The 106,586-nt window shown below is 43.5% G+C and overlaps 1 protein-coding gene across 4 annotated transcripts; it reads right to left on the bottom strand.

Annotated features, from left to right (window-relative positions):
- Positions 1-12,370: 12,370 nt before the first annotated feature.
- On the bottom strand, positions 12,371-82,821 carry LOC109901071 (RING finger protein 24). Of its 4 annotated transcripts, none has more exons than XM_020497085.2 (6): positions 82,656-82,821; positions 40,788-40,937; positions 30,091-30,133; positions 29,437-29,478; positions 20,558-20,637; positions 12,371-18,213 (listed from the first exon to the last, which is right to left on the bottom strand). In XM_020497085.2, the coding sequence occupies exons 2-6, from the start codon at positions 40,928-40,930 to the stop codon at positions 18,060-18,062; spliced, it is 462 nt and encodes a 153-aa protein (XP_020352674.1). In that variant the 5' UTR covers positions 40,931-40,937; positions 82,656-82,821; the 3' UTR covers positions 12,371-18,059. The 4 variants fall into 4 exon arrangements, with proteins under 4 accessions (XP_020352674.1, XP_020352673.1, XP_020352676.1 ...); XM_020497084.2 differs by lacking the exon at positions 82,656-82,821 and adding an exon at positions 71,874-72,362; XM_020497087.2 differs by lacking the exon at positions 82,656-82,821 and adding an exon at positions 48,084-48,207.
- Positions 82,822-106,586: the final 23,765 nt, after the last annotated feature.

Here is a 106,586-nt window from a genome sequence, read left to right as displayed (position 1 = left end):
GCCACTAGCTCTGTAAGCTGCAGTGAATTACATGCATAAGCTGCATCCCAAATGCACCCTATTCCCTATGTAGTGTAATACGTTTAGCCAGGGCTCATAAGGCTCTGGCCAAAAGTAGTGCGCAGAATAGGGTGCCAGTTGAGAAACGGCTATAGCCTACAGCGAAAAGAGTTGCTGATTGTTGATTGACATGATTTATATGTTAACTGGCTATAAACATAATGTATAATACATGTATATATGTTACAGCTGGTTATTATGATATATATACGCTGTTGTATTTACAGCCAGTACACCGGAAGGGCTTTTAATTGTCCGCCAATTACATAGAGTTGGATAGAGGGCACATATTTTCCTCTTTCGCCACAACGGCTTCATACGTGTGCCCTCTATCCAACTTTATGGCCAGTTGCAATTTGTTCGATGTCATAGATCATCTGACTCTCTGGAGCCCTCTGCTGAGCAGGATGACTCGTGCAACGACACACAGCTGGTGGAGAGGTAGGAAGTGTCCCTGGATGCCTCCCAAATGGCTCTCGTCAAAGGTATATTGGGAATAGGGTGACATTTGGGATGCAGACTTGATCTCAATTTGCCTCAAAGTCCTCTTGTTTCTTCACCTGCACTGATTGCCTTGTCAAGTGAAAGCAAAACGGTGGAAGCTCATAGTTAGGCTATCTTACGCAGTTATTTTTTGCTCAGTGCAATGATGGGAGAAGAGGACAGCATTAGCCTGTATGGATCCACTCGCAATACTGTACCGTTAATGCATTCAAGCAAGTCGTCGAGCTCAGGCAGCAATGCACACCGACCCAAACCATGCAACACCCCAGGGAGGCATCTCAAGTCTAATGTGGACTCCTTCTGACAGAGGACAACAGTTGGAAGCTGATCCTCTGGTAGGCTTTGACCTATTCTTTGTTTTTTTTAGGCTGTGCTCCAAATGGCACCCTTTTCCCCTGTATAGTGAACTGCTGTACGTTAGACCAGGGCCCATAGGGCTCCGGTCAAAAGTTGTGCACTATATAGGGAGTGGGGTGCCATTCTGGGATTCAACTTTAGGGGGTTTTCAGTTCCTGACAATCTTGTCTTCTTTAAGACATTAAACACTGTACATAATGTTGTTGATAATATAAAAAGTACTGCATTTGGTGTTCTAAAAAATTAAGGTCATAAGTATTGAAATGACGAAAACAGACAAATATTAAGAGTCTACAGGTGTCCATTCTGTGAGGTTTTTTTCTCCAAAGTCTAAAGGAAAGATTCAACTACAGTGGCAAGAAAAAGCACGTGAACCCTTTGGAAATACCTGGATTTCTGCATAAATTGGTCATCAAATGTCACAATAGACAAACACAGTCTGCTTAAACTATTAACACGCAAACAATTATACATGTTCATGTCTTTATTGAACATACCGTGTAAACATTCACAGTGCAGGGTGGGGAAAGTATGCTCCTTTGGCAGCAATATCCTCAACCAAATGTTTTCTGTAGTTGTGGATCAGACCTGCAAAACAGTCAAGAGGAATTTTGGACCATTCCTCTTTACAGAACTGTTTCAGTTCAGTAACATTCTTGGGAGGTCTGGTGTGAACCGCTCTCTTGAGGTCATGCCACAGCATCTCATTTGGGTTGAGGTCAGGACTCTGAGTGGGCCACTCCAGAAGGCGTATTTTCTTCGGTTGAAGCCATTCTGTTGTTGATTTTATTTTATTTTTTTACCTTTATTTAACTAGGCAGTTAAGAACAAATTCTTATTTTCAATGACGGCCTAGGAACAGTGGGTTAACTGCCTGTTCAGGGGCAGAACGACAGAGTTGTACCTTGTCAGCTCGGGGATTTGAACTTGCAACCTTTCGGTTACTAGTCCAACACACTAACCACTAGGCTACCCTGCCGCCCCGATTTACTTCTGTGTTTTGGGTCGTTTTCCTGGGTCGTTGTCCTGCATCACCCAACTTCTGTTGAGCTTCAATTGGCGGACAGATAGCCTTACATCATCATGCTAAATGTCTTGAAAAACGAAGGAATTATTTTTTTCTGTCTATGATAGCAAGCGGTCCAGGCCCTGAGGCAGCCCCAAGCTATGATGCTCCCTCCACCATACTTTACAGTTGGGATGAGGTTTTGATGTTGGTGTGCTGTGCCTTTTTTTTCTCCACACATGGTGTTGTGTGCTCCTTCTAAACAACTCAACTGTAGTTTCATCTGTCCAACAGTGCTAAACTGTCTCCATTTATAGACAATTTGTCTTACTGTGGACTGATGAACATCAAGGCTTTTAGAGATACTTTTGTAACCCTTTCCAGCTTTATGCAAGTCAACAATTCTTAATCTTAGGTCTTCTGAGATCGGTTTTGTTCGAGGCATGGCTCAAATTTTGTGAGTTTTTTTTTTATAGGGCAAGGCAGTTCTAAACAACGTTCCCAATCTCTTCCCATTGATTGGACTCCAGGTTAGCTGACTCCAATCAGCTTTTGGAGAAGTCATTAGCCTAGGGGTTCACATACTTTTCCCAATGTTTAAATTATGTATTCAATATAGACAAGAAAAATACAATAATTTGTGTATTATTAGTTTTAAGCACACTATGTTTGTGACTTAGATGAAGATCAGATCAATTTTGATGACCAATTCATGCAGAAATCCAGGTCATTCCAAAAGGTTCACATACTTTTTCTTGCCACTGTATATTATGTATAAACGGTAGTGTTGAAGTTTGCAGTTGTGTGCTATAGATGCTTTATATTCAGTGTTCATCAGACATGTGCTATAGAGATGGACATTATTTAGGAAAGAAAGAGGGTAAAGATTTATTTGAGCTATTTATTTCTATAAAAAAAAGAGAGGTCTATAATGTTGGCATGTTTGTGTTCATGCACCAATCATCACGTTGCCTTGAACATATTCTGCTGTAGTGGCTGTAGTTCTAGATTAATATTTAAAAAGATTTTAAGATTGCTTGCAAAAGGTTTATGCGGTGTTTTTATTTTTAATACGTCTGTTGCACTAGTGGGGGGGGGGGGGAATAAGATAATACTGATATTTAATATTAGTGCTGTTTTTTAATGTTTAAAACGCTTTCTCAGTATTTGACAGATAATGATGCACTTTTTTTCCCGAGCGCTTTTAGAGGCCCGTGTGGTTCTGTAAAGATGAACAAAAATCACACTTCCGTCGGTCAAACATTGTCATGCCGTTTCCATGGTTTCCTCTGTGGTGTGAGCGATCGGTTGGTTGCTCTCTTACATAGTCGTGATGATTTGGTTGATTTTTGTTTAAACTGAATGGTGGCCAATTAGGGGCAAGAAGGTAGATCACTTCATGACCGGTAGCCAATGGCAATGGGGAGTTTTTAACATGTCACACAATGCAGACCCTATTTTAATCGCCTATATCTGTCATTGGCGGTTGAAGTTTATGGTTGAACCTGGGTCAACTGGATTTCAAGTCCTGTTGAGGTTCATTTTACACCGACATGACCTTATGCTTATGATCGTTACCAGGTAATGGCGAGTCTAACTATGTTCGTGTCCTCTGTGTTTTGTGTTGGTTTGCTTTAAAGCAAATGGTCCAGTGGCCATTTTAATGAATTGTTCAGCAGTCTTATGACCTGGGGGTAGAAGCTGCTAAGAAGCCCTTTGGACCTAGACTTGGCGCTCCGGTACCGCTTGCCGTGCGGTAGCAGAGACTCTGACAATTTCTTGGGCTTTCTTCTGACGCCGCCTATTCCCACGCATAATAGAGAGAGATATGTGATCGTATACAAATGTATGCAAGGTTTGAAATGATTGTTTTGGGCAAATATACAGTACTAGTCAAAAGTTTAGACACGTATCCATTCAAAATGTTTTTATTTATTAATTTTTTTACTATTTTCTACATTTGTAGAATAATAGTGAAGACATCAAAACTATGAAATAACACATGGAATCATGTAGTAACCAAAAAAGGGTTAAACAAACAAAAATATATTTTAGATTTGACAAAGTAGCCACCCTTTGCCTTGATGACAGCTTTTTACACTCTTGGCATTCTCTCAACCAGCTTCTTGAGGTAGTCACCTGGTATGCATTTCAATTAACAGGTGTGCCTTCTTAAAAGTTAATTTGTGGAATTTCTTTCCTTAATGCGTTTGAGCCAATCAGTTGTGTTGTGACACGGTAGGATTGGTATATTTTGCCTATTTGGTAAAAGACCAAGTCCATATTATGGCAAGAACAGCTCAAATAAGCAAAGCGATACGACAGTCCATTACTTTAAGACATGAAGGTCAGTCAATCTGGAACTTTTGACTGGCAGTGTATCTGTTTACCGTAAGGTAAATGTTTAGTCTACGAATGATTTGTAATTATCTTCTATTCCCCCTGGCCATCCGCTCAAGAATAAAATCGGCCCACGGCTGATTTATAGTTGATGATCCCTGCTGTATGTTCCACTACTAGGATCTTATCCATAGCTAAGATTCAATGTGTCTAGTTAAAGAGAGAATTAGCCCAAATGACAGTTTCCCTTACCCTATAAGCAGTCTATTGACAAGGTAAGTCCGTGCTTTGGTTTTGTTTACCTGGAAGCTGCCGCAGGCTGCTTATAAGGTAAGGAAACCAATGTAACAGTTTGTAATTTGGTGAACTATCCCCTTTTAAGTTTTTAGGACTTGATTTGGTAACTTAGTCATTCCGAATATCAAATAATTGAATGATTCCCATGATCAAGATTCCTTGTCGCCATTTTATTTGTTTATTGTAATAAGTTGGTACATGATACTTTCATCATTTGTTATTTTCGAGAACCCTGGCTATTGTTTCCTATTGATACTCTTTTTGTTCTGTGCATCTTAATTTTTGCTCTTTCAAAGCCCAGTTCTGATTCATGGAGTAAGGTTGTTTGGGATATGGCCAATCCATTTTTGTCTGTAAAACAAACTATTCTCCTGTGTCAGGCATTTGACTGCATTTTCCTAAGACCAGCTTTGTGCCAAGATTTTATGTTTTCATCTCTTATGTCTCTTTTGTCCCAAATGGCACCCTATCCCCTATATAGTGCACTGCTTTTGACCAGAATCCTATGGGCCCTGATCAAAATTAGTGCGCTATATAGTGAATAGGGTGCCATTTTTAGAAACAAATGTGTCAAGTCTTATGTGATTAATTAGCCTGGATCCAGATCTGTTGCTACATCTTGCCATGTCAATGACCATACGGATTGGCAAGATGGCACAAACAGATCCGGGACACAGGCTAGCATATTTTTACCTCTTCTGCACATATTCCCTGTATGGATGATTGTATTTTTCTGTCCATTTGTCTGAATAGTATTTGAACTCATTACCTCAACACTTATCTGGGCAACTAAGTGTGCACATTCTTTATTCTTTTGGACAGTCATTGATATTCTGCTCATTAATGTACTGTATCGAATCTAGGTATGTCATATTGGTATGACCAGGTTTATTCAAAACCCAAACAGGTCATTCCCACTACAATGTTCATCATCCTAAGACCATTGCAATAAATTAAAAGGTGTTATTTTCCCATTCATAGTCAAATTCATCAATAAAATGGCTTAAATACATTGAATTGTTTGTAAAGCAAATTATATATATTTTTTGTAGAATAAATCAATGAAATTTATTTATAGAGCCCTTCTTACAACAGTTGTCAAAGTGTTTACACAAAAACCAAGCCTAAAAGAAGCAGTTCTCTTCTAAAAACGCTTGATGTACTCCTAACAGACTGTTTCCCCTAGGTACAGATCTAGAATCAGCTATGCCTTCCTCCAATCCAATCCTTAACCATTAGTAGAGGGGGAGGGGGGGGATACTAAACTGATCTAAGATCAGTATCTAGGGACAACTTCACCCTACTCTATTTAAGCGCCCAATAAATGGAGTTGAAGCATCCTATTTGTCCACTAGAGGGCAGTGCTCCTCCATTTATGAGCACAGTGGCCTAATGTTGGGCCTCGGGCTGTGCCTATGGTAGTTCACCTTATTCCTTCCTCTCTCTATTGGCTAACAGAACTCAAACCAGTAAAACAAAATCTAGTCAAGAGTATCATCACCCTTCACAGATGTATGCAACTGTGAGTTATTTGACATTTTTCCTAATAAACACCTGGGGCAAGACTTCACATACGGAACATTGTGCACAGGTCACTCACTGTACTGTACATACTCTAGAAAAGTATAGGGGCTCTATTACATCTGTATCAATGAAGCATTACATGTTGTGTGACATACATTTAAAGGTAATTTCCGATTGAGCTGACATATGCAGCGTTTACTGTGAATGAGGTGTCCGCTATCGTGGGAACATTGCCTTTAAATTGGGCTTTTAGCACTGAACGGCCGTGTTACGGACTGAATAGAGCCCTAGGCCTCACACAACCACCTTAACATAACACATGTGGCAAAAGCAAGGCTCACACCCAATGTACGGATGGTACTATCGCTGCTGCTTTCGAGATGCTACAACATGCATGTGATGACGATTTAACGTGGACTGCACACGCATTGTCTGCCACATGTCTAACCTTAGACCGGCTAGATATAATTTATGTGTCACACAACTTACACAAATCCTTCCATCATAGTCTAGGACAGTGGTTCCCAAACTGTGGGTCGGGACCGACTTTTGGGTTGCGGCAGGGGAACAGATGGGTCACGGGATGACCTTTTTGTGCATTGTTACAAATCTTTGTGTTATTATGCAGTCAATTCCTGAAGACCCCGTACTTTAATCTACATTCAGTTACATGTTTTGAAGAAGAGGGTATTATTAATAAATGAACAACTTATTCTTTGGTCTGACCATGTTTTTTTCACCACTCTCAACCGTCACGTTGGGTCGCGACTCAACAGACACATCAATTGGTGGGTCACGAGGTAAAAACCGTCTGGGAATCCCCCTGCTCTACGCTAGGGGTTGTTTTCTGGACAGGACCAAAGGCTATAAACTAAAGGACAACACAGCCAGACCACGGCACTCTGTGGTTGACCTTTGACCGGGTCACAAGGTTCTGACTGCAGGGGAAAGTAGGTGGAAGTCAAGCGGCTGATTAGTCTTATCGTCTCACCTCTCGAGCCAATCCAGAGCAGACGCAACACAGTATGGACTGGGAGAGGCCAGTTGGTCAGTAGGGCAAAGGGAAACAACACAGGCTGCATCCTTATTGGCACCTAGTCCCTATTTAGTTCACTACTTTTAACCATGGCCCATAGGGGGCCCTCAACTGCTGAAGACTGGTCAAGGTCGTTAGGCTCCCACCCATGGTGCAGAGGTTGCACGTGATGTGTGGCCCCTGGTTTGCTTTTGATATATTCTTCACCTTTCAGACCAACCCACTGACACACACACACACACACACACACACAGACGTGTCAACTCCATCACGTGACAAGACAAATGGACACCAGCTCTGCTCCAGCTGTACAGAGAAGTCATGAATGGCTGTACTATTTGATTTGTGGCCCAGAGGGCTCCAGTGAAGGCCAAGTATGTGTCCCAAATGTCACCCTATTACCTACATAAGAGCCCTGGTCAAAAGTTGTACACTATATAGGGAATAGGGTGACAGTTGGGATGGACAAACACGGGAACAAGATTTACTATTGATAGTCATCACTGCTGACCAGAGTGTGTGGAATATACCAAGTCCAGATGTTGGTATTACTTGTATACCACTGCTGTAAAAGTGGACTGAGCAACAGAGCCTGCGGCTCTATTCATATACTTTTGACAATGGAGCCTTTCTTCCTCGAACCATTTCAGATGACACATTGGTTTCATTACGAAATGTTGATAGATTTGAGTTGTCATTACACAATATGGAGATCTTCTGATTCCATGCCGACTGAGCCCAATGTGGGCACCACCGCCCTGCTATGTACAATGTCACGGCACGTGAATTCCTACCGGCAATTAGCCAATCAAAACATTCACATTTATAATATGTGATTTATCATCCTCCATTGCTTCAGGCGGTTAACTTTTATTTCTCTGGGGTTTTTGTGTTTGCCTCGTGTGAGCTGCTGACTGAACCAGATCCCTTTTTATTTGATTTCAGAACTGAAAATGAACCTTGATTGTCAACGTCAGGAAAAAAATGTATTTTCAACGTCATTTTGCTAACTGGAATGCTTGTGTGCGCGCGAGTCACCGTGTTCTGAATATGGATATTTGGAGTGTGAATTCGAGGTGAGATGCTTTCACTTGCCTGTGATTACAGAAATTCAACAGTCATGGACAAATTGGTCTGAAAACAGGTGTAAAGTGGCAAGGCAATTTCCTTTTATTTCAGCAAACTGAAGGCGTCCAACCAGGCACTACTTGTAATTTCCTCTCGTGGCCGATTCACATCTGTCTTACATTTTAAAAGCACTTTAGAGTGGTACAGCTCTTAGGGTGGTTCTACACAGGCAGCCCAATTCTGATCTTTTGCCCAATTATTGGTCTTTTGACCAGTCTGATCTTTAGCCAACATTTGGGCAAAGAATCTGAATGGGCTGCGTTAGAGCGCAGATGCAGGCCGCTTTCATGGTAGCCTGTTTACACCGTACTGAAAGATGGGATTCACAATGGTGAGTGCAGTGTCCAGTCTGGTTTATCCAGGCTAACTTTCTGGGCCCCATATCATTAAAACATACATTAAACATCTGTGGATTCTTTATAAATGGTCGAATCAAAGCACCAAACTCCTGTTTAGTTCAACAGGTAGTAAGTTAGTGGTGGCACTTCACACCCTAATCGGCCCGTATTTATAAAGGGTCTCAGAGTAGCAGTGCTGATCTAGAGTCATGTCTTCCCTGTCTATGTAACTTTTGTGATTGTGATCGAAAGTACAAAAATTATCCTAAATCGCTACTCCTGCTCTAAGATGCTCGATACGATGCGTTTGTCCCAAACCAGTAGAGAAAACAATTTTGGCTGATTTCTCGTGATAATCTTAGTCAATCACAGTTTTATCATGTAAAACATGATTATCTGACTCAATACCTTCAATCTAAATACCTTCAACTCTTACCCTACAAGGTCTGGAGCCTGCTGGTTTTATGTTCTGGTAATTAATTGCACACACACCTGGTGTCCCAGGTCTAAAACAGTCCCCAATTAGAGGGGAACGTTGAAAAAATGCAATGGAACTGGCTTTGAGGTCCAGAGTTGAGTTTGAATGATCTAAACCAGCCAATCCTTAATTTCACTCAACACTAGAGAAGGTAACGGTACAGACGCTCTGATTGGCCGAAGCATGTTGAGCGGGAACAATACAGACACTCTGAGGCCTGTTGTTGCCATGGAGCTCTGAGGTAAGGAAGATGTGACACCCCACTCATTTTCTCTGGTCTACTTATTGCCCCCGGGGCAAGATATCTCACTGGCAATAATCTGGGTGAGTGGGAAGGGACAATAAGTAGACCAGAGCCAAATGTCCCCTCTGTCACATGAGTATGCCAGATATTGGGCGCATTCCTCTGCCCAGGCGTCATTGATGCCTGCTAAATCTTACAACGCCTGGAAAGGTATTTTACGTATCAGCTAACCACATATGTTACAGCAATCTGTCAGTCGATGACGTGGCACGCAACCATTGGTTGATGCATGCAATGTCTGGGCAGGGGAACGTGACCAATATGGAGGAACTGTGAGCTCACGCAGGAAAAGCATGCTCTCGCGAGAGAGAGAGAGAACACCCACTGACACATACAGGAACCTTGAAAAAATGGTCCAATGGTAAACGGCACCGAGTAAACTTATCAGGTTTGTTTCAATCTATTAGACAAACCACTTTAATGTCTGTTACTGTAACAGGAATGATACAGCACCAATGACAGAATACTCACACCATGCATTTACCTGCCAAGTTCGGCTATAAACTAAGCAATGTCATTTGGAGTGTTGCTGTTTGTTTGGGGCGGGTCTGCATCTGTAAAAGTTGGCGTTATGCAACTAGTGATGCAGTGTGCGAGCCAAGAGTCTTGATTAGCCACTTGAATACATTTCCACCATTGGTATTATGTCATACCAGAGCTCAATACTACTAATCAAGTTTGAGGCATATTTGGTCAACTGAGTTCAACTCAGGATAACCAGTACCATGAAAGTGGCTCACCTTTTAGCCAGGTACATTTCTATGGCAATGAATCCTTCTGAAATAACTCTATATTTATCCTGACTGAAGTGTCTGAGTCGTGAGTTGAGGACTAATGAAATCAGATCGTTTTACCCTCTCGCATAGATTGAGTCATCCCCTTCTTCCTCAAATGAAGTTTAACACAAATGTTTGGTTTTTTTAAACTCACATTTAGTAATGACAGGTTGCATCTGAAATGTAAATAGTAATACAACTTTTATTGTGTCCCTTTCTGGAAATGTGTCATGCATCTTAACAGCACAGCATCACCAATAGGTGCATAAATGCATACATAAATCACAAGCAATAACATGTGGCTACAGTCTGTAATGAAGTTTGTCAATTCTGGGAGGAGTTGAGCAGTTATTTATTCAATTGATCCATACTGGTGGCAGTGGAGGCTGCTGAGGGGAGGACGGCTCATAATAATGGCTGGAATGGAGAATGGAATGGTATCAAACATGTGGTTGAAACTATTCCATTGACTCCTTTCCAGCCATTGTTATATACCGTCCTACCCTCAGCAGCCTCCACTGACTGGTGGGAAAGGATGATTTCTGGGATCTGTAAAGATGGACTCTGTATCGGCGGTTCGATGGTAAGAGTTGGTACTCCTGGTTGAGTGGGTGTGTCAGGTCAGTGGCAGTTCTCGCTCCTGCCCCCACTACTCTCCCCAAGAACGGCGCTTCCATGTTCTTGAGATGAGCTCCACTGATGCACAGTCAAACTTTTGTATGATTTAATACAATTATTTAAATCGATAAGGTTGGGGAGAAAAATGTACAAAGACGGCATGGGGAGAAGTAATAAAATAGAGGCTGCACTTCGAAAAGCCTCTCACACCATATCTTGCAAGTTCAGCAGGCTGTGTCTTCTTTCATTTTGATTTCGGCACAAATGAAAATGTTGCAATAACTCGCCCATGGGTTGATGTTACATCATTGTCTCAATAAAGACTTCGGTGTTGGACTATCCACGTGCGGCATGCATGCGCAATTACAAACCTGCTAGTTAGCGGCAGGCAGAAAAGCAATATCCACCGTTGTATTACGGATGAAGCCTGGGCTGGAATGTGAAGTTAACTGAAGCTGGCTAGCTGTAGAAAACCCAAAGTAGATCTACACTGAACGAACATGTAAAGTGTTGGTCCCATGTTTCACGAGCTGGAATAAGATCCCAGAAATGTTCCATATGCACAAAAAGCTTATTTCTCTCAAATGTTGTGCACAAATAAGTTGCCTCGGTTGTTGTAGAGAATTTGGTAGTACGTCCAACCGCAGGCCACGTGTATGGCGCCGTGTGGGCGAATGGTTTGCTGATGACAATGTTGTGAACACAGTGCCCCATGGTGGCGGTGGGGTTATCGTATGGACAGGCATAAGCGATGGACAATAAACACAATTGCATTTTATCGATGGCAATTTGAATGCACATAGATACCGTGACGAGATCCTGAGGCCCATTGTTGTGCCATTGACCTGCTACCATCACCTCATATTTCAGCATGGTAATGTAAGGCCCCATGTCACAAGGATCTGTACACGATTCCTGGAATCTGAAAATGTCCCAGTTCTTCCATGGCCTGCATACTCAGGCATGTCACCATTGAGCATGTTTGGGATGATCTGGATCGACGTCTTCCGACAGCGTGTTCCAGTTCCCGACAATATCTAGCAACTTTACACAGCCATTGAAGAGGAGTGGGACAACATTCCACATGCCACAAGTCTATGCGAAGATGTCACACTGCACAAGGCAAATGGTGGTCACACCAGGTACTGACTGGTTCTGATCCACACCCCATTTTGTAATAAAAAATAAAAAAGTTGTGACCAACAGTTGCATATCTGTATTCCCAGTCATGTGAAATCCACAGATTTGGGCCTAATTAATTTTTCAATTGACTGATTTCCTTATGTGAACTAACTCAAATCTTTGAAACGGTATATATATTTTTGTTCATTATAGCTTCCTTCCTAGTATACCCCTCAGGCGTAATACCACATATTCAGGATCATTGAGATCTGGCTAACAATTTGACATACCTTCCTGTGCAGTACAATGTTAAAAGTCGCAATCTGGGATTGGAGTGGTTCCATTTCAACAGCCCCAACCCTCAGCTGTTTACAAAAAATGTGGCGGGGACCGACTGCTGTTTGAATCCCATATTGCCCCTTTAAGGATGCTGCTAACAACCATGTAAAGGAACTTTACTAATAAAGCATAGCAAGCGGTCATTATTTCCAAAACGTGGTAATTTTATTTACAGTTCAAGTCAGTCACATGCAACATTTTTTTTAATGAATAAAACAGAATTAGCAAAAGAAATGCATTCATTATTTTTTCCCTCCAATGTCAATTAAATATACAAAAATAGAGCTTACAAATACTGTACAGCAAATTTCTCCAAAAATATTCTGCTGCAGAATTCTTAATTGTATAAACAATGTTATATCTCAGGGTAGGATGAGTAGACCCATGGAGGGTAGGTTCACCCATCAAGGGAAGAAAGTGTGGGCTGGTGGATAAAGCAGGAGGTTGGGGTAAGATGATGGGAGAGGTTATCACAGGGTGGGGTAGGTTGACCCATTGAAGAATGTGGTGGCTATTGGATAAAGTGGGTTAGGGGTGAGACAGGGGATGTACTTGAGGAAGGGAGAGAAGGGGGGGGGGCACTACAAGAGCTATACATTGAATAAATAGACACCATACACAACATTGAGAGGCAGTGACATGTGTTGAGGCCCAAGTGGCCAATTTACACAGCGTTGACCTTGAGGTCCGACTCACAAAATGGCTGCCAACAGCCAGATGGTTGATTAAAAAAAAAAAGTGTTTCACTTACCATTGAAAAAATGTCTACTTGAGGGAGTGGCTCTACTTATAGACACCAATGTGATCGCAGCTTGTTCTGTTCTACTTAGTTCATTGGCTTCCATTGAAACAGAAAGAAATAAGGAGTGGGATGTTCCTCTGTCTCTGGGTATACATACTTTGAGGTAAAAGCACCTTATAGAAAGGATAAGCGATAAGGGGCCCGTTATTACGCATTTTGGTTGCTGACAAAGAGCCTCACTTTCCTCTCAGTAATTCATGATATTGAAGCAAGTACATCATAGTCCTTTAATATTACAGCCCAATAGCCTGGCGTTCTCTGGAACAGTGCTGACATCAATGGAGGTTACGGTGGGGTGAGTCATCACTAAATTCATCAACCGTCCAAAATCCCAATGTTTTTCAAATAGATTTTGCCTGGTACTTTCTGCAGTAATAACTAATAGACGATGGGTGATTATTCACTATGAATATACACATGATTCCTTCCTCTCGCAGAAGGGCCTCGAACTGCCTGCTGTTATGGCACTGTTATGGCACAGGACTCTGAGAGAACCTAGAACCATGTTGTCTGGTCTGAGAAGCGTGGGGGAAGGATTAGGAAGTTACACAGGAAGAAATTATGGGGTATAATAGATGAGTTCTCTTCTGACCTTCAACTCTCATTTGAAAGAAGACATTACAAAATGTCTGGAATTGTTGCAATTCTCAGATGGGTAAATGGCAGTTATAAGTGCTCAGATGCAGTGTTTTCAATGGAAAAATTATCCTCAACTATTCGTTGTGTTAGATTCTGGGTTAAACTTGGAACATTGCTATCCTAGAGACTGGGTTTTACATCAGAAGTGAATGGTTATCTGTAGGATCTAGATGGCTTTGGAATGTGCTAGGTGGATGGGAAGAAGTCACAGGATTGCTAGAGGGGATATGGGTGGAGATCTTTGGATTAGGCATCAAGGTGGGGGTCAGGTCAGAAATTATGGTTTATTACCCTATCACTTCGTCTTCCTGTCAAACCATAAAAGATGTAAGGATTGGAGAGAAGGAGGAGTGCCTAAATTGGAGTATATATACACACGTGTGGCAGTGGAAACATGTGTTTGTCTGAATGCAGCTGTATGGAGCCTCTGGTTAAGCTTTCATAGTGTCCGTTGAGTGTTTTTACTCTGAATTAGAACCTAACAGGTGCACAATGCACACCCCCTCCACAGTAAAAAAAAGTGTTTATGCAGTATGTCGTCCTACCAACACTACTACTCTCTATGTACAATTACAAAATGGTGAAATCGGTTGCAAGTGCAGCCGCCATTTCATCGCATGCTTTTCACATTATCGGTCTCCTCCCCACCCAGTCCTATCGTTAAATCTCCCTCTAAACCGTCAATTCAGAGAAAACCACACATAGTAGCGGACGAAGCGTCAAGACTTGCTGTGTTCTTGTTGGCTGTCTGTTACAATATCGGAGTCTTAAGGGAATAAGAAAGTGCTGGGGCTAGTTGTCAAAAGATAAACTTCGGACCAGTCAAACTTTGGAGTTCTGAGATTAATATCAGAGTTGAAGTCTCTTTGTACAAAGATGTGTGTTATATACAGAAAGGGTGTCACCTCCATTGCATCCTGTGTAGCTCATTTTTGTGTGTAGCCACGAAGAAGAACCAAGAAGAGGCAAACAGGTACCGAAGTGACCCGCACATACAAGTAACGCCGGGAGCCTTCAATAAAAAGGTTATGGTTTTTCTCATTCCACATTCAACCACGGACTGGTGTCTCTTCAAACAAATTAGCCAAAATGAACACACAGTAAGTAAAGCACAAGTAAAAAAATATATATACAATAATCACAATTGTCATCCTCCTCCCTCAAATACAATAGATATTATTGGGCGAAGTGGGAGGGAGACATTGTTTCTGATATTGGCAAGAAATAATGTCCTCCTATTCTTTTCACCAGCTAGCTAGGCTAACATTCCCCTCTGTTGTTGTACGAAGGTAAAGCCAGTGGACACAGAACATTTCGTTAACGACTTGGTGTTCTTAACACCTAGAATTCTAAGAATACCATTCTATTTTTAGGAGACACAAGTGGTTCTAGAGCTGGGCCTGATGCTCAGCACTGAAATAGCCCGGGTTCCTAAAAAGGTACAAACACTTAAGAGGGAAGAACCGAATCGACCCTGTTAGGACAGACCAGGCTTTCTTATAAATAAAGTTGCATTTAACACCATTATTATGACCAATCACCTAGATCTAGTCTGTGACCAGTGACACAAGCTGACCCCTGACCTATGGGACACTGTTTCCTCTCTGTTCCAAAATATCACACAGCACTTTTACTACAGTGATGCCACAAAAGGTGGTGCAACAAAGCACCAGGGTAGAGGGGTTAGTGTGTGTGTGTGTATATCGGGGAACAAAACGCCAGTGTGGAGAGAGCGATTGGGGAAAGCGCTAGAATGAGCCTGCTGTTCTCTACGACTGCTAACCAGGGCCTATACCAGCTCAATGACATCTACTGGAAACGTACGTATGTGTGTTGACCGATATGAGTGCTGCCAGAATTTGAACTAGATAATTAGCCTATCTCCCACATAGCCTAATTAGCTCAACGCTAAGCTAAAGCGCGTTAAGTAGTTACTAATCCCAGAAGCAGCTTTGAGTCGTTGACTGAATTGAGAAGGAAGTGAAAGTGCGGGTGGTCCTGCTCTTTCAGTGCTGAGTAAAAGACCATGCGTCTTTCTGCCATGTCATGCTACATCCGTAACGGCTAGCAAACAGACGAGGTTTGCTGCCTAGTTTGCGCAGAGTCACAACTTGATCGATTTCACCTTTCACGCTCCAAGGCAGTGCTGTGTCACCCTGTAGCGTTCACTACCATCATAGTGTGTCAAAAGTTTGATAAAAACAAAATGGAAATAAGATGAATTGAGCAAATTTGTCTGGTTTGATACTTTTATGTATAGCAGTCAAAATGCAACAATGCCTTAGCGCAGGGTTTCTTAAACTACTGTATGGGTTGGGGCCCTGGGCATGTCAGGTGGGTTGCGAGTTGTGGGAAAACATCTATAATCACGCACTATTTATTCTTCATTTGGGTTGTTGGAGGACATTTTGGGTCAGGGGAGGATGGTCAATTTCTAAATTTGGTTCTCGAGCTGGAAAAGTTTAAGAACCACCACTGCCTCAGTGGACCAGTGTTTGTTCTAGGTTTCGTAAAGATTAGCGTATAGAATATATGATTCTAGACATAATTACATCGGAGACTATATGGAATATAATCATCTTGGCATTATATAAAGTACTCTAGTTTACTATGTAGTGTGTAGATTGGGCTAGTTGTTTTAGACTTCCTTCAGGCTAAACCTCATTCAAACTCAAACCCGAGGATGGCAAGAGAGGGATGCATTTTTAACTGTATAAAACCAAAAGAGGAATCTTCCAGCTATGCGTTTTCATAGCGCTCCGTTGCCACAAGCTGAATGAGTAATGCTTTGGGAGCACTGTGGGCTCGGGAGGGGCTCAGTCTTCTCTTATGTAACAGTAACGGAGGCATCTGATTGGATGTTGGCTCTAGGGGTGCCATGGGCTCTGGGTGTTGGGTTTCTCTTACTTCCTGATCGCCAGTCCACAGGAAGTGACAGAGGCCAGGACCCCTCCACAGTTTGTGTCGGGTGTGTGTGTCTGTGGGACACACACAGGGGGCTCTATGTTTACACTAGAGAATACTACTATTTTAATTTGATTCTACCCTCAAAACCTCATTGTGAAAAATCTTTCAATGAGAATACGAACTCGGCATTGTTGCGTTTTTAACAATTAGTTCACATTTTTTCCCCCCAACAGAATAGTAACTATTGGCTTTTTCTGAAATGACAGATGCAGACCGTGACAGTGGCCACATAGCCTTTTTGTAACACACACACACACACAGGTAGTGTCCCAAATGGCACCCTATTACCTAAATAGTGCACTTTTTAGAGAATAGGGTGCCATTTGGGAACGCTGACACTGAGGTGTGCAGTGAGTAACAAACTGTACAACCTTCATATGCAAGAGGGGATGCAGAGTCCGATGCACACTGGTGAATCAGTCGGGTCACAACCCCACATTCACACCCATCCTCTCTTAATTCACACCAAGTACTGAGGTGATCCTCCCTTCCCTCTCACACACACACACACACACCTCCAATATCCACTTTTGTATGTGTGTGAGAGAGGGTGGATCAGGCCACAGAATTCTGCGGTTCCTTGAGCTTCCCACGAGTATCCTGACATTAATTCATTTGGAAGCTACTGTCCCTTTAAGATATCCCCCCCCCCCAAAAAAACAGTATCCACTCAACTAAAAAATTAACTCACGTGGCGCTGTATGTACACACAAAAAAAGTTAGTTGAAATAATAAAATATAAAATATAACCTTGTTGCTACTACAACCTCCTCACAAGCGTTCAATTTTTAAAGTGCTTGTAGATTTTTTTTTTACTAAGGTTTAGTCGTTAAAAAGAAAACTAAACGATGACGCCATTTTCATTTCAACGTGTTGTAGTTGTTGGTTTTCGTGCCTCTTACTCGTCACACGCTGGTGTCCCCAGAAAAGTGCTTTGGTTGTGAAACGGTCAGAATAGTGACCACGGCTGTGTCCTAAAAAAAAAGAGTGTCAGTAAAGAACCGTTATTCTAAAAAAAATCCTTATGGGAATCCACCAAGGCAGAGAGATGAGAGGAGATGCAGCAGATTCACTTCTTCGTCACCGTGAGTCTCTGTCCGCACCGTAACACTGTTGTGTTTCTGCCCTGTCTCTTAATCACATATAAAACGCCTCGATCATCCCTTCAGCGTCATTGCGCAAAATGGTACTACATCATCTGGATATGTGTGCAACAAAAGTTCAACCTTCCCCTTCTTCTACCATCTCTCTGTCAAGCCGTCTACGCAAAGAATTTGATGCATACGTCCGATGATGCAAGGCAAACACAGCGTTCAATTGGAAATGAATGTACTTCTGGTGTACCAAAAATGCAATGACGCTGCCTGTGTGATCGAGGTATATGTGTACTTGTACAGGTGTGTGTGTGTGCACTGCAGTCAGCGCTACACCAGGTTTTCCATGCCTGGCAGGGGCTGCTGTATGGGCACGGTGACGGTAACGTCGATGGTGGTGTTGCCCGCCTGCTGGGCAAGCTGCAGGACGGGCATGTTGCACAGCGGGCACACCTTCCTCACCTCCAGCCACTTAATGAGGCACCTGGTAGAGCGAGAGAGACCAATGGGAGAACAGAGAGGGGTGGGGGAGTGAGGGAGAAGAACAGGGAGAGAGGGGGGGATAGAGGATGGTGAGGGATGGAGAGAGACAAGATTGTTCATTTTTAAGGTCATTTAGCAGACACTCTTATCCAGAGCGAATTACATGAGCAATTAGGATTAAGTGCCTTGCTCAAGGGGCACATCGGCAGATTGTTCACCTATTCGGCTCAGGGAGTCAAACCAGCAACCTTTCAGTTACTGATCCAACTCTCTTAACCCTTAGGCTTAAGTCATCACTTGCAAATGTGGGTGACACTAACATCGGCTAGAAGTGTACCTGTGTGGGTGTTTCTAGAGTTGTCTCTCTTAAACACTAGCCCTCTCAGTTCAGCTCTTTGACTGCTGCAACTGATCCAGCTATTCTATTTCTGACTGCTCACAAAGTGCTAGCACTGGGAGACCAGGGGGCTTATTCCACAGGGCAGACTGTTCCGCATAGCAGCTAGAAATAGCTCAGTAACTGTATAATAAAAATGGAATGTGTGTGTTCTGTCTACCTGTTGTGTGTGTTCCATTTCTATCTGCAGCCATCTACCATCCCTACACGTTCAGCCCTACTGAATAAGGATGCTCTGTGCTATGCATTGTTAACGGAACAGACAGCGAGACTACAGCGCGAGACAGTACAGTAGGTTGATGGGGCCTAGACTAGGGTGTACGTCCCAAATGGCACGATATAGTGCACTAAATAGGGAATAGGGTGCAAAATGTATGCAACCCTAAACAGGGAATGAGTGCAAAAGTAGAGCACTAAAGAGGGAATAGGGTGCCATTTGGGAAGCACAACTAGAGCTTCTGCCCATGACTCAGTCAGAAGTAAGTGGGGGCGGTGTGGCGTGTTCGTTGCTACTTAATTATTGACAGTGGGGCTGGCAGTTCTATTTTGGTACACTCTGGTCCTACAGGGTTGGGAAGGGACTCACACACAGGAGTGAAGGGGGAGAGGGACTGTGCTTCCTTCTCACGGTCCCCTACTAGAAGGGTGCATTCAACCCCTGTGAGGTTTATAAATCTTCTGCTCTCTAGTGCCATCTAGTTCTCTCTGCAGTCCCAGAGGGCCACACACACACACACACAGCGGAGTGTGTTGACATGCAAGTCAGTGTGTTGTGATTGAGTGGGCCTCGCCCCAGCTCCTGACACGTAGTAAAAACTAGGCTGAGGCTCGCACGACGTAAACAGCCCAATTTAAATTGTCATGCTGGTGGGAGGAAACTCATTTGGCCCCTGGCCACCAGAGACTTCCAATCCATCAAGTGCTGCATTGTGTTCCCTCTCACTTGCTCTGTCGGTAGTTTCCTTTCCCCATAATCTCTCTCCATTGCATTCATCCCCCCACCCCACCACTTTCACGGATTTCTTCAGTCTTTCACTCTGTTGCCGTGTGCTGGGTTGCTCTACTAAGAGACCATGGGCGGGTACTTTAGATAGCGGTGAAGAAATGGCAGTAAAGGGACCATCACATCTGCAGCCGAATCATAACATGTTTGACTTGGTGTGAGGAAGGGCCCGGTCCACAATATTGGGTCCACTTTGCCCCTCAACAGAAGTTACGGTTATTGTGCAACTGGGGCTGAGGGAGTTGGAATCACTGGACTTACTGTGTTGACGGTAAGCACTCTGTGTGAGGAGGACGTCCACCATTTTGGATCCACTTTGCCCCTCATGCTTATCAACAACAGACCAATATCATTGTTATTGTGCGACTGGGCTGAGTACAGTGGGTGTGTGAATTAGACTAGGATGAGTGAGTTGGAATCACAGTTAGGATGGGAAAGGTGCTCTGTGTACCATTTTGGGTCTAGTTGGACCCACATGCTCATCATCAACGGAACTTGTTATTGTGCGAATAGGGCTGCATACAGCGTGTGTGTGTGTGTGTGTGTGTGTGTGTGTGTGTGTGTGTGTGTGTGTGTGTGTGTGTGTGTGTATTAGACTGGGCTGAGCGAGCTGGAATCACTGTGTGGATGTAATTTTGTGCAAGGAGGCGGGAGGCACCATTTTGGGTCCGCTTAGCTATATATGCTCATCAACAGAACTTATCCTGCAACTGGGTGATCTTTTAGAATCACAGTTTGGATGGGAAAGGTGCTCTGTGTACAGGGTGTGGCTATTAGATTGGGTTATGTAAATGGGGCTCAACCACACTGTTTAATGTTATTGTGAGACTGGGGCTGAGTGGAAGACAGTCTAGGCTTAGCTGGGCTAGGCCTAACTGGGCTAGGCTCTATCCACAGGCTCTGTGTACAGGGTGTGGGCATCAGCCAGGCCTCTGGTGTACTTACTTCCTGTGAAAGGCGTGTTTGCACGGGCAAATCCCCAGCTCGTCTTTCTGTTTGAACTCCTCCAAGCACACCGCACATATCTGTTGACACAGACGGAGAGAGATGGGCGGGGGGGACAGGGTTAGCAAGGCAGCAAAACAACCACAGTCACTGTAGCTGAAGTTTAAGGAGAGAGAGAGGAGAGATTGAGACAGAACGAGGGAGAAACAGGGCTGTTAGCACTAGCAGGGCAGAAAAACCAAACAACACAAACAGCTTCGAGATAGTGGGTTTTGTATGTACCGTTATGGCAACGCATCAACAATGACAGACGTCAGTATCTCAAACTAAAACATGTCTGGGCATTGCCAGAGGAGGGAGCGTCCACACATATATACGATTTGTACACTTCTGGGCCCATATTCCTGAAGCTTCTCAGAGAGTGCTGATCTAGGATCCGATAGTTTTGCCTTTTAGTTCATAATGAATAAGACTACATGGACAGGGGAACCTGATCCTAGATCAGCACTCCTACTAGATGCTTTCTGAATGTAGGCCCTGGAACCCATCACCTCGATATACCACTTCTCATGCCAGACCTCAATATGTGATTTCTCAGGCCTAGAAAGAGTGGCGACACCTCGAGATCAGACTCCTCGGGCTGGAGAAAGAAGCCTCTCCCTCAAACAGTAGAATTTTGTCATTAAACTGTGACGTTAGAGGGAGCATTCTGGAGAGTGGAAACAGAAAAGGCCTCTGCACCTGGAGTGTTGTAGAAATGCACAGGGGTGTGATCTATATCACAGCCCAACTAAATCCAGAAATTACATACGATACACACACAATGCCGATTGTGCCCTCAACTTCACACAAGCCATTAAAACCAGTTGAAACTAGATCCAGTAAGGGTCTCCTCAGCCCAAACCAGTCTGGCCCAGCTGGGTGTGGTGTACTGTGTGTACTTTCCTGCGTAAAGGTGCCAGCCCAGACCGCTAGGCAAATAGGCCTAAATAACACCATTACAAGCTAGTTTTATAGCCTAGTTTGGCCAAGCTGAAGCAAATGCTAGCTGTGTAGTAAGACAAGAGAACACCACACAGGGAGAGAGCGGGACACTCGCCTGGGTATTTAAAGTCTCTTTTTGTGGAGGGCTGGATTCAATCACTTCGCATTTGCAATATTGATGCAGGGCTCGTTGTTTAGAACTACTACTACATGCTCAGACCTTGTTCTGAAAACCTGTAAGCACCCACCTAAGTCGCCCAAAGCCAAATCGGCTCTGGTATAGGACACCCCCGGAGAAATTAGTCTATGCATGAGTCTCAGGACACCTTATTCCCTATATAGTCCACTACATTGGATTTGAATCGCATGGACCCTGCTCAAAAGTAGTGCACTAAGTAGGGAATAGGGTGTCATTTGGGATGCACAATGTTTGTACCAGCTGAGCATGTTCGATTGAGCAGCGTGCTGAGAGGCAGTGGTTGGTGTGTGTGTGTGTGTGTGTGTGTTGACAATGACTGGGAGTAGTCTGTTTGTGGCAGTGAGGAAGGATTAGCCCTATTGTCACAATAGGACTATGTGTGGGCTGGGAGAAGAAGAGTGTGTGTGTGTGAGTGGTTTGCATGCGTGTTGGGGTCTGTGATGAAGCATTTAACCCACTGTCACAATAGCTCTCTGTGTGGACCGGGAGATCTTTGTCTGCCTGTCAGTCTGTCAGTGGTCAATGGAGAAGGTACAAGACAACGGTGCTGACAGAGGCAGGATGGCGCTTGTCAGTGCTAGCTTGTCAGTGCTGCTGTACACACACACACTCCCCATTCAGTGACCTATCGGCACTATTTTGTGTGTGTGTGTGTGTGTGTACATTACTGCCAGTAGTGGTTCCTCAATGTTCATGAAGAATCACCCTTGTAACTTGTGGCAGAAGAATCAGAATACGTTGGGTAACATAGATTATTAAGATGTCTTATCTGCATAATATGCTTATGATATACTTGTTATTAGAATGTATTCTTTCAGACTCTGGTGTTGGCAGTTGCACTTCTTCCCTCAGGCTGGGGCTCAGTCACCTGTTGCCCAGAGAGGGGAGAAGTCAGGCTCGTCTTTCACATGTCCCTGGTGCTATGCAGAATATCAGAAAGGGAAGAGGACAGGAGGGAACATTGTCTTCATATGTGAATGTGTCTTTACCTATTCTTAAACCCTGTGAAGGGATGGCGTGATTAATGGGGAACCAATTACTTGTCTCCACAATGTCTGTGCGCCAGTCATTCTTTCCTTTGGCCTTGGGGGAAATAAGGTTTGAGACAACAGATGTGCGGGGTAGTGCTGGAACCATTGTATATCATCTCTGATGTTGCACTTATCCCTGGATAGTGTATGACCTAGAGGCTCAGTCCCCTCAATCAGCTTGTCCAGGCGTGTGGTCAAGAAGGGGTTTTACTTGAGATGAGAGTATCTGGAGTTGACAATTGATTTATGCCATTGGATGAGTTGTTTTTGTGCTATGAAGTACCAGGAATGAGATCGGAGCCTCGTCTTAGGGGCCAAACTGAACGATAATTTATAGTGAATGCTATCTGGATACCGGACACTCCTTTCTCATTTAAAAAGTCTCACCTTGTGACCCGTTCCAAACATCTGTTGTGTGTTATGTAGACTAGGGGGTGGATCTTTGCTATAAAATATCTCAGTAGGCTTTGTGTTGTGGCTCTCAACGAATCTTCTGAGGTTGATTCATCAACCAGCCATTGCTGTTGCAAAGCTCTCACTAATAAAGATTCAGTTTAACTCTGACTTGTGTGATAAGTTTGTCTCTCCTCATTTCATAATACAGAAATTAACCACCACAAACTCTATCTAGACAAAGATAGTAATGTTGTACCCCAGACATTACAACTGCGTCATTAAGTGCATCCCTATATCCAAGGGTACTTTCAATCCATATCAGTACAACACATGACACCTGTCCTGGGACAATGGCCCAGGAGGCTCACTAAACACTGCACAATGACCTCTATCTGAGTTACTAGGCTAAATTCAAGAATGCGTGTAACATTCCCTCAATACAGAATAACCTCTAGTGCTGTGTATCCTAGCCATAGAGTTGGTTAGAGGTCACATCTTTGCAAATGTGTCCTCTATCCAACTCTATAAGCCTAGCTTTTTGTCTGCGGCCATTTTGGCTACAATATTACGTCGGGGCAGGACCTACTGCGGAGTGCTACACTTCAAGGACAAAAGGCATACTTCTCCCTTTCTCCCCCCTTTTCAATACAGACTAGCTTGGGGCTGGGGATGAAAAGAGGTACTGCCGGCTAAGCCCTCTAAGGTTTCTCTCTAGGGTGTAGTTAGAGACAAGACACCATCCTCTCGGTTGAGCTCCATTGAACACTAACCCTGGCTCCTTCTCATTCACTATATCAATGGTGTCAGTTCCTTTCATTGCCCTCTCTTTAACTACGTTGTTACACTAATGGGAGGAGAGGAGTGATGAGCTAGGATGGTGTGTGTGAGATACGGCCCAAAACTGCACATCTCAGCATCACCTCCTCCTGTGTGTGTGTGTGTGGTATCTATGCAAGTGAGAGTTAAATCACGGAGATGAGCAGTGCATTAAATCTGACAGTTGTGTGCACGATATGGAACAAACTGCACATCTCAGCACTACCTCCTCCTGAGATCAGTACAGCACACACCCAGGTCTCACAGCGTGTACGAGGGCATGTACATGTCTTACAATCACTAGAATAAATTGGTGTGCTGCTGTGCTCAATTCGGGAAAGCAGTCTCTGGATGTAGCCAGGGTTACAATAGCAACCTGCACTGAAAATAGTCTAAGGAGCCTGCTTCCATACAGAGGATCTGAGCCCTAGGACCATGCCTCAGGACTACTGGCAGTCCCCTGTCGTGCTGCTGCTCCAGTTTCAACCCTGACCTGATCACCTGCTGTGCACGCGCCTCTCTCTCTTTATCTAAGAACAATCTGGCTTTAATAGCCATGTACTATCCCCACCCAGCACAGCCAGAAGAAGACAGGCCACCCATCAGAGCTTGGTTCCCCTCTAGGTTTCTTCCTAGGGAGTTTTTCCCAGCATTGCTTGCTGTTTCGGGCTGGGTTTCTATACAGCACTTTGACATCTGCTGATGTGAAAAGGGCTTTAGGCTTTATAAATACATTTGATTGTAGAGTCAGGACATAGGGACACTGGAGACAGCGGTCATCATATGACTATTTACGAGACCACTGAGCTCTGTCGCCATGGGAAAAAAACATCCCGACGACTCCAACCACTGCAAATCCTGGAATGAAAAGATAGTCACTCCACTCAAGGAGAGGGGGGTGGGCGAGATAGAGAGTCTGACATTGTGAGTGCTCTCTCTATCTTATACTATGTAACTGCTATGTTAAAATAAACTCAAATCATCCCGTTGTAAACAAGTTGTCGCTTTTGATACAAGATGTACAGCAGTTACACAGTAAGAATATTTACTAGGCTATTTCGTGTCTCTTCACTTTGATTCCAGCTCAGCCCATATTGATAAAGCCTCTCAGTGGGAGTGCTGATTTAGTATCAGGTTTGCCTTTCAGATGATAATGAACGAGGAGCTCCACCCTCTCTCTTCGCAAGTCACGGGCCGAAAGTCCCCTCCCCTTCCGTAACTCAGAATATGCCAACACCTGCAAAAACGCGATTTGTCCAAATATCCCAAACTACTGCTGCTCGTTATCTACGCATCCCGTACAGTCCCGACAGATTCCACGGTGTCAGTTATGTTTACGTAGATCTGTCCGTCGAGAGATTAGAGGGGACCTGATCCTACGCTTTATGAAATACTGGCCCTGGCAACTGGCCACCCATTGCTCCTCTTGGTCCACATCCCAGCTTACATAAGACTTACCTTCTTGCTCTCGTAAAAATTGAGCAACAACACAGACCACTATCCACATAGCTAGCATTTAAAACAAAGCCAGACAGCCTGTGTCTGATTGAAAAACAACCGCTCTGCTCCAAATGCCAACGGCCTCATGAAAATTCATGACGGCAAATTCATTTATTCAGTCTGGCTCTATTATTACCGTTCCACCTAAAGGTTGCTTGGGTTGTTTTCCGTCTGAAGTTTCCCCTGGGTACAGATCTAGTTTTCCCTCCCCCAATCATATACTTAACCATTAGTGGAGAAAATGCTAAGCTGACCCAAGATCAGCAACAACGTCTCGCGCTGGTTCAGGTTAGGCCAGTTTGTGAGATACAATTCCTATTAACCAAACCGTTCTGCGTAGTTCTAATCCCACGTAGCCACTTAAGAGGGGCGGCAGGTAGCCTAGTGGTTAGAGCGTTGGGTCAGTAACTGAAAGTCCCCGAACTGACAAGGTAAAAATCTGTCATTCTGCCTCTGAACAAGGCCGTTAACCCACTGTTCCCCGGTAGGCCGTCATTGTAAATAATAATTTGTTCTTAACTGACTTTCCTAGTTAAATAAAAGGTAAAAAATAAAACCCTTTGGCATAATGAGCAGTTTGTTAAGTGGGGATGGTACGTGAGGTGTGTGTGTGTCAGAAAGTGTACTGGTCAGTGTGTGTGCCCCCAGGCAGGCTATGGGTTGGAGGGTAAGCAGCTCTGCCCTGGGCAGGAAATGGGGTCACCAGAGATCCAGGCTGAGGCTAGTGGAGTTTTTCCACTGAGTAAATCGTTTGTTTTTCCATTTAACTAGGAAGTCAGTTAAGAACACATTCTTATTTACAATGATGGCCTAGGAACAGTGGGTTAACGGTCTTGTTCAGGGGCAGAACGACAGATGTTTACCTTGTCAGCTCGGGGATACGATCTAGCAACCTTTCAGTTACTGGCCCAACGCTCTAACCACGAGGCTAATTGCACTGAGGTCAGATGGGCTGCATCTCATTCCTGACCAGTTTCCCTTCTCCCCTCTACAACTGCACTGAACTAGAGTTGAGGGACTGTGTTTCATTTCAGATGACCAGTTGGCAAGGATGGCAAGGAAACTAGGAAAAAGTTAAGCTGTCCAATGGCAGATATGAAGCGGACATACTTCTGGAATGAAACACAACCAGGGACAAAGAGCTTTTGAGTTGATGGGGACAATGTGGGGGCGTAATGGGGACAGTGATTCACCCCCAGGGGCCCATACAAAACTACTGTTGAGGGCCACAGTCCCTTGGTCATCACAGACGTCCATTACGACGCTCGTAAACAGCAGTGTGTGTGTGTGCGCGCGCGCGCGCGTGTTCAAACTGAAAAAGCCTACCTTAATCTATAGGCAATTATTGGCAAACCGGGAGCATTGCTGCTCCCACCAAACCATGCCCTTGTAATGGCATTTCATTCATGCTCCTGAGATCATCAGTAGTGCTGTGAACATAGACCCTGACCGTGTCCCCAAAAGGCTCAGAACAAAAGTAGTGCACTATGCTATGTAGGGAATATGGTGCCATTTGTGATGCAATGCCAGAGTTAGGCTTATCTTATCAAAACGATATCGGCTGACTAATTCAAAAGTAGGCCTCTGTTTGCTCTGGGAAGGATCGCAAGTAAAATACGGCAAGTCAAACAGAGCTGAGAGCGTATTGAAGCCAAAGTCAAGTCAAAGCTTGCTAATTTCAACACTCATCAGCCACATACAGTAGTCCTACATTTTGAATATGCTACTTTGTCACAACGTTTAGGCCTAGAACGTTCCCTTAATGTTCTTTGAATGTTACATTGCTGCGGCTGTACAGTGCAACGTCACAGCAACACTAAATCGGTAATAGTTTGGCTGAGTACTATCAAGGACACCACTACTGAACTGCCACAACATTGAGCTGATGCGCTTCCTCGCGCAATACAACCCCTATCCATCATACCCATACAAGGACAGGAAGTGAAGTACTGTTGTGTGTGTGAGGTTGTAGACCTATGTGTATTTACAAGGGTTATTATGTTCAGCTGGATACAATTATTATTTTTTTATGTATTTGACCAAGGCAATTAAGAACAAATTCTTATTTTCAATGACGGCCTAGGAACAGTGGGTTAACTGCCTTGTTCAGGGGCAGAACGACAGATTTGTACCTTGTCAGCATGTGTTATTAAACGCTGTTGTAGCCATGCTCTGTGTCAAATGAAGGTTAGATACATACAGTATACAGCTGCAAGAGGCGCAATCTATACACTTTTTCCAAAACATTTTCCTTTGGACAGGGCCCTTCCAATAAAATGGGTCATTCCCCCGGCCAGCGTTGGTGAGCGTTTTTCAGTAATAGATAACAACTTGGCTGTCCAACAATCACTCACACACGCTCACAAACACACACAGGCACACACATGTCACATACTGTAGCGCTCTCCCACTTTTAATGACATAGAATGACTCAATAACAGGGGCCAGGGCTGAGGCTGTGAAGGAGATCTGTGGAAAAGGGGCTAACATGACTTCAACACATTGTCCGACGCAACAGATGGACTGTAACAAGCTCCAGAGGCAGACATGGCATAATGAGAGGACAGGGCACATGCACACTCAAAAAAACACACACACACACACACACACACACACACACACACACACACACACACACACACACAGTGCCTCTTCTGACATGGATACCCTAAACATGAGAGAGATACAACAACAGTCTGCTGACAGCTCAACTAAATGTGTCTCGACAGGTCCACTTTGCATAAAGGGGTTCCCTCGCTATTTAAACAACATTGTCATTTTGGCAGGTTAGTCTAGTTGAGATACAAATCTATTTTTCAAGAGAAACTTAAGGGATCTTGTGGCTATTGAACAACCAGTTTGCTTCAGACGACAATGATACATCTGCTTCATCAAGATCACACGTTTCTAAATCAATAAGTAGCCTAAATGTATGTCATGGGACCCATATAACACAGCAGTAAACCCCAAAATAATAATAATTATGAAGCTCAGCCTGTTCAGACAGGAAACCAGAGTATATGCATTAGCTGACGTCACACCAATCATATTCTACAAACACTTTCTACCTTAATATGGTGGTATATTTAAGCTGATCAAGTTTTACTCACATTCTCTACTGCTGTTGGTTACGCGATAGTATGCGGGTGCATTTTCTTGTACCCACCCACCACCACAGCCTCCACCTGTTTGGTTCTGTGTTTCCGTCCTGTGGTGGGATTGGTACAGAGTACCTTGCTCAATGCCTGTAATTATTACGATCATAAAAAGGTGCACTATGCAAAAATCACTCCGCCATTTCCTGGTTGCAAAAATTTGAATAGTTTGCCTAATTTCAGTTTACGTGACAAAACAAGCAAGTAGAGAATCATTGTACCAGCTAAACCACTGTGAAATAGATTTTCCATAACCAAAATTTGTATTTTCCACTGGTGTACAAAACCAAAAGTAAATAGCACACATAGAACATATCTACTGCGTCTTAGACTTGCTTTCAATGAGAACCACAGATCTATAACTCATATTTCTATGTGAATTGGGTAAGGGTCGCCCAAAAAAAGGTGACATATTACAGCTTCAACACGATGCACGCTCTGGCAGTGAGATAACCCCGAAGGAGCCGAGCCTAACGCAAACCCTAACGTAATTGCAATCATTCCCCCCCCCAAAAAAATGGTGAAACAAATACGTGGCGTTTGCTGTCTGAAAGGTTGCATTTGAGAGAAGCACAGTTCAGTACGACGACCAAACACGGTTGCTAATGTTACATTAGGGAAGTACAGCACAGAGTGTGCTGAGCTCGTCAGTCGTATTATAGAATGTCCATGTCCAGTCCAATAACAACAAAGTTTCAACACCTGGTGCAATGCGAAACAATATCAACTCAAAGCCCATGTAACCATGAGATCAATAGAATACAAGACAATGGAACAAGAAAAAGGTTAAGTGCTTACCTCATGCAAATTTAGCTCTTTGACCTTTTCCTTCTGTATAACCTGAGGGGGGGGGGGGGGGGGGGGGGGGGAGAGAGAGAGAAAAAAGCATACAATTAGAACAGACAATATAAAACACACTTTCTCTCAAAGGAAACATCCAGAAGTGAATCCAATACTCATTTATTTTTGTATTAGAAGAATGGTGATGTGTGAATGGACAGTAGAGTTCAGTTCAGTTACAGGCAGTTATGGTCCTGTGTGGCTCAGCACCAAGCCCTCACCACTCACTTAACAGGCGTATCAACAAAATCAATGCTTCCTGCTGCTATTTCACGCACAGCATCTGGAAATGTCTTCTGACAGGAAGTAGTACAGCTACGACCGGAAGTTACTTCTTCAGCGGGCTGGCTGGCTAAAACTGGCCGTACATTTGATTAAGGGCGAGTCCCCCACTTCTATTGAAACTAACCCAAAATAAACCACAATCCTTCTGTTTTTATGCCGATGCCTTCTACAGTATGTATATTAAAGGGTGTGTACTATACAATGTGTGTGTTCAGCAACAGAGGATTTGTAGGCTACAGTGACATACTGTGAGAAAAAATAAACCATGTATTTCTGTGTGTGTGTGTGTGTGTGTGTGCACGCGTGCGTCGACGACGGGCCTCTTACTTGTTTGTATGCATACAGCTCCTTGTGCGCCTGGTGCCTTAACCTGCAGGGACAACGCAGAGAAACACAGCATCTCTCCAATTAGTAAAAGGAGCCGCTACAACTCGCCAGTTGCACTCACAGTACATTCAGATACAGTGGCAAGTCAATAGACCCTGAAACAGGAAGTGAGCAACTGTATAGATAGAGAGAATTCAGGGCAGAAAAACATGGCTGATTTAACAATGTCCGTTCAAATCTCCAGCACGGAAATAAAAGCAAGTCAAATTCAACTGTTTAGACGCTGTAGAAACAGACATTGATGGCAGTGCTGCAGTTTTGAACTAGCCTGGTATACATTGGATTAAAAATGATTTTAGTGCTACGAAACTTTCAGGAAACTCACCCCTGTACAATATCTTGACTACGGTAGCCTGGATTCAATCTTAACCTTCACATTTTAAAAAAAATCTTTAGTTTTGAAGTCATAAATCAATCCAGATGAGTTGATGGAAGATAAAAGCTACGGTCATTGTAATAACCACTGAATTGAATCCAGGCCTTTCCCTATGAACTCTTTATATACACACACAGGAAATACTGTCTGTCATCATAAGTGGTTCCACTTGGCATTTTAAAAATGGCTTTTGAAAAGGATTGGATCAGCTATCTTTTACAGTCTATGAAATGGAATGGCCCGAGGTTGGGTAGGTCACCCGTTCTGCCCACAGACCCATTTGATTTCACAATGGGGGTATCCCAAATCCCTATGTGCTCTTGTCTAAAGTAGTGCACTATATAGGGAATAGGGTGTCATTTGGGACGAACAGTGTGATATGACACCCATCTCACAGTTGTGAACGGTGACATTTAACCCCAATGGCTTGGCTTCTTCTGGCTCTAATGACACTGTTATACACCTCCCCCACTAACCCAGACCAAACCAAAACATAACCTACTTCCCACCTATCAGTACCAAACTCAATCTCACTCAAACATCACCCGGACGACCTTATGACGACTTTGACGGAGCACTGGTCAGCAGTCGTGCTGTGGCACAGCTCCACTGCCACAACTAGGTGGGAATTCCACACCTTGACACAACTCAATTTAATGTGCCCCCCCCCCCCCCCCCCCCCCCCCCCGTACTGAATGGCAAATGGTCTGGTCCGAACTGGACTGCTTAGACAAAATGTCCGCCAGGTCGAGAGACTAATGCTTTCTCTCTCAAGCATTCAAAAAAAAGGTACCACAACTGACAGCTTGAGGTGGTTATAGCCTAGGATACATCCCTTTTAAACCAATCATCCCTGTTACATTAGCAACTCTTCAGCACCCCTCACGTACGGTTTCTGCCAGCAGGACACGTGGTTTTATCACCATCATTCGTGTGAATGCAGCAGGGATGCTTTTCACGTGAGAGTGCCTATCTAACCAGAGCTCCTGTCTTGACTTTACCGTAGTGGCCTTCGTTACTGCTGACTAGGCTAGAAGGAGAGACAGATGAATCACGTGTGTGGGAGAAATGGGAGCTTTGCTTTACTACAGTACATCCCCAATAAAACTTAACTTCCTTTCTTGATTTTCTTCCCTTGACCTTCACAAGCAATGATGGGTGATAGGACTGGATAGGGCTCTGATATTTCACTTTCACCTTTAAAGTCCTTCGGTCAGTGATGAAGGGGATAGAATACAAGGAAAGGAAACGACTGGGCACATTAACCTTCATCTTTGGTGGGGGAGCTAAGGCCCTTTAACATGACAATGTTAACAAATGGGAGAGGAGTACTAAGGTCAATTCAAGAGAGAGGCAGCCAAGCATAGGGAAGTCCATATTCTTAAGATCAATAACCCCTTTTAAAAGTGTTGTGAATGGAAAATGATCCCAAAATACTATGAAAACGGTGAGTATATACCACCCTGTGAACATTTTTACTATGAACAGTTAATACACGTAGTGCATTAACATTACGCTAGCTTGGATATTAACAGACATTTATAAACAAATAATATCTCCGTTTAGAAATTTTCCCCCATCACCTGAAGTTAAAAGGAAGATCATAGATAAATAACGCCAGTAGTCGGTTTGGATTGTCATACACCAACAATTCACTTCAGCACAAATCAAAAAAGGCAACAAAAATAAAACATGTTGAATAAAAAACAGAATGGAAAGACAGTAGGAGGGATAGATATACACAGAGTTCACAAAACATTAGGAACACCGGCTCTTTCCATGACAGACTGAATCCAGGTGAAAGCTAGGATCCCTTACATATGTCACCTGTTAAATCCACTTCAATCAGTGTAGATGAAGGGGAGGAGACAGGTTAAAGAAGGACTTTTAAGCCTTGAGACAATTGAGACATGGATTGTGTGTGTGTGTGTGTGTGTGTGTGTCATTCGAAGGTGAATGGGCAAGACAAAAGATTTAAGTGCATTTGAACAGGGTATGAGTGTGTCAAGAACTGCTGCTGGGTTTTTCCACGCTCAACAGTTTCCCGTGTCTATCAAGAATGGTCCACCGCCCAAAGGACTCCCAGCCAACTTGACACAACTTAAGGAAGCGTTGGAGTTAACAAGGGCCAGCATCCCTGTAGGAATGCTTGACACCTTGTAGTCCATGCCCCAACGAATTGAGGCTGTTCTGAGGGCAAAAAGGGGGTGCAACTCAATATTAGAAATGTGTTCCTAATATTTTGTGCACTCAGTGTATAAAAAAAGAACAGGGAGAAAAAGAGAAAGCGATTGAGAGACATACGTGTTAAAGATTTACCTCCGTTTACTAGTAACCTTAACCTCTCGGAGCAGAGCGAGAGGCTGAGGGATCTGTAACACACAGCGGCACAGTTCTAGGCGAGAGACTGACACCTTCTGAAAAATAGCAGTGGGTAAAGGTGCAGAGACTCCCATTGGGCAAGGGGCAGAGGTCAGGGGTCAAAGGTGAGGGGTCAGGGGCTGATTTGATGAGTGGCCCTGTTAGCATGGTAGTGAGGGGGATAGATTAAAGCTTCAGTAACATTTAGTACAGGAGACCACAGAAGGGCCACGTGGTGCTTAGGGATGTGATCTTTCCATGGACTCCTACACCAAAAGAATGTAACTGACTCCTAAAACAGAACTGGGCAACATAAACACTCCTCAATGTGTGTGTACGTATGGTGTGTTCGCCAGCCACAGGCTTATTTCACGTATGTGTGTGGACTTCGGGACAGACCGAGAGGAGGGAGTCGAGTCTACCTGTGACGTTCAGCCTCATGTCAAGCTGTCCGGGCCGTGTTTGCTTGGGTCACACCGGAAAAGCGAGCATTCACACGTCCTCTCCAGAGCCCGACTGGCCTCGTTCCCCTCTCCTTTCCTGTATTTGTCCAGCTTTTAGAGGATCATCTGTGGACTGGCTGTGAGGAGTAGGGTCAAGTTGACCCAAGAAGAGCATCTATGGGTAGTTTTGCATTTTCCCCACTAATGGTTAAGGTTAGGATTGGGGGAAGCTGATCCTAGATCTGTATCTAGGGGAAACGCCACACTGGAGCCTCGGTGTGATGTGAATGGGGCTAAAGTTCAGTGTTTCATCCATTGGTCTCTAAAGGCAATGAAACTGGGTCAAGGAAAATCAAAATGATTCGCTGTTAATATACATGGGAAGTGTGGCCTATCCAGTGAGGCCTTGTGGTTTTGTGGTTTAGGGAACCATGGGGGTCACGTGCTAGAAAGGGAGACTGCATCTTCAGAAGCCTTTCAGAGTAAAAACGGTCCCAAATGGCACCCTATACAGTGCATTACTTTTGACTAGGGCCTATAGGGCTCTGCTTGCTCAAATGTAGTGCACTATAGGGAATAGGGTGCCATTTGGGACAACGTTTTTCTATAAATTACTTGGTAATCCGACCACCTTTTCCCTCACAGAATTGTATCGTGACACTGCATCAATTTCATAGTTTGTCTTGAGGAGGGAGGGGCAAAACAACGAAACAAAAGCAGAAACACACTTACCATCACCCCCGCCGGGTTAGGTAAAGGGCAGGGTGATTTTGGGGTTGAGAGATGCGGCTTCTCACTACTTTAGAAGAGAAATGCTACAGAGTTCCAACGTCATTGGAACGTTCCATGGTTGTCCACCATGGCAACAGTGCTCAGGACTACCGTGATTGGACCAGAGAGGCTAGAGTGGCGGGCCAATAAGATCTCCGCAAGCAATATAATACAGCCAGGTCTGGGACTTCAAACGTATTGAAGGGGCCATTCTTTAAGGAGATAATAATTATTTTGTTGTCCACGGTTCAGCGATGTTGAGCGCTGGTTAACCACTCAGTGCTAAGAGCCCTATCGACCCTGGTAAAAAGTTGTGCATTATATAGCAAATAGGATGCCAATTGGAAGCATGCATAAACTGTGCTGGATTTGTACCAACATCTACTCAAGACGCCCATTTCCAGCTAAGAGAAGAGAGGATGCCTAAGGACTTAACATGAGAGGCACGACACAAGCCTCTAAGGTTGGGAGTTGTAGTGGTAGTGATTATGCAGCTAAGCAGTTTTTAATAGATGTTTCTATAAACTGTTTCAGCAGGGGAGAACAAGTCTGGATATTATTTTTCTGGTGGGATTTTTATTCCAGTTCAAGTCAGATCAAGTCAGCGATACTTTCTCCAAACTGTGCTGTTGAATCTTTTTTTATAAGCCTTTATGAAAAACGTTTAATTTGAGAAGAACATGATAAAAACACAACAAAAGGAAATTAAAACAACCCAGATTGAATTTAGACCCAATATGCCAATGTTTCATTAAATCGAGACCACCAAGAAAGGACTTTTTTTTTTGGCCTTAATGACAGCAAATGTGATTGACCTGTCTTGGATAACATGCATTTACTTTTGGCTAATAATTGGACTCGCTTCAGTTACTTAAGCCATTTCATTAAGCGTAAGACAGACCTGGCGCTTTTCTGTCCATCTGGGCTCTCAACTACTTTAAAAAACACTGCTGCAGTTAATTAGTGCATTACATCTTGTTGGTTGGTTGTAAAGCCTTGGTAGCTTTGTTTGGAGCCGCAAAGGTTAGGCCAGGTCATAGTTTGAGTTCCATACCCTGTAGTCTGAACACATTAGGTAACAGAGCTTACACTTCAGACAAATCCAGCCTTATTTGCTGTGGACACAAGTATTTTTTTTATATGCAGCTGATGGACTACCAGATTGCCTGGTACCCCCGCTGAGTGTTGCATGCTGGGAGCCTGAAAATGCACAAATTCTAGTCTCATCATCACATCTGATGATCGCAGGCTGGCAACACAGTTTAGCAACTCCTATATTATGAGCACCTTTGCTAGTGTTAAAGCAGCCTAAATGTTGGCTAACCCTGTTTCTGCCTGTGCGCAAAGCAGCTCAGGTATTCAAAGTCAACTAGTGTGAATGATGAACAGCCTGTTCTGTGTCCCAAATGACTCCCAATCCCCTATACAGTGGGGCAAAAAAGTATTTAGTCAGCCACCAATTGTGCAAGTTCTCCCACTTAAAAAGATGAGAAATGATGAAAATTACAGGCCTAGGTACACTTCAACTATGACAGACAAAATGAGAAGAAAAAAAATCCTGAAAATCACATTGTAGGATTTTTAATGAATTTATTTGCAAATTATGGTGGAATATAAGTATTTGGTCAATAACAAAAGTTCATCTCAATACTTTGTTATATACCCTTTGTTGGCAATGACAGAGGTCAAACGTTTTCTGTAAGTCTTCACAAGGTTTGCACACACCGTTGCTGGTATTTTGGCCCATTCCTCCATGCAGATCCCCTCTAGAGCAGTGATGTTTTGGGGCTGTTGCTGGGCAACACGGATCATTGTCATGCTGAAAGACCCAGCCACGTTTCATCTTCAATGCCCTTGCTGATGGAAGGAGGTTTTCACTCAAAATCTCACGATACATGGCCCCATTCATTCTTTCCTTTACACGGATCAGTCGTCCTGGTCCCTTTGCAGAAAAACAGCCCCAAAGCATGATGTTTCCACCCCCATGCTTCACAGTAGGTATGGTGTTCTTTGGATGCAACTCAGCATTCTTTGTCCTCCAAACACGACGAGTTGAGTTTTTACCAAAAAGTTATATTTTGGTTTCATCTGACCATATGACATTGTCCCAATCTTCTTCTGGATCATCCAAATGCTCTCTTGCAAAACTTCAGATGGACCTGGACATGTACTGGCTTAAGCAGGATTTGAGTCCCTGGCGGTGTTTATTTTATTTTTTATTTCACCTTTATTTAACCAGGTAGGCTAGTTGAGAACAAGTTCTCATTTGCAACTGCGACCTGGCCAAGATAAAGCATAGCAGTGTGAGCATACAACAAAGAGTTACACATGGAGTAAACAATTAACAAGTCAATAACACAGTAGAAAACAAAGGGGGGGTCTATATACAATGTGTGCAAAAGGCATGAGGAGGTAGGCAAATAATTACAATTTTGCAGATTAACACTGGAGTGATAAAAGATCAGATGGTCATGTACAGGTAGAGATATTGGTGTGCAGAAGAGCAGAAAAGTAAATAAATAAAAACAGTATGGGGATGAGGTAGGTGAAAAGGGTGGGCTATTTACCAATAGACTATGTACAGCTGCAGCGATCGGTTAGCTGCTCAGATAGCTGATGTTTGAAGTTGGTGAGGGAGATAAAAGTCTCCAACTTCAGAGATTTTTGCAATTCGTTCCAGTCACAGGCAGCAGAGTACTGGAACGAAAGGCGGCCGAATGAGGTGTTGGCTTTAGGGATGATCAGTGAGATACACCTGCTGGAGCGCGTGCTACGGATGGGTGTTGCCATCGTGACCAGTGAGCTGAGATAAGGCGGAGCTTTACCTAGCATAGACTTGTAGATGACCTGGAGCCAGTGGGTCTGGCGACGAATATGTAGCGAGGGCCAGCCGACTAGAGCATACAAGTCGCAGTGGTGGGTGGTATAAGGTGCTTTAGTGACAAAACGGATGGCACTGTGATAGACTGCATCCAGTTTGCTGAGTAGAGTGTTGGAAGCCATTTTGTAGATGACATCGCCGAAGTCGAGGATCGGTAGGATAGTCAGTTTTACTAGGGTAAGCTTGGCGGCTTGAGTGAAGGAGGCTTTGTTGCGGAATAGAAAGCAGACTCTTGATTTGATTTTCGATTGGAGATGTTTGATATGAGTCTGGAAGGAGAGTTTGCAGTCTAGCCAGACACCTAGGTACTTATAGACGTCCACATATTCTAGGTCGGAACCATCCAGGGTGGTGATGCTAGTCGGGCATGCAGGTGCAGGCAGCGACCGGTTGAAAAGCATGCATTTGGTTTTACTAGCGTTTAAGAGCAGTTGGAGGCCACGGAAGGAGTGTTGTATGGCATTGAAGCTTGTTTGGAGGTTAGATAGCACAGTGTCCAAAGACGGGCCGAAAGTATATAGAATGGTGTCGTCTGCGTAGAGGTGGATCAGGGAATCGCCCGCAGCAAGAGCAACATCATTGATATACACAGAGAAAAGAGTCGGCCCGAGAATTGAACCCTGTGGCACCCCCATAGAGACTGCCAGAGGACCGGACAGCATGCCCTCCGATTTGACACACTGAACTCTGTCTGCAAAGTAATTGGTGAACCAGGCAAGGCAGTCATCCGAAAAACCGAGGCTACTGAGTCTGCCGATAAGAATATGGTGATTGACAGAGTCGAAAGCCTTGGCAAGGTCGATGAAGACGGCTGCACAGTACTGTCTTTTATCGATGGCGGTTATGATGTCGTTTAGTACCTTGAGTGTGGCTGAGGTGCACCCATGACCGGCTCGGAAACCAGATTGCACAGCGGAGAAGGTACGGTGGGATTCGAGATGGTCAGTGACCTGTTTGTTGACTTGGCTTTCGAAGACCTTAGATAGGCAGGGCAGGATGGATATAGGTCTGTAACAGTTTGGGTCCAGGGTGTCTCCCCCTTTGAAGAGGGGGATGACTGCGGCAGCTTTCCAATCCTTGGGGATCTCAGACGAGATGAAAGAGAGGTTGAACAGGCTGGTAATAGGGGTTGCGACAATGGTGGCAGATAGTTTCAGAAATAGAGGGTCCAGATTGTCAAGCCCAGCTGATTTGTACGGGTCCAGGTTTTGCAGCTCTTTCAGAACATCTGCTATCTGGATTTGGGTAAAGGAGAACCTGGAGAGGCTTGGGCGAGGAGCTGCGGGGGGGGGGGCGGAGCTGTTGGCCGAGGTTGAAGTAGCCAGGCGGAAGGCATGGCCAGCCGTTGAGAAATGCTTATTGAAGTTTTCGATAATCATGGATTTATCAGTGGTGACCGTGTTACCTAGCCTCAGTGCAGTGGGCAGCTGGGAGGAGGTGCTCTTGTTCTCCATGGACTTCACAGTGTCCCAGAACTTTTTGGAGTTGGAGCTACAGGATGCAAACTTCTGCCTGAAGAAGCTGGCCTTAGCTTTCCTGACTGACTGCGTGTATTGGTTCCGGACTTCCCCGAACAGTTGCATATCATGGGGACTATTCGATGCTATTGCAGTCCGCCACAGGATGTTTTTGTGCTGGTCGAGGGCAGTCAGGTCTGGGGTGAACCAAGGGCTGTATCTGTTCTTAGTTCTGCATTTTTTGAACGGAGCATGCTTATCTAAAATGGTGAGGAAGTTACTTTTAAAGAATGACCAGGCATCCTCAACTGACGGGATGAGGTCAATGTCCTTCCAGGATACCCGGGCCAGGTCGATTAGAAAGGCCTGCTCACAGAAGTGTTTTAGGGAGCGTTTGACAGTGATGAGGGGTGGTCGTTTGACTGCGGCTCCGTAGCGGATACAGGCAATGAGGCAGGTGTAGTGTATTACTGATGGTAGGCTTTGTTACTTTGGTCCCAGCTCTCTGCAGGTCATTCACTAGGTCCCCCCGTGTGGTTCTGGGATTTTTGCTCACCGTTCTTGTGATCATTTTGACCCCACGGGGTGAGATCTTGCGTGGAGCCCCAGATCGAGGGAGATTATCAGTGGTCTTGTATGTCTTCCATTTCCTAATAATTGCTCCCACAGTTGATTTATTCAAACCAAGCTGCTTACCTATTGCAGATTCAGTCTTCCCAGCCTGGTGCAGGTCTACAATTTTGTTTCTGGTGTCCTTTGACAGCTCTTTGGTTTTGGCCATAGTGGAGTTTGGAGTGTGACTGTTTGAGGTTGTGGACAGGTGTCTTTTATACTGATAACAAGTACAAACAGGTGCCATTAATACAGGTAACGAGTGGAGGATAGAGGAGCCTCTTAAAGAAGAAGTTACAGGTCTGTGAGAGACAGAAATCTTGCTTGTTTGTAGGTGACCAAATACTTATTTTCCACCATAATTTGCAAATAAATTCACTATTTTTTTTAAATCATTTTGTCTGTCATAGTTGAAGTGTACCTATGATGAAAATTACATGCCTCATCTTTTTAAGTAGGAGAACTTGCACAATTGGTGGCTGACAATACTTTTTTGCCCCACTGTATGGTGTGTTATTTTTGACCAGTGCCGATAGGGCTTTGGTCAAAAGTAGTGAACTATATAGGGAATAGGGTGCCATTTGGGACACGCAGTCACTGACATGGTGGAGAGAGGGATGAAAGAAGTGTCCTTCTCTGCCAAGGTGTACCATCTGTCTGTGTTCCTCTCCTCTCTTATGCTGTTTATCAAATCAAATTGTATTTGTCACATACACATGGTTAGCAGATGTTAGTGCGAGTGTAGCGAAATGCTTGTGCTTCTAGTTCCGACAATGCAGTAATAACCAACAAGTAATCTAGCTAACAATTCCAAAACTACTACCTTATAGACACAAGTGTAAGGGGATAAAGAATATCCCTCTGTTCTCACATTATATTGGCTTAAAGCTGTATTAAAAACATCACCCTCTTTCATAGGGGAAATATGTTGTCCCCCCTAGTTCTACAAACTACACCAGAGAGAGAAACATGCACTGCTTGGACTGAAAGACACAAATAGTCCCTCTAGTACACCGAGGTCTTGTAAAACAGCACGGCTAGGCTACTTGTGTTTGGGAGAAAGCCGTGTTCATAGGCAGTCTGGAGAAGAGTATTGCACTATGTAGGGAATAGGGTGCCATTTGGGACGCACAGTGTTGTTGTAAACAGAGCAGATCATCACATGGTGGGACATACCATCCTGGGAGGTGAAATGGGGGGGGGGGGGGCTTGAGTACGACGCTCGAATGGCATCCAACATAAGACCGGAGCCAATGTACTGGCAGAGTAATGACACCCGAGCAAGGCCTTTTTAGAAATGTGTATGACTGTGAATTCGCTCGCAGTCTGGGTGTATTTAACATCTAACCTATTGGGGTGGGTATATCAATAACCAATGAGGTTACAGTGAAAATGCTGCATCTCATATGGGAAAAACAACCACTGGGGTTGAGATTAAAAACACTGGTAACTCAAAATTGGATATGGCAAGTAATTCTCAAGGAAATAGATTCAGCCTACATCAATCAGCTTTTAAGAATCTGTGGTTTATTACACTTAGTGTGCTAGCATTTAAAAAAATGGCCATTGGAGTGAGGCTCTGTTGATGTCAAATATGGGGTCACAAACAAATGTCATAACCCAGAATCTACACTGTCTGGCACCGGTGCAAGGAAACCTAAAAACAAATCAAGATTTTCAAAGGAGACTATAGAAACTAGCCTATGTCAACTAGGAGGTAGCAGTGTGGATCATACCTTATCAAGTAGCAACAGAAGAGAAGGCTGAGAATGAAGACAAAGATGGCGGTCCCAAACACCACAATGTAGATGTTGAGAGGAAGGTTCTGAAACCCGATATTAGGCATCCTGAAACTGTAGTGCTGGAAATCGGAGCTCATGGATATCCTGCAACGAGAGAGAGAGAGAGAGATGGATTAGGGGATGTGATAAAGTGATAGATTGACCACAGGACTGTATGTGACTATTGGGCTGAGAGTACTGGACAATTTCTCATAGCCAGCAGAAATCTTAGAGCGTTGGACTAGCAGCCGAAAGGTTGCAAGTTCAAATCCCCGAGCTGACAAGGTACAAATCTGTCGTTCTGCCCCTGAACAGGCAGTTAAACCACTGTTCCTAGGCCGTCATTGAAAATAAGAATTTGTTCTTAACTGACTTGCCTAGTTAAATAAAAGGTAAAAAATAAATAAAATAAGGCTTCCAGCCTGCCACATGATGACAATAGGTAGGGTGAATTGACGAGAACAGGCCACCATGATCATATACATTTGTTAGTTGCGTACAATCTGAGGTAGGCCTATTCCAGATCTTGCACATCACTGCGGCACCTTCAGCATTCGAATGCTTGTAAAATGGATTGAGCAATATTAGTCTTTATTAGTACAGTGACAATGTAATTTCCTAGGTTGTTGTTGACAAATGCGCTGTTGAAAATGGTGTTTTACCTACCGGAGACAACTCTCATCTGGCTATACCTGCTGATCGGGGCTTACATTAGATTTTATTGTTCAAGATCACCACCATAATAGCACACTGCATGTTGAAGTGGGATGAGAAGAGAAGCTCACGCTGTAAAAATCTCCAAAATGGTCAAAACCACTCGATCTTAAAAGGTGCAACACCATTTCCTGTTTGCTAAAATTCGATTAGTTCACCTAATTTCAGTTGATGTAACAATACAAAAGTGTAGAGCAGGGGTATTTGTCTCTAATCCTACGAGGTCCGGAGCCTGCTGGTTTTCTGTTCTACCTGATAAATAATTGCACCCACCTAGTGTCCCAGGTCAAATAAAGTTTAAATAATAAATACATTCAATTCTGGACCTCGAAGCTAGATCCACTGCAATTTTTCATTGTTCCCCTCTAAATCAGGGCCTGATTTAAACTAGGCAAGTCAGTTAAGAACAAATTCTTATTTACAATGACTGCCTACCCCGGCCAAACCCTCCCCTAACCCGGACGACGCTGAGCCAATTGTGCGCCGCCCTATGGGGCTACCAATCATGGCCGGCTGTGATACAGCCTGGGATCGAACCTGGATCTGTGGCGACGCCTCTAGCACAACGATGCATTGCCTTAGACCGCTGCGCCAGACAAAAGAGATTTCACAGCGATTTGGATGGTACAATGATTTTCTACACCCCTTAAACTCTTAGGGACAGAGTGACGCCAGTGCCATAGACCGCTGCGCCACTTGGTCCATAAGAGTTTGAGGGGTGTAGAGAATCATTGTACCATCTAAAATCGCTGTAAAATATATTTTCAGTAACCAAAAATATTGTATTTTCAGTGGTTTGAAGCTAGTGTACAAATTCGAAAGTAAGAGGCAGAAGAACATAAACACGGAAAGCATCAAAAATAGCGCACATACTGCTTCTTAGAAGCATGAGTTATAGATCTATCTATAGACAAAAGTATGTGGACACCCTTTCAAATTAGTGGACACCTTATTTCAGCCACACCCATTGCCGACAGGTGTATAAAATCGAGCACATTGGCAGTAGAATGGCCTTACTGAAGAGCTCAGTGACTTTCAACAGGACACCGTCACCTTTCCAACAAGTCAGTTCGTCAAATTTCTGACCTGGTCAACTGTACGTGCTGTTATTGTGAAGTGGAGCAACAACGACACAGCTGCGAAGTTGGAAGGCCACACAAGCTCACAGAAAAGGACCGGCGAGTGCTGAAGTCGTCTGTCCTTGGTTATAACACGCACTACCGAGTTCCAAACTGCCTCTGGAAGCAATGTCAGAACAAGAACTGTTCGTCGGGGTTTCATGAAATGGGTCTCCATAGCAGGGCAGCCACACACAAGTCTAAGATCACCATGCACAGTGCCAAGCGTCGGCGGGAGTGGTGTAAAGCTCGCCGCCATTGGGAGCAGTGGAAAAGCGTTCTCTGGAATGATGAATCACGCTTCACCATCTGGCAGTCTGCGGGGATGCAAACTGGCGAGGGCCCAAAAAAGGTGTCACTTTATTTTGTTGCACTGAAACATGCAAAAAAATCCCTTCTATGGGGAAATGCAGGTTTTAACTAATTAAACAACAAAGAATTGTGTGTGTGTAAAATAAAAAGTGCTTAATGTGAACCTAACTCACAGCTAAAAAATGTTATTTGATGCCTAGACTTTACTGCAATTGACCCAAGACCCAAACAATACACTAATATTGCAGTTAGCCAAGGCAGCCTTTATAATAGAACGCTTGTGACCACACACACACATCTAAATATTGCACTTGGGAAAAAACAGAGTAGAAATAGAATGAAACAAACAGACATTCTATTTTTGCTCTATTACAGTGGATACTATAGACATCGATCAAGTGTACAAGGCTACGTGTCCAAAAATAATGTTCACTGAGTAAAAAAATTAATAATCCACCCCCCCACTCACACAAAAGTGTTACTGTCGAGCTCAACACAACAAAAGCAATATCTTTGGGCTACTCGGCAGGTTATTACATTGCACACTTTCTGCCTGTGGACATCTGTTCTACAATGTGCCACCAGCAGAGCATGAGACCCTTTGTTGGCATAATTTATCTCTTTCAGGCAGAGAGAACACTTGGCATACCCCTTTTTTATCCACTGTATTGAACAAGTGAGAAAGAGGGAAAGTGTGTGGTGTTTCTTTCACCTCTATAGGTTTCTCTGGCTAACTTAGCTAACGGATAATTTGATCCAGATAGCAAGATAACGTTTCTTAAAATGCTAACAATACTTGTTCCACCGCACTTTATCCCTCACCTCAAACTTTCCAAATGCCAGTTGTTTTTCGGTTACAGCTCATGAAGTAAGCTTCATCGCCTTCTCACCCCCGTCTCCGTGGTCAGGAGACCGAGCTCTTCGTTATTGTTCAGGGGACGCACTGCTGTAAATGGCAAACTGCCTTTCTACTCTCTGCTGTCTTTCCAGAGCAGATGTTGTAACTAGCAAATTGGTCGTCTCTTCTCTCTTCAGTCGCGTGCTGCATTCTGCTGTTACGATTTGCTGAGCCTTGGATACAGCCAGTATTGTTCCAAACACACTTCAAAAGCCCCCCCCCACCCCCCTAGTTTGCATCCCTGAGTCCGAGAGACAAATCTGGGTTTGGCGGATGCCAGGAGAACACTATCTGCCGGAATACATACGGCCAACTGTAAAGTTTGGTGGAGGAGGAATAATGGTCTGGGGCTGTTTTTCATGGTTTGGGCCCCTTAGTTCTAGTGAAGGGAAGTCTTAATGCTTACTGCATACAATTACATTTTAGACATTTCCGCGCTTCCAACATTGTGGCAATAGCTTGGGAAAAGGCCATTTCCTGTTTCAGCATGACAATTTCCCTGTGCACAAAGCACATACTTTTGGTGGAGTATTCAATTTAGCCAGGTCACCCAAAAAGTTGGGGTGAATTCCAAAGTTGTGCTATATATTATTTGGTTGTCATAGCTAATTGTTTAAGATAAATAAATTACTAGCGCAAACAGTGCAAAAACAACAAGTTAATTAGTGGGTGATGGTCATTTCAGAGTTTTTTTAACATACATTGCTTCTCTAATCTGATAGTGTGGTGGTAGATGGCCATTCTCAGTTTAGGTACTTATATACACCATAGACATATTTTTACACACACACACACCTTTTGGGGACCAACAATTTATGCCCATTCAAAATCCTATTTTCCCTAACCCTAAACGTAACCACTAACCCTAAAGTAGTGAGGCCCGGCAAAATGTCCTCACAATGTTAGTTGGTTTACTATTCTTGTGAGGACTTTTGGTACTAACAAGTATAGTATAATGTGTCCACACACACAACTACTACTATTGAAGAAAATACAATTCCTGAGTGAGTATGTGTTTGTGTGGTCCACAACTGAAAATTCCCATTCTCCACAGAGGGACATGCCTAAGAATGAAAAGAGGAAAAGAGAAACAAAACATGCTAGGATTAGGTGGTATATATATTGATGATATTTTTGTTCTATGGAGGGGTGATGCAAAACTGTTCCAGGCATTCCATGCTTTTCTTAACTCCTGTTCTGATCATTTGAGATTTACTATGCAATCTGATACGTCAAATCAGCTTTCTTGATCTTCTGATCTTGTGTGAAGATAATGTTCTATACACTGATCTTTACAGGAAGCCTACTGATCGTAACAGTTTGTTGAGAGCTGATAGTTGTCACCCACTTCCCTTGAAAAATAGTTTGCCCTACAGCCAATTCTGTCGAATCAAAAGAATTTGCAAAAAACAATCAGATTTCGACAGAAATATGGCTGAGACAAAAAGATCAGAGGCTACAAAAATGATCAGATTAATATTGCCATTGAGAAAATTCAAAACAAAACATGACCTTTTTCAAGGTCAGTCTCGCAAAAAGACGCATTCTTGTGTTCTAACTACCCGCTATTCAAAGCGTTCTGAACAAATTAAGGGAATCGTTCACAAACATTGGCACATTCTAAAATCCGATGATGGTCTCGGTAATGTGTTTTCGGACCTTCCCTTGGTCGTATTCTCGCGGGGCAGAAATCTCAGAGACCAATTGGTACACTCTGATTTACCACCCCAAGATATTCCTGAACAACGTCTATTTGCACCCCTACTGGATGGAAACTACAATGGCTGTGCTCAATGCAATGGCACTTATAAATGTAGATCCTTCAAAACACCCACAAACAGGGAAATCGATCCCAATCAAAGGTGTTATTACGTGCTCCACTAAGGCAGTTATTTATCTTAGAACTTGTCCTTGTGGTAAAAATTATGTGGGTAAAACAAAGCGCCAATTAAAAGTACGCATCTCAGAGCATCGTAGCACCATTAGGTGTAATAACGTTACTTACCCAGTTGCGGCCACCTTCTTGGAGGCAGGCCACTCGATTTCGTCTCTGCTTTATATGGGCATTGAACATGTCACCCTCCCTAGGAGAGGGGGTGACCTTGATCATTTCTTGTTAAAACGAGAGGCTGCCTGGATCTTTAACTTAAAGACCCTTGTTCCCTTCGGTCTCAACGTAGACGTTGATCTGAAGCCATTCTTGTGATTATTGGGACTTTACCATTGCAATTTTTTTTAAGCTTGTGTAGTCGAAAATGAATTTATGATCGTATGCTATCCATTTGTTGTTTGTATGCTGTTCTTTGTATGCCATTTTAATAGTTGATAATTAACCAATGATTAGGCCACTCTTGGCCATGATTACAGACACTTTTGACACTACATAAACGAGTCATCCCGCAGTGTTTGTGATTATACCCTGATGAAGACAGCTTGGCTGTCGAAATGTTGCTATACTGTTAAGAGTGTGCGGCTCTCTTTTATTTTCAAGGGTTGGGTGGTATACCATATTTACCGTATCCCGGGAATTTAGAAAAATCCTCTATGGATTTTCCAATACATTTAAAAAGATATACATAAATCTGAATATTTGGCCATTTTAAATAAAATACCTGCAGTCAACCTGTGCACTAGGAAATAGACAAAGCAGATCATGTTCATCAGTTCCCCTGTTAGATCATTTTTCATTATGAAGCTTACCGGTACTAGTTTCCCAAAACAGCTGTTTAAGCCAATCAAGTGTGTTTGTTTACAAAGATGCACAATAGCAAAAACGGGAGCTTCTTGAGGTGAGTCACTCCTGCGGCGCAACTTAAGTGAGTTGAACAAGTTACACTTGTATGAAGAAATTCAAAACGGATATATTTTATAACTATTAAGTGAACTATCTAAGATGTGCCAAATTAACTCATTCCAGCTGGGTTTTGCTAAAATGGCCAACGTTAGCTTGCAAGATCAAACTTCCTAGATGAAGATCCCTGCGGTCTAATATTTGTTTTGTGTGTGCTGCAAACTGTGTTTAGAGATACTTGCATTACTTTATGAGATGTCTTAGTAGAAAATGTTTGCATGCGCTCGTTAAAGTTTACCTAGCATCCCCTATGGGGATTCCTTAGTACATGTTAGCATTCTGGTAAATAATTTTTTTTGGGGGGGCTTTTGTTTTTTACATTTGAAAAAAAAAACAGCACCCCTTGTGTGCACTACCAGTAATAATGTATATCCTGGGATGGCACAGGCACAGTAAGAAGGTAGGAAACTGGATAGAGCCCAACTCTACACACACACAGAGTTTACAGTTACTCCTCCCTATACAGCCAAGCCAACAGACATAATAACCCATAAACCCTGTCTTCCGCACACACTGTCTACGTCCAGAGGACACACTCATTAACCCACACACACACACACTCACCCGCGTGGTGCCTTCATAGTGTTGAGCGGAACCCAATCTTTAAATCTATAACTCTGAGAACGGCAGCGCTGGGAAGAGGCTCAGCCTTTGTTCATTTTCCTTTTCCCCTCGTCACACACACTGCGACCACGAATGGTAGTAATAACACCATCACAATTTAACACCCTCAGTCTCCCTAGCTTAGCCGCTAGGCTGGTATGCGGTCATAAACACTGCTGCCCTCTCGGTTGGGCTCAAATCTGCCCCCCTGCTCTGCTAGTATGCCGTGGCCCCACGCCAACCTCACAATCTTTTTATCAAAACGAGGCCACGACTGGAAAACCTGGTTATCGCCACTTAGCTGGGCTCCCAAACACACTGGTTCCACATGGCCCTTTGACATACACATCCCAGAAGCAAACACACACACAAACTCTGGGGTAAAATTAAACCCAAAGTTCAGACCAGGGCCTAAAATTAACTTTTTGGTCCAGCAGCCACCGTGGCAGGTCTAATTTACTTGAAACTAAAGTCTACTGAAGTGAGACTCTGTCCTTGTTTTTCTTGGCTATTTACCTTGTTTTGTTCACAAGCTAGGTTGTTTTTCAATGTTTGAGTTGAGTTTCAACTGTTAGAGAAGAGAAGGCAAATGGCGCCGGAAGAAAATGGCAGCAGTTTAACGGGCGCCTAACCAATTGTGCTATTATGTGTTTTTTTTCTCGTGTTATTTGCAACTTATTTTGTACATAAGGTTTCTGCCACTGTATCTTACGGCAAAAAAAGAGCTTCTGAATATCAGGACAGCGATCACTCACCTCGGATTAGACAGATTTTTTCTTCAACAAGCAGGACGCACAGGATGAACTTCAGGCACCCGACAAGGCCAACATCCCCATCATTGGCTTACTGCATTCGCGTAACAGGCAGTCTCCTTGTGGAGTGCAACGAGAGAAAGGCAGGTCGTTATTGCGTTGGACTAGTTAACTGGTTGCAAGATCGGTTCCCCCGAGCTGACAAGGTCGAAATCTGTCGCTCATCCCCTGAACAAGGCAGTTAACCCATTGAAAATAAGAATGTGTTATTAACTGACTTGCCTATTTAAATAAAATTCAAATTAAAACGGCAAAACAGCCCCCCCAAAAAAACGATTTCCGATTGTTATGAAAACTTGAAAATCGTCCCTTATTAAATCGGCCATTCCGATTAATCGGTCGACCTCTAGTCCAAACACACGAAGACAGTCGTGAAGAGGGAACGACAAAGCCTATTCCCCCTCAGTAAACTAAAAAGATTTGGCATGAGTCCTCAGATCCTCAAAAGGTTCTACAGCTGCAACATCGAGAGCATCATCTCAGCCTATGGCAGAGAGTCTGAGCACTGATGGAGGGATTGTGTGTTCCTGGTGTAACTCGGGCAGTTGTTGTTGCCATCCTGTACCTGTCTCTCAGGTGTGATGTTCGGATGTACCGATCCTGTGCAGGTGTTGTTACAAGTGGTCTGCCACTGCGAGGACGATCAGCTGTCCGTCCCCTCTCCCTGCAGCGCTGTCTTAGGCGTCTCACAGTACGGACATTGCAATTTATTGCTCTGGCCACATCTGCAGTCCCCCTTGCAGCATGCCTAAGGCACGTTCACGCAGATGAGCAGGGACCCTGGGCATCTTTCTTTTGGTGTTTTTCAGAGTCAGTAGAAAGGCCCCTTTAGTGTCCTAAGTTTCCATAACTATGACCTTTAATTGCCTAATCTTTTAGTGTCTTAACGACCGTTTCACAGGTGCATGTTCATGAATTATTTATGGTTCATTGAACAAGCATGGGAAACAAAACAAAAATTAAGATCTGTGAAGTTATTTGGATTTTCTCTAATTTTCTTTGAAAGACAGGGTCCTGAAAAAGGGACGTTTATTTTTTTGCTGAGTTCATATATTTAGCCCCGATGGATAACAATTAGCTCCACTATCGCCTTGTTTGGCCTGGGCTTGGCTTGGCTCACCCTTAGACTAGTTCTGCTGTGGCTCTAGCTGGATCCGGCAGTGGAACTCTCTCCCTCTGAACAACGTTGAGATACACACACAGACACACACGAGCCTGCGCAAGCTTGCTGAGACAAAGGCTGTTTCTGTCCGGACTGGCAGAGCCACGCGTCGTTATGCAACACCCACTGTGTAAACGTTGTTGGGTGGGTGCCAATGCCATGGCAGGCAAGCAGCACTCAGATATGATCACTCATTTCTTTATGAAGGGACTGTTATAACTTATGACTGAGGTAGACTAGAAGGTGTGTGTGGAGGAGCAGTTTGTTTTTACGACTGGTGCCCCGGGTAGCATACTGTGATTTTTTTCAGAGTTTTATGGATTGACCATTAGGCGATTTGCGGTCATTAAAGCTTAGCCGATCTGGTTTTTTTTTTACACTGATTAACAGGCTAGCTACAAGAGGACTTGGATACAAAAGACCATTTCAGTCCCTGACCAACTGTCCTCGGCCCCTGACTATCATCTCAAAATGGTGGACTTCTTACCACTACATTCCCCAAAATCTAGCCTATTACAGTTAGGCATGATTTATGATTGATGTTAAGTTGATTAAAAAGCTACGTTTTCACCACGTGTGGTGACACACAGAGGACATACAGGACACGGCTTTGATTCAATTGATGTAAGATCTGGCCATTCAGGTCTTGGCCTACAGTGGCAAGAAAAAGTATGTGAACCCTTTGGAATTAACTGGATTTCTGCATAAATTGACAATAGACAAACTGTGCTTAAACTAATAACACAAATTATTGTATTTTTCTTGTCTATATTGAATACATAATTTAAACATTCACAGTGTAGGTTGGAAAAAGTATGTGAACCCCTAGGCTAATGACTTCTCCAAAAGCTAATTGGAGTCAGGAGTCAGCTAACCTGGAGTCCAATCAATGAGAAGAGATTTGGCAATGTTGTTTAGAGCTGCCTTGCCCTATAAAAAAAAACTCACAAAATATGAGAAGCATCGCCTGATGTGAGCCATGCCTCGAACAAAACAGATCTCAGAAGACGTAAGATTAAGAATTGTTGACTTGCATAAAGCTGGAAAGGGTAAAAAAAAGTATCTCTAAAAACCTTGAAGTTCATCAGTCCACAGTAAGACAAATTGTCTATAAATGGAGAAAGTTCAGCACTGTTGCTACTCTCCCTATGAGTGGCCGTCCTGCAAAGATGAAGATGCAAAGATGCAAGAGCAGAAAGCTCAATGAGGTTAAGAAGAATCCTGGAGTGTCAGCTAAAGACTTACAGAAATCTGAGGAACATGCTAACATCTCTGTTGACGAGTCTACATACGTAAAACACTAAACAAGAATGGTGTTCATAGGAGGACACCACGGAAGTCACTGCTGTCCAAAAAAAACATTGCTGCACGTCTGAAGTTTGCAAAAGTGCACCTGGATATTCCACAGCGCTACTGGCAAAATATTCTCTGGACAGATGTATGGAATTGTTTGGAAGGAACACACAACACTTGGTGTGGAGAAAAAAAAGGCACAGCACACCAACATCAAAACCTCATCCCAACTGTAAAGTATGGTGGAGGGGCATCATGGTTTGGGGCTGCTTTGCTGCCTCAGGGCCTGGACAGCTTGCTATCATTGATGGAAAAATTCATTCCCAAGTTTATCAAGACATTTTTCAGGAGAATGTTAGGCTATCTGACCGCCAAAAGAAGTTGGGTGATGCAACAGCACAACGACCCAAAACACGGAAGTAAAATCAACAACAGTGTTCTGACCTCAACTTGATTGCGATGCTGTGGCATGACTTCAAGAGAGCAGTTCACACCAGACATCCCAAGAATATTGCTGAACTGAAACAGTTTTGTAAAGAGGAATGGTCCAAAATTCGGATCAAATTTTATGACCAATTGATGCAGAAATCCAGGTATTTCTAAAGGGTTCGCATACTCTTTCTTGCTACTGTAAATGTCAATGTAGCAGCTAAGTAGCCTAGTGGCTGTTCAAGTAGGGTGGGACGGGGTAAGGAGGGGGTTGGGGAACAGGGCAGGGAAGAGCGGATTTTAAAGGTCTCTCTTGGAGATCTCGTCCAGAGTGATTTATAGAATCCCTCCCAGAACCCCTTCCTCCCCTCGTTGTGTCGCAGGCGGCTGTCGACCATCGGCCCCCTGCTAATGGACAGTATCAGGATTCGCTTAGCTAGATGGACCCGGGTACACCCCGTCGTCCCGGGTAACCCTACCCCGCCGCGGTAAATAACCGACGTCGTCCACAAAGGCGCGTTTCAGGTGTCACTCAGGGCTGTATGTTGTCCTGGTATTGAATGGAGCAAAGAAATGAGAAGAAAAATACTCAAACACACTATTGGCAGTCCTAATTCATCCCTTTTAAATTCTGTCACCGACTACCCTCTAAAAAGACTTTTTCTTCTTTCATCACTGGGATCTCTCCGTCTCTAAGCACATCCTTACAGGAGGTCGAAGAAGCCCAGGAAGTGGATGGAGATACTGGTCCAGAGCCTGTGCCTCTCAGCACTGACAGCGACGGTCATTCACTGAAGGAGCAAACAGACAGAGAGACATCTACTCTCAAATGGGCACTGACAGCTAGGGAGACTACGGCCTACAGCCAGTTACTCTGTGGGCCTGGAACACACAAATGCCTACAAATAAACGCACACTCACTCCAGGGATCACCGGACCTCACAACGTGGACCTTTATTCACATTTCCCTTGTTTGTACTGAATCAGGCCACGTTGAGGGGAAAAATCCAAAGTACACTTAATTTGCCTCACACAGTGCCAGAACAAAGCCAATTGAACTGACAGTCAGAGACAGAGGACTATTGACTGTATAAATGACAGAATCTACCGCTGACACACCACTGCCCTCAAAAGGAAAGCACCTAAATGTCAGATCATCACAGAAAAGTACCTAAAATATCCTACAAAAAGGACCTGAAAATTCCCTAGCTCCTACTTCTTCTCCTTTACTCAACACTCCATCCACCTCAGACTGGTTCCAATCCAAAATCTATTAGGGCGTCTAAAAACACCTCCCATCTAGCCTATCCTCCCTTCAAACTGGAAGGCCCTCTCAGCCAGGACAATACACAACAAACCCACAGCTCATAGTCGACTGGAGACAGGCTTGAGGAGAGGGAAATGGGATTGTGCTTACAGACTAGCCTATATCTGCTCAATAAAGGCCGTATATTCTCGCTAACTATGCCAAGGCCAGTTCAGCCAAAAGCATTTTAATGGGAGGAACAAAGGCTTTGCCCTCTCATCGTTCTGAGGTAACGGGTCCATCCTTACAGTAGTAGTTCGCATTTCAACATGTCGGTCGTGCCTCTCTCAGAGGAGACTTATACAAGGCTCACAGAGGATGATAAAGCCTTAAAAATAGACCGAGAGAGAACACGACGCACTCTGCAATGTGAGAAGCGGAGAACTGATAGCCAACTCGTTTTGAGAGAGTGTGATTTAAGGTGAGACAACGACAAGGCAAAAAAGGCTTTTGGTTGTTGGCTCTTTGTTTCAAAGGCTAACCTTTGAGAAGCTATGTAGCCTAAGCGCTTTGTGAGGTTAGATAAGGTGAGGGCTCTCTCTATTTGGCAAGGCTCTTAACATTTGTAAAGAATAAATAATAGACAGATATTTTTTAGTCTTCAAGGCTTGCAGTGTCTTTCAGGTTTCATTCCATATTGAATTATTTATTTAGACTAAACTAATTTGCTGACATTTCCACGAAAACCAGCAGCCACATTTCGACGATAGGCCCTCTGATGTAGGTTGTAGTTAAGCAGAGACGTTTTTTGAAATGACACAACCAACACCCTCTTCCCACAAGCCCCAGAACAGCTCGAAGTTCTTCCACATGGCTTTTCTTACAGTAATTTACTCTTCTAGACCTTCTACTCCCCTGCTCCAGCTTATCCTGGGTGTCCTCAGGAGGTTACAGCAATGGAGATTCCTGCTGGACAGTGAAAGTGAAACCAGTTCTGGTTTGAAGATAAATTCTTTGCCCTCTGTGTAATCCCATCGTACATTGAATTCAATAAGCCCTCCAACGTGGCTTGAGCGAAGTCTTTGACCACGTTTCATACGGAAATTGGACATTTGGCAATTATAAGGTATGGGGTTACTGAACCGATTTGTTTCAACAAAATAGTCCAAACGAATGCTCAAACAATTTAAATGTATTTGGTTAAGCACCATAAAACCACAGTATGCGATTCAGAAGTGTTGTATAGGAAGACATGCCTTGTGTTTGCACACACACACACACACACTCTCTCTGGAGTGCCTCTCAGCCATTGCCCAGCAGCCACCAACCAGCTGCCAATCCACAGGACTGTTCACAAATCATCTTAAGGGGAAATAGATGGGCCAAAACACTTAAACAACACCTAGCCGAGCTAATGCCAAAACATACAGTAGCCAAAGCCTAGTTAATGCCAAACTGGCTTTCAATAAAAACTAGCCTGCTTTATTGATTACAATTTAGTCTAGTCAGACAACACTGAAAGATGTGACCAATCTCAAAGCCTTGACCTGAACAAAAGTTTGACTACACAAATACACATGCAAAAGAGGGTGCATTTCTTATGCCACAGACTCAACCATGAAGTCCCAGTCAGACATGTATTGGCTGCAGAGAAACAAGATCTTTAATAACATCAGCACTGAGGGAAGGACGTTTCTCTAGTTAAAGTGGTGTTTCTCAAACACATCCTTGGGTGCATTGACAGTTTCCCACATTTGATCTATTCCACCGCTTGCACACCTGGTTAAGGGCTTGATGATGATGGCTTGTTGACAAGCTGAATCAGGTGTGTTCGTACTGGAATATATTAAATATGTGGCTCGCCTGAGGTTCCCAGGACGAGGACTAGTATGAGAAACCGTTGACAAGAGTATGCCCAGGGATAAGGGATCTGATTACCTTGGCTGGGACTGGGTGACCTCAGGGTGAGTCCTCAGTAGTTTTCCCCTCGTTGCCGCCATGCGTTGGTCACATGGCGCTGCCCGCTGGTTCCTGGATTGCACCAGAGTAACCGCCCACACGGTAGGATGTTAGGTGCCAAGTGAGTAGTCCGGGGATTATTGAGCAAGTTCATTTCCTTATTTTTGGAGGGAAGTGGTGGTTTACTGGCAAGCTGTACCATTTAAACTGTTGGTTATCTAATTAATACGGCCATGAAGGCGCTATCTTCAGTGTGCACCCCCCCCCCTTTCATACCTCAATCTGTCTGAATACGCCACAACCCAAAATGCCCTTTGAAAGGCTCTAACAAAATGGCCCTACTGTTCTCCCTTGCATAACCTGTGGCTTTCTCAAATCACATTACAAGCCGGCATGGGGCCGTAATACCATATCCACTCTGAGCCATGCCGTTCCGGCAAACTAAGGAACCCCAGACCAGAGCACATTGCCTTACACTGGACCTAAAATTAGAGGTGCCTGGAAGTCCCTCCCACCAGATAGCCAGCCAAGTAGATAGTCAGAAAGTGAAAGAAGAACCCTCATTGCATCTTTCCAGTAATTTTCCATTGCATTGGGCAGGGCCTAATACTAAGCAACAGGAATGGTCCAAAGCAGGGTAAGTCAGTGGCTTATCTAGACACAGCATCCATTTACCAACCCCCCCCCCCCCCCCCAGAATGTCAAATCAAATTGTATTGGTCACATACACATGGTTACCAGATGTTAATGCGAGTGTAGCTAAATGCTTGTGCTTCTAGTTCCAACAGTGCAGTAATATCTAACAAGTAATCTAATAAATCCCAACAACTACCTAATACACAAAAATCTAAAAGGGGTGAATGAGAATATGTACATATAAGTGTATGGATGAGCAATGGCCGAGCGGCATAGGCAAGGTGCAGTAGATGGTATAAAATACAGTATATACATATATATGTGATATGAGTGTAATGTAAGATATGTAAACATTATTAAAGTGGCATTATTTAAAGTGACTAGTGATCCACTTATTAAAGTGACCAGTGATTGGGTCTCCATGTAGGCAGCATGCACCTCTCGCCTTCTTGATGATAGCGGTGTGAACAGGGAGTGGCTCGGGTGGTTGTTGTCCTTCATGATCTTTTTGGCCTTCCTGTGAGATCGGGTGCTCTAGGTGTCATGGAGGGCAGGTAGTTTGCCCCTGGTGATGTGTTGTGCAGACCTCACTACCCTCTGGAGAGCCTTGCGGTTAAGGGTGGAGCAGTTGCCGTACCAGGCTGTGATACAGCCCAACAGGCTGCTCTCGATTGTGTATCTGTAAAAGTTTGTCAGGGTTTTGGGTGACAAGCCACATTTCTTCAGCCTCCTGAGGTTGAGGAGATGCTGTTGCGCCACCTTCTCCGCACTTTGTGTGGGTGGACCATTTCAGTTTGTCTGTGATGTGTACGCCCAGGAACTTAAAACTTTCCACTGCTGTTCAGTCGATGTGGATAGGGGGGTGCGCCCTCTGCTGTGCGCCCTCCATGATCATCTCCAGGTCTCAGGTTGTTTTCCTGACACCACACTCCGGGGGCCCTCACCTCCTCCCAGTAGGCTGTCTCGTCGTTGTTGTTGATTGAACTTGATTGAGTTAGAGGCGTGCATGGCCACACAGTTGTGGGTGAACAGGGAGTACAGCAGAGGGCAGAGAACACACCCTTGACATTCAGACAAAAGACATTTAGCTGGGGGTTTTCCTGAAGATCTCTTAGTGTTTGGTCAATACTAGTTTTGCTAGAGGACGAATAATTCTCTGTCGCTAAAACATTATGCGGGATTGAAGGGAAACCGGCTGTCACTACTGCATGATTAGGAAACACAAGATCACAACATGTTTTCATTTGTATTCATATCCTATTGTAAATGGTCTTCATGGTAGTTTGATTACACTCATTGGAAGAGATTCATCAAACAATTAGACTTTCGGTGGGCCCAACCGACAAAACATGGTAGGTTGATACATTATGAAGGAACATCAGCAAGCAAAAAGTCACTACAGTAGTTCACTAATTATCATAGACAGTAGTGTAACACGTTCACACTAAAATCGGGCTTTCACCCTCTTATGAGAAATCAAGGAGCCAAAATACCTTTTTGTAGAACTGCTTTTTTTAACTAACTCCAGTTGTATAGTTTTGGTTCAGAACACATGCTTTTGTAAGACACCCCCCCCACCCCTCTCTTTTGTATTAAAATAGCTGACCGTTTGCAGTGTTTCGCAACACCACCAGCCAATTTACAGAGGGCTTGTGACGAGCCCCCAGCACCCGAAACAAAGTCCACTATCTGATTCTGACGTGGAAATTTCCACTGGCAGCTACAGCCAGCCATGATTTGCACATTTTAAACTTAACATGCCAAAGGGCAACACCAAACCAGAGGCCTCGGGCAGAAGGCAGAGCTCCATAAGCGGCAGCAGGCAGGCAGGCATGGGGCTGTTCAAAAAGCTGCGCCACCCATCACGACTCACCACTACTATACACACACAAATCAGTCAGTCATTGTTTAATTGAGCTTGAAGCCCACATTCCTGACATGGTGGTAGTAGCATTATCAGGGCTTTAGAAGTAATTGGAATCATCACAGCTTAGGCTAAAAGTATATAGCATTGTTCCTAATCATTGTGACAACAGTGGTGAGCTAATATGCAAACCGACCCAGTCAAGTCAGCCCTAATGCAGAAGACTCAAAGCTTACCACGGGATACATCCTATACTTCTGTCATTTAGTCTCTTCCTAAAAGGGGAAACCTTCGGAAAAACTCCACTTTGTTCTCTATTGGCCAGCGGGACAATATGGGTGATTGGTTTTGTTCACCGAGGGGGAGCGACACTGCTATAGCGTTAAATAGGTGTCATAGCGATTCGGGGAGAAAACATAACAGTGCTGTTCCCTCAGGCGCTGAAATATGTATTGCGGAAAAAAGAATGCTTGTTTTTCTGCACAGTTGATGCCAAGTTCTGCAATAAACTAGGTCAGACTAACTTTAGTTCCAGAGACGGAGATGTGGTGGCGAAGGGTAGAGAATGCATTTCAATAAGAGCGAACAAGGTCAACCTCAGGGATGTTTCTGCCATTGAAATCTTTAGCGTTTTTTCGGGCCGCTGTATTAATAATAATAATAAATCACGGTGTAAACTTAAATGACTAAAACCAGATAAAGTATGTAGAAACAATGACATAATATATATATATATTTTTTTTAATAATATAATCTTTGAGAACTAAAAATCACCAAAATAAAAACTAGACAGTCAGGGAGAATTGAAAATGACAAAAACAATTAATTTAGCAGTATTGGTTTTGTTATTATGTTTGAGCAAGATAGCACACCATTAGCCAAGGCCAAATGCATAGAATTGCAGGAAACTTGCTTTAAAAACAGCAACATTTTCTGTCAATTCAAAATGTGCAGAATTCCGGAAAATTTGCTTTAAAACTGCAAAAAGTTCAGCTCCATGGAGAAAGTATTAGAATTACAGGAAATGGGTGTGAGAAAAATGTCTCTACACCGTCAAGATGGTGGCCTCGTAAATTCAGCTGTGCCGACTGTGCCCATTGCCACGCCCGCTTTCCAAGATGATTGACAAGGAAAGTATCGTCAACTCATCGGGTATCTCACTGCTTCCTCATATACCATGGCTTGAAATATACAGACAGACAGATTAAAAGTAGGCCCAAATGTACATACTTCTGACTGCCAACTTTCGAACTATAACGACATGGCATGCTTTTGTGCTGTAGAATTTGGATTAAGCCTTTTCGCCAACTCATTTTGTTAGTTATGTTCCAACTTTCCCTCCATCTTGTGCCAATATCAGTTATTTTAAATCTTGTTCCAATAGTTCATATTTTTCAAAAGAGATTGTCAGTTCGATAGGCTCTCTGCAAGGTTTTATATATCTTACCTATCATATGAATATAATTTTCTGACTCAGATTATAAGGGCACAAGGCGAGACCCAAATGCAGACACAGGAGGCAGATGGTTGAGCTCCGATAATGTATTACACCAAACGGGGTAGGCAAAAGGCAGGTCGGGGAAAGGCGAGAGTTCATAAACCAGGTCAGAGTCCAAACAGTACCAGGGGGTAGGCAGGCTCGAGGTCAGAACAGGCAGAGTGGTCAGGACAGGCAAGGGTCAAAACCAGGAGGGCTAGGAAAAAACAGACTGAGAAAAATAGGAGCTAGGAGAAACACTGGTTGACTTGGCAAAACAAGACAAACTGGCAGAGAGAGACAGGAAACACAGGGATAAATACACCGGGGACTAATGGGGAAAACAGGAGACACCTGGAGGTGGGTGGAGACAATCACAAAGACAGGTGAAACAGATCAGGGCGTGACACAAAAGTTTCCCTCAAGATTGCGCTGATGTCCAAAAAATTTCAAATCTACATTTCTTGATATTAAACACTCAAGTTGCATGTTTTTGAAAATATCAACATTGGTCAGTCCAAAATTGCTTTTAATTCTGTCATGTAAATAACTTTATTTCCCATTACCAAGTCCTTTATGGTTTCTATGCCTTTAGTTTTCCATGTGGACCAATTTATCTGTGAATTCTGAAAAGCTATCTAAGGATTGTGTTTTTAATTGCACTGTATCCAAAGCCAGCATTCACAATAACATAGGCCTATGTCTAAGATTATGCTACTCTTCTATAGCCCATCTTTAATAGACGGCACTGAACCAATGGAACACAGACGTTTTGTCATTGACTCATTTGTCATCAGTTGTCAGGATACTGAGGGCAGATGCCTCGATTCCCAGAATTAAAATATATATTCCAAGTAGGTCACATAAACAGACCAATGACTGCTTAGAGATAGCAAAGGTCAGTCGGTTTGGGGAAAACATTGCTAGAGTGACTTTTAGAAGAAACCTTACAACAACAGAACAGAGGCTGTTGAAACCATAGACCACTATACTGTGTTCTTCAGGAGCCTTCTTGAGCGTGAGGAGTGCCGATCTAGGATCAGGACCCTTTAGGGCTGGGAAGTGCCAGGGACCTAAAGATTCAATATTATAATTTTTTTTATTTATTATTATTTATTTTTTTTCACCTTTATTTAACCAGGTAGGCTAGTTGAGAACAAGTTCTCATTTGCAACTGCGACCTGGCCAAGATAAAGCATAGCAGTGTGAGCATACAACGAAGAGTTACACATGGAGTAAACAATTAACAAGTCGATAACACAGTAGAAAACAAAGGGGGGGTCTATATACAATGTGTGCAAAAGGCATGAGGAGGTAGGCAAATAATTACAATTTTGCAGATTAACACTGGAGTGATAAAAGATCAGATGGTCATGTACAGGTAGAGATATTGGTGTGCAGAAGAGCAGAAAAGTAAATAAATAAAAACAGTATGGGGATGAGGTAGGTGAAAAGGGTGGGCTATTTACCAATAGACTATGTACAGCTGCAGCGATCGGTTAGCTGCTCAGATAGCTGATGTTTGAAGTTGGTGAGGGAGATAAAAGTCTCCAACTTCAGCGATTTTTGCAATTCGTTCCAGTCACAGGCAGCAGAGTACTGGAACGAAAGGCGGCCAAATGAGGTGTTGGCTTTAGGGATGATCAGTGAGATACACCTGCTGGAGCGCGTGCTACGGATGGGTGTTGCCATCGTGACCAGTGAGCTGAGATAAGGCGGAGCTTTACCTAGCATAGACTTGTAGATGACCTGGAGCCAGTGGGTCTGGCGACGAATATGTAGCGAGGGCCAGCCGACTAGAGCATACAAGTCGCAGTGGTGGGTGGTATAAGGTGCTTTAGTGACAAAACGGATGGCACTGTGATAGACTGCATCCAGTTTGCTGAGTAGAGTGTTGGAAGCCATTTTGTAGATGACATCGCCGAAGTCGAGGATCGGTAGGATAGTCAGTTTTACTAGGGTAAGCTTGGCGGCTTGAGTGAAGGAGGCTTTGTTGCGGAATAGAAAGCCGACTCTTGATTTGATTTTCGATTGGAAATGTTTGATATGAGTCTGGAAGGAGAGTTTGCAGTCTAGCCAGACACCTAGGTACTTATAGACGTCCACATATTCTAGGTCGGAACCATCCAGGGTGGTGATGCTAGTCGGGCATGCAGGTGCAGGCAGCGACCGGTTGAAAAGCATGCATTTGGTTTTACTAGCGTTTAAGAGCAGTTGGAGGCCACGGAAGGAGTGTTGTATGGCATTGAAGCTTGTTTGGAGGTTAGATAGCACAGTGTCCAAAGACGGGCCGAAGGTATATAGAATGGTGTCGTCTGCGTAGAGGTGGATCAGGGAATCGCCCGCAGCAAGAGCAACATCATTGATATACACAGAGAAAAGAGTCGGCCCGAGAATTGAACCCTGTGGCACCCCCATAGAGACTGCCATTATCGTGATACTTTGGTGCTAATGCGATATGTATTGCGATTCAATACTGTGTTCTTATTGCGATTCGAAGTTCCAATCTTTTTGCTCACCATGTGTCTGCTGCAGAGGGACAAGAGAGAGCCATGAGAAAACAAGCTTTGATTAGTCATGGAAATAAGTGCTGAAAACAAATTGGCTACCTTTAAAAAAAAAAAGTTGAGATAAAGTTAGAGGGGAAAAAAATACTGCGTTCTGGTGCAGGTACAGCCAACTACCGCAAGCATGTTGCACTATTGGCAAAATGATACATCAAAAATAATATCCCAATATGAAACTATCACTAGGGCCAAGGACCAGGTCATATTCATTAGAATGGAAGGAAAAACTGATCCTAGATCAGCACTCCTACTCTGAGATGCTTTATGAATACGGGACCAGAACTGCATGGCAGACAGTCTAAGTTCCCTGCGTGTGAGCCGGGCAGCAGGATCAATCTTCTAACCCCTGACCCAGGGCAACGGTGTTGCTCCTGCGGCTAATTAATCCCCTTTACCCTGAGGGCTGATCTGGGTCTGTGCTGTGGGATCGGCCTCACTGACACCGACTTGGATTCAATGGCTTTAGAGGCAGATGGGCAAGAGACTGAGGCCCGTCTTGAGGCGGGACACTGGCTGCATGTCTTGATGTGGGACACTGACCTGGCTGCATGACCAACATTGGTCATGACTTTATTAGATTGTGTTCCACGAGACGCAAAAAAAAGGCATAGAACCCACCTTCATGACTGACATTGGTCGTAGCATTATGCCAATTATTAGCCACAACAGGCTTTCATATCTGTAGTTTTGTGAGAAACTGATAATGACGAGAGCCATAGGGCCCATATTTGTCTACTTCAAAAATGAAAATGTGTTTTTCATACCTTTCTGCATTTATTTCTCTCACACTCCCTGTGGCCAGCAGCCAAACACTTCTCTCCACCTCTCCCTCTCCCTTTTTCTCGCTTTTCTTTGGTGGGCTCAGACAGTAACACAAGCTGGTACAAACAAGCTGGGAACTGACACACTCAGCTGTCGCATGTAGCCCTCCCCTCTTCCCCCCCTCACATCCAGCACTAGGCCTACATTTCAAGGAAGAAATTACTCTCTTCTTACCCATCTCTCTCTGTGTCATCTCATGAACATGGGCCATTTTTAAACAGCCCTACTTTTTGGTGGAGGCCCCTGGTTTCGCACTTTACCCACATTCACATGGTTTACACGTCCTGTCTGCACACACACACACACACACAAATAATTGACTGACTATTGGGTGACTCGTTCAAAGCCAGGGGATCAAACTCTCCTGTCTTTCTAAATGGAGTTTAAACGGTCACCCAGGCCTTTTGTCTATTGTTGAACATGTTCTAACTTTTAGCCTGAACTTGGGCTACTTTTCATCCCAATTTGCCTACTATGCTAGCTCTTAGGCTATCGTTTGGGGATATAAATTGAACAAATCATGTGGGTCAGATTCAGTAAACACAACATGTAGATGTTTTGCTAATGGTCTACTTGCATTTCATTTCAATGAGATGATAGAAAGAAGAGCCCTGCCCAGTGTCGCTAAATAAATCCTGTGGTCATGTGACGAGTGAATGGGCAGACCAGGGCCTGACAACAACTTGGCAATGCTTGGTAAAGCCAAAGACAAATCCAACACAACACAACGACTCAATATCAATTGCTTTTGTTGGCTGAACTTCTGCATATAGTATAGCATTAATGTGATCGGAAGAGTCAAGCGCCTACTATACAAATACAAAGAGCGAGACAAGAATGGATATAAACATGGCCTCAATATCAACAACTTTTTTTTTCACCTTTATTTAACCAGGTAGGCAAGTTGAGAACAAGTTCTCATTTACAATTGCGACCTGGCCAAGATAAAGCAAAGCAGTTCGGACACATACAACGACACAGAGTTACACATGGAGTAAAACAAACATACAGTCAATAATACAGTATAAACAAGTCTATATACGATGAGAGCAAATGAGGTGAGATAAGGGAGGTAAAGGCAAAAAAAAGGCCATGGTGGCAAAGTAAATACAATATAGCAAGTAAAACACTGGAATGGTAGATTTGCAATGGAAGAATGTGCGAAGTAGAAATAAATATAATGGGGTGCAAAGGAGCTAAATAAATTAATTAATTAATTAAATACAGTAGGGAAAGAGGTAGTTGTTTGGGCTAAATTATAGGTGGGCTATGTACAGGTGCAGTAATATGTGAGCTGCTCTGACAGTTGGTGCTTAAAGCTAGTGAGGGAGATAAGTGTTTCCAGTTTCAGAGATTTTTGTAGTTCGTTCCAGTCATTGGCAGCAGAGAACTGGAAGGAGAGGCGGCCAAAGAAAGAATTGGTTTTGGGGGTGACTAGAGAGATATACCTGCTGGAGCGTGTGCTACAGGTGGGAGATGGTATGGTGACCAGCGAGCCGAGATAAGGGGGGACTTTACCTAGCAGGGTCTTGTAGATGACATGGAGCCAGTGGGTTCGGCGACGAGTATGAAGCGAGGGCCAGCCAACAAGAGCATACAGGTCGCAATGGTGGGTAGCATATGGGGCTTTGGTGACAAAACGGATTGCACTGTGATAGACTGCATCCAATTTGTTGAGTAGGGTATTGGAGGCTATTTTGTAAATGACATCGCCGAAGTCAAGGATTGGTAGGATGGTCAGTTTTACAAGGGTATGTTTGGCAGCATGAGTGAAGGATGCTTTGTTGCGAAAAAGCAAGCCAATTCTAGATTTAACTTTGGATTGGAGATGTTTGAAATGGGTCTGGAAGGAGTGTTTACAGTCTAACCAGACACCTAAGTATTTGTAGTTGTCCACATATTCTAAGTCAGAGCCGTCCAGAGTAGTGATGTTGGACAGGCGGGCAGGTGCAGGTAGCAATCGGTTGAAGAGCATGCATTTAGTTTTACTTGTATTTAAGAGCAATTGGAGGCCACGGAAGGAGAGTTGTATGGCATTGAAGCTTGCCTGGAGGGTTGTTAACACAGTGTCCAAAGAAGGGCCAGAAGTATACAGAATGGTGTCGTCTGCGTAGAGGTGGATCAGAGACTCACCAGCAGCAAGAGCGACCTCATTGATGTATACAGAGAAGAGAGTCGGTCCAAGAATTGAACCCTGTGGCACCCCCATAGAGACTGACAGAGGTCTGGACAGCAGACCCTCTGAATTGATTACCCGGGGTGGACAAATGGGACTGAATAGGACATGACACATTAATCAAGGGCAAATGAAGCAAAGCCCTGACTCAGCAGCACTGTCAAAGGCCTGACCACCTTGCCCTTGAGCATCATCCAGATGTTGGCTTATATAGCAAGCCACTGCCTGGCACAAATTACAACGAAAACGAGCCCTAAGAAAGCTAAAGTGGAAATGTATTAAATATTCACATTTTCAAACCATCAGTTAGGCTTAATCAGGATTAGGCTACAAGTCAACACTGAGGAAATGAGTGTTATGATGCAGGCCTATAGCCTAGGCCCTAATTGTGTTTGTGCTTGCCCATCAAGCGCCCTCCTTGCTACAATTCCATCACATAAACGACATTCCAACATGTCAAATAAGTTTAGTTTAGTACTTCCTGAAATACATTTGACATTTTAGTAACTTAGGGTTAAGTGCCCTGGCTCAGGGGCACATCAGATTTTTCACCTAGTCGGCTTTCGGTTACTGGCCCAACGCTCTTAACCGCTAGGCTACCTGCCGCCCTGACAAGACAGACCTATGACAAGAGACTGTCTCAGAACAGAAGTCACATCCTGAGGCACCATGGCACAATACTATTGCAAGTTCATTGGTCAATACTACCCAGCGCTAAGCCAAGCCAGGGGATGTGCGTGTGTCCGACTGCTATAAAAGGCCTATGAGATGACTGCCTCACATCTGTGGCTGCTTAACCGTTAAGTAAGCTTGGTTGCATCAAAAAAGGGAATCGTAAATCTGTGTGATGACAGAGGTGCATCATGTGTACGATGACAGATAGGATGCTAAATGGTAACACTGTTACTAAGCCGGTGCCCAACTTCCTTGTTTACGACTGGAGAATGGAGTTACCCAACAAAAGTAAAGGATGTTGTGTCTGTTGTTTCTACACTCTTGAATTGGGTACAGTCAAGATTAGGGATGAGAATGAGTAGCGTCAAGCTTGATTTTTAACCAGAGATTTTATTTATTTATTATACTGTAAAACGATTAAGTGGAATGTGCTTCTTGGCTGCCCGAACAGGCAAGTGAAAAGACAATGTTAACTTCCGTTGACTCTAGTGTTCCATTTGCGGGGCACAACAAAAAAAATTAACCAAGACAGGCATCACACAGTTATTCTCCCTAAATTCCCTTTCCCCTTGTGTCTCATTCACTCAAATGCGTTCCGACTCCTTCCTCCACACGTGTGCTGAGTGCACACACACACAAGCTCCCATTAGGCTTACAGAAATGTCTATAAAAACGTATCTAACTGATGGGATACACAAGCTACATTCCTTGTCAAATCACGACAGTTCTATCACAGAATTCAAAATGGACTGGTTGATTGAAGAAGGAAAAAAAATGTGTTCCAACAACAAGCTGCAGTTTTAGAAAAATTGCGTCCGGTCTATTTTGCAAACTGCTAGTGACATTTTTAATTGGTTAACCTAGGCTATAACCCCCGTAAACATAGACAGGTTCCACACTGTAAATACACAAAAACATCAGTTTGATAAAGTCAAAGAGCGTATTGTCATCAGAATCCTTAGATATAGGCCTAATCAACAAAGAGACGTTGTGGCGGTAATTCATCTCCATGCAATAATGGTATTTTTATTGATTTTACGTTTATTTAACTAGGCAAGTCAGTTAAGAACAAATTCTTACTTTCAATGACGGCCTAGGAACAGTGACGGCCTAGGAACATAATAAAATGGAACATTTGCCGGTGCAAAGTGATGTGCATCTCGTGTCTGGAACAGTTATTCTCAGTGATAATTTGAAACGGGGCTTCATTTGGCGAGGAGAGAGAGAAGAAAAAAATAAGGTCAGGGTCACAAACCAAAATCGGTCTTATTTTCGACGTACAGACAGACGTTGAGTTTATTCTACCTGTTCTTTGGAATTTTCAAAATGGATGAACAATTCCACATTGAACACAGTATTGCGGGGCGGCAGGGTAGCCTAGTGGTTAGAGCGTTGGACTAGTAACCGAAAGGTTGCAAGTTCAAGCCCCCCAGCTGACAAGGTACAAATCTGTCGTTCTGTGACCCTGAATTTTTTTTCATTCTTTCTCTACTCGCCAAATGAAGCCCCGTTTCAAATTATTACTGAGAATAACTGTTCCAGACACGAGATGCACATCACTTCGCACCGGCAAATGTTCCATTTTATTATGTTATATTACATCATGGTTTGGGTGAGTCTTGACTGTGATAAGGGGCTCATTAAATATACAAAACAAGGCTATGCCATTGCACAGCCATAGGCTTCTATGCAAGCGCCACTGCTGAGGTTACTGCCTTTGAAGATTGTGTTCCACGATATAATATTACGGTTTCAAAAAAGGTATCTTTTATGGCACTTGCTTTTTATTAGCTGAATTATAGGCCAGTTTATTAGGCACGCCACCCCGTTCACGAAAATGGATCACCCCTACAGACATTGAGTCACGTGGGCGTGGCTTGCTATATAAAGCAGGCAGACAGGCATCCAGTTACTGTTCGACTGAACTTTAGAATGGGCTAAACGAGTGACCTAAGCGACTGAGCGTGGTATGATAGTCAGTGCCAGGCACACTGGATCCAGTCTGTCACAAACGGCCGCCCTCCTGGGCTTTTCACGCACGACAGTCTACTATTTACCGAGAATGCTGCGACAAACAAAAAACATTGAGTCGGCGGTAGTCCAGTGGGTGAAAACAACTCGTTGAGGAGAGACGTCGAAGGAGAATGGCAAGAATCGTGCAAGCAGACATGCAGGCCGCAAACAGGAAAATAAAGGCGTAGTACAACAGTGGTGTGCAGAGCGGCACCTCGGAATCCACAAGTCGTCGATCCTTGTCACGGATTGGCTATTGCAGCAGACGATCACGCCGGGTCCCACTCCTATCAGCTAAAAACAAGAAGAGGTGGCTCCAGCCGGCACGTGATCACTGGTCAATTGAAGAGTAGAAAGACATTGCCTGGAACATGACAGCGTTACCTTTGGTCATTAACATGGTCAATTCCGGAAACTATCATTTCGAAAACAAAACGTTTATTCTTTCAGTGAAATACGGAACCGTTCGGTATTTTATCTAACGAGTGGCATCCCTAAGTCTAAATATTCTTGTTACATTGCACAACCTTCAATGTTATGTCATAATTACGTAAAATTCTGGCATATTAGTTCGCAATGAGCCAGGCAGCCCAAACTGTTGCATATACCCTGACTCTGCGTGCAATGAACGCAAGAGAAATGACACAATTTCACCTGGTTAATATTGCCTGCTAAACTGAATTAGTAGTTATAACTAGTGATTATGATTGATTGTTTATAAGATAAGTTTAATGCTAGCTAGCAATTTACCTTGGCTTCTACTGCATTCGCGTAACAGGCAGGCTACTCGTGGAGTGCAATGGTTAGAGCGTTGGACGAGTTAACTGTATGGTTGCAAGATTGAATCCCCTGAGCTGACAAGGTGAAAATCTGTCATTCTGCCCCTGAACAAGGCAGTTAACCCACCGTTCCTAGGCCGTCATTGAAAATAAGAATGTGTTCTTAACTGACTTGCCTAGTTAAATAAAAGGTATAAAAAAATGTTATGAAAACTTGAAAATAGGCCCTAATTAAATCGGCCATTCCGATTAATCGGTCGACCTCTACTGAGTCTTGTCTGACTCAAAAACAAATATGGTGCAACACTAATAAATCTAATATTATTTCTCCCACGTTGAATACGGTCGCCGTCCTCGGTTCTGAAACATAATCTTCAGTGCACCGTGGAATTGACGCCTTTCCCTATGTTGCCATGTGCATAATGGCAAAGTTAACCAGCATATTGGGATTGAGAACAACGTGGCAGCAGCAGAGACAAGGATACAGCCCTTGCCTTAGCCTAATTGTCTAAGAAAATTGAGGGAAGAAACCCTAATTTAATTAGGTATATAAAATCATCCATATATATCTACAGAAATAAGACAGATCTTGCTTCTGTTTCTTGTTTGAGTGTTTGTTTAATAGCCTACTGATTCCGTGAGCACCAAGCCTCATGCAACAGCAAAATGTTGGGCAAAGCAATTTTGCTGTTTTTAATATTTGCTATGCTGTAATAAAGGCTTTACAATAATTTTTTTGTTAGAACAGACTGGTATTAGTTATAACTTAGTGTTTACACTGTTCCAAACAGGCAGAAAAATCATATTGTAATGTAACAGCACCTGTTTGTCACACATAATAAGCACACAGCTCTTGTTCCTATACCCCCATTTTTCTTGAGCTCCTTCTTATTGTTATTATTACAACTATTATCATCATCATCATCATCATAAGTCATGTTGTCATCATTAGTCATAATAAGTCATGTTGTCATCATTAGTCATAATAAGTCATGTTGTCATCATTAGTAGGCTTTGTATAGTAGGCTTGTATAACCACCATCGAGCTGTAGGCCTAAGAAGGCATCCTGTTTAGTCTTAATACCATAACTTACTTAGGCTTGTATTTCAATATATAGGCTACAGTATCATTCATTCATTCGTTCGTTCATGCAGTCACACAGAATACGAAACATTCATGATTTGAAATGCAATCAAGCATTTTCATTTTTCTAATGAAATAACAAAGGGTGCTTTGTTCTTAGTCTCCTGTAATAAAATGCTTTATATATTTTTTCCCTGTTAGAACAGACTCTCTGGTACACTAGAACAGACTCAAGTTTATTTTTCACGTCTTCAACATCCATTTTGCTGTCAACCTTATTTGTGTTCGAAGTTTGTTATAACCAATTTATTGATGTGATTATGACAGGCAATAGGTCAGGCCTATTGGTTACAAGCATGCGATGCTTACATGTTTCATGTAAAGAGAGGGTTGAGGGAATAGGGGAATAGGGGATGTTTTAAGTAAAGAAATTAGGGACTTCGTTAACAGAACTTCTCAATCAGAAACTAAACGGCTGACATGATGTTGCAGCTTCAACACAGACAGCGTAATAAACGCTTGCTGTGCTGCAGTAGGGAGGAGAGCGAGAAAACACACGCCTCTCACACAGGTACTCTGTCATTTTTGTTAACACAGTGTGACCGTTGGGCTCTTACTTGAGTCATTTGTGTCTTAACTATTTAAATCAAACGGTGTGCTTAAAGTATCAAACAAGCTCAGTGCATATGTAGTTGAATTCATTCAAACACAAAGGGTGTGTGTCTATAGGTTTAATATAGGTTTAAACATTTTGACCAATCGATAGGTGGAAAGAATAGGACGACTCCCGGTCGACTGTTGGGGACAGCCCAATCCTACCGTTTCTGTACAACACTGGGGTATGCGGTATTACCGGAAGTGCACACAAGTGGCACCATTCAAAAAACATATACACACACATATATATATATATATATATATATATATATATATATATATATATATATATATATATATATATATATATATATATATATATATATATATATATATATATATATATATATATATATAAAAACGGGCCTCCCGAGTGGCGCAGCTTTCTAAGGCACTGCATCGCCGTGCTTGAGGTGTCACTACAGACTCAGGTTCAATCTTAGGCTGTGTCGCAGCTAGCCGCGACGCCTCCATGTCATTGGCCTTTTGGCAAGAAAATGGTGCCATCTGGTTTGCTTAATATAAGGAATTTGAAATTGTTATCCTTTTACTTTTGATACTTAAGTATATTTAAAACCAAATACTTTTAGACTTACTCAAGTAGTATTTTACTGGGTGACTTTCACTTTTACTTACGAGTCATTTTCTATTAAGGCATCTTTACTTTTACTCAAGTATGACAATTGAGTACTTTTTCCACCACTGGACAGGAGTAAGGTATAATTATATATATATTATATATATATATATATATATATATATATAATTTTGGCAATTTAATTACATTTACTTTAGGGAAAACCTAGCTTTCCCTAGCCTTATGGACTTTGCCTTCTAATGTGGCATAAACACAACCAGTCATGACGTTTTCATCTGATTGTCAAACAATCAATCATTCGTTCACTCACAAAATCATTTCAGCATCCAAACCCCAACAGTTCACTGTGCACCCGCTATCTAATGCATGGAAAGAGACAAGTCCTAAAACACCTACGTGCAATGACATTCTGCGATTGTCATTAGGCCTACACTTGTAGCCTGAATTGATGTATCATCCGTCCACTGTTGTCCATGCGTGCCTCGGTCTCGGCCACTCATCTCCGCCTTGACAAAACTGTAAGTGTTCTCCTCAAACCACAACGCAATTTGGAGCGTATACTCCCCAGTTTCCAGTTCATTTGCACGTTTCATGAGGCTGACATGCAGTAATATTACATAGTGGTGTAACAGTTCTTTAGGCATGTTGTATTCATTTTCATAGGCTCACGTTTTACCGGTACGGCGTACCCCCACTATTTATATACCGGACCACCTTACTTGCACCCCTGCACCAAACAAGCGTGTCGTTTTGGGATTAGCTAGCGCAACATGAAGCCTGTCATCTACTGTACCACTCCATTGATTGACAGGTTTGGTAAATGGGGTACGCATTTGGGTGGCGTCACCTTCCTAATGGCTAATGCCTAAGTCCTTGGTCGTGTTCATTGAAGGAAACGGGAATGAAACAGGAGTTGTCCAATGAGTGACACAAATGAATTTTCCATTGCAAAATGTTTTCAAACCTTTGTCCATACTGTGCCCTAATGAACACAACACCTTAGATGTAATATGTGTAATAAGTGGAGGACTCCTTGAGAGAAAGTATGCAGTTGACCCTCCAGGGGTGGCCGTTCTTTCCATTGTTCCTTCGTCCCTCAGCAGCCAAGATGTAGAAAAGGCTAACGGACATCCTTGGACATTGTGCACAATAAAAAGTCCCTGATTACTTCTTAATAGCCTTTGCAATAAGGGGGAGGGGGGGGGGCACTGCTTTACAGTGAAACTGTGTGCCTAAGGACAAGGTATGGAAATTGCTGCGAGGGACTGAATCACAGAGAATACAGAGTTAAGATTTTACGTCTTCAGCTATTCAACTATCTGTGTGCACATGGCATGACATATGCTGAGCATCTTGAGTCAGAAGCCAGTGAGGTCTATAGCGGGTGTATAGCATCATATAGCCATAACAGTTTTATGTGGACCCCAGGAAGAGAGCAGATGCTGTATGTGCAGTAGCTAATGGCGAGCCTCGAACTTAACAGCAGTCTGTTCTGAGCAGGTAAGGGTTAATGCTTTCTTCCCATCCACTGATGACACCAACCCTGTAATGATACGCAATTATGTGCAACTACTTAGCCTACGTCAATAGGGAAGAAAATTATTTCGCCATTGGTTATAGTGCTGTCTGGTGGTACTAGTTTGTTTATATAACGTTAGCACTACTATGCACATGCATGGCCAAAGCACAAAGCCAGCCAACATCACTTCGAATAGGAGCAAGTCTAGAACATTCTATCGTGTGTGCAAACATAGTAACTTCACTTTCACGTTTTGCTGAACCAGGAGCCAATGCGTTTTAAAAGTGAAACTACATAGCAAATGCACAATTCGCAAATCAGTCTGATATGCAAACGATTGAACAAGCAGTTCATCCCGAGCAACTGATTTCCACAGCACGAGCTAGGCCTAACGAGTATTACACTTGCTTATCAACAGCGTCGATTGTATCGACTCATACAATATTGACAATCGTTTTACTATGTTATTATGAAAACATGATCCAATATTAGCCAACGAGAGGTAGGCTAAAGCCCAGCTGATGATAACGGGCCTAAATGCATTTTGCTTGTCCATCGTCAGCTGAAAAAGGTAGCGCGGAGGGGGGGGGCGTATTTGCAAAAATCGATGAAACAATGGTTTAGGTTGAATCCCTATAATTTATACATCAGACAAAACAAGTAAACTAGCTCGATTTTCACAACGATATCCCAACTGCAACCACGCCTATTATACATACAAACCTGTATACAGACACGTTTGATGCTGCAAAGCAACACAAATATTAGGACACTTACCAATCAATACCGTCCTCGATATCTGCTCGTCTCTTCTTCACCAATACCAATGAGAGAAATATCAGGCCAATAAAAACTAAAAAACTAAAACTCTGCACGTCAGATAACTAGTTACAGTCACGTTAGCTACACAACTGTCTTATCTACACGGGATAGGCTACAGCCCATGCAAAGCGTCTTCATTCAACTCGCGATGTTGGTGGTCGACTATGGTCTGCTCGATATTGGCTTGCTGGCTAGCGATGTAGCAATATTTATCAACACTGTAACAGACATAAAAAAAAACTGAGAAGCGGACATAACGATAAATGAAACCGATTAAAATCGCAACTACTGCTCCTCGGACGACTATCTAAATTGATTCCCAGGTGTACATTATTCTCGTGGTCAATTTTGAACAGTTCTCCCAGCACGTAGTGCTCGTAGTCCCTCCTCCTAGCCCGTTTAACGGAGACAGAGTCGTGTACAGTGTATACGCGGGGATGGCTGTGTTCTGGAAGGAAGGAGGGAGGCAGAAGAATTGATGCATTGCTCACGTCGTTTGCTGTGTGTATTCCTAGCTGGCATAAAATATGGGAGAACTCCACATCTGCCTGGCTGGCGTCGGGATTTGACATTTTTGACATGATGATGAAAAGCATCAATAAAAAGCATCTCTCAAAGTGAATTATACTAGATCACGTGTCAAGTGTCACTAATATAATCAATAGGATTAGTCCATTAAAACTAGACCAAAAGCAAACAACTATTTTTAAAATCAAATCAAATGTTATTGGTCACGTACACATATTTTGCATATGTTTATCGTAGGTGCAGCAAAATCTTGCTTATGTTTCTAGCTTCAACAGTGCAGATTCCAAGAACACAGGATGAGATGTTACTATCCTTTGTGCAAGCACTTCCAAGAGTTAATGAACAGTGAGCGTGGTGAAATTTGGGGAGCGCATCGTCAGTTCACACTATACACCCTCCCCAAAGGCGGCCAGCGACAGGGTGATCAATCCTACGCTTGCGTCCCATTCCCAATTAGTCATAGGAGTTGCCTTGTTATTGATAGCCAACATCCCAGGTGCAGCAAAATCTTGCTTATGTTTCTAGCTTCAACAGTGCAGTAATACCTAACAATACACACAAACCCAAACAATTTAAATAATGAAATGAAGAAATACCAGATTGAACAATGTCAGAGTCCGGAATATATACACACTCGTTCGAAAGTTTGGGGTCTGCAGATCATTCCATACATGGGGCGTATCTCTGTCCAGTGTCTGTGTTCCTTCACCCATCTTAATCTATTCTATTTATTGGCCAGTCTGAGATTTGGCTTTTTCTTTGCAACTTTATTTTTAAAAAAAAGGTAGGCAAGTTGAGAACAAGTTCTCATTTACAATTGCGACCTGGCCAAGATAAAGCAAAGCAGTTCGACACATACAACGACACAGAGTTACACATGGAGTAAAACAAACACACAGTCAATAATACAGTATAAACAAGTCTATATACGATGTGAGCAAATGAGGTGAGATAAGAGAGGTAAAGGCAAAAAAAAGGCCATGGTGGCAAAGTAAATACAAAATAGCAAGTAAAACACTGGAATTGTAGATTTGCAGTGGAAGAATGTGCAAAGTAGAAATAAAAATAATGGGGTGCAAAGGAGCAAAATAAATTAATTAATTAAATACAGTAGGGAAAGAGGTAGTTGTTTGGGCTAAATTATAGGTGGGCTATGTACAGGTGCAGTAATATGTGAGCTGCTCTGACAGTTGGTGCTTAAAGCTAGTGAGGGAGATAAGTGTTTCCAGTTTCAGAGATTTTTGTAGTTCGTTCCAGTCATTGGCAGCAGAGAACTGGAAGGAGAGGCGGCCAAAGAAAGAATTGGTTTTGGGGGTGACTAGAGAGATATACCTGCTGGAGCGTGTGCTACAGGTGGGAGATGCTATGGTGACCAGCGAGCTGAGATAAGGGGGGACTTTACCTAGCAGGGTCTTGTAGATGACATGGAGCCAGTGGGTTTGGCGACGAGTATGAAGCGAGGGCCAGCCAACGAGAGCGTACAGGTCGCAATGGTGGGTAGTATATGGGGCTTTGGTGACAAAACGGATAGCACTGTGATAGACTGCATCCAATTTGTTGAGTAGGGTATTGGAAGCTATTTTGTAAATGACATCGCTGAAGTCGAGGATTGGTAGGATGGTCAGTTTTACAAGGGTATGTTTGGCAGCATGAGTGAAGGATGCTTTGTACCGAAAAAGGAAGCCAATTCTAGATTTAACTTTGGATTGGAGATGTTTGATATGGGTCTGGAAGGAGAGTTTACAGTCTAACCAGACACCTAAGTATTTGTAGTTGTCCACGTATTCTAAGTCAGAGCCGTCCAGAGTAGTGATGTTGGACAGGCGGGCAGGTGCAGGTAGCGATCGGTTGAAGAGCATGCATTTAGTTTTACTTGTATTTAAGAGCAATTGGAGGCCACGGAAGGAGAGTTGTATGGCATTGAAGCTTGCCTGGAGGGTTGTTAACACAGTGTCCAAAGAAGGGCCAGAAGTATACAGAATGGTGTCGTCTGCGTAGAGGTGAATCAGAGACTCACCAGCAGCAAGAGCGACCTCATTGATGTATACAGAGAAGAGAGTCGGTCCAAGAATTGAACCCTTTGGCACCCCCATAGAGACTGCCAGAGGTCCGGACAGCAGACCCTCTGATTTGACACACTGAACTCTATCAGAGAAGTAGTTGGTGAACCAGGCGAGGCAATCATTTGAGAATCCAAGGCTGTCGAGTCTGCCGATGAGGATGTGGTGATTGACAGAGTCGAAAGCTTTGGCCAGATCAATGAATACGGCTGCACAGTAATGTTTCTTATCGGTGGCGGTTAAGATATCCTTTAGGACCTTATGCGTGGCTGAGGTGCACCCATGACCAGCTCTGAAACCAGATTGCATAGCAGAGGAGGTATAGTGAGATTCGAAATGGTCGGTAATCTGTTTGTTGACTTGGCTTTCGAAGACCTTAGAAAGGCATGGTAGGATAGATATAAGTCTGTAGCAGTTTGGGTCAAGAGTGTCCCCTCCTTTGAAGAGGGGGATGACCGCAGCTGCTTTCCAATCCTTGGGAATCTCAGACGACACGAAAGAGAGGTTGAACAGGCTAGTAATAGGGGTGGCAACAATTTCGGCAGATCATTTTTGAAAGAAAGGGTCCAGATTGTCTAGCCCGGCTGATTTATAGGGGTCCAGATTTTGCAGCTCTTTCAGATCAGCAGCTGAATGGATTTGGGAGAAAGAGAAATGGGGGAGTTGCTGTGTGCGGTGCAGTGCTGTTGACCGGGGTAGGAGTAGCCAGGTGGAAAGCATGGCCAGCTGTAGAAAAATGCTTATTGAAATTCTCAATTATGGTGGATTTATCAGTGGTGACAGTGTTTCCTATCTTCAGTGCAGTGGGCAGCTGGGAGGAGGTGTTCTTATTCTCCATGGACTTTACAGTGTCCCAGAACTTTTTTGAGTTAGTGTTGCAGGAAGCAAATTTCTGCTTGAAAAAACTAGCCTTGGCTTTTCTAACTGCCTGTGTATAATGGTTTCTAGCTTCCCTGAACAGCTGCATATCACGGGGGCTGTTCGATGCCAATGCAGAACGCCATAGGATGTTTTTGTGTTGGTTAAGAGCAGTCGGGTCTGGGGAGAACCAAGGGCTATATCTGTTCTTCCTAGAAGGCCAGCATCCCGGGGTCACCTCTTCACTGTTGACGTTACGACTGGTGTTTTGTGGGTACTATTTAATGAAGCTGCCAGTTGAGGACTTGTGAGGCATCTGTTTCTCAAACTAGACACTCTAATGTACTTGTCCTCTTACTCAGTTGTGCACTGGGGCCTCCCACTCCTCTTTCTATTCTGGTTAGCGCCAGTTTGCTCTGTTCTGTGAAGGGAATAGTACACAGCGTTGTACGAGATCTTCAGTTTCTTGGCAATTTCTCTCATGGAATAGTCTTAATTTCTCAGAACAAGAATAAACTGATGAGTTTCAGAAGAATGTTATTTGTTTCTGTCCATTTTGAGCCTGTAATTGAACCCACAAATGCTGATGCTCCAGATACTCAACTAGTCAAAGATGGCCAGTTTTATTGCTTCTTTAATCAGAACAGTTTTCAGCTGTGCTAACATAATTGCAAAAGGTTTTCTAATGATCAATTAGCCTTTTAAAATGATAAACTTGGATTAGCTAACAGAACTTGCCTTTCTTAAGGACAACAAAGTCAAGGTATTGGAGTGGCCATCCCAATGCTCTGACCTCAATCCTATAGAAAACTTTGTGGGAAGAACTGAAAAAGCGTGTGCGAGCAAGGAGGCCTACAAACCTGACTCAGTTACACCAGCTCTGTCAGGAGGAATGGGCCCAAATTCCCCCAGCTTATTGTGCGAAGCTTGTGGAAGGCTACCCGAAACGTTTGACCCAAGTTAAACAATTTAAAGGAAGTTCTACCAAATACTAATTGAGTGTATGTAAACTTCTGACCCACTTGGAATGTGATGAAAGAAATAAAAGCTGAAATAAATCATTCTCTCTACTATTATTCTGATATTTCACATTCTTAAAATAAAGTGGTGATCCTAACTGACCTAAGACAGGGAATTTTTACTAGGATTAAATGTCAGGAATTCTGAAAAACTGAGTTTAAATGTAGTTGGCTAAGGTGTATGTAAACTTCCGACTTCAACTGTAGATATTCCATAAAAAAATATTGGCCGTTTCCAGCTACAATAGCCATTTACAAGATTAACAATGTCTACACTGTATTTCTGATCAATTTGATGTTATTTTAAAATGGCCAATTTAATACATTTTCTATCAAAAGCAAGGACATTGTCTCGTACGTGTGGAGAGACGGACCAAGGCGCAGCCTATGTTGAGTTCCACATAATATTTATTAAAGTGAAACTTAGCAAAAACAATAAATCAATGAACTAACAATGAAACGTGAATACGTGGTGCACATGCACAAAACACAATATAATAACCCACAAACACAGGTGGGAAAAATGCTACCTAAATATGATCCCCAATTAGAGACAACGATTACCAGCTGCCTCTAATTGGGATTCATACAAATCACCAACATAGAAATAATAAACTAGAACCCCACATAGAAATAATAAACTAGAATACCCCCCAGTCACACCCTGACCTACTACACAATAGAGAAACAAAGGCTCTCCATGGTCAGGGCATGACAGACATTTCTAAGTGACCCCAACATTTTGAACGGTAGTGTATATAGACAGTACCTTCGGAAAGTATTTAGACCCATTGACTTTTTCCACATTTTTTACATTACAGCCTTATTCTAAAATGTATTAAATTATATTTGTTTCCTCATCAATCTACACACAATACCCCATAATGGCAAAGTGAAAGCAGGTTTTTAGAGATTTTTGCAAAAGTATTAAAAAGAAAAAACTTAAATAGCTTATTTAAATAAGTTTTCAGACCCTTTGATATGAGACTCGAAATTGAGCTCAGGTGCATCCTGTTTCCATGGATCATCCTAGAGATGTTTCTATAACTTGATTGGAATACACCTGTGGTAAATTCAATGAATCGGACATGATTTGGAAAGGCACACACCTGTCTATAAAAGGTCCCACAGTTGACAGTGCATGTCAGAGCAAAAACAAAGCCATGACGTCGAAGGAATTGTCCGTTGAGCTCCGAGACAGGATGGTGTCCAGGCACAGATCTGGGGAAGGGTACCAAAAATGTATGCAGCATTGAAGGTCCCCAAGAACACAGTGGCCTCCATCATTCTTACATGGTAGAAGTTTGGAACCACCAAGATTCCTCATAGAACTTGTCGCTCGGCCAAACTGAGCAATCGGGGGAGAAGGCCGTTGGTCAGGGAGGTGACCAAGAACCCTGGTCAGTCTGACAGAGCTCCGGAGCTCCTCTGTGGAGATGGGAGAACCTTCCAGAAGGACAACCATCTCTGCAGCACTCCACCAATCAGGATTTTATGGTAGCGTGGTCAGACGGAAGCCACTCCTCAATAAAAGCCACGACAGCCCGCTTGGAGTTTGCCAAAAGCCGCTGAAGGAACTCTCAGACCATGAGAAACAAGATTCTCTGCTCTGATGAAACTAAGATTGAACTCTTTGGCCTGAATGCCAACCGTCAGGTCTGGAGGAAAACTTGCACCATCGTGGGGATGTTTTTCAGTGGTAGGGACTGGAAGACTAGTCAGGATCGAGAGAAAAATGAACGGAGCAAAGTACAGGGAGATCCTTGATCCTGATCACTCTGGAGCAGGTTCTCAGACTGGGGTGAAGTTTCACCTTCCAACAGGACAACAACCCTAAGCACACAGACAAGACAATGCAGGGGTGGATTCGTCATCAAGTTTCTTAATGTCCTTGAGTGACCCAGCCAGAGCCGGGACTTGAACCCGATCGAACATCTCTGGAGAAACCTGAAAATAGCTGTGCAGTGACAGAGCTTGAGAGGATCTGCAGAGAAGAATGGAAGAAACATCCTAAATACAGGTGTGCCAAGCTTGTGGCGTCGTACTCAAGAAGACTTGAGGTTGTAATTGATGCTAAAGGTGCTTCAACAAAGTACTAAGTAAAGTATTTATTTTAAACAAATTTCTAAAAACCAGTTTTTGCTTTATCATTATAGGGTATTGCATTTAGATTGCTGAGGAAGTAAAACAAATGAATCCCATTTTAAATTAAGGCTGTAATGTAACAAAATGTGGAAAAAGTCAAAGGGAATACTGAATACGTTCCAAATGCACTGTATGTGTGGGTGTGTGTATGTATGTATATATTAATATAATGGTGTGTGTAGACAGTATGGACAGTATATGAATAGAAAGGGTGTGTACAGTAGTATATTTATAGGATGATCCTTGACTAGAAGACAGTATATACATATGAAGTAGGTAAAACAGTATGTAAACATTATTAAAGTGACCCATGTTCAATGACTATGTACATAGGGCAGCAGTCTCTAAGGTGCTGTGTAGAGTACAGGGTGATAGCCAGCTAGTAACAGTGACCAAGTATGACTCCAAACACCCAGAAAAGGCTACTCTCCTTGATGTTATCCTCACAAATAATCCTGATAGGTATCAGTCTGATGTTTTCTGTAATGACCTTAGTGATCACTGTTTTACAGCCTATGTTCGTAATGCCTGCTCAGTGAAACGACCTCTCCTGATTTGTCATAGATGCTTGCTAAAAGACTTTAATGAGTAAACCTTCCTTCATTACCTGGCCTCTGTAAATTGGTATAGAATCAGCTTGATCCCCTCTGTCGAAGACGCCTGGACCTTCTTTTTTAATATTTTCAGTGGTATTGTTAACAAACACGCCCCCATAAAGAAAATAAGAACTAAAAACCGGTTCTTCCCCCTGGTTGACCGTGATCTTGCAGAGTTACCCCACCTCAAGAATTCCATTTGGCGAAAGGCTCGGCACACGCACACTCAGGCTCTCGTTCAAGTAAATGAGAAATAAGTGCACTTAGGCTAACTGGAAGGCCAAAATTAGTTACTTTAAGGAGCAGTTCTCTCTATGTGGGTCTAACCCCAACAAGTTCTGGAACATGGTTAAAGACCTGGAGAATAAACCCTCCTCCTCACAGCTGCCCATGTCCCTTAATGTTGATGATGTGGTTGTTACTGACAAGGAGCACATGGCTGAGCTCTTTAGTTACTACTTCATTAAGTCAGGATTCCTATTTGACTCAGCCATGCCCCCTTGCCCGTCCAACATTTCCTCATCTCCCACACCTTCTCATGCGACTCCCTCTTTTTCCCCTGTCCCGCTACAAAGTTTCTCCCTGCATGCAGTCACTGAGTCCGAGGTACTAAAGGAGCTCCTTAAACTTGACCCCCAAAAAACATCTGTGTCAGATGGTTTAGACCATTTCTTCTTTAAGCTTGCTGCCCCTATCATCGCCAAGCCTTTCTATTAGCTTTAAAACCTGTCTCTCCTCTCTGGGGAGGTTGCCATTGCTTGGAAGGCAGCCACGGTGTGTCCTTTATTTAAAGGGGGAGATCAAGCGGATCCTAATTGTTATAGGCCCATTTCTATTTATTCCTGTTTATCAAAAGTGTTTTCTTGATGTCTATAGTATTCTCTCGAGTATGCAATCTGGTTTCCGCTCAGAGCTTGAGGTAGTAACCTCATACAAGTACTTGGGAGTATGGCTAGATGGTACAGTGTCCTTCTCTGCACATACCCAAGCTGCAGACTAAGGTTAAATCTAGACATGGTTTCCTCTACTGTAATCGCTCCTCTTTCACCCCAGCTGCCAAACTAAACCTGATTCAGGACCATCTTACCCATGCTAGATTACGGAGACGTAATTTATAGATCGGCAGGTAAGGGTGCTCTCAAGCGGCTAGATGTTCTTTAACATTCAGCCATCAGATTTGCCACCAATGCTGCTTATAGGACACATCACTGCACTCTATACTCCTCTATAAACTGGTCATCCCTGTATACTCGTCGGAAGACCCACTGGTTGATGCTTATTTATAAAACCCACTTTGGCCTAACTCTGAGATATCTACTGCAGCCCTCATCCTCCAACATACAACACCCGTTCTGCCAGTCACATTCTGTTAAAGGTCCCCAAAGCACACACATCCCTGGGTCGCTCCTCTTTTCAGTTCACTACAGCTAGCGACTGGAACGATCTGCAACAAACACTCAAACTGGACAGATTTATCTCCATCTCTTCATTCAACGACTCAATCATGGACACTCTTACTGACAGTTGTGGCCGCTTCGCGTGATGTATTGCGGTCTCTACCGTCTTGCCCGTTGTGCTGTTGTGTTGCTGCCATGCTGTGTTGTCGTCTTAGGTCTCTCTTTATGTAGTGTTGTGGTGTCTCATGTCGCGATGTGTGTTTGGTCCTATATTTTAATTCCATTTTTTGTTTTAATCCCAGCCCAATGTCCTCGCAAGAGGCCTTTTGCCTTTTGGTAGGCCATCATTGTAAATAAGAATTTGTTCTTAACTGACTTGCCTAGTTAAATAAAGTTATTTATTTTTTTTATTTTAAAAAGTCTATGTTTCGAGGCAGGGTACAGGGTGGATGCACCTGTACTGCCTTCACCTTCTAGATGGTAGCAGGGTGAACAGGCCGTGGCTCGGGTGGCTGCGGTCCTTGAGGATCTTCTTGGCCTTCCTGTGACACCAGGTGATGTAGATGTCCTGGAGGGCAGGCAGTGTTCTTCTGGTGAGGTACTGCTCTGGCGGCACCAGCAACACCATCTGGAGAGCCCTGCGGCTGGTTGCGGACGGTGCAATTGCCGTACCAGACGGTGATACAGCCCGACAGGATGCTCTCAATGGTGAATTTTGTAGAATTTCGTGAGGGTCTTATATTTGTTGACCATCTTCTCATCTCATCTTACCTCATCGTTAAAGGGATGATGTCATTGAATTTCCCACTAGCTTCCGTAGTGAGGAATCTTCCCAGACTATAATAAGAGGATTTTGAATGAGTTACCAACGGATACAGGAAGCAGCCATCACCACCCTATCACAAGCCTGTATCCCTCATTTCCCTTATCCTGTGAGAGGCGTCAAGGAGCGCGCCCGTTCCAGACGAACACCACGGCTTTTGCATGCCAACGAGGCGCCCGTGACAGGGACACATTGTGAGACGGAGCACGGCAGGCTGGGAGTGGGCGTGCGATGTGACCACCCTGAATGGACAGCGGGGGGTTGGTCAGGAGGGAAAGATGGCAGTGTCCACAAAGGCCCATTGAGTGTGGCACACTGGGTGCTAGACTGGCACCAGTACCCCAGCCACCCTGACATACCCGGGCATGAGTGGGGTGGGTGAGGAGGAAGCCTGCTGCCTGGTACAGGCTGAATAGAATGATTCTTCCAGCTATAATAGGAGAGCATTTTGCACTTCATCATTCCATGCTAATGTTAGCTATTATGTCCCATTTTGTACACAGAAGTGTATTATCGACATCTACTCAGAGCGTTTTGCCCATATGGCCTTTATGGGAGAAGATTGCTCATACAAGGCCCAAACCTTATAAAATGGCAATAAAACAATAAAACAGACTATACCAGTGTTTTACTCCCCAAAATGTAGAGAGGTGAAAAAGACATTTGCCTCATTTATGAGGCACGACACACGTACACACACACAGAGAGGAAGGACACGTACACACTTAGCCCAAAATAGGTTTGTTCTAGATAAACACACATATCTAGTAATGTTCACATGATACTCATTCCTAGGACTACTTGACCATGAAGTACACACAGAGACGAGTATAGGATGAGTCAACAACTGGGTATGAGTCATCAGAACATTACCTTTTAAAAGTGAGATTTTCACTTTGCAGGTACTTTAAGACAGAATGTGTGACAACGCTCACTGGGTTGATTGAAGTGTACAAAGCAAGGTGCACTAGATTCCAAGTAAGTAAGTCGTTCTATACAGGTTTGTTTTGAGTAAGCACTGATCACCATTAGGTTGGAACAAATATGGTTCGCATCTGATCCAACTAAACATGCATACACATCAGCCCTCCAGAGAGTCAAAGGTCACAGAAGACCCAACTTCTGCTATGGAGCTGACAATGATTCAATATCACATATTTAGAAACCAACATTCCTCTGAATTTCACCGAGTGTAAGACCCTAAGCCATAAAATGTATTTCATATGAATTACTATTTTATTTAATTTTATTTATCAGAGGCAACTCAAATATCAGTCATTCTATGTCTGGTTTTTCTCTCTGTTTACTTACTTTGCTGTAACCTTGGTGCTCTTTTGGAATGTGTGCTCAATCGTTGCCTTCTAGAGAAGCATTTCTTGTCTCGTTTTGGGAACTTTACCGCCAACTTTTACAACGCATTCCATCAAATACATGTGTGGATATTTAGTGTTGAGTTATGTTTCGGCAGTCTGCCCCTTGTCTTGAGAGGCAGCGAAAGAGTTGACTCGTGAGCTGTTTCCACAATATATGAATCTCTACTGCCCTCTACTGTTGAAAACTGTGCCTGACAGGTCAGGTGGCACTGGAATGGTAATTCCGGTAATGTGGCATAAGTTATACAGTAGTATACTCTGCTCAGCATTTTCAAAAATAATTGGGGAAAACAAAAACAAACTCACAACAACACACTCACAACAGAAAGACGATATAGCAAAGCACATGTGAGGAGAAATAGGATTCGCAGCTATAGTATTATACAGCTCATTTATGTACGCACTATTCAAATATGAATGCATCTCTCGTTCTGCTTCCTGTAAATTGCAAAAGATGAAAGGGATGTATTTTCTAAGGGACAGTAGTCAGCCTGTCGGCCTATGTCATGTGCATACCAGCTCCTCATTGTCCTTCGCTCTGAAAGGGACAGGGTCGCAGTGTTACGTAACTTAAGCCCCCAATGGGGCAGCTTGCACACCAGTACAGTGTACAGACCTTTCAAGGGGCAGGTGCTCAAAATGTTAAAAAAAAAAATATATATATATTTTTTTTTACATAGAATAGGTCTATTTATTTCTGCAACAACACACTCCCTCAGCATCACAAATTGTAAGCAAGCTAGTCACAGTGCCTCCTAAAGACATGATTTACATCGGGGAAATAGGGTGGGCTATCAGCTCATCATGGATGTTGATGATTTATGTAAATCTGCTATTTAGCTAGCGCAATATTTTTTGGGACTGATTATGATTTATCTTCAATGCTCTTAAATAATAACTTCATAATATAATCATAATCTTCTAACCCATGATATATGTCTGGCTGGCTAATGGTTTACGTGGATATTTTAGTATATGGGGATTAGACAGGGTAGACCAGCATGCGCAACCAACCAACGGATGTGGGTAGTGGGGTGGTGAGTCACAACGACTTGCGTCCAGTGGGTTCAGAACAACAACGGACGAAAACTGTATAAACAAAAGATATACATACCAGAGGAGGTTGGTGTGATGAGCTATAGGAGGACTGACTCATTGTAATGGCTGGAATGGAATAAATAGAACAGAGTCAAATGGTGTTTCCATATGTTTGATGTGTTTGATAACATTCCATGTATTACACCTATCTGTGCAGGTGACTGCTGCACGCGCTCGGTGAACCAGGAGGAAAGCTGCAAGGCTCTCACCAGGGGCAAGAAAGGAGTGTTTACTGGGGTAGCGGTAAATGTGAAAGCTGACCAACGAATGGAAAAGATTCCCGGTGTTTGTGACGCTCGCCGTTTGGTGCGACGCAGACAGGGTGGCGTGAGTGGAGAAACATTGTCTGTTCTTTTGAGTTTTGATATTTAGCCTTTGCTCGACAAAGTGACGTTAGGATATACAAGTTATCCGGTGCGAGCGTTTGTGCCGAACACATTACGTTGTTACAGGTGTCAAGCTTATGGGCATGTGGAAGCAGTATGTGGGAGGGAGGTTCCTAGGTGTGAGAAGTGGGCAGAAGGTCATGAGACAAATTAATGTGTAGCATTGGGGAAAGTAGTGGTATGTGTTAATTGTAGGGGTGCCCATGGGGCAGGGGATCAGAAATGTCCCGTGCGAGAGAGGCAGGTTGAGGTTTCCAGGGTTAGAGTAGTACAGAAGTTGTCATATGCTGAGGCAATGAAGAAAGTAGAGGAAGATGGGACCTCCTAAACTTTTGACTAAATGTAATACACTATACATGTTGTTCTAGAGTTTGGGACAATAAGGTTCAATCTTTCAGAAATGTTTATATTCTATTCTTTTAACTTAACAACATGACTTGGGGAATTTAGAGTACTATATAGGTAGAGAACATTGAACAGAACAAGACTTTGTCAATATAATTTGGACAAAAATGCAGATAGAACCTTATAGTCCCAAACTATAGATTTGTCCAAATACTTATGGCACCTTCAAATGGGGACTATAGTAGATACATAGTGCCTTCCATTCTAAATGGTAAAACAGATATGAAAATACCCTTGTGCTGGGGACAATAAAAGGACACTCTAAAGTGTGCAGTTTTGTCACACAACACAATGCCACAGACGTCTCAAGTTTTGAGGGAGCGTGCCATTGGCATGCTGACTGCAGGAATGTCTACCAGAATTGAATGTTAATTTCTCTACCAGAAGCCACCTCCAACGTCATTTTAGAGAATTTGGCAGTACGTCCAATAGCCTCACAACTGCAGACCACGTGTAACCACGCCAGCCCAGTACCACCACATCCGGCTTATTCACCTGCGGGATCATCTGAGACCAACTACCTGAACAGCTGAAGAAACTGTGGGTTTGCACAATCGAAGAATTTCTGCACAAAACTGCCAGAAACTGTTTCAGGGAAGCTCATCTGCGTGCTCGTTGTTCTCATCAGGGTATTCACCTGACAGCAGTTTGACGTCGGTGGGCAAATGTGTGTGCAAACACGTTCAACTTAATAAAAAACATATTTTACCATCTCAAAAGATAAAGTAACAAAATGACTATTGTAATTGCCTATTAAGTGCCCAAAAAAGTAACAGGGTTGACCGTAACAAGGGCAGGTTGGAATTTGTTGTCATGAATGCCCTGAAGGCATCTCTGCAGAGTTGTCACCACGGTAGCTGGCACAGCAACAAAGTCATAAAATCAGATTTGGTAGAAGATTGGTAGTTACAGTCTTGTCTCATCGCTGCAACTCCTGTACGGACTCAGGAGAAGCGATGGTCAAAAGCAGAAATCGCTCAGTTCTCCCTCCAAGTGTCACGACTTCAGCTGAGGTCGGACGCTCTCCTTGTTCGGGCGGCGTTCGGCGGTCGACGTCACCGGCATTCTAGTCATCACCAATCCATGTTTCCTTTTTCCTTTTGTTTTGTCTTGATTACGCACACCTGATTTCTAATCCCTTATTATGTTCCTTATTTAACCTCTCGTCTACCTTTCTGTTTTGTCCGTGATTGTTTTGTGTTATCGTGTGTGGTGGAGGGTTTTCTAATTTCCTTTTGGAGATATTCCGTTTTTTGTATTAATATTTTGAGTAAAGACTTTTGTGTTTTTCCTCAAACCTGTGTCCTGCGCCTGACTCAGACAACGAACCCAGCACATTGTTACAGAATTACGGACCAGATTCATGGAGTCAGCAGGCTCCCGGTAGAGGAGCGTGTTCAGTAGCACGCGCCCATGCTACAAAGTCTAGGGACAGCCATGGATCGCGTGCTGCAGACTATGGACAGATGGGAGAGAGGAGGATTTCCAATTAATCAAGCCACACCATCTCCTCCCGCACCTCAGCCTGCACCGATGCCCACCCATCCGTCATAGGGTCCAGTGGGATTCGTCTCTCGCTCCCTTGTACGTATGACAGAACACCTGCCGGGTGCCAGGGGTTCTTACTCCAGCTGGAGCTCTACCTGGCAGCTGTTCAGCCTGCCCCTTCGGGACACGAGAGAGTGAGCGCCTTCATCTCCCACCTAACGGATAAAGCCCTGGAGTGGGCCAACTCCATCTGGGGAAGGGAGGGCCCGACCCTGGACAATTATGAGGACTTCTCTCGCCGCTTCCGGGCAGTTTTTGACCATCCACCAGAAGGGAGAGCGGCGGGGGAACGTCTGTTCCATTTAAGGCAGGGGATGAGGAGCACGTAGGAGTTTGCGCTGGACTTTCGAACTCTGGTGGCGGGCGCTGGACTGAATGAGCGGGCCCTGATCGATCACTACAGGTGTAGTTTGCGAGAGGATGTTCGTAGGGAGCTAGCCTGCAGGGACACCACTCTCAACCTGGACCAGCTGGTGGACTTATCTATCCGGCTGGATAACCTGTTGGCCTCCCCTCGGAAGTCCAGATCGGGGTCAGTTCATTCCATCTCCCAGCTCCGTTGACCCAACAGCTATGGAGTTGTGAGGGGCTGCGATGAGGGGGGCCGGAGGGGGGACCATTACATGTACTAGCTGTGGCCGCAGAGGGCACACTGCTGGTCGGTGCTGGGGAGGTCCTCCGGGAGGTCAAGGTAGCAGGCGGAACACTGGTGGTTCATCCCAGGTGAGTAGGCACACAACTCACCCAGAGCCCCCTGTTGCTCACATGTGGTTACCTATTGAATTACCTGGATTTTCCCCTCATTCCCAGCATAAGGCGCTAGTAGATTCAGGCGCAGCTGGGAACTTTATTGACAGGTCCTTGGCACTTAGATTAGTGATTCCTATTGTTCCTGTTGATGTTCCCTTCCCTGTACATGCCCTAGATAGTCGTCCTTTGGTGTCAGGTCTAATTAGGGAGGTCACAGCTCCCATTGCTATGACAACCCAGGGGGGTCGTAAGGAGAGAATTAATCTCTTTCTCATCGACTCTCCTGCGTTTCCCGTTGTATTGGGTCTTCCCTAGTTGGGCTCTCATGATCCTACTATTTCGTGGCAACAGGGAGGTGTGTAGGTGTTTCCTTAGGTGCCACTAAGGTGGAAAGTCCAAACCAGGTTTACACCATGCACATTCCTCCCGAATATGCCGATTTGGCACTCACCTTCTTTAAAAAGAAAGGGACTCAATTACCACCCCATCGACCGGGGGATTGTGCGATAAATCTCCTGGTAGGCGCTGCACTCCCCAGGAGTCACGTGTATCCTCTGTCACAGTAGGAGACGGCGGCTATGGAGACATATGTCACCGAATCTCTGGGACAGGGATACATTCGGCATTCCATTTCACCTGTCTCCTAGAGTTTCTTTTTTGTGAAGAAGAAGGAGGGAGGTTTACGCCCGTGTATTGATTATCGAGGTTTGAACCAGATTACGGTAAAATATAGTTACCCGCTGCTTCTCATCGCCAGTATGACAGAGTCATTACACGGGGCGCACTTCTTCACAAAATAGGACCTGCGGAGCGCTTACAACCTGGTGCGTACCCGGGCGGGAGATGAGTGGCAGACAGCATTTAGCACCACTTCTGGGCACTATGAGTACCCCGTCATGCCGTATGGGTTAATGAATGCTCCATCAGTCTTCCAATCCTTTGTTGATGAGATTTTCTGGGACCTGCACGGGAAGAGGGTAGTGGTGTATATAGATGACATTCTAATATACTCCGCTACGCCGAGCATGTGTCCCTGGTACGCAGGGTGCTTGGTCGACTGTTGGAGCATGACCTATACGTCAAGGCGGAGAAATGTCTATTCTTCCAACAGTCCGTCTCCTTCCTAGGGTACCGCTTTACCGCGTCGGGTGGAGATGGAGAATGACCGCATTTCAGCCATGCTTAACTGCCCGACTCCAACCACGGTAAAGGAGTTGCAGTGGGGCTCCCATTACCTCCTTGCTGAAGGGGGGACCGGCGCGACTGCAGTGGTCAGCAGGGGCGGACAGGGCTTTTGGTCACCTGAAGGCTCTGTCTACCTCGGCTCCCATGCTGGCGCATCCGGATCCCTCCTTAGCGTTCATAGTTAAGGTGGACGCTTCCGAGGCTGGAATAGGAGCTGTGCTCTCTCAGCGCTCGGGTATGCCACTAAAACTCCGCCCCTGTGCTTTCTTTTTCGAAGAAGCTCAGTCCGGCAGAGCGAAACTATGACGTGGGGGATAGGGAGTTGTTGGCTGTTGTCGGAGCCCTGAAGGCGTGGAGGCATTGGCTTGAGGGGGCTAGACACCCTTTCCGCATTTGGACTGACCACCGAAATCTGGAGTACATTCGAGCAGTGAGGAGACTGAACCCTCTTCAAGCAAGGTGGGCCATGTTTTTTTTACCCGTTTTGTTTTCACCCTTTCCTACAAACCAGGTTCCCAGAACTTTAAGGCAGACGCACTGTCCCAGCAGTATGATACAGAGGAGCGGTCCACGGATCCCACTCCCATAATTCTAGCTTCTTGCCTGGTGGCACCGGTGGTATGGGAGGTGGACGCGGACATCGAGCGGGCGTCACGTGCAGAACCTACCCCCCCACAGTGTCCAGTTGGGCATTTGAACATTCCGTTTGATGTTGGGCCCACGCCTCACCCTCCTCTTGTCATTCTGGCATCGGTCGGACAGTGCGCTGTCTTGCTGGGAAGTACTGGTGGCCCACGTTAGCTAACGATGTGAGGGTTTATGTCTCCTCATGTTCTGTATGCGCACAGTGCAAGGCACCTAGACATCTGCCCAGAGGGAAATTGCAACCCCTTTCCGTTCCACAACGACCTGGGTCACACCTATCGGTGGATTTCGTGACTGATCTTCCCCCGTCGCGGAGTAACACCACGATCCTGCTCGTTGTGGATCGGTTTTTTAAGTCCTGCCGTCTTCTTCCTTTGCCCGGTCTCCCTACGGCTCTACAGACTGCTGAGGCCCAGTTCACTCATGTATTCCAGCACTAAGGGGTGCCTGAGGATATAGTTTCTGATTGGGGTCCCCAATTTACGTCAAGAGTCTGGAGGGCGTTTATGGAACGCCTGGGGGTCTCGGTCAGTCTTACCTCAGGTTTCCACCCCGAGAGTAACAGCAGGTGGAAAGGATGTGGGTAGGTTTCTGCGGTCCTATTGCCAGGACCGGCCGTGAGAGTGGGCGGTGTTCAAAACTCCCTCCGCCACTCGTCCACCAACCTATCTTCTTTTCAGTGTGTGCTGGGTTACCAGCCGGTCCTGGCACCATGGCATCAGAGCCAGATCGAGGCTCCTGCGGTGGATGAATGGTTTCGGCACTCGGAGGAGACTTGGAATGCTGCCCATGTGCGACTACAACGGCAAAAGGCAAGTGCCAACCGCCACCGCAGTGAGGCCCCGGTGTATGTACCGGGGGATCGGGTCTGGCTCTCGACCCGAAACCTACCCCTTCACCTGCCCTGCTAGAAGTTGGGTCCGCGGTTTGTGGAGCCATTTAAAGTCCTGAGGAGACTGAACGAGGTTTGTTATAGGTTACAACTCCCCATGATTACCATATTAACCCCTCGTTCAATGTGTCTCTCCTCAGGCCTGGTGGTGGTTGGTCCGCACCAGCAGTCTGAGGTGCAGGAGGTTCCTCCACCACCTCTGGACATCAAGGGGGCCCCGGCGTACACCGTATGAGCCATCATGAACTCAAGGCGTCGGGCGAGGGGCCTTCAGTACCTGGTGGAGTGGGAGGGGTACGGCCCGGAGGAGCGATGCTGGGTACCGGCGGAGGACATCCTAGACCCATCTTTAATACAGGAGTTTCACCGTCTCCGTCCGGATCGCCCTGCGTCCCGTCCTGCGGGTCGTCCCCGAGGCCGGTGTCGGCACACTGCTGGAGCCGCGCGTCAAGTGGGGGGTACTGTCACGACTTCGGCTGAAGTCGGCTCCTCTCCTTGTTCGGGCGGCGTTCGGCGGTCGACGTCACCGGCTTTCTAGTCATCACCAATCCATGTTTCCTTTTTCCTTTTGTTTTGTCTTGATTACGCACACCTGATTTCTAATCCTTTATTATGTTCCTTATTTAATCTCTCGTCTACCTTTCTGTTTTGTCCGTGATTGTTTTGTGGTACCGTGTGTGTTGGAGGTTTTTCTCATTACGTAATGTTTCCTTGTTGGAGATATTCCGTCTTAATATTTTGAGTAAAGACTTTTGTGTTTTTCCTCAAACCTGTGTCCTGCGCCTGACTCAGACAACGAACCCATAACATTGTTACACCAGGGGAAGATTCATGACAATTAACTTGACGAATTCATCTTAAAATCATCCATAAATAGACCTGTGACAAGCTTGTTGTGTGCAACATGGAGGGGCAATTTTAAACAAGCTAAACAAAAACATGTCATTGTTAAAAACATTCTAGCCTGCCTATCCATGGGTCACAGGGTCGACGTGTTATGTTCGAACCGCTCAGTTCTCCACCACAAAATGGCCACAAAGAATAGAACCGACTCACCCGAATATACACTGTGATTTGACTACTAGATGTTAAATCTTTCTTCTGAAAAAAATATACCTTTAAAAAGGAATACTTTCACCACATTGAAACGAGAGTCCAGTTCACTTAACAGAGTTGACCTCAAAGTGAATCACTAATCACAATAAATAAATAATCATCTTCAGAAATGACATTGTCAAAGCAACAAAAATAACTAGGGCTTTACAATGATGAGGGGGTTAAGTGTGTCAGAATCTTCCTAGAAGTCACAGAGGGACATGTCAAAATGCTGAATTTGGGCACTTCAGCAAGTCTTTATTCATATAAAAATCAGATTGATTGAATTTTCGATGTGGTCTATATTAAAGGGCACTTAATGTATTATATCAGGCCTTGAAAATGTCATATTTGTGCACAATTTCTACTAAAAATATCAAAGGGACACAAAAAGCAATCATTTCGTGGAACGACCAAGGGAAGTTTTGTATTTTTTTTGGGGGGGGGGGTATGATCCTTGTTCCTCTGTAATTTTCTCACTCATCATTATTCATGATTCAGTCATGATTCTCTATAATCATAGTAGCATCCACATTAAATGTAGAAGTTTTCAGAAACTTTTTCTATTCTTATTTTACAATAAAAGTGACTCCAAAATGACAATACACTATTACTCATTCAGTTCCTGTTGGGCAAAACATAATCCAAAATACAACCAAAACAAACTGCAAATGCATCCAACAAGTTTGTAGAGCAACAAGCTTGATGTGGTCATTGTGTGCAAGGAATATGAGACCAAATACCAAACTTTTGACCATTTTTATTCACAGTGAATTTGTCCAAATACTTGTGGGAAAAAAAACGTATTCACATAGGAGGTCTAGATACATAAAGTGCTTTCATTTCTAAAAGGTTAAACAGATATGCATGTAAATACCCTCCAATGCAAGGTGACTCTGTACTGTCGCTTCATATGAAGAATATGAAATGGTGGATTATAGAGAAAAATGTTACAATTTCATCTTCAGTGTTCAAATAAATATGCAGGGAAGTGTACATAAAACACTACTCCCTATATAAAAGGACAGGTTCACAAAAGAACCATGTTCCTTGACCTTTAAAAGGAGGACTCTTCTCTCCCAGGAATGTAAGTCCTCCATTAACCATTGTGAGTTGCACCTGGTTGTGTTACCTTGAAACAGAATCAATCTTCTATCCAGAATGAGACATACAGTAACGGACCCAAAAGAACAGACAACAGCATACATATTCTCTTTGTTATCAACTTTGCCAAGCCGTGAACTGGAAGGTAAATATAACAATTGTAATGTCAGCATACAACCTCAAGCTGGCAGCAAACACAACCATACATCAAAAACATATACTTTAACCTAATCCCTAGCTTAGCTAATGTTAGACACCTAACCAATGTTAGCCACAACAAATTGGAATTCATAACAAATCGCACAAATTAGAATTCGTAATATATCGTACAAATTTGAGAATGTTACATATCATATGAAATGGATGATGGACATACAAAAATGAATACATACCATACGAAACATAACATTTCTTACTAACTGGAGGTAGAAAAATGTCGGTCTATCTGCACCCTCAGACTATTTGCACTGCCTCTATGCATATTCACATGACTTTCTCAAACACTCACACACATTTGACTATGTTACATCGACCCCTGAGTCCAGGTTGATTGATTTCCACAGCATTGTTACACTTGTTGTGAGTGTACTAATTGTAGCAAGTGTATTATGTATTGCTTTGGCACACATGCATCCTCAATCACATGTTCCTACACGAGTTGCCAGTGCCACCAGATGTGACTGGTGTACAATGCATTTGGAAAGCATTTCAGACCTCTTGACTTTTTTCACATTGTTTTACGTTACAGCCTTATTCTAAAAACAAATGTAAAACATTTGTAATGTAAAAAACAAATGTAAAAAATCCCCTCATCAATCTAAACACAATACCCGATAATGACAAAGCAAAAACATGTTTTAGAAATGTTTTGCAAATGTATTAAAAATAATAATAATAATCTAATTTACATAAGTATTCAGACCCTTTACTCAGTACTTTGTTGAAGCACTTTTGTCAGTGAATACAGCCTCGAGTCTTCTTGGGTATGACGCTACAAGCTTGGCTCACTTGTATTTGGGGAGTTTCTCCCATTGTTCTTTGCAGATCCTCTCAAGCTCTGTCAGGTTGGATGGGGAGCGTCGCTGCACAGCTATTTTCAGGTCTCTCCAGAGATGTTCGATCAGGTTCAAGTCCGGGCTCTGGCTACTAACACCACCATGCTTCACCGTAGGGATGGTGCCAGGTTTCCTCCAGACGTGACGCTTGTCATTCAGGCCAAATAATTCAATCTTGGTTTCATCAGCCCAGATAATCTTGTTTCCCATGGTCTGAAAATCTTTAGGTGCCTTTTGGTAAACTCCAAGCTCGCTGTCATGTGCCTTTTACGGAGGAGTGGCTTCCGTCTGGCCACTCTACCATAAAGGCCTGATTAGTGGAGTGCTGCAGAGACTGTTGTCCTTCTGGAAGGTTCTTCCATCTCCAAGAGGAACTCTGGAGCGCTGTCAGAGTGACCAACAGGTTCTTGGTCACTTCCCTGACCTGATTGCTTAGTTTGTCCTCGACACAATCCTGTCTCGGAGCTCTACGGACAGTTCCTTCGACCTCATGGCTTCGTTTTTGCTCTGACATGCACTGTTAACTGTGGGACCTTACATAGACAAGTGTGTGCCTTTCCGAATCATGTCCAATCAATTGAATTTACCACAGGTGTACTCCAATCAAGTTGTAGAAACATCTCAAGGATGATCAATGGGAACAGTATGCACCTGAGCTCAATTTCAAATCTCATAGAAATTGGTATACTTATACTTATGTTAATAAGGAATGTCTGTTTTTTGTTTTGTTTTAGTACATTTGCAAAAATCTCCAAAAGCTGTTTTCGCTTTGTCATTATGGGGTATTGTGTGTAGATTGACGTGTTAAAAAAAATATTGAATACATTTTAGGATAAGGCTGTAACGTAACAAAATATGGACAAAGTCAAGGGGTCTAAATACTTTCCGAATGCACCATACTTGAGCAGGGATTTTCTCTGCCCATCCAGTCCCTCTCACTCCCTACCTTCCTCCCTCTCTTCACTACCTATTCAGGTGACGTGAGACAGAGGCTGTGCTCCAAATGGCACCCTATTCACTGCGTAGAGCACTACATTTGACCTGAAAAAAAGTAGTGCGCTGCATAAGGAACAGGGTACTATTTGGGACTCAGACACACTAAGAAGAGGACTATCAGCAGCCCAGCTGGGCACAAGGGGTTGGGGACAAACACACTCAGAGTCAACGTATTTAAATATAAAAGGGTCATATGATATCAGAAGGAAATATTCTCATCCCTTGAGACACTGACACAGGACTACATTATGTCTTCGTTCTTTGCTTTCATATCAACAAAATATGAACAAAACCATATCACCATTGAATATGCGTCATTGCGTCTCACTGTGGCAGTGCCTGTGATAGATATCTTCTGCAAGCTCTCATTGTGTGCCATTGAAAATGATGGTAAACGGAATGCTTTCTATATAACCTATTAGATTGACCACATACACCGCTCTATAACCACAGAATACATTGACTTACTTTCCACGTTCATAGAACATTAACAGAGGAACTATAAAATGCCAAAGTATGTGCTTTGATTATTGATGTGGAACCAGCAATGGTTTGACCAATATGCTACCCTTCTCCATAGTATTACATCAACCACTGCAGTGTTTCATAATCATAACGCATTAACTCAACGTGCAGCCAATCCCCTTCTTTTAGTAACAGATGTCCCTAACCTCAAACTGATGACAAAAAAACATCATTTTCAGTCTGTCCATTCAAAGCCCCCTCTAAAAGTAATCACTCCCCCCGCTCTACCCCCCCCCCCCCCCTCTCTTTCACGCACAGATCTTGGCCACAGCCTTTCCCCCCACGACAACATATTAAGCTCTGTTCCCGAATCCTCCGGCCTAGCTGTTGGGGACTTACATAAGCTGCTTACTGTGCCTGCTTCCTCCCTACAACTCCAGCTGCGGACCTTTGGTCATGTGTGTGTGTGTGTGTGTGTGTGTGTGTGTGTGCCTGTGCCTGTGTCTCTGTGTGGTCTGTGTGTGGATGTGGTGATGGCATTTCTGTATAAGTGTGTGTTTGTGTGGGGGGCGTGTCCCTTCTCGCTCTGTGTGTGGATGTGATGATGGCAGGTCTGCGTGCATATGTGTGTGGGGGGAGGGGGGGGGGGGACTATGCATTACTCCCATCAGAACTATGCATTACTCCTATGTGATGACACTTTCCACCTTTTGAATAGATTCCCCCATTTCAATAGGGTTGACTGTAATCAAAACTTCAATTGAACAAAACATTCTGTCACATATATAGACATCACACTGTTCTCTGATGGTTATTGTGGTAACCTTAGCTAAGGAGACAGAGACTCTGTCTACTGTAGATGCCATAAATTCTGAACTGTGCCATCTACTGTAACAGAGCCATGTCATGTATGCACATGGCATCAATAAGATTACGAACCCAGCGTAAGTGTCTAACCACTCGAAACATGCCTTTTGTAAGGGGTGCGTAACTGGTGGCAGGGAAGTCAGATGCAGGAGAGCAGAACTGGGTAATAACCGGAGCAGTTTAATTATCAAAACCAACGGCAAACAGAATAACAAAATATGGGTAGAAAACCCGTCGCACACCAGTCAAAATGTGCACAAGCACTTACAACAAACAATTTCACACACAGACATGGGGGGGAACAGACGGTTAAATACACAACAAGTAATGAGGGATATGAAAACCAGGGGTGTGGGAAAACAAGACAAAACAAATGGAAAATGAAAGGTGGATCGGCGATGGCTAGAAGACTGGTGACGTCGACCACAGAACGCCACCCGAACAAGGAGAGGAACCGACTTCGGCCGAAGTTGTGACACCTTTGTTAAGTGGTGGATGAAATTAGAATGTCTACCGGAAACGTAGTTTAAGGACACAAACACACGCAACGATGGTTGGTGGAAAATTCTCCTTCGATCCCACTTTAAGAACAAGATATGGTATGCATATCTTGTTCTAAAACCTAAAACCGCTAGTGTGTGTATCAAAAGTCAAAAGTTTGGACACACCTACTCATTCATGGGTCTTTCTTTATTTTTACTATTTTCTACATTGTAGAATAATAGTGTAGACATCAAAACTATGAAATAACATGTATGGAATCATGTAATAACCAAAAAAGTGTTAAACAAATCAACATTTATTTAATATTTTAGATTATTCAAAGTAGTCACCCTTTGCCTTGATGATAGCTTGACACACTCTTGGCATTCTCTCAACCAGCTTCATGAGGAATGTTTTTCCAACAGTCTTGAAGGACTTCCCACATTGCTGAGCACTTGTTGGCTGCTTTTCCTTCACTCTTTGGTCCAACTCATCCCAAACCATCTCAATTAGGTTGAGGTCAAGTGATTGTGGAGGCCAGGTAATCTGACGCAACACTCCATCACTCTCCTTGGTCAAATAGACCTTACTCAGCCTGGAGGTGTGTTTTGGGGATTTTTTCCTATTGAAAAACAAATGATAGTCACACTAAGCGCAACAAGATGGGATGGCGTATCGCTGCAGAATTCTATGGTAGCCATGTTGGTTAAGTGTGCCTTGAATTCTAAATAAATCACTAAAAGTGTCACCCGCAAAGCACCCCCTCACCATCACACCTCCTCCTCCATGCTTCACAGTGGGAACCACACATGCGGAGATGATCCTTACCTACTCTGCGTCTCACAAAGACACGGCAGTTGGAATCAAAAATCTCAAATTTGTACAGATTTCCACTGGTCTATTGTCCATTACTCGTGTTTCTTTGCCCAAGCAAGTCTCTTCTTATTATTGTTGTTCTTTAGTAGTGGTTTCTTTGCATCAATTCAACCATGAAGGCCTGATTCATGCAGTCTCTTCTGAACCGTTGATGTTGAGATGTGTCTGTTACTTGAACTCTGTGAAGCATTTATTTGGGGTTGGTAACTCTAATGAACTTATCCTCTGCAACAGAGGTAACTCTGGGTCTTCCTTTCCTGTGGGGGTCCTCATGAAAGCCAGTTTCATCATAGCGATTGATGGTTTTGCGACTGCACTTGAAGAAACTTTCAAAGTTCTTAAACTTTTCCGTATTGACTGACTCTCATGTCTTAAAGTAATGATGGATTGTTGTTTCTCTTTACTTATTTTAGCTGTTCTTGCCATAATATGGACTTGGTCTTTTACCAAACAGGGCTATCTTTTGTATACCAACCCTAACTTGTAGTAGTAAAAAATAAAGAAAAACCCTGGAACTTTTGACTGGTACTGAATATACACACATACAGCCCCCCCCCCCCCCCCCCTCCTCCTTGGGTTGTTACCATTTGCTGAGCTGGAAGGAACACAAAAGAACACACTGAACCACGGAGGGGATTTAAACAGATTTATTTATAGTAAATCATGTGTTAACAATATTTTCTCTGGAAGGAATTTTCTTGTTGAGTCCACCGTGGATTATGCAAGCCCAGCAAGAGTGTGTGTGTGTTTGTGTGAGTGAGTGAGTGCCCATACTAGTGTACTACATACTTAAACTGCATACTACACTGAGTATCCAAAACATTAAGCAAGTGCAACTCAATATTATGAAGGTGTTCCTAATGTTTTGTACACTCATAGTAATTTAAATAGATTTGCCTGAATCTTTTATTTATTTAAATATATTAAAAAGCAGCTTTTCTGTTGTTGAAATGGTGTGGGTGTACCCCAACAGCAGAATGGTGTGGGCGTATACCTACATCCTGGTTGAGGCTGTTCTAAAGGCAAAAAAAGGGGGCGGGGGGAGTGCAACTCAATATTAGGAAGGTGTTCCTAACGTTTGATATACTCAGTGTATGTACTAATTGCCGCATACTATTTAGCACGCAGCGTTTATTAAAGAGTATGCAGTGTGCCACGGCAGCAACGTAGTAGCGGCTTCTGACTAGCTGAGTAGGTGGGGCGGGGCCGAGTGCAGGTGGATTTTTCCAAATTCAACAGACATGCATTGCATTAACCAGCCTGATAATAGCTCATTTACAACTGAATAAACTCTGAATAGAATAGGAACGCAGCCTACTCAGGCTGGTTATAGGCAGACTATTACATTCAACCTATACCGTAACCAATATAGCCCATCTCTCTTAAAAAGGATTGAAGACAGAAACATATCATTTTGGTTCCATTTCAACATATTAGTGAAACCAAAGTGTTCCAACATAGGTCTATATAAATTAAATTACATAGTTTATAGACACACCAAAACTAATCAAATGTTCAAATCAAATGGCTATTGCACAGAACAACATGGACAGTCAGGTACAGGACATGGCAAATTCAGAACCGCTGGACAGCAACATAATAAACTAAAGTGATAATTGGTATTGAGATCAGAATGACTGCTAAGGCTTGATCCATAAATGGAACAATTAAATAGGTAGCCTACAAAACCAAAACAATCTGTATGTTCAAATCAACATGTCCGAATAACATGACATCAAAAATGCAGCCACACCCGAGTCCACGGAGCTGACACATTCAGAAATAAAAAAGATGCTTAGCATTTTGTTTAAAAGCTCTGACTAAGGCCAAGAGAACAAAGAAACACTTTTCAATGAGAAAACAGAAATCCACTTTGGGTAATTAAAAAAAAGTACTTCTGTTTTCAAAGATGTAGCATACGATGCAATACTTGTGATCATTTTAAGGAGAACAAGAACTACTCAGCCTACATTTGAACACCACCTCAGAAGCTTCTCTTATGTGGCATCTACCCAATAAAGTAGCCGAGTTTTGTTGTTTGGCTACTTGAAGAGAACTATCGCCTATCGCTCGCAGCCCACCTCGTCCAATGCATTGTGGGAAAGTATGCATCGAATTCTAGTAGATGGAGAGCCGAAATGAGCATAACATCCTGGCATTTAAACCATACTCAATTTGTGTCATGCGTGATTGGGTTGTTTCCTATTATTCATTGATTTCGGTAGCTCATCCCTATATCTAATTGATCAGCTGTTGTCAAAGCCAAAAGGAGTATGACATTTAGGCATTTGAAGTATACTCGATTTTCGAAATGTTGCATACTATTTCATTTTTTCCCCATACTCAAACCGCCTACTCTCTAGGATGCACATACGGATATTCGGACACATCCATTGAGTGAGAGTGAGTGACTGACAGACCGAGTACTTTTTGTGCGCAAGGGACAAAGAGAGCGAGAGACGACTTTAACCCCGTTGGATGTATTCAGAGAGATGGTTACGTTACTTACATTGCTCAGGTTAAGGTCAAGAGAAATACGAGGTGGCATTTTGACCTTCTTCAGTCTCACCTGGCTTGTGATTTAGATTCTTATCTAAATGTTACTGGATGTGTGCAGTAGCATAATACCAAGCGTCCGGGACAAACCGATTTTTCTATCCAGCTTGGAATGCGTGGCCAATCCAAGAGTTTGACTTTAAACTGCAATCCTTCACACTCACAAAGTGTGTGTCTGTGTGCTTTGTGTGTTTGAGTGTGTGAGCCCACATGTGTGATATGTGGCACGTGTGTACACATTTGAAATAAATGTACGTGAGAAAGAATGTGAGCACATGTATGTGTGTGTGTTTGTGTGTGTGCATGCATGAATGCATATGTGTGTTTCCCAGTAACCTGATCAGTATTTTCATATTGTAATGGTATTTGGCCAGCTGGTGGTCTGGCTGGCTATATACTCCACTCACTGACCTAGATGATCGGCTGTGTGTTTACTTTATGGTATCAGTTGCCAACCAGACCTGGGTTCAAATACCATTTGAAATTATTTCAAATACTTTATCTGCTGTTGATTGAGCCTCCCTGTTGCAATGGAACTAACAGGGAATGTCCCAAAATGTAAACCTTGTACACCTGGCACTCCAGGCAGGCTACAGCAAACATAAATATTTCAAATAGTAATTGAACCCAGGTATTTTTACAACATGTCTCTCTTTGATTGGTGTGAAGTTGAATACTGATTAGTGTTTTTACTATTTCCAGTCAACAGAAATACTGTCATCATGTTGATTCATTATCGATAATATTGTTTTGTTCAGCATCCGCATTAGATTTAGTTCTGATCACAAGCTGATTGAGGAAAGGAAGCCACAGCTACGGAGTCCATATTAGGAGCACTTCTGTCTCAGCAGGACTTGCATCAGCCTTATCATGTGAGACTTAGACTGTTCTAATATGGACCACATTAGTGGATAACCTGGTTCTCCAGGTTATGATAAGTCAAAAACGATACAGTCATTATCATGCTCGGTAGAACTTGTCAAAGTGCAGTAATGGCATGATGTGGACTTCAACCCTCACCTATCAATAATCTGGTCAGGGCTTTACTCCGTGGAGGGATTGTGATACTGACCTTTCCATTTAACACATTTACAACCTGGAGTGTGGGTGTGTGTGTGTTTGCGTGTGTGTGTTTGTGCGTGTGTGTGAACAGCCTCCCTCAAAGGTGACATTTGTTCTCAAATGTGAAGGCTTTGGGAAGGTCATATGGAAATCATTTGTACACCGAGTCGACTTCATATGAAGCAACAACAGAACACAGTACACTGTGCCCTACTGAAACAGTACAGTGTGTGTGGATGCATCTATTTATGTGTTTACCAGGGAGCATGTGAAATTTCGCACCAGATTTTGCATTAGTTACAGAGAGTCAAGTCCCTGATTACCTTTATCACGTTAGTCTGACATCATCAGGCTTGTTTTTGCATCAAACCAGCTCCTGAGGCAACAATTAATGAGATTGTGTCCTGTCTACCATAGTCCTGCGGGATGTTCTGTTGACTTGTGCATCATTACACACACGGAAACCCAGAGGTGAGGTCGCAGCAAGGGCCATTGATCTATATGTTCAATTCTCAGTTATGCTGTAGCTAGTGACCTACCAACCACAAACAATCAGTCAAACACTGCCTCCAGGTCATACTATGCCTATAGGTCAAAGGTTAGACATCAATGAGGTGGAAGGTCTCACAAATCTCCCTTTAAGTCTGGCTGGCCCTCGCTTCATACTCGTCGCCAAACCCACTGGCTCCAGGTCATCTACAAGACCCTGCTAGGTAAAGTCCCCCCTTATCTCAGCTCGCTGGTCACCATAGCAGCACCCACCTGTAGCTCGCGCTCCAGCAGGTATATCTCTCTGGTCAACCCCAAAACCAATTCTTCCTTTGGCTGCCTCTCCTTCCATTTCTCTGCTGCCAATGACTGGAACGAACTACAAAAATCTCTGAAACTGGAAACACTTATCTCCCTCACTAACTTTAAGCACCAGCTGTCAGAACAGCTCACAGATTACTGCACGTGTACATAGCCCATCTATAATTTAGCCCAAACAACTACCTCCTCCCCCTACTGTATTTATTTATTTTGCTCCTTTGCACCCCATTATTTCTATCTCTACTTTGCACATTCTTCCACTGCAAATCTACCATTCCAGTGTTTTACTTGCTATATTGTATTTACTTCGCCACCATGGCCTTTTTTGCCTTTACCTCCCTTATCTCACCTCATTTACTCACATTGTATATTGACTTATTTTTCTACTTTTTCTACCTGGTTAAATAAAGGTGAAATAAACATTTAAAAAGTCATTTTCGGTGGCAGTGGATGAGTCTGCACAGCTGAGTAACTTGGTACCCTAACTTGGTACCCTCTTGTCCCTACTGTGACATTTTGAATCAGCTGTGCTGCGCTAGTCTACACTTTGTTTTGTCACCCGATAGGTCCACGGCCACAAGACCCCCTAGTCCGACTGCATATAGCATTACGTGGCCCTGTGGCAAGGCTTAGTCTCAGATGACAAACCCAGAAGCAGACATTGTATATGGAGCAGACCTGGGTTTGAATACTATTTGAAATCTTTCCAATACTGTGAGTGTTTGCTCTAGCCTGCCTAGAGTGCCAGTAGGCCAGTACAGTTCTGGTATTATCATCACTGTTTGACGAAAACCCCTTACAGGTATCTCCAAAACAGAAACGTTTTAGGAAATTGAAAAAATGAAAATATTTTCCCACGAATGAACATACAATTACGAATTTTCAGAATCTATTTTGAATACATGTTCTTGATCCTAGAGTCATGAAGGGAGGGGAGTTACTGCTTTCAATACATGTAAAAAATATATATATATTTTTTTAAATGCTTCAAGATTTTTATCAAACAGCAACGCTATTCTATTGGTCTACTAAGCCAGGCAAGCTTAATCAAGCACAGATAAAGTAAATGATTTCAAATAGTATTTGAACCCAGGTCTGGTGACAAGGGTGGGTCTCAGATGACAAACAAACAGATGCTGGTACTGTAGGCTACGTGGAGCCAGACAGCCAGACAGGAGAGAGCCTAGGCTATCCACAAACCAGATGTCTTGGATGTACTGTACATGCAATGTAATGTGGAATGGTTGTTTTTCTCCAACTGCTCTCAGTTGAAATTCAAAACATTCCCTGATGATTTTGGATGCCATTAAGAATTCCCTCTTTTATGATTCGCAATCCCAGAATCCCTTGGAGGCTTCTGCAAACTTGAGGGAAAATCCTTCCTCTCTTCTTATGGAATATTGGCTTGCTTGCTTTGTTGTTCGTGTACAAACAGTTCCAAGCAGACTTTCATGTTCTCAGTGATGAAGTATTCTGACTGATGATCAGGTCTGTTCATTTGCAGTGGAATTGCGTTTCCCCACCTTTCCGTTGAAAATTGAATTTACAACAACAGCTTCGAAAACCCTCTGGATCAAAGCTGCGCAGTAGATTATTATTTCACTCACCTTGGAGACCTAGATACCAGCTTTGATTTAATATAGAGCTCTATAAAAAAGTGACTTAATAATGAATGTGGTGAGAGCATGTTCAGGAGGCAGATGTTGTGAAACGTTGTTTATAGACATGCATGAATAGAGCTGACGTGATTCCTTGAATCTACATGTCAGACAGAGATGTTTGGTCTGCATAATATATCTATCTGCTAAACACTAATCCCCAGAAACCCCCAGTAGATCCCTGTTGGTTGATATAATGGAATAATGGGGTAAAGTGGGGTGTGTATGTGTGTGAACGTGCTCAGGGACAGGGAAGCAGGGATCCTGGACAGCTGGGGAGTGGACCACCATGCTATCAGGGCGTCACTCCATTTCCTGGATGACAAACTAAAATGAACCCCTGAGACAGGTCAGTGGGTCATCTTTACCTCCTCCCATCCCCCCTTCACCCTCAGTCACCTCTTCACCATCGGATCACCGGACGAACAACAGGAGGGATTGTTTGGAATGGGAAGGTCCTCCTGATGTTTTTGTCATTTGAAGTTTTTCTTCCCCTTCCCAGGCCACTGACAGGACACGAACCCAGGTTTGTTATTACAGTCCCTCCCTCCCTTTCACCCTGCCTCTCTCCCCTGTCCCCAACTCCCTCACATTGGGGGGCAGAAGCCTTTAGTTTCATTGTTCATTGGACAGAAGGCAGGGGTAAGGGGACAGGGAGACAGGCGGTGGGCTGCATAACTCCCTGACCCAGGTGGGGACAGAGAGACACACCCAGTGTAGCAGCCAGACGCAGACTATAGACACCCCAGAGACACAACAGAGACTGCTGTTATTTAAAGGGCTCTGACAGCAGCTGATAACCTTTACCCCTGTGGAAAATCAAGATCAGAAACTACAAGAGCTCACTTTTGGATTTTTATTTATTTTACTAGGCAAGTCAGTTAAGAACAGCTTCTTATTTTCAATGACAGCCTAGGAACAGTGGGTAGGGGCAGAACGACATATGTTTAACATGTCAGCTCGGGGATTCAGTCTTGCAACCTTTTGGTTACTAGTCCAACGCTCTAACCACTAGGCTACCTGCCTGAGAACAAAATGAGAATGGGGAGAATCCCTCTAGATCCAGTGTCTTTATTTTTACATTACTGATATGGCCTAAATTATCACTGTACCATTTTTGTGCCTTAGTGACATTAAACTGGTTTGCCGGTTTTGTCCAATTTCCTGTCCAAACTAATGGATGGGCTAACCTTTCTAATGGAGATGAAAAGCTACCTCGTTTTTCTGTAGAAGGTAATGTTCTCTATTTGTCCAGTCTCAATGTATTAATCCCACCATTATCAATTAGTGTGTTCTCTCCGTTGAAATGACCGAAACAAAACATTGACATAATGCCATTATGATTCAGAGCCTGAGAGGGTCATGTAGGGCGCTATAAAATCTGTGATACGGAGAATGCACACAGAATCACGGAATTCAGGCAATAAAACGGAATTCGACAATATCAGGAATGTAATTGAACTTAGTAGGGAATCAACTAAATGTATTTCAACGTTTATCATAAGACGTGAACAGAATGCAGAAGCCGTTAGCCATGATGCTAATGAAAAATCTTCAGGTAGGTGGAAGGGCTTTCCCAAAAGCCTTCTCATTGAAATGTTAACAAAGTAGCCTATGCTTACCTGGCAGAATGACATCATGATTATATTCATCAATCCAGTGGGTGTTTGTTTTGCCAACTCTACCATCACACGTGCGCTATAAACACATTGCTAAACAACAGCCTCTTGCTTTGTGCACACTGGAATTAAAGGGTCACTACACCCCAAAATCAACATTTCTCTGATTTATCCCAGACCTCAAAAGTGGTCTCCTGATGTGGTTGAAGCAATGTTGTGGAATTAGAATATCCGATTGAGTTCTTTTTTCTATTAAAAACGTGTGATTTAGAGTGCAGGGGAAAACGGAAACCTAGAAGAACTAAACAAAGAAAATAGAATTTGGGGGGGAGGGGGGGGGGGGGATCTATGAAATTAGGCAAGAAATACAGTTGATTTCATTGGATGATATCGAAAGAAGAAGTGTAGTCTAGTAGGGCAAAGCAGGCTGAAAGTGCTGAGTGGACAAAGAGACAAAGAGAGCGAGACATACATGTGATTTTACAGGCAGATCAAGTTGGATTTTGTATATACCTCAGGGTGAAGGGTGAGAGAGTTTCATTGCTTCATGGGAGTACTGTAACATCAGCTGGATACTGAGGAAACAAAACACATTCTCCTCACACTTGTGTTGCATAAGATCACGTGTCTCAGAGGCCGAGAGTCCCAGAGGTAGCTAAAAAAAAGCATTTTGGTCTCAATGTAATCCGTATGTTTTTAAATATTCCTTTTCAGTATGTCTGCTACACATCATTGAAGTCTCATGGAACTTAAGGAACGTCCAAATCGAACAATCAAAAGCACTTAACATTAAACACTCTTTTATGACCGCATTCATAGCCTGCCACTAGATATTTCTCTAATGATAAGCGCCTCCCACGGAAATGTATCCTAAATTGCACCCTAATTCCCTATATAGTGCACAGCTTTTGACCGGAGCCTTTGGGCCCTGATAAAAAGTAGTACACGATATAGGGAATAGGGTGCCATTTGGGGACACACACAAAGCCTCCCACAGGTATCTTTCCCCTGATCTTCTGTACAATCCAATCAGAATTTGTTTTTCCACACAAAAGGGCTTTATTACAGACATAAATACTCCCCACCCCCCCTTTGGCGATCCAGGTGAAGAAGACAGATGTGGAGGTCCTGGGCTGGCGAGGTTACACATGGTCTGTGGTTGTGAGGCCGGTTGGACGTACTGCTGAATTCTCTAAAATGACGTTGGAGGCAGTTTATGGTGGAGAAATTAACCTTCAATTCTCTGGCAAAAGCTCCGGTGGATATTCTTGCATGCCAATTGCATGCTCATTCAAAACTTGAGACATCTATGGCATTGTGTTGTGACAAAACTGCACATTTTAAATGGACCTTGTAAAAAGTGCACCTGTGTAATGACCATGCTGTTTAATCTGCTTCTTGATATGCCACACCTGATGGATTATTTTGCCAAAGGAGAAATGCTCACTAATAGGGATGTAAACAAATTTGAGACAAATAAGCTTTTTGTTCAGTGTACTTAAGGAGATTGAGATTGTACTTTAGGACTAGAGTTTGGGAAACATCATCTGTGTGTAGATGGAGAGAAAAGTTAACTTCCAAATGGCACCATATTCCATAGGGTTCTTGTCAAAAGTAGTGTATTATATAGGGAAAAGGGAAGCATAAAAAGTCTGGTAATTGGCCCTTCTGATATGATGGAGAAAGACAGTGATCTTTCATTAAGGAAAGCACAGCTATTACAATTCAACCCTATTACTGGGATATCTTGTTCAAGTATCCCTCTCTCTCTCTCTCTCTCTCTCTTTTTCTCTTTCGGTCTTTCTCTATGTTACTATTTCTGTCCTTATCTGAATATCTGGATGTCTTTAACACACTTGAAGCCATGCACACACGCACAACCTAATTCTCTCTCTCTCTCTCACACGCTTTCTCATTTGACCCCTCAAGATTCACACAGTCGACTTCCTGTGAGACTTTACATTCTTTGTAAAAATGGTAGAATTTTTACAAATTCAACCTTTATTTAACTTGGCAAGTCAGTTAAGAACAAATTCTTATATACAATGACAGTGTAACGATGTTCGTCAGAGGAAGAAGGAGTAGACCAAAGCGCAGCGTGGTACGTGTTCATGATGTTTATTGTAACCTGAACACTGAAACAAAAACAAAAGTGGAACAAAACAGTTCTGTCAGGTACTCACACAAAACAGAAAACAACTACCCACAAAACCCATGTGGGCAAGAGCTACCTAAGTATGGTTCTCAATCAGAGACAACGACAGAAAGCTGTCCCTGATTGAGAATCATACCCGGCCAAAAACAAAGAAATACA

Source organism: Oncorhynchus kisutch, linkage group LG12, assembly GCF_002021735.2.
Source record: "Oncorhynchus kisutch isolate 150728-3 linkage group LG12, Okis_V2, whole genome shotgun sequence".
In the NCBI taxonomy this organism is placed as follows: Eukaryota; Metazoa; Chordata; class Actinopteri; order Salmoniformes; family Salmonidae; genus Oncorhynchus; species Oncorhynchus kisutch.
The sequence above is the reverse complement of the archived record's forward strand: the minus strand, read 5'-3'. Positions and strand labels throughout refer to the sequence as shown.

What these genes read in the sequence shown, in the direction of transcription:
- LOC109901071 (XM_020497083.2), bottom strand. An exon ending in AGCTGTATGCATACAAACAA is followed by an intron (nt 29,479 to 30,090) that starts GTAAGAGGCCCG and finishes CCCCCCCCTCAG; the next exon opens with GTTATACAGAAGGAAAAGGT. An exon ending in AAACACGCCTTTCACAGGAA is followed by an intron (nt 18,214 to 20,557) that starts GTAAGTACACCA and finishes TCGCTCTACCAG; the next exon opens with GTGCCTCATTAAGTGGCTGG.